We start from the raw sequence: 137,319 nt of genomic DNA, 5'->3' as shown, positions 1-137,319 counted from the left end.
GGCTGAATGGAGAACTCAGCCCCTGACCTCACCCTCCCAGGCGCCTCGGCCCACACAGCCTTATAAGGAAGTGCCCCAAACAAACCGAGGAAGCCACCTCCGGCCCCCCACCCTGCCCCCACCCCGTTCAGAGGCTATATTTACCCAGAGGAGGCCCCAGAATAACCTCCCACTTGTCCTTGTGCTGGGGAGGGTGGGGGGATGGCGGGTGCTGCCTCCTGGTTCTCTCCCCTGGGACTCCACCCTCCGGAGTGCTTCCTGTTGTCTGACCTCATCACAGTCATTCATTCATTCACTTATTTGTTCAGTCTGTGTTTACTGAGCACCCTCGGGCCCCCAGGCACCGTGTCAGACCAAGGCCACACTGTCCCAGGGCTTTCGAGACAAGACGGTCTCCAAGGGACCACAGTCCCCTGGTCCTCCTTCTCAGGCTCCTGCCCAAGTGTCTCCTCCCAGCTGGAGTTCCTGGGGGCTCTGTCCTGGGTGACCTCTAGGCCAGAAGTAAAGTGAAGTGTTACTCAGTCGTGTCCGACTCTTTGTGACCCCAGGGACTGTATAGCCCATCAAGCTCCTCTGTCCATGGAATTCTCCAGGCAAGAATACTGGAGTGGGTTGCCATTTCCTTCCGCAGGGGATCCTCCTGACCCAGGGATCGAACCTGGGTCTCCTGCACTGCAGGCAGATTCTCTACCATCTGAGCCACCACCTTTCTGTCTCCCACAATGGATCACCAAGTCCTGAGACTCTGCTTCCCTTCCGTGCTTTCTCTCCAGCCCCACTGCTGCCCTCATCCCCTGCCTGGACCACGGCAAGACCCTGAAGCCCTTCTACCTACCCCAATCCACTCTCACACAGCAGCCGGAAAGTTCTATTTAACACACAAACCTGGTCGTGTCAGCTCACTACTTCAGAGGAGACTCATTTCCCTTAGGATGAAAGCTGTATTTTCTGGCTGCCTAGGGAGGCCTTAACCCCCTGGCCCCCAACTCCTCTTTAGCCTTATCGTGAACCTTTTTACCCCTCATTCTCCACCTTCTGGTCACATAAGCCTTTTTTCTGTTCCTCAAATGCCCAAACTTCTCTTCCTGCCCCAGGATTTTGTCCACGCTGTTCCCTCTGGCTAGAATACTTTTCCTCCCCCTCCTCTTTTCTCCTCCTCCCTACACTGGCCAGCTCCTGCTCCTCTTTTAGGCTGCTAGAGTAGCCTTCCCTGACCACCTCCTCCCAGCCTCCCCCAGCTCAGATCAGGGCGGGGCGCCTGCTGTATGCTCCCACAGTCTCCTGCCTGTCTCTGTTTTTGAATGATTTCCACTCAGAAGCCCTTATTCAGTTAGAAGGCAGAGCTCTCAGGGTCAGGAACCCTGGACTCCCAACGCTTGCATGGCCCATGGCGCACAGTACATGCCCCCGTAGCAGCTGCCAGTCCCTGTTGCTGTCCAACCCCATTTCTCCTGCTGCACAGACTTCCATTGCCAGAGAGGACACGTCTCCCATGGCATACCTCCTTTAGAAAGGCCTCACTTCTGTCTAACATTCCTCCCCCTGTTAGAGATGGTCAGCAGAAATGGCTATAGTTTGGGTAGTTCTGCAGGAAATCAGGGGCCCTGGTGTGTGTGTGGGGGGTGGGATGGCAGGATGGCCCGGACACAGGGAAGGACTCAGCCTCTGTCCTTGGCCTTTCGCCTAAGTGGGGGTGCCCGAGGGCCTGGGGAGGCAAATACAGGGCTCGTCTGTCCCATCAGAGGAGCAGGGAGGGGGCCTTATTTGCCCGGATGCCAGTGTGCTGGCCCCCAGCCTGGCAGCCTGGTGAGATCAGACATGGCCTTGTTAGCAATGGGTACAGGAGGGAGAGTGGACGCCAGGAGGGCCGCCAGCATCCCGCGACCCCGAGGGCCAGGGTGTGTATGAAATGGAGGCCTGGATAACCAACACAGAGACCCCCAGAAGGCGGAGAAGGTGTGGGGAGAGAAGCAGACAGTGCGGTCCTGTCGGGGGCCTCCTGTCCACCCCCTCGTCGGGAGGATAAGCTGAAGTCAGAGGGGTTGAGAGTTCATCTTCTCGTCTTCCCCTGGCCTCAGCCTGAGGCCCGAGGAGAAAAGAAAGGGCCTGCCTCTGGCCTTGGGATTGTCTCTCCAGGGGGAACATTCATTTGGCAGCTCCTGCCCCACCCCCACCCAGAGTATTTAGAGGTGTCGCCCTGCCCTGCTCTTCTTCCCTCCAGAGCTCAGATGGGGAGTGGCTTCTATTTGGGTATCCTGACTACAAGGCCTTCAAGCCCAGCCTAATCCGGGCATCCCTGGTCCCTCCTAGCCCTATACAGGGACCCAGAAAACTCCTGGGAAGGGGGGTGTTCTTGGAAAGACGCTGTGGCTGGGTGGACCCCCAGTCTAACCCCAGGCATCAGCATACCCCGTCATCGTGCTTTCGTTTCACCCAACAGCTTCAGTTTATCCCCCTCACCTCCCCTTTCTTGTCGTCCCTGTCTCCTGCTTCCACTTGCAAGGAAGTCCTACTGAAGATCTAACCGGTAACCCTCTGGCTTCTCCTCGTCTGCTCACTGCTCTCTCTGCCCTGGGAGGCCCCCGAGTCACCTGGCCCCTGTCTGTCACTGTGTGGCCGGATCTGAGGTTCAGAGAGGTGAAGCACGGACCTGAGGCTACCCAGCCAGACTAAGGCAGAACGACCTCCTTCCCCCTCACCCGGCTCTGACCCAGCCAGCCTGAGCAGACACCAAGGCCAGACAATTGTTTGGGTTTGGGGGCAAGGGGGCTTATTATGCTGGCGGCGCTGAGGGGCCAGCAGGGAGGACATGCGAGGGTGGGGGTGGCCCCAAGCCCTAATCCCTGTAATCAGCGCTGTGGGCAGAGATGATGACAGGCCTGGCATCTGCAGGCGCCAAGGTCACCTGGGTTGGCACCCCCATCCCCTGGTCAAGCAGCACCCCCAGCCTTCCCCGGGCCCCCAGCACTGCTGCCTGCAGCCTTCATCTGCCTGGCTTGTTGCCACCATGAGGCCTTCCAGAATCTTCTCTCCCCAGCAGGCAGCCCCTCCCCAACACCAGCGTCTCCTGCTCCCCCCACCCCGGCTCTTCTGCCTCTGTGTCAACCCTGAGGCCCCCCTGAATTGAGGAAGGGAGAGTCCAGACTTTGTAGGCGGAGGCATTACTTTATTCAGGCAGGGATGAGCCAGATGGGGCCACAACATGGCAGGTCTATGTGGGGATCAGGACACAGGAGCACCCCCTCACCCTCATCAGCCACCGGCCCACCATCTCATGAGGGTGCGGGAGGAAGGGCAGAGCTGGTAAGCCCTGGCACGCGGACCACCCCAGCCCCTCCCTTTGGAGGGGCCACTGGGCCCTGGCCTTCTCCAGGTCCTGGGGTGGGGAGGAAGGAGCTGCAGTGAAAACGGGGGACTGGTCCTACAGGGATTCAGCTGGCTTCAGCCTCACGGGACAGTGCAGGCAGGCTGTCCCCGCGATGCGGAGGCCAAGGGCTGGGAGCTATTCCCGGAGTCTCCACTCTTGGACCGGGTCCCTTTGCCACACCCGTTTCACCTTGGCCAGCCAGGCCTCTGGGACAGAAACCTCAGGTCAGGAGAGCATAGGTGAAGGGTGCTGCCCCGAGAAGGCAGGGGGCCGGGGGACACCCCTCCGCCCAATGCCTCTGTGTAGGAGTGCTTTCTCTAGTCCTCCCCGGAGGACCAGGAGTCTCCATCACCTTCTCTCTGACTGAACTTCAGGAATTGGCCTTGGCCCAGGTGAAGAGGAGCCCCTGCCCAAGGGGCCTTCAGGGAACCCCCCTCCTCCTCCAAGGGGCTCCCTCGGTCCCCCTCAGCCGCCCCCTGGCCTATCCCCTCGGACTGCTCCAGCCCGTTCACCACGCCCCCATTCACGTGCTCCAACTCTTCCTTCAGGCTGGGACCTGGGCCACCGACATCAGGGGTGTCCTCCACCCCACTGAGGGTCCCCAGAGGACCAGGGACTTGGTCCTCCCTCTCCAGGGGGGCAGCATCAGACTCCTCCTCTGAGCCTGAGGCCTCAGTGATGTTCTGGGACTCAGTCTCCGGGGCAGTCATGGGGGCGTCAGGTGCCGTGGGCCTCGGGCCATCGTCCCAGGGGACACTGACATCCCCGGACTCAGACCCCAGGAGGTTCCCTCCCTGAGGGCTGCTCGGGGCGGGGAGGCTGCCCACGGAGGGCACTGGCCCCCCGAGTCCTGCCCCTGGCTCCCTCCCCTCTTCTTCGTCTTCTTCCTCTCCCTCCTCCCCACTCTCTTCCTCATCTGCAAATCCATCAGATTCACCATCACGATCCCAGGCTGCAGGCTCCAGGAGCAGCTGGGGCACTTGGCTCAGAGGTTCTTCCCCCTCCCCGGGGACCCCAGGAAGGAGAGAAGCCTCAGTCCCCAGGTCCTCAAATTCTTCCGACAGCTCAGAGTCATGGCCACGTTCCTCCTCCTCATCTCCCTCCTCTTCTTCCTCCTCTGAGGGGTGGGCCCCAAGGCCCTTGGAGGCTGGGACTTCAGGACCCCAGCCTTCCTTTCCGGGCTCCCCTTGAGGGGAGGGCCTCTGCTCTCCAGGCAGGTCCCACTTGGGGGAAGCGGGGGATCTGAGGTAGAGGCCTAGGGGAGTGGAGTCAGGAAGGGTCTCCCCTAGCTCATCCGCCTCACTCTCTTCTCTGCTCTCCTCCCCTTCCTCCTGGAGGCCCTCTGGGATCCCCCCAGAGCTCAGATCCTCCTGCTCACCGTCCGCCTTTCCCAGGACCTCAGCCCTGCCCTCCAGCCCCCAGCTGGCCTCTTGGTTCCCCTCAGCCAGGGGCTGGGGCCCAGCGGCATCTTCAGGGATTAGGGTGGGCAAGCAGGACTCGGTGGGCCTCAGACTGGGGGGCCCCAGCAGCTGTTTGGCATCCTCCTCTGCTCCCTCTGACCCCAGGGGCCTGGGCTGAGGGGTATCACTTCCCTCGTGGCATAAGGTCTCAGCTGAGACTGTCTCCTCTGTTTTCCCAGGGGCCCCAGATTCTGACTCCTCCCAGTCCCTAGGAGTCTCCAGCGGGTCTCTGCTCTTCCTGGGCAGTGTGGAGACCTCTGGCTCCAGAGTGCCTGCCTCCTCCAGCTTCTTTCTGGGCCCTTCCACGCCCTGTACCTTCTTTGCCTCCACACCTCCCTCCCCCAGGGGTGGCTCCATCACCTCCTCTCTGGCCAGGCCACCTGGGTGCTCCAGCCCTACTACCTCCTGCTCGGGTCCCCGCTCCACTCCCGCAGACCTGCCCATGGCCGTCTCTAACTCCAGGGGGACCTCTGGGGAGGCTCGGCCATCCCCTGGGGCCACATCCTCATCTTCCAACACGGGCTCCATCACCTCTGACATGCCCTGGGCAGCCGGGAGGCCCAGGGCCCCCACCTGCTCTGGCTGCTCCTCAGGGCCCTGGAGGCCCTCAGCGCCTCCTGCCCCACCTGCTCCCTCAGCTGGGAGCCTCTGCTCTTTGGGCTCGGGGCTGCCTGGCTGCCCCTCACCCACGCCCCAGGCCTCACCTGTGGCTGTCAGATGCAGCTCCCCCTGCTCCACCACCTCCCCCTTCGCAGGGAAGCCAGCCTGTTCTTTCAGTTCCAGCTCTGCCCCATCCTCACTGTCCACCCCAGCCCTCCCAGGGGGCCTGTCCTGATCCAGTTCTTGGTCCCCCTGTGTTATATCGTCCCACTTCTGCTGATGTGCAGAGAGCGGCAGCTCCTGTCCCTGCTCCTCCAGGGGCCTCAGTGACGCTTGACTCTCTTCCTTCTCCACGTTCTCTTCCTCTTCCAAGTGCCTTAGACTTCCCTCATCAGCCTCCTCTAGAGATTGCAAATTCTCTACGTTCCACTCTGCCAGAGAGCCCAGTGACTCTTGATTCTCCTTATCTGGGGGTCTCAGTGTCTCGTGGTTCCCTTCCACAGACTCCAGTGGCTCTTGACTTTCCTCTTCTAGAGGTTTCAGTATTTCCAGGTTTTTCTCTTCGGTAGGCTTTAGTGGTTCTGGAGTCTCTGTTTCTAAAGACCTCACTGCCTCTATACTCTCTTCATTTAGGGACCTTAATAACTCTTGATTCTCTTTTTCAAGAGGTATAACTATCTCCTGATCTTTTCCAAGAGACTTTAGTGTCTCTGGTTTCACTTTTTCTAGAGGGCTCAATGTCATCTGGCCTTCTTCATCTAGAGATCTCATTGCCTCCTGGTCTTCTAGAGATCTCAGTAATTCCTGTTTGTCTTCTTCTAGAGGTCTCATTGCCTCCTGTTTTTCTTTTTCTAGAGACCTCAGTGGCTCTTGGTTTTCTTCTTCTAGAGGTCTCATTGCCTCCTGGTCTTCTAGAGACCTCAGTGACTCCTCTTTTTCTTTCTCTAGAGACCTCAGCGGCTCCTGGTTTTCTTCTTCTAGAGGTCTCATTGCCTCCTGGTCTTCTAGAGACCTTAGTGATTCCTGTTTTTCTTTTTCTAGAGGTCTCCCTGTCTCCTGGTCTTCCTCTAGAGCTCTTATTTCCTCCCGGTCTTCTTCTAGAGACCTCAGTGACTCCTGGTTTTCCGTTTCTAGAGACCTCAGCGGCTCCTGGTTTTCTTTTTCTGAAGGTCTCACTGCTTCCTGGTCTTCTTCTAGAGCTCTTATTTCCTCCTGGTCTTCTTCTAGAGACCTCAGTGACTCCTGGTTTTCTGTTTCTAGAGACCTCAGCGGCTCCTGGTTTTCTTTTTCTGAAGGTCTCACTGCCTCCTGGTCTTCTTCTAAAGATCTCAGCGGCTCCTGGTTTTCTTTTTCTAGAGGTCTCAGAGCCTCATGATTCTCATCTTCTGCAGCCCTCAGGGCCTCATGATTCTCTTTTCCTAGAGGTCTTGATGCCTCCTGGTCTTCTAGAGACCTCAATGGCTCTTGACTCTCTTTGGCTAGGAGTCTCAGTGTTTCCTGGTTCTCTACTTCTTGACATCTCAGTGGCTCTTGACTCTCCTTTTCTAGAGTTATCAATGACTCAATGTTCTCCTCTTCTAGAGACCTCACTAACTCTTGATTTTCCTTTCCTGGATATAAAAATGTCTCTACATTAACTTCAAGAGACCTCGTTATTTCTTGATTCTCCTGTTCTAGAGATGGCAATGTCTGTGGATCCTCTTTTCCTATTGGCTTAAGTAATTCTAGAGTCTCTTTTTCTAGAGATCTCACTATCTCCATCTCCTTTCCTTCCAAAGACTTCAATAATTCTTGATTCTCTTTCTCTAGTATTTTTAGTGTTTCTAAGTTCTCTTCTTCCAAAGGCCTCAGCAATTCCAGATTCTCCTTCTCTAGAGATCTTATCATCTCATGGCTCTGCTTTTCCAATGGAATCGATGGCTTTTGAATCTCTTCTTCCAGAGGCTTCAGAGTTTCTTTTTCCAAAGGACCCTGGGAGTCTTGGATTTCTTTCATGTCCAGATCCCCCTCTTCTTGCCATGTTTCCTGCTGCAAGCTGCTCACTGCTTTAACCTCTACCACTGTTTCTTTCTCTGCCAGCCCCCAGAGTTGTCCTTCATCTTCCTCCTGGGGTCTGCTGGACTCTCTAGACCCACTGGGTTCTCCACCTTTGGCCTCTAGACTGGAGTGGTCAGGGCTGAGGGCTGGAGCCAGGGAGGCATGATCTTCAGGGGATTGGCTTGGACTGGGCTCTTGTTGCTGGCCCCCAGGCTCCTCTGGTCCTGGCAGGACGCTGGCAGGGATGGCCACCTTGGCTTCAGCCCACATGACTTCTGGCACCTGTTGCCTCCCAACCCGTGGTTGGGGCAGGGACACAGGGTCATCCTGGGCTCTGATCTCGGCATCTACAGCAGGGCAGGGAGCCTGAGGGGTGGGTGGGATGGGGGTGCTGGCTGAGGTCGGGGTGCGGGCCTGAAGGAATTCCTGGCTCTTCAGAAAGGTTGGCACAGGTGTTTCAAGGGTACCGGGCAAAGGTGAGGAGAGGGGAGTCGGACTCAGGACAGAAAGCAGAGGTCCCGGACGCCGGCCCTCTGGGGTCCCAGGGAAATGTAGCTCCAGCTTAGGGTCTGGAAAGGCAGAGGGGGGAAAATGGTGTCAGGACAGATCAGCTGGGATGGGGAGGGGTACCCTAACCCTGCTCCTGCCTTTTTTTGGGCTGGGCTAAGTGCATGCTCATTGATGTTAGGGGCCTCGGAGTCAAGATATAGGCTTTCCTGCTTCTCATCTCAGAAAATGAATCGCTCTGGGGTATGAAGAGGAAACAGAGGTAAAGTTCTGGGGCAAACTTGGCCCCTCCTCTTACCCAGAAAGCCGAGGGAAGCCTTGGAACCGCCTCCAGGCGTCTGCAGCCGGGAGTTCTCGGCTTCTAGGAGGGTCCTGGGGATGAGGGAAGAAAAGCAGGGTCAGCCCTCTGCCCACAGGCCAGCAGGTCAGCCAGCCAGGGAAACATCACAGCTCCCGCCTGGCAGGCCTCCTCTTCATTTTCACCACTATCACACAAAGCCACAATGGCGTTATACTTGGCTCTGCACATGAAATCACATGGTCACACCCACAGATAGCACACACTTGGTCACACAGAGTCACACACTTATTTGAACACACAGCTGGACTCACAGACACACAGGCGGTTCCCACAGTCGACATAGTGTACACACCCCTCAACACAGCGCTTAGACTAGTCCCCTCCCCATCCCAGGCCTATGACCTCATCCTCCGGTGGGGGGCTGATTCTCATGCAAATGGATGCCTTTGTCCACACCGCCATCTGGAGGGTCTGAGGAGGGGGCTTCCCTGGGGAAGTGGGAATTCTCCGGCCGTTCCCATGGGATAGGCTCCCTCCTCCTCCTCCCCCAGGGCCCCCAGAGCTGGTTACAGACAAAAACAAAACAATTCAGCTCCCTCTCTCCAAATCCTTTTCATGCCTCAAAACCCAGGTTAAGCCTGCCCAGACCTTTCCCCTCAGTGGTTTGATTAGGGGTCAAGGCTCTTATCTGGGGATCTCTAAGTACTCTGGATCCCAAGCCTTTCAGGGCAATGAAGGTCTTTGTGTCCATGCCCCTGCCTTAGTGTCCCATGGGGACTGAGAAGGAGGGGACCGATTGCGGGGAAGGAGGACCAATCAATTCAACAAGTTATGCTGAACATCTGTCTCCTCTGTGCGCTTCATCATCTGAGTCTGGTCAGTGTCTTCTCTGTCTTCCTGCTGCAGCACTGTGCTCTCTGACCTCTGTGGAGGTGGGGGCCCTCCCTTCTCATCCTGAGAGCCTCGCTGACTTTCCTCCTCTGGGCTCTGCCTCCCCTCCCCTTCTGAGCTTTCTCCAGGGCCCCTGCTTTTGTTTGTCTGTGGATTCTGGGGGCACTGTCGTCATAGGCTGTCCAGCCCTGGCGCCATCCTGTGGGCTTGAAGTACGCAACCCTTCACCATGGCAAAGCCCCTTCCTTCCTCAGGCTCCATCAGTGGGGCCTGGGCTAACCAGGTCAGTTTCCCAGGTGAGACTGTGGGTTTGCCCAAGGCCACAGAGCCAGAGAAGCAGCACTTCCTTGATCTCAACCTTTCCTGAGCTAACAGTGTATGCGGTCAGTAGAAGGGCTGGGCAAGTCCAAGGGCACCAAGGCTTGAGAGGAGTCAGGCCCCCGGACATTCAGGATGGAAGGGACTCTGGTTGTTACCTAGCCCATCTCCCACCCTCCAGACCAGGAGACTGGGGCCCAGGTCAGGTGGCAAGTCGGTGCTACCAGCCCACACCTGCAATTCCTCCTTCCTGAGGCTGCTCAAGGACATCACCCTCTTGGTGTGAGTGCACACACACAGGGACTGGGTACCCTTGGGGGTCATGTTCTGGATGCAGATGACCTGTAGGTGTCCAGCCTTCTCCTTCGAGGCTGTCCCCCCACTCAGCTATATCACCACTCCTTGGAGGGTCTCCTGGGCACAGGATACTTCTCCGGTCTTGAACCCACAGGACAGCAAGTGGGCTTAGGTGGAAGGGATCAGCCTAGGGTCACAGGACCGAGTGGTGGCAGAGCCCCCACCCCCCCGTGGCTCTGGGCCCCTTCAGGTGAGGAGTCTGCCCCCACATTTATATGTGCATCTGTGCTCCACATGGGTCAGGGTCAGGGTCTACCTGTATGTGGCCACCTCCAGGCTGAGGGACATCTTGAGGTGTGCCAGCTGCTGCCGACCTTCCAGGACTTGGGCAATTTGGCTCTGGAGGCCTTGTTTCTCCTGCTCCAGGGCCTCCACGGCCAGCTGCAGAGCGAGCCAGAGGTAGTCAGTGAAGGGGAGGGCTCCTTACCCCTTGGCTGCTGCAGCAGCAACTTCGCTTCCTGATTAACTTCTCCGCAGAGCAGATTCCTGCCTCCCCCTACCCCACTCCCTGCCCAGAGAACCCCCTTCTGGAGCCTCTGAGAAGGGCCCCTCTCAATCCTCTCCCACGGCCTGGCTCCTCCTCTGAGGATGCTGATTAAATGGTAGCACATGCGGCTCAGAATTCAACTCCCACAGGAAGGGGGAGGTGAGGGAGGAGAGGAGATGGGTTACAGAGAGAAGGAGAAGGGGGAAAAGTGGAAGCAGAAGGAAAAACGATTAATCAACAGGCCTGGAGCCTGCAGGACTGGAAGCCAAACAGCTCGGGTCCCAGTCACTGTCTCCTGCTCCCCACACTTGGCCCCCGCCCCCTCCACTTCCCACATGTTCTCATGTTCTGGAATCTTTCTCCTCTGAAGGGGGAGTGGGGGATAGTGAGACCTCTGTCTGGGCCAGGCAGGAGGCTGTTTTCTCAGCTGCTGGTCCCATCTGCGCAGTGTGAGGGGGAGCAGCTGTCCCAGGCCTCTGGAATGTACTCAGGAGCCGGACAGCCCTGACAAGGGAGAAGGGGCTGGTGGCCCCTCATCCAGGGCCCCTCACCCTCTCCTGTCAGGGCGAGGAGGGCTGTTGAGAACCTGAAGACTAAGAGGCCAAGTCCTGAGCATCTTATGAGTGACAGCAGAGCCTAGGGAAGGGCCCAGGGGCCATCAGGGTAGGAGGGTAACATCCAGACGGGAGGAGACTGCTGCAACGTCTTGGGCCTGTCGGCCCTTCGAGGTGCGCTTCGAGAGGACTCTGAACCTCCAACCCCGCACTAGACAGAGTTGTGAGAGTCCAGGCTGGTGGTACCAGGCATGGTTTTCTAAGAAGTGGCCCCTAAATGTACAGCCACCCCCACTCCCCTTCCCAGGTCTCTGAGCCCCAAAAGGACTTCTTGAAGCCTTGTCTTGCCCAGTCCCCGCCCCCGACTTCCTCACCTGGAACTGCTCAGCGGTCCGCAGCCGCTCCTGCCAGCGGCCCTCCAGCCTCTGCTCCAGCGCGGCCCTGCGCTCCTGAAGGCCGCTGCGCTCTGCCTGGAGTTGCTGCAGCTCCAGGCGACCCTCGCGGGCGCCCTGCAGCGCGTGGCCCAGCCGCTCGCGGGCCTGGCCCAGCGAGGTCTCCATGTGCGCCACGCGTTCCTGGTAGCCGCGCACTGCCCCCCGCCACGCCTCGCCCAGCCGCTGAGCCAGCTCCTCCACCTCGGGGGCCGGCGCAGGGGGACCCCGGGGCGGAGCGGGGCCGCGGGGGGCGCAGGCAGCCTGCGCGTTCAGGCCGGCGCGCTCCTCCTCGTGCGCCGCGCGCAGAGCCTCCAGCTCGCGCTCCAGCTCCGCAGCCTGGGTGCTCAGCCAGGTCTGGGCGCATTTCTCGGCCTCGACCGCACGCCGGCTGCGGGCCACCTCCTCCGCGGTCCGCTCCCGGGCCAGCCGCAGCTGCTGGCACCGACTCGCCACGCCCTCCACCTCTTCTGCCAGGTTGTCGCGCGCCACCTCGGCCGCGTGCTTCTCCCGCCAGCGCTGGTCGACGAGGGCCCGTAGGGCCGCCAGCTCGTCGTCGGCACGAGCCCTCCAGGAGGCGTCCCCGGCCTGTGCCCGGAGACCCCCGAGCTCCGCGCTGAGCAGCTCATTCTGCTCCTCTAGCGCCTTGACCCGGGCCAGGTAGGCCTCCAGGCGCCGATTGAGCTCCCACATCTGAAAAGATTCTTCCCCCAGGCAGCCCTCCATCCTGCTCGTCTGACCCACCGAAGGTGGAGAGACTCGGAGCACCAGGAGAAGCCAGCAGCTCTCAAAGCTTTGGGGACGGAAGGGAAAAGACGCGGATGGGGACAATGACGGGGCGGGGCGAGGAGCAACCGGAGAGACTGGGAGTCGGGAGTGGGAGCGAGGCTATTCATACTCCCGCCAGCCTGGCGGGAAAAGGGGCGGGACCCAGGCCTTAACCCCTTAGGGTTCAGAGAGAAGGCAGCAGCCTCTGTCCCTGCCACCCCGGGGTACTGCAGATGGAACCAAAGGAAAACCCGTGCCGGGAAAATCAGATCCGATGGCGGTGGCTTTCAGGCGAAGGAGGCCGTGAGGCAAGGTCATCACCCCAGATAAAAGGAGATTATACACAGAACTGAGCCAGGGGGTTCAGGCCTGCGAGGGGATGCGAGTCTGTTACTCAGGGCATCCAAGAAAAGTGTCACTCATTGAATTCTTCTCGGACTCAGTTTCTTGACCCATAAAATGGGAGCGCTGATGGAACTCTCATGGTTCGGCTGAAAGGATAGATGTGGCCATGTTTTCCCTAAATAGCAAAGACTCACCCTCCTGAAATACTGGAAGAAGGCAGCATTGAAGACAGAAGTCAGAAAACACATTGCCTGAAAGATACCAAATATGTGTGGTACTGGGAGACACCGCGGATGCACGCACACCCTATTTCCTCAGTCTCCATCAGGAAACAAAGGGAGCAGGCAAAAGGATGTTCTTTCCATTACTCACCTCAGGCTTTCTACTCCTCTTTCATATAACCTGAAGTTCATATACCCACTTTTTAGGTAATGAAACCCCACCTCTCACTCTCATTTCTGGGGCGGGGCGGGGGAGGAAGGACACTCCAGCCCGTCCTCGGTGGCGGGGATATTTGTGCAGAGGGCGCCCCCTGGTGGCTCTCAGACTGTGCCAAGAAGAGGAAGCAGAAAGAGTCACAAGGCGTCCAAATTTATCCAGCCTTTGGAATGTGCCAAATCATGTTCTAACATTTTATTTACGTTATCTGACTGAATCCTCAAAACATCCCTTTGAGAGCGCCACAGTTCGGGAGACAAAGAGCTCACTGCGGGCGGGAGTAGCTGGGAAGGCCTTCTGGAGGAGGGGAGGCCCTTGAACTGGGTGGTGAAGGAGGCGGGATTTGGGGCTAGTAAAGGGGAAGCAGCCTCAGAGCGGGAGAGGCGAGAATAATGAGATTCCTTGAAGAGGGGGAAGGAATTTCTGCTCATGTGCATCCAATTTAGCTCGAAACCTACTCTGTGTCAGCCGTCTGTCCCACCCCTGGAGGAGTTCATGATTTGGTAACGGGAGGGCAACAATGGTGGTGGGGGTAACCAATAAGGTTATCATAATACTTAGCATCTGAGGAGTCCTCGGAGACCCAGGGGAGCACAGAGAATGGAGGTTTTCTGAAAAGGGAGTACAGCAGGATCAGTGACCTGGAGGCTATGCCACTAGGCCAAGCGGAGTTTGAATTGGTCCACTGGAAGGGAGAGGCCAGTGGGCATGGTGTGGGAGGCTGAGGCATCTCCACCCCCGCATTACCTCACAAATCCTGCGGTTCGGTTTGGGCTGAGGCCTCCCGAGGGTTGTGCCCAGGAATGCTGACTTGGAGTCTCTCCTTCCCTTTTCACTTCCTGGCTATTCAGAGAGAGATGATACTTGAGATCCCTGGGATCCATGAGGGGGTCCCCTGGAGACATGGGAGTGGCAGGGGGTGGAGACTTTCTCTCCTGGGCCCCTCACTGTCACCCAGAGGCGAGACGTTTGGCACTGTGTCTCATGCAGAGAGCCCTGGATCTGACTTTTACACTTTCTAGCTGATTGACCTTAGGCAAATCACATAGGTTTTCCAACTGAGCCTCAATTCGCCTATTTTATAAAGGAGGTTAATACTTATCCATATCCAGGCATTTGTTCTGAGGATCAAACAAGATCAGGTACCGGGAGGTCTTTGTACACAAAGCCTTTTTGAGGACTATCACCATGAAAGCCATCAAGCTAGAGCAAACCTTTTCCATGAGTCTCTCTTGTAAGTTTGGGGAGTCTTGGGAAGCAGAGATGATCTGAAATGCTAGAGATGAGAGGGATGTTGATTTTCCCGAGGCAGGAGAAGGTGGGTCCCACAACCACAACTGGTGGAGCTGATACCAAGACCCAGCCAGTTCTAAACAATAAACTGCTATTTGATGTGATGAGAAGCTGAGGAAAATGAGGCCCTCCTCCATGGGCCAGGAGACACTCAGTGGGTGCAAGGTGGGCCAGGTGTCTTCTCCTTCCCGGGGCAGGGGATGGGGTTGCACTGTTACTGCGATTTTTGTGAGGCCTTTGCCAGCATTTTTTATGTCCCTGGGCCCAGGACACATAGGCTACCTGATTCTACAGTGAGTGGATACAAAGTTCATTAGTCAAACAAATGGGACCTAATTAAACTTAAAAGCTTTTGCGCAGCAAACCATAAACAAGATGAAAAGACAACCCTCAGAATGAGAGAAAATATTTGCAAGTGAAGCAACTGATGAGGGATTAATCTCCAAAATATGCCAACAGCTCATGCAGCTCAATATCAAAAGCTAATGCCCCAATGAAAAAAATGGATGGAAGATGTGAATAGATATTTCTCCAAAGAAGACATCCACATGGCCAAAAAACATGTGACAATATCCTTAACGTCACTAATTATTAGAGAAATGCAAATCAAAACTACCATGAGAATAAAAAAAACTACCATGAGGTGTCACCTCACACCGGTCAGAATGGGCATCATCAAAAAATCTACAAAACAAATAAGTGCTGGAGAGACTATGAAGAAAGGGGAACCCTCTTACTGTTATGCCCAATGTCTGAATCCCCGAGCGGGAAGAGAGACGGCTTCCAAGACAATGCAACTCGCAAAAAGGGAAGTTTATTGCTGACTCGAGTCAGGGCTCCTGCCGCATCCAACACAGTGGTGCGGGTCAGAGAGCCCCGAGCCCAAGCTGTTACACAAATTTATAGGGTGAGCACATGCCCTTGGTAGTTGGTTTAAGCGGATTGGTTACAAGTTTGCAAAGCAATTTCATTGGTCAAAACTTTCGAGCACGGGACTTTCCCGGGGGTTTCCGCCCCGTTCCTAATTTCCTAATTGGCAAACAGCGGTCAGTGTTAAGCGAATGCTGATTGGTTGTATCCAGGTGGCCTGATAATCTTACCACCCAGAAGTAGGAAGGCCTGCTCCTAATCTAAGCTGCCTGCCATGGCGTTACTTCTGCTCGCCTCACACTTACACTGTTGGTGGAAATGTAAATTGGTACCGCCATTATGGAGAACAGTATGGAGGTTCCTCAAAAAACTAAAAACAGAATTCCCACATGAGCCAGTAATCCCACTCCTGGGCCTATACCTGGAGAGAATCATAATTCAAAAAGACACATGTAGGGGACTTCCCTGGTGGTCCAGTGATTAAAAATCCACCTGCCAATGCAGGAGACATGGATTCCATCCCTGGTTGGGGAAGGTTCCACATGCCACAGAGCAAATAAGCCACAAATTCTTAGACCACACTCTAGAGCCCAGATTCCGCAATGAGAAGGCACCACAGTGCACCCCAAGAAAGAGGAGGCCCTGCTCCCTGGAACCAGAGAAAGTCCACACGCAGCAGTGAAGACCCAGCCCACCCAAAAACAAATAAATAAAAATTTAAAAGTATACATGAGCCCCAGTGTTCACTACAGCACTGTTTACAATAGCCAGGGTTTGGAAGCAACAGATGAACGGATAAACAGGAGGTGGTACGTATATACAATGGAATGTTGAGAGCTGCCCTAGTGGCTCAGACGGTAAAGAATCCACCTGCAAGGCAGGAGACCTGGGTGTGTGACACATATACAATGGAATATTACTCAGCCATGAGAAGGAATGAAATTATGCCATTTGCAGAAACATGGAAGGATCTAGAGACTGTCATACTGAGTGAAGGAAGTCAGAAAGAGAAAAACAAATATTGCTTAATATCACTTAATGTGGAATCTAGAGAAATGATACAGATGAACTTATTTGCAAAGCAGAAATAGAGACACAGCTACAGAGAGCAAATTTATGGATACCAAATGGGGAAAAGGAGGGTGGGATGAATTGGGAGATCGGGATTGACGTATATACACTACTATGTACTGTGTCAGAGAAGGCAATGACACCCCACTCCAGTACTCTTGCCTGGGAAATCCCGTGGACGGGGGAGCCTGGTGGGCTACAGTCCATGGGGTTGCGGGGAGTAGGACACGACTTGACTTTCACTTTCACTTTTCACTTTCATGCACTGGAGAGGGAAATGGCAACCCACTCCGGTATTGTTGCCTGGAGAATCCCAGAGCTGGGGGAGCCTGGTGGGCTGCCGTCTATGGGGTTGCACAGAATCGGACAAGACTGATGTGACTTAGCAGCAGCAGCAGCATGTACTATGTAGTCATCAAAACAGATGACTAACGGGAACCTACTATATAGCACAGGGAACTCTATTCAGGGCTCTGTGGTGAACTAAATGAGAAGGAAGTCCCCAAAAGAGGGGGTATATGTATATGTGTATCTGATATATGTATAGCTGGTTCACTTTACTGTACAGCAGAAACTAACACAATATTGCAAAGCAACTACACTCCAATAAAAAGTAATTTAAGGGACTTTTGTGGTAGTTCAGTGGCTAAGACTCCAAAATCCCAAAGCAGGGGTCCCAGGTTCGATCCCTGGTCAGGGAACTAGATCCCATATGCCTCAACTAAGACCTGGCACAGCCAAATAAATAAATAGATATTTAAAAAAAAAATAATTTAAAATAAATAAATTTAAACAAACAAAAAACAAAGTTCAGCGGCCATCCCCGGAGACATCCATGACAAAGCTGAGGGCTCCCTGGGCCCTCAGGGTTCTGTCCTTGGTCCTGAAGATCACAAATTTTTAATAAAGACTTGGATAAAATCACAGAAACTGTACTGGTTAAATCTATGTATTATTCAGGAAATGGTAGTTAAACTTTGATAGAATAGGAGAAAAAAATGAACCAGATGAATTTTAATTAGGATAAATGTAAAATCTGATTTAGATTTCAAAAAAATCAACAGAATAAGAAAATAGTAAAGTCTATCTAGTAAAGAAAAGATTTTAGCAGACCACAAACTCATTATGAACCAAGGATCATGATGAGCCTACCTAAAAAAGTAAAAAGGATACAAGTAATTAATAGATGTAAGGCATCCAGATCGGGAGTGGTGACATTCCTTTTGTCCTCCACATCTGGAATATTGTTCTGGACATAGTATTTTAAGAGGGAACTTGGCAGGTTGGAATTGATCCCAGAGGAAGATGAGCAGATAGTAAGCCAACTTGGAATACTGTTTGATGAAGTTTTTCTCTTTTTTACATTTTTTAATTTGGCTGTGTAACAGCCAAATTAACAACAGGTCTTAATTGTGGCATGCAGGATCTTGTCTTCATAGAAGCATGTAGGATCTTTTACTTTCAGCATGTGGAATCCAGTTCCCTGACCAGGGATTGAACCTGGGCCAGCCTTCATTGGGAGCTCATAGTCTTAGCCATTGGACCACCAGGGAAGTCCCCGATGAAGACTTTCTGAATCTACTCAGTCTCAGGATTAAAACTGCATTCTCAAACTAAAACATTACAGGCTCTGAGCACCATACATATCCTGATGAAAGTTGGCAGACCCACATGGAAGGGCTTACCCCTGTCCCAGCCTCCAGGAGAGAAAGAGACAGCATGCAAAGAGGCTGCATGCAGCAGTACTGGAGTGCAGGGTGGCCAGCCCTGAAGGGCAGGCGTGGGTTCCCCTCTTCTGCTCCGAGGGGAAAGGTGATACCCACGGAGGAAAGTCAGTGAGGCCTTTCAAGGGGATGACTCCTCAGGACTGGGCATCTGGCTGGAGGCACACTGGGGTCCCACTTCTGGGTAGCTGTCTTCTAGGGCAGGGGCCTGGTTCATCTGCTCCCTGGGCCTCACTGAGTGAAGGACACGGACACGGAAGGGAGGTGGCTAGGAATAGAGGGGACCACCAAGAGGGACAGGTGAGGGTCTGTGTGCCAAGAGGACTCTGTAAGGAGCTCTCCAATGGGCAGCAAGCTTTGGGAATCACCACTCCCAAGGGAATCTGAGGGAGTCTGGCTGTAGCACTGGGTACGTGTCAGTCACTCCTGTCTCTTCCTCCCTCCTTCAGCGAAGGAAGTCTCAGAAGGGGGCCTGCCAAAGTGTCCTTAAGGGACAGGAGAGGGAGACACAACAGAATGTCATTTCAGGCAGTGGTCAGAGAGATCCAAAGCTGCTCATTTTGTTACCTCCCCTACCTCCCACTTCTTTGCTTTTTTCTTTTTTTCCACTTCTTTGCTTTTAATGCAGAGGCTAAGGCAGGGGTGGGAAGTCACCCATTTTTTTTTCTTTTTTTTGGCCATGCAGCATGTGGGATTTTAGTTCCCAACCAGAGATGGAACCCGTACCCGCTGCATTGTATGCATGGAATCTCAACCACTGGACTGCCAGAGAAGTCCCAAGAAGTCACTCTTGCTTCACTCCTAACTTGGCTCCTCCTTTTTATTTCTCTATCCCCCTTCTCTCTTCCTCTCCACTTCCAGGACTAGATGGGTCCTGCTGGACATGTGTGGCAGGCGTAACATCAGCAAGGAGTCATAAGTCTTTTGGCAACAAGAGATGGGAAGAAGGAAGTGAGCGGGATGGAGACCAGATGCTAAGAGAGATGACAACTTTGGGAAGCTCTGTACCAAGAGATCTGGAGAACTAGAGAGGGAAAGACAGCTGGTGCTGAGGAAGTGATCAGCAGAGCAGAAAGCTAGCCCAGGGACCCCTCGGGGGAAGTCTGGCTTTGGCCTGAGAGCCTTGGGTACTGGCTGGACACTGCCTTTCCATTCTGCTCTTCCCCATCACATGAGGGAGGCTTACAACTGGAGCTAGAGCTGGGAGACAGAAATGTTCCTTCTCTCTTAATTTTCTCTTTTCCCAGTGGGAAGGGTGATGGGGCTGGCGTGGCTTTGCACCCTTCTCCTTTCTCGAAGTCTCCACAACAGTCCAGATGGCCTCCCCATCCTCCAGGCTGGGGGAGGGACTGAGGGACTGCAAGTGTGATGGGGAAGCATTGCACAAAGGGCCTTGTCTCTCGTATGGTCCTGGCACAAAAATAGAAATACAGATCAGTGGAACATGATGGAAAGCCCGGGGATAAACCCACACACCCATGTTCGCCTAATCTATGACAAGGGTAAGGCAGCACCTCACACCGGATGGAATGGGCATCCGCAAAAAATCTACAGACAATAAATGCTGGAGAGAGTGTGGAGAAAAGGGAGCCCTCTTACACTGTTGGTGGGAATGTAAGTTGACACAGCCACTACAAAGACCATAACCGAGTTTCCTCAAAAAACTAAAACTAGAACTCCCACATGAGCCAGCAATCCCACTCCTGGGCCGACACCTGGAGAAAACCATCATTCAAAAACACATGTAGGGGACTTCCCTTGTGGTCCCGCAGCTAAGACTCCCTGCTCCCAATGCAGGGGGCCTGGGTTTGATTCCTGGTTGGGGAACTAAGATCCCACATGCTATGACCAAGGCCAAATACAGAAATATTTTTCAAAGACAAGTGTACCCCAATGTTTACTGCAGCACTGTTTATAGGAACCAAGACAAGGAAGCAACCTGAATGTCCATGAACAGAGGAATGGATAAAGAAGATGTGGTACATACATACAATGGAATACCACTTAGTCATGAAAAGGAACAAAATAGTGCCATTTGCTGAGACATGGATGGACCTACAGACTGTCATACAGGTGAAGTCGGAAAGAGAAAAGCAAATATCATCTAATAACACGTGTGGAATCTAGAAAAATGGTACAGATGAACTTATTTGAAAAGCAGAAATTAGAGACATGGATGTAGGAACAAACGTGAACATCAAGGCGGGAAGCGAAGCTGGAATGAACTCAGAGGTTGGGATTGACATGGATACACTTTGTTGTTGCTGTTTAGTTGCTAAGTCACGTCTGACTCTTTTGTGACTCCAAGGACTGTAACACGCCAGACTCCTGTCCACGGGGTTTCCCAGGCAAGAATACTAGCATAGGTTGCTATTTCCTTCTCTAGGGGAGATATATAATATACAAAATGGGCTTCCCAGGTGGCACAGTGGTAAAGAATCCACCTGCCAATGCAAGAGACCCGGGTTCAATCCCTGGCTGGGGAAGATCCCCTGGAGGAGGAAATGGCAACCCACTCCAGTATTCTTGCCGGGAAAAATTCCAAAGACAGAGGAGCCTGGCGGGCTGCAGTCCATGGGATGGCAATGAGTCCAGCATGACTGAGCACACATACACACACACACACACACACACACACACACACACGTATAAAATGGATAACTAACGAGAACCTAGTGTATAGCATAGGGAACTCTACTCAGTATTACGTGGTGACCTAAAAGGGAAAGAAATCTAACATGAGAGGATATAGGTATATGTACAACTGATTCACTTTGTTGTGTAGCAGAAACTAATACAACATTGTAAAGCAACCATGCTCCAATAAAACTTTTAAAAATAAAATGGAGCGAAAAAGAAAAAGAGCCTTGTCTCTCTATGCAACCTTGGACTAGTCAGTTCACATCTTTGGGTCTTGGTCTCCATATTAGTTTATTCAAATAATATTTCTAAAACACATATCATGTGCCAGGTGCACCAGAGGCACTAAATAAATATTATGAAGGAATAAAAAAATGACTACGGGGGAGAGCCCCATCCTCAGGGAGCCAATGGGCATGTTGGAAGACAGAGGTGGAAACCGTAGAATGCAATTGATGTAGAGAGACTTGACTGGGAACTGGTTCCAAATCGGGAAAGGAGTACGTCAAGGCTGTATATTGTCACCCTGCTTATTTAACTTATATGCAGAGTACATCAGGAGAAATGCTGGGCTGGATGAAGCACAAGCTGGAATCAAGATTGCCTGGAGAAATATCAATAACCTCAGATATGCAGATGACACCACCCTATGGCAGAAAGCAAAGAACTAAAGAGCCTCTTGATGAAAGTGGAAGATGAGAGTTAAAAAATTGGCTTAAAACACAATATTCAGAAAACTAAGATCATGGCATCTGGTCCCATCACTTCATAGCAAATAGATGGGGAAACAGTGGAAAGTGACAGAGTTTATTTTTGGGGGCTCCAAAATCACTGCAGATGGTGACTGCAGCCATGAAATTAAAAGATGCTTGCTCCTTGGAAGAAAAGCTATGACTAACCTAGAGAGCATATGAAAAAGCAGAGACATAACTTTGCCAACAAAGGTCCATCTAGTCAAAGCTATGGTTTTTCCAGTAGTCATGTATGGATATGAGAGTTGGACTATAAAGAAAGCTGAGTGCCGAAGAATTGATGCTTTTGAACTGTGGTGTTGGAGAAGACTCTTGAGAGTCCCTTGGACTGCAAGGAGATCCAACCAGTCCATCCTAAAGGAAATCAATTCTGAGTGTTCATTGGAAGGAATGATCTTGAGGCTGAAACTCCAATACTTTGGCCACCTCATGCAAAGAGTTGACTCATTTGAAAAGACCCTGATGCTGGGAAAGATTGAAAGCAGGAAGAGAAAGGGATGACAGAGGATGAGGTGGCTGGATGGCATCACTGACTCAAAGGACATGAGTTTGAGTCAACTCCAGGAGTTGGTGATGGACAGGGAGGCCTGGCGTGCTACAGTCCATGGGATTGCAAAGAGCTGGACACAACTGGGCGACTGAACTGACTGACTGACCAACGGGATGAACTGGGGTGAGGGAACAAAGGAAATTGCTGCATGTTTAAGTTTGGGCCTTTGTCCTCCAGGCAGCAAGGAGCCTTGAAAAGGTTTTAAACTTAACCTACGGTAACCGGATCAGCTCTGCATCTTAGAAAGATGGAATTCAGGTGGGGTGGAGAGGAGACAGTCAGTCATGACCTAATGGCCGATGGGGAGGCAATTGCCACCTCAGAGGTGATGAGACTGGAACCTAGGGGTGGAGAGGAGGGAAGAGTATGAGAATACTTAGGGTGTATCCATTCCAGGAAGAGTGAGGTGTGAGAGGAAGGAGGGGCAGGGAAGACTGCCATACACGTGCCTGGCCCTAGGGCAGCGAGGGATGGTGGCCCGGGGATGCTTAATGTGCAGGGCTGGGGATCACATTTAGAAAGAGGATGCCTGAAAGGAGTGGATAAGGGGGACTGTGCGCATGGACTAGGTCATTCAGGGAGAGAAGATAGAGGACAGAATAATGAGCTGTTCCCTTCTGACTCTCTGGGTCTGTGGTTTGATGAGCAACTTGCAAAGAAGCAGTCGCCTGACTCGGGCTCAGCTCAGGTGTCCACCCCCGCAAAATATTAAGCAAAGGGGCTGCAGGGGGCACAGCCACCAGGGGGCGCTATTGCCTCAAGAAAAGCTACATTCCCTGGGGAGATCCTGAGAGCGCGCAAGGTTTCTTTTTAAAATTATAATATCTAGGTAGGGAGGCAGGTAATATTATCATTGTCATTCATGATTTCCTACAAGGGAAACAACCGAGAGAACATAAGTAACCAATCCAAGACCACACAAATAGAAACTGAACTCAGAGATCTGACTCAGCCTGTACCTCCCTATGGGGAAAAAGGTGATGATGCGGGCAGCGGGGTAGGGTGGGGGATGGACCGTGGGGTCAGAAGATGAATCAGAGAGGACCACGTGGGGAAGACTATTTTTTTTTTCACAGACAAGTTTGTGATTCCTTTATTTTTCCTTATGTACATGATAAAATAATTTTGATACAAAACTTCAACCATACTGCTTCCATGGTAAAATCTCATCGGGCTAGAATGCATAATTAGTATTTTTTCAAAATTGTATTGTAGTTGCTTTATTTTTTTATTGTAGTTGGTTTACAACGTTGTGTTCGTTTCTGCCATACAGCAAAGTGAATCAGCTAAACATTTACATGCTTCCCCTCTTTTTTGCATTTCCTTCCCTTTAATTATAGGGCACCGCTGAGCACTGTTCCCTGAGCTATACAGGAGGTTCTCCTTGAAAGAAAGTGTTAGTCACTCAGTCATGCCTGACTCTTGATCCTATGGACCCACCAGGCTCCTCTGTCCATGGAATTTTCTAGGCAAGAATACTAGAGTGGGTAGCCATCCCGTCCTCCAGGGGATCTTCCCAACTCAGGGATTGAACCTGGGTCTTCTGCATTGCAGGCAGATTCTTTACCATCTGAACCACCGGGGAAGCCCCCAGGTTCCCATTAGTTATCTATTTTACACATAGTGTCAACAGTGTTGTCAACTTTTAAAAAATGCACTACAGGAGAGTTGCGAGTTAAGTTTTATTTGGGGTAAAATGAGGGCTGCAGCCCGGGAAACAGCACCTCAGATTAGCTCTGAAAAACTGCTCCGATGAGGCAGAGAGGAAAATGTCAGTATATATGTGATTTTGGTGAAGAAGGAATACATGCCACCAAGCACGTATTTTTCCAGAAGGTTTCTGCTAGTCTTGTGAAGCTTTGCTAGTCACGAGGAATAGTCATCAACATGAAGGACTTTAGTGCTTTTCTAGAGATGGGGAGATACAAGAACTGGGCTCATAAAATGCCTCCTGAAAATATCTAACTGAAGACCTGTCGTGCCAATTTCCGCCCTCGAGTGCTCTATACCCTGAGTTCGTTTCAGGGGTGTTGAAGGTGAAGGTCAGCAGCTTCAGTAGCGCGTGATTTAATCCTTGTCGAGGTATATGGCAAGTGCCAGTTTGTAGTTGACAGGGTATATATGTCAACCCCAGTCTCCCAATTCATCCTATCTCCCCTCCCCCTTGACATCCATTTGTTTGTTCTCTATGTCTGTGTCTCTATTTCTGCTTTGTAAATAAGATCGTCTATACCAACTTACTTTCATATTCCACATATATGCATTAACATATGGTACTTGCTTTTCTCTTTTTTAAAAATTGTTTATCTATTGGTTGCATTGGGTCTTCATTGCTGCCCGAGGGCTTTGTCTAGTTGCGGCAGTCCAGAGCTACTCTTGGCTGCGGTGCACAGGCTCTTCCCTCTGGTGGCTTCTCCTTGTCCGGGGGAGGCCACAGGTTCTGGGCACATGGGCTCAGTAGCTGCGGCACACGGGCTTGGTTGCTCCGGCAAGGCATGTGGACTCTTTTCAGACCAGAGATGGAGCCTGTGTCCCCTGCATTGGCAGATGGATTCTTTTTTTTTTTTTTTTGAAAAGTTAAAAATTCCTTAATTTTTTATTCCTGGTACCACTACCACAATTTACAGGGCAATATACCTGATGTAATGAAAAGAAAAAGACAAAGCTACAACAGATAAAAGACCTCAGGAATGTACATCTAATTGACACTACATTGCATTAATCAATAGCTGCACTTTTTGCAAACTGTGGCTATGACAGTCCTGAACAAGAAGGGTTTCCTGTTTAAGCTGCAGTAACTTTTCTGACTCTGGATCATCGTTCCTTCTGTGGCAGATTTTTACAGTTCCTCTAACGCATTTGGGACGACTGTCTCAAAGTAACCTGCAGCTTTCCTGACAACTCCTCTCTCTCCTGCTAAGAACTGTAGGGCAGATGGATTCTTATCCACGGTACCACCAGGGAAGCCCTGTTTTCCTCTTTCTGACTTACTTCACTCTGTGTGACAGTCTCTACAAATGACAAGATTTCGTCTTCTTTATCCTTTCCTCTGTTGATGGACACTTAGGTGGCTTCCATGTCCTGGCTATGTATTAAATGGAAGTTTTTCATCTCTACCGTCCCTCATGCTTCTTCTGGCATCTCACTCAGAGCCACCTTGGGCCACATGGAGCTGGAAGATGACTAACTTTAGACTCAAACCTCTCTCCCCTGGTGAAAATCATCCAATCTTCACCCTACCACAACCCCCCCCCCCACCCGGTTTGAGAAGTGGACAGAGAAAGCCATCGGGGGCTGTACTGGAGCTGGAACTGGGGGGCCAGGGTTGGGACTGCGCTGGAGTCCCAGAATAGACACTGCAGGTGTCATCTGTGTTTGGCGCTTCCCCGACGCCCTGCCTGCACTGAGGTCCCCTCTGGTGTTTGCTGACTGATTGTCTAAACCCACGTTGGTCTGGCCACACTCCATAGCTGAGTTTGGCTCTGGGCGCCCCTCTGAAGGGGGGCACAGACACTCCATAATGTACCCATTGGGTGGCAAGACGGCTAACAGCACAGGCTCTGTGGACTTCCCTGGTGCTTCAGTGGTTACGACTCCGCCTTGCAGGGGACGCCGGTGGGATCCCTGGTCAGGGAACTAAGATCCCACATGTCCCCGAGCAACTAAACCCGCTTTCGTTTAGTTTACACTCTCAGAAGTAGAGAGTGTGTGGGCTTCAGTAAACACAGCACAAGGGTTAGGGTAAAGGCTAGGGTTAGGGTTAGGCACCACCACGAGAGAATCCATGCACTGTAATGGAAGGTTCCATGTTCTGTAACTAAGACTCAATGCAGACAAATTAATTAGCTGATTGTAAAAAAGAGTGCAGGCTCTGGTGGCAGACTTGAGTCCCGGAGAGACCCTTAACCTCTGGTTCTCACCTTCGTCATCTATAAAATGGGGGTGATAATAACCCCCCACCCGAGCAGAGAAGTCACCTCTCAGTCTGCCCCAGCGCCTGCCCTCCCACGTGTTCAGGGTGTGTCTGTGAAATGAATAAATGAATAAATGAGTGGGTTGTTACCCCCCCCACACACACACACACGCTGCTGCAAACGTTCTTTGCTGGGTCTCCTAGTGCGCTAGTGCGTCCTGCTCTCTTGGGAGCCGACTGGAAGGAGATCGCTGCTGGGAGGGAAGGCACGTCTTCACCTCCGCTGCACACTGTCACATCAGTGGATTTCCATTTTGTTTTGTTTTTGGTAGTGAGGCTTGTCTGATCCCGACTAAGCATGGAGTGTTAACCCCAGACCACCAGGGAATTCCCGCCACCTCATTTCTTACAGTGGGCATACTAGCTTACTCTCCACCAACAGTGTACAGAATTCCCATTGCTCCACATTGTCTTGGTATGATCAGGTTTTTAAATTTTTCACAGTTGTGAGGTGTGTTCATTCAATGCAACTGTGGAAAGGCATAAACGTGGATGAACCTCACAAACATCTTGTTAAGAGAAAAAAGCAAGCTGCAGTAAAACCTGCCCAGTAAACACTGTGTTATTTAGAGTTATGTACATATGTAGTAAAAATATTTTTGAAAGGCAAAATAATGGTTTAAATAAAAAAGGAGAGGATAGTAGTTCCCTCTGGGGCGGAGGGAGGAGATGTAAGGGGAATGCAGAGGTACACCTCTGTGCATAAGGTAATTCTTTATTGATGGAGTACGTGAGGGGCTGATGGGCTCTTGGGTGAAAGGGACCAGACTTTTCTTAGGGGGTCCAGAAATGAGAACCAGACCTGATGGGTAGAAGCTATGGGCCCAGATGCCAGCCCAGACAAAGGAGGTGACCACAGGACTTGTTTCTGTCCTGGAGGAGGTTGCCACCAGAGGGAGTGTGAGCCCCGTTACTGGGGGACAGGACACTCTAGGGTGATCCATTCTGGGCTCTGTCCTAGAGGACCTTGGTGGCTTCTTCAACACCGGGGATTCCAACACTTCAAGAAGGAAAAACAATCTGTCTTGAACCCAGGGCCCCTCCCATGTCCTCTCTGGAAAGCTGCACTTCCAGCCAGGAACAATTGTCGGTGGGTTTTTGTGGTTTTTTTTTTTCTTTTTTTTTCTGGATGTGCTGAGCAGCTTGTGAGATTTCAGTTCCCCAACCAGGGATTGAACTAGGGTCGCGGCAGTGAGGGTGCTGAGTCCTAACCACTGGCCACCAGGGAACTCCCTGCCAGAGTTCGGTGCTTTGAGCCAAAGCAAGAGGCCTGGAAGTTAATTCCAGGAAGAACTTTTCTGCCTTGTGGGATCAAGCAGAAATGAAGTGGGATAAGGGAGAGGAAGAAGCAGTGGGCTCTTGGCCACCGGGCCCTCCCCTGGCCAAGTAGAAGAGGGGTCCCAGGGCTGAGGCTGGGGCCAAGGAGCGACTCCTGGCCAGAGCCTCCTTCCCAGGGCTTTCTGAGTCCTGCTGCAGCCTCCTGAGGGCACTCTGGGTGTGATGTCTCAAGAAGGCACCAGGTGGAGCCAGGACACCAGGGCACCTCCCACCTCATCTACGCGGTTTGGGGGTCAAGTTATCTTCCTGCTGGGAGTCTAGGCTGGGGAGACCCACTAAGAGGGACTGTCAGGGGAAGGCATTTATCAAGTCTGAGGAGACTGGATAAATGGTGGGAGAAGGAGGGAATCTGGAGGAGATGGTCTGTCTCGGGCAGCTGGGGGGAGGGGAGGTATATTTATCTTCCGAGAGGGCATTAAAAATAACCAGGGCCCCTGAGTAATCCAAGCTCTCCAGGCTTCTATGGCAGAGTAGAGGCCCACCAGTGGGGACTACAAGGGCAGAGCGACGAGGAAGCAGAGGATGGAACCAGAAGGGTCTCCTCCCACCCCCAGCCTCTAGCCTGGGACTACTGGGGGCAGGGCCTGGGCAGGCTGGTGCCCCTTGGGCTGGCTGGAGGGGGCAGGGAGGGAAGGAGGAGGGGAGCGGGGAGCCAGGCAGGAACAATGCTGGCACCCAGCCAGGAGCTGGAGTCGGGGGGCTGAGGAGAGAGGAGGGAAGGGGAGAGGATGCAGGGTGGAGAAGAGAGAAGAAAAGAGGGCTGAGAGAGGTGGAGAAAGTGTCCCCACGGGGGAGTGCCCACACTGCTCCCCTATCAGTCTCTGAGCCCACTTGAGGAAAGGAGCCTGTCCTCTGGGTTCCAGCTCGCAGCGAGGAGTTGGAGCTACAGCAGGAGGCACTTCAGTTAGCCTCTGGGAAGGACTTCCCTGGAGGAATGGGGGCAAGAGACGGAGTGAGCCAAGGAGGATTGTGGGAGGGGGGGACTCCCTCCTGTTCTGTTAAGTCCTGGGACTCAGCTGGGTTGTGATCCATGTTCTTGCCTCGACACAGGTTACTGGAAGGATGACCTCACCTTTCTGCCTCTGTTTCCTCGTCTGATTCCTGAGTCAGGGCTGTGATGACAGAAGGACAATTGCAGGAAAGTTTTACTGAAAGATTTAGCTTCTAGACACACCTGTGAGGAAAGGGGCTGGCGCTGAGACGCGGGCAGCCTGAGGATGGCAGAGGCTGGCTACGGGAAGAGAGGGCCCTCCCTTGTGGGGGTTCCATCCTGGCTGCAGAGCTGAGGACAAGGAGCCAGAATGATGTGCTCGGCACCTCCGAGGAGGTCAGAGAATATTTCCTCAGTGGATGAGAGGATGGTTGAAAATTCAGGACTACACTGACCCTGCTCAGCACAGGGTCTGGCACATAGCTGATGTTTCGTAAATGTTTATCAAGGAAATAAACGCCGCCCATCTTCCCAAGGCCAGGCCCGGGCCCTGCCTTTGTCAGCATCTGCGGAAATAGTGATGACACCTGTGCCATAGTTGACCCAGCAGGAGGACCGTCTGGCCCATGGGTCCCCTTACACTTTGGTCCAACCCCCTGGGTGGCATGAGATGTATTGGAGCTGGATGATCAGACCTCTGAGGACGCTCCAGTGCCCCGTTCCAGAGCCCGGCCAAGGGAAGGTGACTGTCCCTCCCCGGGCAGCTCTAAGCTGAGCCCAGGAAGATCCCCTCCCCTTAGGCTCCTGCTGAAACTTTAGCCCGTAATCCCCTACCTGAGGCTGATGGCCTGCCACACCTGTCCTGGCCTCGTAATCTTCAGCCCAGAAGGAGAGGAGAGGCCCAGCAAGGGGCAGACGCTTGTCCCCCGCATGGGTGAAAGATGGAGGAGAGCCAAAGGGGAAGCCTAACACCTCTCCACCCTGGAGCATGCACGTCCCCAGCTGTGGAGAAAGAGGGTGTGGAGGGGTCGAGCTGACATCCGTGGAGATCAGGCATCCCCCTGTTACCGGGACCAAACAACTCCCCTGCTGCCTGAGTGACCCCCCAAGTGGGCCACACCACTTTCTGGTCCTCAGTTTCTTTTTGAACAAAGGAGAGGCATGATCCCCGAAGGCCCTTCCTTCTGGGACTCTGTTCTGTGGTTCTTGAGTTCCCAGCTTCTAAGATTCCACCTCGGGGCGACCGGAAGGGAGGGCTCACCGCCAAGGACCATGCAGCTGTCGGGCCCGCTCCAGCTTGAGTCACCAGCCTGAATCCCAGCCTGACCTGACACACACCTGCTCACCTCCAGGAGTGGGGGTGGGAGCAGAGCCCTGAGTCCAGTCTCCTCCAGACGTCCCCAGATCCCCCGGTGGCTGCCAGTACTGCCTTCTCTCCTTTTTGATCTTCCACTCCCCTGCAAGTGGCTGGATCCCCTGGGGAAGCTGGGAGAGTCTGGCCAACTCTGTGGAGGGCTGGGACACAAGGAATAGGGTTTCTAGAGTGCTGGGTAGGGGCAGAGGTCAGGCAGATGTTTGATGAGGAGGCAGAAGAATGGAAGAGATGACCTTTTAAAGTCCCTTCCAGTTGGAGGAGCGGGGACATGAGGCTCCAAGGGATGAGAAAAGGACGAGAATGTCACGGGACATGAATGATGGCTCAGGAGACCAGGGGCTGGGGTTAAGTGGGGTCAACCCTATCTCACCCGACCTCTCGGTGCCAGTGACTGGGCAAGGGGCTGACCCTGCTGTCAGGGAACAATTGTCACAGTCCAGTGGGGAGCGGGTGGAGCGTGGAGGAAGACGGGGGTAGAGACAAACCCCACCGACCCGAATGGAACGGGGAGTGTGGATGGGAGGAGGGGAACCCGAGGGCTCCTGGGAGACCCAAGGAAGAAGGCAAAGGAGGGACCCTGCCCCCTACAAGCTCCCACTCTGAGAATTTTTTTGAGTGGGTATGGGGCTGGGAAGGAAGGTGGGGCTGGACTGTGGGAAGGATGGTGAGGAAAGGCCAGGCCGACCTCAGGTGGGCCTGGGGTGGGGAGCTCTTAACAGCCCAGGCTAGGAGTGGGGGTGCTGTCAGCCGGCCAGGTTTCTGCCTCTGCCTGGGAAGAGCCCAGCCCAGAGATCTTTATCCAGGGCAGGAACAGAACTGGTTTCTCGACTGGCAGCGCCAAGGGGTACAAGGACAGGAAGAAGCCAAGAGGTCAGGAGGGCAGCGGCAGGTCTGAAGGAGAGGTGGGAAGACCTGGCCCGGGGACCCTTGAGCTTCCCTACCCCAGCCGTCTTACCCTCCTGACACCTTCTGGCGCCTCCGTAGGCATCGCTTTTGCATCTTATTCGCACATGATGGATTCACTTTCTGGGCTTCTCTGGTGGCTCAGATGGTAAAGAATCTACCTGCAGTGCAGGAGACCCAGGTTCCATACCTGGGTCAGGGAGATTCTAGATGGGCCGAAGGACTTTCCCAGGTCCCCTGGCTGTCCGGCTACCCTGTCCCTCATCTTTTTCAGGTATGGCTGGCCCAGCCAAGAGAAATACCTGGTTGGACTCCTCTTTTCCCCCCCTCCCCCCCCACCTTGCCACTCCAGTCTCTCCCTTTCCGCTGACACTTGAAGAGCCCTGAGTCTCTCCCTTTCCGCTGACCCTTGAAGGGTCCTGAGGTCACTGTGGAGAGGGGTAGGGGAGCCCACAAGAGGTGGGGGACTCTGGAGGACTCTGCTCAGAGCCTGCTCCCTTTAATCCTCCGCCACAAAGGGCCTGGAGGCTACAGTCCCATCCATCTTGTGCCTGTGGTGGTCCTCATGCAGACCTTTGTTGGGACCTGGGGTCAGAGGCCCTGACCAGCATGCTTCCTCTCCTCTGACCCCCTAGCCCTGGGGCCCTTTCTTCCCGGCCTCTTCCCCTCCGCCTGAGCATCTCAGCGTCTCCAGCCTAGCTCTCCTCCTATCCCTGCCCGCTGCCTTCTTCCGTCTTCCCCTCCCCTGGTCTCCTCCCTTCCCTCCCTCTCTCTCCCTCTCCCCTCCTCCCTGCTCCTCTCTCGGGGCTTCCTGTCTGTGGCCCCACTTCTGCCAGACCCTCCCATGTGGGTTCAAGTAACTGGGCTCCTCCTGGCACACCTGGGCACAGAGCTGCCCTTAGGTTCTGGGGGCCTCGGTGGTACCCCGGGCCCTGGCTTCCTCCAAGCTTTCTCCTCTCTGGTCTCAGCTGTGCCCTGACTGTCTTGGTTTTGAGGCTTTTCTAGGCCTTCTTCTCAGCTCCACGCTCCTGTTTCTTGGTGTATGCGTGTGTGTCTGTGTGTGCGTGTACCTCACTTTCCCTGAGATGTTGGTGTAGACTGCCTCAGTGCCTATCAGCGCCCCTGGTGCGTTGAGCGCAGCCCCGACCCCAGGAGAGAATCACACGTGTCTTTGCCTTCCTTTCCTCTTGCGCCCTGCTTGTCCTGACCCTTGCGGGGGCTCGGTGACCCAGGCAGGCCCCTCTGTTGCTGCCTCAGAGGTTTCACCCTCTCCTTCCCCTCTGAGAAGCTTGGGCTCTCGAGAAGACTCTGCCCACAGAGATTGCACAGAGTTTTAAGGATACAGGCAGGAGGTGGGGGCTCCTATGCCTTTTCCCTCAGATGCACCACTAATACGGGCAGGTAACGGAAGAGGAGCCCAAGAGGCCCTTGGTGTGGGAGGGGAAGCTAGAGGAACTTTCTCACAGGTTGGGCTGGGCCAGATGGGTGAGGTGGCCACTCCCTGATCCAATCTCCTGTGTCCAGGGCTAAAACTTCCTTGTCATCTCAGGCTGGCAGGCAGGGAAGTGCTGGAGAAGCAGAGCCAGGAGGAAGGGCCCGCCCAAAGTGGGGCCCCCGTCTCAGGGTAGACAAATAGCTACTGTTTTCAGAGAACCCCCATTCTGAGGGGAGAGACCCAGCCCCTGCCCTCCGAGATCTTCTGGGAAAAAGAAATGTGTCTTCTCACTGCCATTTTCAACAGCTGTATTCAGAGACAAACCAGGCAGAGAAACAAGAGCAGATGCCCCGAACAGACAGACGGAGCGCCAGCCACAAGGGCCTGGGAAAGGTGCAGGAAAGGCCTGAAGAAAGGTCTCTCCAGGGTGGGAATGAGCAGTCAGGTTGAGGGTGGATGGGTAGGCTGGGGAGCCAGCAACTGGATGCAGGTCAGACAGAGCCGGAGTCAAGGATGGGGTGGGAGGGGAGGAGGTGATGCGGAAAGAAGATAAAGGAAGGGCTCAGGCTGATGAGTTAGGGCTCTTCTGGATGAAACCAAGCACAAAACTAGTATCCAGAAGGCCCAGCCTGATTCAGTTTCCATTTTTTCTTCTTTTTTTTATTTTAATTTTTGGCTGCTCTGGGGCTTTGTTGCTTTGCGTGGGCTTTCTCTAGTTGTGGTGAGTGGGGCCTACTCTTCATTTCGGTGTGCGGGCTTCTCACTGCAGTGGCCTCTCTTGTGGCACACAGGCCGAGCAGCTGCAGCTCTCAGGCCCGAGCGCACACGGACTTCAGTATTTGTGACTCACAGGCTTAGTTGCTCTGTGGCATGTGGAATCTTCCCATACCAGGGATCGAACCCATGCCCCCTGCATTGACAGGCAGATTCTTATCCACTCTACTACTAGAGAAGTCCCTCATTTTTCCATTTCTGAAACCAGCACAAGCAGCAACCAAAGCCAGACAGCCATTCTTTTTTTGTTTGTTTGTTTGTTTTTAGCAGTATCTTAAAAAAAGACGTTATTTATTTGGCTGTGTACCGGGTTTTAGTTTCAGCATGGGAACTCTTAGTTGCAGCAAGTGGGGTCTAGTTCCTTGACCAGGGACTGAACCCTTGCCTTGGGAGTGCAGAGTCTTAGCCACTGGACCACCAGGGAAGTCCCCAGACAGCCATTCTTGACACCTTCCTTTTTCTTCCCCCTTTCTAATGCGCCACAATCTGCGCCCTCCACCGAATTTCTCTCCACCTTCTGCCTGAGCATCTCATCTGTCTCCTGATGGCTTTCCTTCACTCCCCTGTTTCTCTGATCTATCTACCTGGCTGCTAGAAGAAGCTCCTTAAAACACAAATGGAATGCCATTCCCTTTAAAAAGTCCTTCAGTGACTTCTCATGGCTCTTAAAATAAGAAATACTGGGAATTCCCTGGCTGTCCAGTGGTTAGGACTCCAAGTTCTCACTGCTGAGGTCTGCCGTTCAATCCCTGGTCAGGAGCTAAGATCCCACAAGCTGCAAGTCTCAGCCAAAAAAAAGAAACAGAAATACTTACTGTGGCCCTCATGTCCTTCAGGTTCTCCATAATCGTGTCACCGATGGCCCCCTGCTGCCCTGCACTTCAATTATAGGACCTTGAACTGCCCAAACTGTCCTTAGGGCCTTTACCCTGTGATTCTTTCTGCCTAAAGCACCTTCTCCTCTTCTCTACCCCACTGAGTCCTCCAGGGCATCCCTAAGTGCTTTGTCCTCCAAAACACCTGCTCTTCTGACACTCTACCCACTCCCATTCTAAGTGAGGTCTTCTCTATGGCACTCTCTTTCTCCTCTCCCCTTCTCCTTCATAGCACTTACCACAACAGGTGATTGCATATTTATTGGTGCATTTATATATATTTATCGGTGCATTTATTTTGAATCATCTTTTCCTACTTGAGATCTACTCCCCCTACCCCCCACATGCCCCATAAGGGCAGAAATCTTGCCCATTTTATTCATTTCTGTGTTCTCAGCATCTAGGTGAGTGCCCAGCTCCCAGGAGACTCTCAGGAAACAATAGTTGGATGAATAAATGAACGGGCCCCTCCCCTCCCCCACCCCACACTTGGAGAGGGGACTCACTGGCCCAGGGACTCTGCACACTGTTTCCCTGCTCCCTGGCTCTGATCCTCTGCCCTCAGCTGCTGCCTGTGGCCTCTAACGGGGCTGTAGCAGGAGGCCCTGGCCCCAGGGCACCCTGCTCTTGTAGACAGAGGAGGCTCCCCAGCCAACACAGAGTCTCTGAAGCGTGGCCGCTGAGTGTCAGCACTGATGGGAGAGGCTGCTTCAGGCTATGTGAGGTGCTGAGCTTTGAAGAAGCATCTGGGTGCCGACGGCTGGTTGAGAGGGTGGCATACATATCCAGGCGAGGTGGGAGCAGAGGCCTGCCCTGAAGAGCACACGCAGGAAAAAGCAGAGGTCATGTCTCAAAAGGCTTCTAATACCTGTTCGGACTTTATTTTGGACAAAATGAAGGGCGGCAGCTAAGGGGATTTTGTACCTTGTTTTATTGTTTTTTTAAACAGGTCGTGCGCTCTGAGTCACTTCACTCGTGTCCTATCTTTGCGACTCTATGGACTGTAGCCCACCAGGCTTCTCTGTCTATGGGATTCTGCAGACAAGAATACTGGAGTGGGTTACCATGCCCTCCTCCAGGGGATCTTTCCCATCCAGGGATCGAACCCGTGTCTCTCACGTCTCCTGCGTTGGAAGGCGGGTTCTTTACCACAGGTGCCACCTGGGAAGCCCTTTTAACAGGAAGCTGACAGAAAACATATTGGGTTGGCCAAAAAGTTTGTTCAATGTTAGAGGAAACTCAAATGAACTTTTTAGCCATCTCAATTTTTTTTGGGGGGTGTGGGGTTTTTAAAGTTTATGTATGTACGGTTGCGTTGAGTCCTCATTGCTATGCACAAGCTTTCTCTGGTTGTGGAGAGCAGAGGCTACTCTCCAGTTGCGATGTGCTCGCTTCTCTTTTTCCTGTAGCTCCCTTGTTGCAGAGCACAGGCGCGCGAGTGCAAGTTCAGTAGTGCACAGGCTTTGTTGCCCCACTGCAACTGTCCTACTTTCCTGGGCCAGGGATTGAACCCATGTCCCCTGCGCTGGCGGGTGGATTCTTAACCACTAGACCACCAGGGAAGTGCCCTGGTTTTGAAGGATCCCCTGGCAGCATTGTGAAGGTTACATCAGAGACACCAAGAGTTTATTATTGCTAAGTGCTATATACTTAATGAGATTTATTTTATTTAGCTATTACAACATCCTTGTGAGGTCGATGTTATACATAATTGCTGTTTTCTAGATTAGAAGCCTCAGACTCATAGCAGCCCTCTTCACTGGATAAGTGCTCCTTCCCATCCCATGGGATCCTGATGGGATGGTTAATCACCTTGCCAAACCAGTTCCTTGGACATGGGTGTGGTGTGAGGTCCAGGCCTGGCCAATCAGTGGGCCCCTTGCCCTGACAACAGCAGCTAGTCCAAGGGGCCAAGGGATGGTCATGTGACATAAGCAGAAGCAAACTGAATCCTGGGATGTTCAAGATAAAGACTCTGGGAGAGAGTCCCACTTCTTTTTGGATCTCAAGCTGTAACCATGTAAGCTGGAGGCGTATGAAACCCATTTCCTATGACTTAGAGGCCATTTCTATGTGACAGGATCGAAGGTGACCAATGCACCAAGAAACAGATGTGCAGGATGTGGATGCAAAGGGAGAGGCGGATGTAGGTGTTTGAGTCCCTGGATTTAGCCACACCTGAAGTTAGACCCACCTGAAGTTTCCCAGTCCCGGTACATAAGCCTTTCAATTACATTGTTTTGTGTTTTTAAAAAGCCAAATAACTGATTCCACAACCCCACAACCCCATACATCTGGAAAAGATGAGAACTCTAGTTTGAAAATATACACATTTCAAAAATATACATGTACCCCCCTACCATGTTCAGAGCAGCACTATTCACAATAGCCAAGACATGGAAAAAACCCAAGAACCCATTAACATACAACTGGCCTAAGAAGATGGTATATATATATACTGGACTATTACTCAGCCACAAAAAAGAATGAAGTATTATTATTTGCAGCAACATGGATGGATACAGAGATTATCATTCTAAGTGAAGTAAGTCAGACAAAGAAAAATATTATATATCACTTATATGTGGAGTCTAAACAGTAATATAGGAAATTTCCTGGTGGTCCAGTGGTTAGGACTCGGCACTTCTACTGCAGGGGCCAGAGTTAGATCCCTGGTTGGTCTGGAAACTAAGATCCATAAGCCACAAGTGTGGCAGAAAACAAACAAAAACAAATGAACTTGTTTACAAAACAGAAATAGACTCACAGACGTAGGAAGCAAATTTATGGTCACCAAAGGGGAAAGGGGTGGGAGAGGGATAAATGACGAGTATGATATTAATGTGCGTTAGGCGCTCAGTCGTGTCCGACTCTTTGTGACCCCATGGGTTGTAGCCCACCAGGCTCTTCTGTGCATGGGATTCTCCAGGCAAGAATACTGGAGTGGGTTGCCATTTCCTTCTCCAATGATGTTAATAGATACACAATAACATATATAACATAAACAAGGATTTACTGTATATTCACTATCTTGTAGTAGCATGTAATGGAAAAGAATTGAAAAAAAATCACTTTGCTATATACCTGAAACTAACACAATATTGTAAATCAACTACGTGTGTGTGCACAGCTGTGTCCAACTCTTTGCGACCCCATGAACTGTAGCCCACCAGGCTCCTCTGTCCACAGAAGTTTCCAGGCAAGAAATACTGGAGAGGGTTGTCATTTCCTACTTCAGGGGATCTTCCCTAGCGCAGTGGTAAAGAATCTGCCTGCCAGTGCCAAAATCAGCTATACTTCAATTAAAAACAATGACCCAGATAACTGAGGCTCAGGGAAACTAGGTAACTTTTCTGAAGTCACAACTAGCAAGTGGCAGAACCAGGATCTGAACCTTTCTTATCACTTGTGCTCACTTGGCCCCAATCACATCATGATAACGTGAATTGCAAACAGGCAAACCAGTTAGGAGCTGCTGCTGAATAAACCAGGTGAGCAATGAGAAAGCAGGGTCTAGTGCAGTGGTGTGTGAAAGAGATTGTGATGGAATTTGGGAAGACAGAGAACTGAGTGTGCAGGCTTAGGGAGGTGCGTGGGAGGAGGACCTAAGGAGCCTGGAAGATCCAAGAGCCGGGGCAGACGGGGCAGAGAGATCTCGAGGCAGAGATAGGCTTGTCTCAGACACGGAGACATGGGCAAGAGCAAGGCCATCCTGTGGGCGGCGATGAGTCATCGGGAGCCACGGGGGAGGCCAAGGCCAGGCCTGGGGTCGCCCACAGATTGGCGCTGGAGGAGAGAGAAGGAACAGTCGGAGGAGGAGGAGGGAGCTATGTCACCATCACAGGAGAAGGTGGGAGTCGGCTGCTCAGCACCTGCTGAGAGTCAGAGGATGAGGCCTTAGAAACTTTGGAAGCCAGAGCTGGGGACGAAGGAGGCTGGGGGAGGGGGAGTGAAGGTGATGGTCATGGATTCGGTAGCAAAGGAAGGGGAGGTGAGGAGGAGGGGGAAGGTCAGGTGGTTCCCTCCCCCTCGTGAACCCTGCACCAGTGCTGCTGAAACATCGGACTGTCTCACACTGCCTCTCAAAGGCCAAGCTGGACTCAGGTGACTTACCCAGCCCCTTCCCAATGAGCCAGAGACAGGTTTTATTTCCTAAAACATTTTAATAAAATTAACCAATAAATATTCTACACTGTATGGGCTACAGGGACAAAGAATGGAAGACAGAGGGCCGGTCTCTCCTACTTAGGCCCTCGGGTCCCCTTGCAGAAAAGGAGCGAGATGGTGCTATGGGCTGGTTCGGGGCTAGGACTGGGGCGGGGGGCAGGGGAGTGATCCTGGAATCGGTGATCTGGGCTCCATCCATTGTGTTGATATATGGGAGGAGAGGAGGGGTCAATAAAAGGAGAGCCCCTGCAGAAGGCAACCCAGATCCCCCAGAAGTGACTGGGGTGCGGGGAGAGCTAGCCTAGAGGAAGGGGTGGGGGAGGGGCAGGAGGCAGGGAGCAAGGTGGTGGTTCTCGGGCCACAGCCGCTTACTCCCGGACATAGACCCTGGTGCACACGATGTCATCCGCCGTCATGGTCTGAAAGGAGAGGAGTCACTGTTAGCCTGGGAGGCCCCTGGTTCCTGTGCTTGGGAGCAGGAGGGCTGCGTGGAAGTACTCTGCTTGGCCGCCAGGTCCAAACCTACTTCTTGGCTCAGGATGGTTCACAAAATGCCTGGGCATCATGTGATGGAGGACAATAGAGGCCCAGGGTCCATTCTACGTCTCCCTCCCCAAGCCAGGAAGATCCCCCCAGAGAACTGCTGGGGCCTTTCAGAGCAAGTCCTTTGCTCCACACGGAAGGGACACCCTTTTGCATTTGTACGAGGGTACTGCATGGGACAGAGACAGCCTAGTTCTGCCCCAGCAGCTCCATCAGGAGACAGAGAGACCAGCCACCGTTGTTCTTAAATTTCCTGTACTGTGGAATGACCTGGAAAATCTCTGAAGGTAGCACTGGGCTTGCTCTGTCTGAGCTAGGAGAAAAGCAGGAAAAAGCCTCACCAGGATCAGCTCTCCATCGTTGGTCAGTTCTCTGGTCCAGGAGGTCTTGGGACCCTCTCCCTTCAACAGCCTCTGCTCGCAGACCATTTTGTTCTCACTCTCCCATTTCACCAGGCTCTGCACGAGAGGGTGGCCAGGTGAGCTGGGCCCACAGCTGGGACAAGGCCGTGAGAGGGACAAAGGAAGCGCCACCTTTCTACCCACCAACACTACCTAGGGGCTCTCCCCACCGGAACTGGAGGAAAGACTCGAGGAAAAGATTGGAAAATGTCATGGTGAGACACCAGGCGATGGATCCCATGACCCTGAGGGACCCCACCCCTGCACGCACCTTACAGGGTCTCCCATCCACAGTCTGCTCTTCAAACTCCTCTCCGATCTTGAAGTTGATCTCCGTGGTACGCACGGTGGTGGAGGTCTTGATGTAGAAAGTGTCCCCCTCCTGTTTGATCTCCACTGCTGGCTTGGACGCTGCAGCCACTGCGATCTTCCTCAGCATCACATTCACCCCTGTAGGGAGGGGAGAGGATGGACGCTCCAGGCACCTGCCTCATACCCTCCCCAGGGGACAGCAGGAGCAGGCTGAACTGTGAGTCGAATGGGACGAGAGGGAGGCTTCCTGGGTGTCCAAAAAGCGTCTTGAATGCAGCGTTGGTGGTATAGTGGTGAGCATAGCTGCCTTCCAAAAAGCGTCTTGAAAGGAGGGCAGGTGGTGCAGCCCTGATGGCCTGAGGGGTCAGGGAGGGGGGGCAGAGAGGCAGCGCCCTCCCCTGGGAGTTCTGCTTCTAGCCTGGATGAGTCAGCAGCCCTGGATTGGGATCCCCAAGTCTCAGCTTTGCACTCAGTTCTCTCCGGTCCCTTCATCCTGCTACAGCTCCCCTTGGCTCCATTCACATCACTTTTGGTCCTCTGTCCACCTTGCTTGAGACCATCTGCTGGGGTGGGCTCATCAGAGTCACTGTGTCTGCACCCCCACCCATGTGCAGGGCAGACCCTCCTCAGCCAGCCCTCACTACTCATGTCCTGAAGTAGGGGCCACTTCACTCTTTGCCTATTCACCTCCCCTGTCTGGTGGCCTTGATTTGCTGAGTCTCTGTCCCTCCCAGGATGAGAAGGAACAGGGATTCTCAACAGGGGAAGGGGTGTGGCAGCTGTGTCTCCCTACAGAATGGTCTGTAGCCTGGGGAAGCCACAGGCTGTGAAATAAGATCCATTAGGCCATGATTTCCACCTGGCTCACCCTCCCTTTCAGGCTGGGTGACCCTGGGCTAATGGCTTAACCTCTCTGAGCCTTAGATTTCTCAATTGTAAAATGGAGACAATAGTTTCTTCAAGAGCCTATCAAATGCGACGATGTGTGTTTAGGCCGGAGCACACACAGTACCAGGCACATCTTTAAGTTTTCAAACAGTAGCTACTCTTATTGTTGTTTTTTTTACTGATTAAAGGAAGGCAAATAAAAAGCCAGAGTTGGGGCTCAAAGTTCCATGCATCAGACTGCTGTTCGCCTGCCCTCCTGGGAGACATCTACGTCCCTCTCCTCTCAAGGGACAGAGAGGGACACTCGCCTCCCCTCCCGTGATGTGCCCCGACTCCAGGATCACCCACCCTACCTCAGGGCCCAGCTCTTCTCATTCAGCTTCTGTGGGTTCAGAGTCCCTGTGCCTGTCCCCCTGTCCTTTCCCAGACTGGACCCCTTCTCTCCGCTCCCTAGCTATTTAAAAGGAATGGGGTAGCCAGAGAGAGCAGCCCTCTGCCTGGAAGTCAAGCAGGCCGGGAGGCACCTCTAGTCGGGGCCCAGGTCCAAGCCCTGCACCACTTCACCTGGCCTGGCCTCCGGCCCTGAACTGGAGCAGAACCATTCCGGGAAACAGTGGGTGAGGATGAGGGGCCAAACTGGGCTGGGCCAGGTGAGTGGCCTGGGATTCCCCTGATGCGGGCCAGACCCCCGGCTCTCCTCTAGACTTGGATCCCTAGAGAAACACATTCCCTTTCCCCTTGGCACCAGCACAGACCCACTCTACTGCAGGCAGAAGGGAATAAGAGGAAGGCCTGTCCCTCAGGAGCCCAGGGACCCACTTCCTGGTTGCTGATCTCTTGGGACTGGGGAGCAATGACTGAGGTTCCTAAGACAAACTGACCTGGTAAAAGAGACACATCCTGCTCCAACTCCTTGAACAAACAGACTGCTTCACTCTCTGGTGCTACCTGGAAGTCCATCCTGCTATCTAACAATTATCTTTCCCGTTACAGAAACAGGAGCTGCTCGCTATGTGCTGTTCATGTGTGCTAAGTTGCATCCAACTCTTTGTGACCCTATGGATCATCACCCGCAGGCTCCTCTGTCCACAAGATTCTCTAGGTAAGAACACTGGAGTGGGTTGCCATGCCCTCCTCCAGGGGATCCTCCCAACCCAGGGATCGAACCTGCATCTCTTACACCTCTTGCATTGACAGTCGGGTTCTTTACTGCTAGCGCCACCTGGGAAGCTACGTGCCATGACCATCATATTGGATGGGACAAAGAAGTGAAGTGAGTTAGACGTGAAAGTCGTCTCAGACTCTTTGTGACCCCATGGACTCTACAGTCCATGGAATTTTCCAGGCCAGAATACTGGAGTGGGTAGCCTTTCCCTTCTTCAGGGGATCTTCCCAACCCAGGGATCGAACCCAGGTCTCCTGCATTGCAGGAGGATTCTTTACCAGCTGAGCCACAAGGGAAGCCCAAGAACACCGGAGTGGGCAGCCTATCCCTTCTCCAGAGGATCTTCCTGACCCAGGAATTAAACCGGGGTCTCCTGCATTGCAGGCAGATTCTTTACCAGCTGAGCCATAAGGGAAGGGACGGGTATACTCCAAATACCTGAGCATCCCTCCCCAGGAGAGAGACCCCTGAATAGGACAAAGAGGAGTAGGAAGGGACTGAGGCTCCTGTGGAAGCAAGGCTCGGTTCAGAGGAGACACCCCTCCTGTCGCCTCTGGTGCCTGTGGCGCTGGGGCCAGGCTCAGCTGACCTTGGCTGACTCAGGACTGTGTTTGTCTAACGGGTCTGTTTTCGATCTGTCCCCTCAGCAAGCCCTGAGGAGGGCACGTGGCTCTGAGAGACCCCACAGGGAGCACAAACAGACTGAAGACAGACAGACAACAGGGTTGGGCTTAGGATCTAATCCTCCAGCGGGGACCTGGGGGTGTGCCAGGTCACTGCCTTGTTCACTAGGGAGAGGGGCCAGCATCCAGAGATGATGGGGGAGGGAATGGCATCCAGGCTTTCCGAAGGGAAAACTTTTCTCCTTTCCTTTCAACAAGGGTAGAGCAAGAAAGGCTGACAGAACTGAGAAATACTGTGGTCAGATTGCAAGAAAAACTAACAGTAAGGTAGGGTGTGGAAATCCTTGCTTTCCTCACAGCATTCCAGACCTTTCCTCATTCCTAACTTATTTCTTCAGTTCCCTGCCCCACGCAGGGTGCCCTCTGCCCAGTCCAGCCAGAGTCTCTCTGTTCAGGCCGAAATGGAGGGCTCCAGGGTTTCCAGGTGGCTTCTGAGTGGCTGAATTCTTGACTAATCTCCATCTCTCTGCAAAACCCTCTCCCCAGCCGGTCCAGGTTTTCTCTGACCCACCCCACCCCCCAACTCCCCAGACACCGAACGGCACCCAGGAGTTGGGACAGGCGGTCTGAGTAGGTTCAACTTCTTCCACCTTCAACCGGCTGGGCTGCAGCCCGGCTCTCCAGGGAGGGAGGGAGAGGAGAACTCGGATTTTCCGAAAAGGAGGGGGTGGCTGGGGTTTCACACGAAGCCATTTGTTGAAATCTAAGAAAGTGATAATTATCCAGAGCGATTTTAGGACTCTAGTTGCTCGCTGTAGGAAAGTATTTGTCTCACAGATGGAGGGTGGGGGGAGCACAGTGGAAAAGTTCTGAAAGGCTAAGAAAAGGGAATCTAGGGGCCCTGCTGTGACGGATCACCTAGTGGGCGGAACCCGCGGCAAAGAGGTAAGGAATCTGCCCCCGGAGATTGGGTTACCTGCAGGGGGCAAAGGGGAAGGAGGCAGGAATGCCTCTGGGGGGTTCGGTTGGGTAGAGACCCAGGCTCTCAGGCTGGACGCAGTGTGTGCAGCTTCTGAACAGCGGAGAACCCCCTTGCCTCACCCCAAGAGATACCGACCTCGTGCTTCTGGTTTCTACTTGATTCAGAGGCTGAGTCACTGCAGCAGCTGGCACTGGTGGGCGCCCCGCCGGAGAAAGAAGGATTTAGGTATTCGGGCCCAGCGCCCCAGGACCCAGGCGTCTGGCCCCTATTCTTGGGAATGTAGGCGCTCAGCTTCCCACGCCCTGGTTCCAGCTTCCCTTTCTTTCTCATACCCACCTCCGATGCCTCGGCACGCCCTCTCCCCTCCCCGGCGATCAAAAATCTCCTTACCCAGAACTTTGAGCAAATCCTCGAAGTTCTCCGATCGGATGATCTTCCAGTTACCAGAGAAGTTGGGCATGGTGGCGGCACTAGTGGCGGGCCCCTTAGATCTTTCCACTGGAGCACTGGACGCTGAGTCTTTTAGTCAAAAGAAATGTCTCCGCCGCCTTGCGGGACTCAGGAAACGGGGAACGTCCGAGGACAACCCTAAAGCCGGCCTGGGCTCCCGCGCGGACAGCTTTTATACCCTTCGCGGACCCGCCCTTGCCCAAGAACGAGGTGGCCCCGCCTCCCGTCCCGCCCCCCTCCCCACCTGTGGGGGCCTTGAGCCCCGTCCCTTCGTTACCGTCCCACCCCCACCCCCGCTACGGCCTCTGGATCTAGACCCGTGCGCGGGTCCAAAATTCGCCGAGGGGGGCCGAGATTGCTGGCTCCCGCGCCCGTGGGTGGATGAGGAGGCGGACGGAGGGCGAGCCCTAGGACTGGGCTCTCAATCGAGAAGAGAGGGCGCCGGGTCCCGGGCACAGAGGCTGGGGTCTCACGTCTGCAGTTCGAGGGGCAGGGTCGCATCTCGCCTGTTCCCCATCCCTCCCCAACCTTGCACTGTTCACTCTGCTCCTTGGCGCCGGACACCGGCGACACCACCAGCTGGCGAACCACTCCTCGCGAGGCGGAGCTGGGGCGGCCGAGCTCCGCTCCGCTGAAGCTGGAGCTGGATCCAGGGTGACCGCTCCGAACTCGAGAGAGGCTGGGGAGTCCTGGGGTGCAGGGACCAGGCACCTAAGTGAGGCAACGGCGCCCCCTGCTGGAACAACTCGAAGGCGCTGGGAGGGGGTTCACCCCCGCCCCCCGCCCGAGACTCCCCACCCGGGTTTCGGGCTCCAGTGATGCCCGGTGGGCTGAAAGTTGGCGCAGGGAGACTCAGTCCTCTTAAAGAATTGGGCCGGCGTCGAAGGGTTAAACAGGAGCCTCGAGCGCGAGGCTGGGGAGGGCAGAGGTCACAGCCAGTCACTTGACACGAGCTCTTTATTAAGGCGCTGTCTCTGTCGCTCCGCTCCCCAGACCCCCGAGGGGATCGCAGTACGCGGCAGGGAGGGGAGGCGGGGACTGAGGCTCTGAGCCCCCGGCGCGCCGAGCTGCCACCTCCGGGGGGGGGGGGGGGGGGGGCGGGGGCTGGGTGCCCGGGGAAGGGGAGGAGCAGGGTCTCAGGTGTCACCATCCTGAGCCGTAAAACGGCGGAAGGAGCGGCCGCCCCTCGGCGAGCGGCTTTGAAGTGGGAGATCAAAGGAGGGGGGCAGGGCACGGCTGCACGCGGAGACACAAGTGGGAGTGGGCGAGACCCTGAGGGAGGGGGCCAGGAGACAAACAAAAATGAAGTCAGGCAGGAGCTTCCGAGACAGGCCAGGAGGCCGCAGACCGCCGACCGCAGAGGAGCGGGGTCGGGCGTGGGGAATACGGCTCTCCTGAGCGAGCTGAGCCCGGGGGCGGTTCCGCGTGGAGGGACGCTGCGGCCCCGCTGCCCCCGGCGGACCGGTGCACGTGGTCCCGATGCCCTTAACGCACCCCCAGCCCCGCCACCCTCCCGGAGCTGTCCTTCCAGCTTCTTCCGAGGCGGGGAGAAAAATCCCCACATCTGGTCCCAGCCCTGGGTTCCTGCCCTGGCCCCACCCTGCCAGCGTGGCCAAGGGTGGAGCGGAGGACCAGCTCTGCGAGATTCTGGGCCCTTTCCTTTAGAGCCCTGGAACAGTCTAGGAGGTTAGGGGCCTTAGTTGGGGAGGACCCCGGAGGAGGAGAGCCAGCAGAAAGGGGCTGGAGGATTTACCAAAGGCTGGAGAACACACTGGAGGTCCAGCCTCTGTGCTGTAAAGAGGGAAACCTCTGAATAATGGGTGTGTAGGGAAAATAATGCAACTAGGGTGACTCTGGCACCGGAAGGATGGAGATTAGACTGTAGAAAGGGCTTTTTGACGCCCGCCCCCGCCCCCCCAATAACCAATAAAATGTCAATTCTGAAAAAGGAGCTGGAGGTTTCAGCCTGGTTTTAGGGTTCCAGGTTTTGTGTAGGAGAGTTTAATTGCAGGGAGCGGGGTGGGGGTTGGCCTGGTCTTCTGCAAGTGAGGGGGCAGCGGGTGGAAGGGCTCTGGGAAGATGGAGAGACAAAAGCAGAGATGGAGGGAAGGGGTGGTCCCTGCGGGGTGCTTAGGACCTGGGGTTGAGGCACCGCTCCTCCCCCATCAACCGGCTGCAGCTTCGCTGTAGGTAAAGGGAGGGGGATTAGGCTTTGACAGTGAAATCAGGCTCCCAGCCAAAGGGATGAGGAGAGGCTGGGGGAGGGAACAGGGCAGACACCAGACTCCTGCTGCCTCTCCTTCCCTCTCACTGCCCCCTGCCTCTTCCATCCAGGCCGCCTGTCTGTCTCCGCTCCAACCTTCTTGAGCCCCTAGCCAGTCTCCTCCTCAGTAGGCATCTCTCCTACAGCAAAAAAAGAAGGGCCAGGGCTGACCCTCTCCTCCTCAAGCTTGTGACTAAGGATGTAGAAACCTCACCCAAAAGATGGTCACCAGGATGAGTGGGGCCTGGAGCTGCAGGAGCACAGAGGAGGGATGTGGTCTGGCTGAGGGAAATAGAGGGGCTGGAGGTGGGGGCTCCCTGGGGTGGAGGCAGGCCAGCCTGGGCCCACTCCCTTCCCTTCACTTCCTCACTCCCCCCACCCCCACCCCCATCCCCGCCACTGGCCAGGCAGCCAGAATTACCAAAGAGACAGAAGTAAGACAAAGGGAAGTTGGGCTGGGAGGAGAATTTTTTCCAGATGTGAGTGTTTGTGGTTTGGCAGCTCTTGGCCTGAGCTCCAGCCCCTGCACCCCAACCCTGGCTGAGAGAGTTTGGGCAGAGGGTCCAGAGCATGGTGCTGAGCAGTCAGGCTAGAGGTTTCAGTCTCCAGCAGCCCTATTACCGTAGGAGCATGGAGGCACATGTGTAAGGGGTACTCAGGAAAAAATGCAGGGGAAGGGGGTTGGGGGGCATGAGGTTGGGGAGCAGTGGGATGAGAGGGCTGGGGGACTGGGAAAGGGGGCTAACAGAGGAAGCTGGGGGAACCTAGGGGCAAGGGGTAGTGGCTAGAGCCCTGGAACCAGGTGATGGGGAGGAGCTTAGCCAGCATCAGTCACTCAGTCACAAACAACTGGCTTTAATTTCCCGCCGGGATCCATAAGTAGAAGGAATTTCCTAGTGTCGCTGGCCTTTTAATTATGACCAAATCTGCTGCAGATCTGCCTGGGGCAATGTGTTCCCCTTTCTAAGAGCCTGGGTCATGCCTCTCTTGGGGCTCCCCCAGGAATTTGGAGACTCAAGTCGGGGGGGGGGTGCCAGATTGGTGAGACAAGGTGGGGGAGCAGAGGCAGGATAGGGGTGAGGAAGAAACAGACAAGCTAGAGTTAGGAAAGACACATTCTGGAGCTTTGTTCTCATTGCAGTGTGGCTATGTGGAAAGTGGCTAGTTTTGCAGAAGGAATGCAGATGGGCAGGCTCCTGAATGGTTGCAAGAGTGTGGGTGTGAGTGGATGTAGATGGGTGCACAATTGAAGGGTCTGGGGGCTTGGGAAGAGGAAGCTGCCCCACCTCTCTCCATCATCCCTTGAGGCTGAGTGGGGGAGAGTGATGGAAAGAGTTGGAGTGTTGTGAACCCCTCACCCTCACCCCCAACGGGGATGGGGAGATTCTCCAGCCAAATGCAGCACTTGTAGAAGGGCCTCACCCTGCGCAGTGTTATTGCATCTGCTGGATCAGAGAGTTTGTTGGCAGAGAGTCATGTAGAAATTAAACCCAGGTGGGGCTGGACACCTGGGTCTCTGCCATTCAGGGTAGGGGCCGCAAAGGAAGCAGGAATTCTATAGAGGGTGGGAAGGGGGAGAGTAGAAGAGAGGAGCTGGGTGTTCCTCTGGGCAGGACCACTGTATCTCCTGGCCTCCCTGAGCCCTCAGGATTCCATGCAGCACCGAGCGTAGACTTAAGCATCCTGCCTCCAAGTCTGCTCTAATCCTTGATATTGAAGGAAATGTTCTGTTCGTGTGTCTCCCTGGGCTTAAGGATCCAGCCTTTTTCAAATCTGCTAAAACCCGGCTCTGGTCCTTCCCAAATGAAACTGCCATTGCAACAGGATAGATGCAAGACCAAAAAAAGAGCTCCAGCAAGCTAAAGTGCAAGCTGGGAGTCAGAGAGTAGAAAGGAGGCAACTCATTCCCAGGAACATCTGGGCACAGGAGAGAAATCTTGGGAACTAGGGAAGGTGTGGTCAGAGAATCTGAATGATGGGGGAAGGGGCAGCCAGACTCAAAGGAAGGGTATGACAGCGGCCTCCGGAGCCAGCCCTGGGGCCCTGGCAAAGGGGGAGGCGGGTAGGGTCAGAAGCACAGCATGGGAGGAGGGGCTGCCTGTGACAGGAGGGATCACAGTGAGGCCAGGGGAATCTGCAGGCACCCGGGCAGCCAGGCGGCTCCTCTGTTGTTTTTGGCTCTGCTACCTGGTTCCCAGCTCCAGCTGCCAACGCTCTCCTCAGGGCTGGGCTGGGTGCATGAGCCGGGCAGGCTGAGCAATGGAGGGGGGAAGGAGGAGGTGGGGATGCACTGGCAGAAGACGTGTCGGGAGATCGAATCTCTGTCCCCTGAGAGGGGCCCCTGGCTCTGTTCTCCTCTTCAGGGGCAGGCGCAGAGGTGTGGGCAGTCACCGAAGAGCCTGGAAACGAGGCCTGGGCTCTTTGTTCGTCTGTTCCTCTGCCCTGCCTCCACCGCCCAGACTGCGCTTCTTGCCAGTCCACCCTGGTAGCTCAGTCCCTTCCCCCATGTAGGCCCCTGCTCCATTTTTTAATTTTTTCTTTTATTTATATTTATATATTTTTATTTTTTATTTATTTATTTTTTTTCCCTCTCCATTTTCTCTCCTACTACAATGAAAACCACCACATTTGATTCCCCTTCCCCTAGAGCCTCCTTGCTTCTCAGAGAACCTCCAGGCTGAGGTGGGGATTCAGTGTGGCCGGGATTGTTGGTGGCAGCTGCCAACATCTGAAGCCACGTGGCCCTGGCCCTGACTCTGGCCAACCGTGGCCCCTTCCCCCGCTCCGGATGGAATCCCCCCCAGGGCAGCACTGCTGGATGAAGAAGACAGTCAGCCCTATGACCTGCTGTTAAACTCTTCTTGGCTTTTATGATGCAGTGACTAGGGCCAGACCCCTCTGCCATTTCCACTCTCGCACTGGCCCCTTAACCCCTGGCAACCCAAGGCAGGAGGGAGAAGGCTGTAGCTATCACAAGCTTGGCAGAGTGGACCTTGGGTTTGCATGGCACCTGGGGACAGTGGCTAACCCTGGAAAAGATGAACAGCCTGCGGTCCAGCCCAAGACTTTTTCTGGGGATCTCAAGCCCCCTCCCAGATATCTGCTCTCCCACTCTCTGGGGATGAGAAATGGAAGAGCCAGGGCTCCACAGAAACCCTCTATCCATTGAGGCAATCTGGAGTTTCTGGGGGAAGAAAGAAGTCGTCAGGGCTGCAGGCTGAGTCAGGGCTACATTCCTCCTCTGGCCCGAACTGCCGAAGGTGGGCACTGGGCCAGATAATCAGAACCTGAGATTGAAGAGGAAAGAAGTGGGGTGGGGGTAGGGGGAGAAGGGTGAGATCCCAGAGAAGAGACTGAGGGGGCCCTAGGTCTAGGCTTTGAGGTTCTGTATGGAGATAGAAAGAGGATATTGGACCCACTGTCCCTGGGGTGCAGGGTAAGGGGGGCTGATGGATCAGATTCAGGAATGTCAGCCAGCTTGGGGGGAGCACCTCTTCAAAGCTCCTTAGCGTGCCCATTTCCCTCCTTCTCTAGCCCCCCAGATGCCGCTACTGTCTCCAGATAAGACCTGGTAATTTGGCCCCCAGCAGGGCTCCTATGGAAGCTGGCTGTGCTAATGGCTCCAGGGAGGAGGCTGGAACCCCAGGACCTGGGTAATAAGGACCAGCTTCCCCAACCCCAGGGCCCTTCTTGCTGCAGACAAAGCCCAGGAGAGTGGGCCAGACTCCCCAGAGGTAGAATCAGAGCTGCAGGGGGATTTGTGCAGAATAAGGGTGGGCCCCAGGAGCCCAGATTCCTGTTCCCTGCCCCCATCCTCTCATCTTGAGCAGGCAGGGAATTAAGAAGGGATACAAGAGTTCAGAGTCTGGCCCCTTCACCAGGCTAGGGCCTTGTCCTTCCAGTGACCCCACCAACCAACCCCTCCTTATGGTAGCGCTGGAGACATGGGCGGGTAGGGGAGGCCCCAGACTGACCTAGCCCTAATGGCTTTCCCTGGGCAGCATGAACAAAATGGGAAAAAGATGTGTGAGGTGGGAAGCTCTGATTTCCTTTCCCCTGCGGGCGCCAGCTCTGGAAAATGTTAGCTGTCAAAGAGAGACTGTATAGTCCCCCTGCCTCCCTCAACCCAGTACCCCTTCATCCCTCCCCATCCACCAGCACCCGCCTCCCACTGCCTGCCCAGATTCCCAGGGGGCACCGGGCTGGCTCGTGCCTGTGAACTTCAGTTCACTAGGCTGAGGACGCACACTGTCTGGATGAAGCCCCCATCTCTCCCTGCCTGCATCTTCTCCACCAACCTGGGAAAGACATCCAGACAGGAGCTTTGGCACTTGGGGATCCTCAGGGACATGTCCCTGGGGGGTCAAAAGAGCCAGCAGATCCTGGATTTCACAATTGCCAACCTCCTCACCACGGTCTCACGCCTCTTGAATTCCAGCGCTCTGGGACTGTTGGCTACACATTTCCAGGTTTCCAGATGATCTGGATTTCTTGTTAGCCTTCCAGCTGAGCTTGCAGTAACTGGCATAGAGAGGGTGCCATCCTGAGTCGAGGACACACAGGGTGTGCCTTTCTCCCTGACTGGGGGCAGTGTGGTCTCCGTGGGCCAAGTCTCCTCTGATGAGCTCCCGGACCCCCGGGTACTAGGTTCCTAGGAGTCCCAGGGAATTGACTCCAAAGCTGGGAGGAGGCAGTTCCTGCCTTGGAGTGGAGAGTGGGCATGGGGGTGGCTTCTAACCTAGCAGGAAGGCAACAGAACACTCTACCCTTGCTCTACCCCAGGCTTCTTTGATCAGACCCCAGATCCACCCTCCCAGCCTTCAGGAAAACTTCCCAGACCTACCCACTCTGCCAGCCCAGCCCAGCATCCCAGCCCCAGCCTGAGGCCTCCAGCTGCCAGGTTGGATTATCTGCCTCTGACTTCCCGTTGGTCCTGGGCGTGGGCTCCATCTCCTCCTCAGCTCTGAGGGCAGAGGCAGTCTGCCTTCTCCCTCCTTTGGTTATGGTTTGGATCCATCTCATGGAGTCTTTCCAAAGAAGGGACTGAGTAGGATTCCACAAGATAGAAGGGAGTGAAGGACCTGAACTTTAGGTGAAACTGCCTCTGGTCTGGGGATGCCAGACAGTTTAGGTTCCTGGTGTTGCATTGGGACAGGAGGGTCAGGGTCACGGGCAAGGGCCCAATCCTCAGTGCCCAGGTCTGGGAGAAGAGTGGCTCTGAGCCCACCACTGTGCAAGAACTTTCTCTGCGCTGCCTTGGGTCTGATTCCAAAGCTTGCTCTTAAACACTTCAGAATGGAATCTGGTTAAGCCTGGGAGAGGATTAAGATGTGCTTGTCTTTCCATGCCAAATTCTTAAAAATATCTTCTTTCTCTGCCTCTCCCTCCACCCCCACATCTCTCCAAATCCTATGCATTATATACACTCTTTCAAAGAAAGCACGGAGTTGATGGTATCCCTAAATAAGGCTAGGAGCCTCACATATTAAAGAAAGAAACAAAAGCAGCAAAGTCAGCACAGTGAAGCGGTAGGAGGGTAGAGAGCAGAGCGGACAAAAACCTGCGCAGCAATTCCCAGATACCAGGGGCTGCGGGGGGCCAGGGCTCACCAGGACCCCTGCCTGAGCTCAGCAGTGCCACCAGATGTCACTCACCCATTTAGTCACTGCCTGGAGGAGATGGTACAACCTGACTGTCCACCCAGAAACGGTGGCAAACCTCCACCCCTGACCACACTTGGGTCCCCTACTGGTGAGGGTGCGTGCACTTCCTGAGCTATCTGGTGGGCTAGTATGTACAGGAGCTTGGGTGAGAGTTGAAAGGCCAAAGATGCCAGTCTTGGCTTAAACATCCATTCAGCATCAACCTTGCACAAGAGATCGTCTATGTGTGCAAAGTTAAGCAGTTTCAGATAAGGCTACTTACCACCTCATTGGCCTCAACTCCCGTCATCTCTTGCCTAGATTACAGCAAGAACCTCCGCTTTGGTTTTCTGTTCCCACTCTCTTCCAGTCACCGCAGCCAGGGAGAGTCCTTTAAATCCTGAGTCAGTTCACACTATTGTTCAAAACCCTGCAATGGGGCCCATTTCATGCAGATATTAAGTCCCAGTCCTTACAATGGCCTACAGGGGTCTGTATTATGGGCCTATATCTCCCCCTGCTCACTGACCCCCCAGCCCCTACCCCCTTCCCCTTGGCTTCCCCTGTTCCAGCCTTGCTGCTCCCTAAATATATCAAGCATTACTCCGCCTTTGCACTGATCTCTTTCTCTGGAATATTCTTCCCCCAGATATTTACTTGACTTGCTCCTTCACTTCTTTCAGGTCTTCTCAAATGTCACTTCCTCAAAGATGCCTTCTCTAAACAAACCATCTAAAATTTTATGTACACATATCTGCCTTATCCCCTTACTTTTCTTCGTATTACTCATCACCCCCACTACAAAGGAGGTCCGTGCAGAATTCACTGGCCTACAACAGCACCTGGTTTGTGCTCAGTAAATATTTCTTGAACAAATGGATGAAAAATGAATGACTTCAGCCAAAAGCAATGACTACTGAAAAAAATATCTCTTTCATTAGTACACTTGTTCTTGATTTAATCATTTATTTGACTGTCCTTGAAGATTGAAGGCAGGAGGAGAAGGGGACGACAGAGGATGAGATGGTTGGATGGCATCACCTACTCAATGGACATGAGTTTGGGTAAACTGGGGAAGTTGGTGATGGACAGGGAGGCCTGGCTTGCTGCGGTCCATGGAGTTACAAAGAGTCGGGCATGACTGACCGACTGAACTGAACTCATAGGTGCATGAAAGAGGTACTCTGATAAAAATCAGGTATGAAAATGTGAGGGATACAGCCGTTCGGGAGCCCACGCCCACTGGCTTGGAGAGTTCAGAACTCTTCATGCTTCTCCATGATGCCTCAGCTGTCCTCTTAGAAATCCTGACCCAGCTCATTAAATCACACGACCCAGCTCACCGTGTGTTTATTACATCTTCAACTCCTTGTTTGCAGCATCTGTCCGCCTCAGGTCCCTGACGATCTAGCTCAAGCTCCCCATCCTCCTGTTTCTAGTCCTGAGGCTGGGGAGTTCCCTGGTGGTCCAGTGGTTAAGACTCCGGGCTTCCACTGCAGGGCACATGGGTTCCATCCCTAATCGGGGAACTAAGATCCCCACACGCTGCGTGGCACACCCCCCCAACCTCTCCCCCCACTATATATATATATATATATATATATATATATATATATATATATATGAAATCCTGTGGGCCCCTGGGGGCTTCCAGCACTTACTCAATGGGTCAGCATCTCAGGTCCTTGACTCCACAGACTCCATCAACCTCATCTCCATCTCGGTTCAGGCACTCGCCTCGGGGACCACACGCTGTCAGCTGTGAGCATTTAAACCCTTCACTTCTCTGTTTGGGTTGCTGAATGATGCTAGGAGAAAAATGTGACAAGCAGTCTGCAGGGGCCCTGCAAACTCCGTCTCTGACCTCCGTCAGGAATGCTGCCGTGGCTCAGAGGTCCTTCCTTGTATTCTGTCAGCTCACTCTCCTGTCTCCTTAGTGGCTGCTCCACACTATCTTTATTCTAAGTTTCTGTCCCTTGGATTCCCCCTCATACTCAGCCGACTACTCTGCCTCCAATTTTATGAGCAAGCAAGGTCACCAGATCCTAATCACTTTATTCCACCATCATCCCAAGCCAGCTCTAAGAATTACCTTGCAGTCAAGTGGTTAGGACTCTGCGCTCTTAACACCAAGGGCCTGGGTTCAATCCCTGGTCAAGGAACTAGGACTGCACAAGCTGCCATGTGGCCAAAAAGCACCCAACAAAACAAAACAAAAAACCAACCATCTCCATCTGCCATCTGCCTTACCCTTTCCTCTTTCCTTTCTGACCCAGCAGACAATGAATCCTGATTGCTGGCCAAGGCTAAGCTTGGCATCCCTCCCCTCTACTCTTCCAGGATCCACCACAGCTTAATTCACCTGCCCTTTCGCAGCCAAGTTACACTCTGCTGGCTTTATCTGTTGGCACCTTCAGACTTCACGCTCCTACAGCAACCCTCATCTGCTTCTCTTCAGAGCCAAGAAAGAACAGCCCACAGTCACTCCTCTCCTTCCTCGCCTCCAGTTTATTCTCCAGCCCACCTCAGCTGAGCTTCTGCTGCCCTCTTCAGACATTGCTCAGATGAAGGGCACCAGATTGCTACAAAATAGACCCTCTTGATTGCTCTCAGCGGACTGGCTGTCCATGCTGTTAATGCTACCTCCTCCCTCCTGGGGAGAGTCTCCTTAGCTGTCCTCTTACCTGATAGTCGTCTCTCAGACCTCTCTTCCTCCAGCAGCTTATGAGGATGGGTACTTCCTGAGACTCTGATTTTGACCTGCTCTTTATATACCTTTATATATAAAGGCTTCAATCCAATCCAAGGCTTCTGTCTCACTGTTATACTCTTGTCTCTTACATTTTAGTTTCCAGCCCCAGATCTCATTTACTCTGCTAAACTCCAGTCTGGTACATCCAACTGCTGGCTGGACATCTACACCTGGGTATCTTCAAGAAGCTCACAGTCAACCCAATCAATACCCAAGTCATCTTCCTCAAAAACCTGCTCTCCTGCCCACCATATACTCTGTCTTGGTTAGACACCAAATAGACACCACTGCTGTCTATTTACTGTAGTTCAGAAATATCAAGGCAACCTTTAATCCCCTTGCTCTGATCTCTAAGTTTTATCGATTCTACCTCCTCAGTGATGCTCATATGCAGCTTCCCACTTCATTAATTCAGGACTACATCATTGCTTATCAGATTACTCAAACAGAAGAACTCATGTTCTGGCCCTACTCCAATCCTGCTTCCATTTGGCTGCCAGCATCGTTGTCCTAAAACTGAAATCTGATCACATCACTCCCCTATTTTAAATTCTTCAGTGACTCTAGACAGTACTTGCCACAGGGCACTGATATTAGTTTACTGGTCTCTCTTCTTCAGATCACTGTAAGCAACTGGGGGCACATGCCATTTCTCTGTGCCTAGCACAATGCCTGGCACATAGCAAGTGTTTAATAATAAACATTTGAGTGGCAGGATTCCAGCCTCATCAGATGCTGCCTGGCTGTGTTACCAAGTCGGAGAGTGCTTAAGAGCTGAGGCTCCAGACAGACAGACAGACCTGGCAGGTCTGAGTGCCATCACTGCCAACTTCCAGCTATTTAGCCTAGGGAAGGTTTCTTACTTTTTGTCAGCCTCAGTTTCCTCAACTGTTCAATTGGAATACTACCGTCTCCCTTACAGAGAATAGGACCATGCTCCTAAAGGACTCAGCACAGTACCTGACACAGAGAAGCACTCAGTGGTTGCCATTATTATTATGAATGACAGCAACCATCAGCTAGACTTCAAAGTTAGAAAAGAATCCCAGGATTTATTTTTTATTTTTATTTATTTTTCTAGTTGTCAAGGAAATGACAATTTATTTTTTATTTACTTATTTTTTTTCATTTATTTTTATTAGTTGGAGAAAAGAATCCCAGGATTTAAACGCTAGAACCACTGAGGCTCCCAAGAAGCAAACTGATTTACCAGCACAAATGGAGTAAGTGGCAAAATCAAAATTGATGCCTACTATCTACACAGCAATAAAATGCTCTTCTGCTATCAACTGTTTGGTGGACTTGCCCTATGTTACGGAGTAAACCAAAGTGCACTGTGAACAATACACAGACTGTAATGCAGGATATTCATAAATGCACTTGGCATAGCGCACTTGCACACATGGGAATTTGTGTCTCTAAACTTGGACTGGAGCTAATGTGCCTTGGGGCAAGTTCATAATTATAGTACTGTTCATCTTTCCTACTGTCAGCTGTAATCATCTGTTAAACTAGGAATCAAATGATTCCTTGTTAGAGTCTTGATTCAATCAGTTTTTTTTTTTTTTTCTGTACCACATGGCTTGTGGGATCTTAGTTCCCTGACCCGGGATTGAACCTGGGCCCTCTACAGTGAGACTATGGAGTCCTAACCACTGGATTCCCAAGGAATTCCCTCAATCAGTGGCTTTTAAGGGTAGAGAGAATGGCAGCACTATGACCTGAAATTTCAAAATACACTTCCCCTTCCAAGAATCACTTTACTATATGAAATTTTAAAAGATCAGTATGTTTGGCAGGATATACTTCTCACACTCTTTTGCCCTTTATCATTCTCACCTGCAGAAGGGGGTTCAGCATTAGAAAATACCAAGACATGGAAACAGATTATCACAAGAACATTTGTTTTATTGTGCACATGCTCCACTCTAAAGGGCCTCAAACCTAAGGCAAACCAGGACTTGCTGATTGGTATTTAGGTAGCAATCTGCAATGGGGCTTATCTGTCATCAACTGGATGAAGCCTGTGAACAAAGGGGCAGAGAAAGAAGGGGATTCAAGTACAAGGATCCCCAGGCACCCTGCAGGGTGAGTTGGGCTCTGACCAGGAAGTATGATATGAGAAAAGAGTAAGAAAATGGTTGCAAGGTCCTCTGGGCTCCAGGTTCCTTTTGGTGAGCAAAAGTGAGACTTAGCCGTTCCCAATGCTGGACTGAGGGTGCCTGAGTGGGGGGAGGGGGGGTGAAGTAGAGCATAAAAGCCAACTGCAACTAGAGATTATCATACTAGGTGAAGTAAGTCAATAAGAAAAAGACAAATACCATATGATATCACTTATATGTGGAATCTAAAATATGACACAAATGAACTTATCTGTGAAACAGAAACAGACTCACAGAGAACAGATATGTGGTTGCCAAGAAGGGAGGTGGGGAGGGATGGATTGGGAGTGTGGGGTTAGCAGATGCAAACTATTCTATATAGAATGAACAAACAAGGTCCTACTATATAGCACAGGGAGCTATATTTAACATATGATAAATCACAATGGAAAACAACATGAAAAAGACTATATGATTGTTATATATAACTGAGTCACTTTGTTGTACATCAGAAACAATATTGTAAATCAACAGTATACTTCATAAAATAAATTACAAAGCCAGGTACCCTAAAACCTGAACTCAAAGAACTTTCCACTTAGTTTCCAGTTTCCCGATTGCAATGTAATTAAGACTCACCTTCATTTCAATTAAGACTTGTAACCCCAGTTTTTGGTGTGGCCTTCCTACATTATTCCCACTTACAGGTGTGTGAGAACGCCTAGCGCCTCTTTGTGAAGTGTCATGGACATTGCTTATGTTGGGTTCAACAGGAACCAACTTGCTCAGAGCTGAACAGCTGCCCGTTCAAGCAGATGCCGCAGTGCAGGACACAGCAGCAAGACCACGTCCGCGGTCTCATCTGGCTGCAGCAAATCCCCTTCTCGAGGCAGCCACACTGTGACTCTGGCCTCTGGAGCCAAAATAGCCACTCAAGAGGGCACGAGTCTCGGTGTATACACGGAGTCTGCATTCTCTCAGGACAAGAGCGCAGACAGTGATCCCAGCCACAAGGTCAGACCTGTGACTCACTTTCCCAACATCAGGGTGTGTACCACCAAGGAAGAGCTGGCAGGAGCAACCAGGCTGGCGTCACCGAGCACCCTTCCTCCCCCGCTGCATCCCTCCCACATGCCCACTCTGAGTCACCCTCCTGGTCACATACCCTGTGTGAGGGTGTTTGCGCGGCTTGAAGTGTCATTTTAGGTGTGCTTGTTGATTAGCGGTAGGGACGAGAAGGCAGCAGAGCACATGGGTTACATACAAAGGCTTGGTCAGCGCTTCTTGATGACTTCCAGCAAACCAGGGTCCATTCAGTGTCATCCACAGAGACCCTAACCCCCCTAGCAGAATTACAGCTCTAAGGAGTCTGTGACACAGCTATTTAATGTGAAGTTATAAAGAAAACACCACACAACTGTTTTTCCTTTATAAAAAAATTTATCAAGGGAATAATTTGTGTTTTCAGAGGCTTGGTTTAGCAAAGTAGAAGACTAAAACTCATTGAAACACTTTATAATTCTTCTTTAACCTAGCAAGCGGGGTTTAAATTAAATAAATTTCTCTATCACTTTAGGAGACTGCTTTCCTAAATCAGAAAAACTGATTTCCAAGTCTTCTCTTACCTCTACTGCCCATAACCCTAAGGAGAACTAAACCTCACCAGGAATGGCTCCTCTGGAATTCAAGGTGGAAAGAACAGGTGGATATATCCCAACACAAACCAGATGCAGACTCTGAGCAGAAAGCAGAGTCTGAGAAATGCATTGTGATCACACAAATTATCATCCAACAGGATACTTCTGAGAGTGAAAGAGGGTGCTGTTAATTGCTTGAAAGGAAAGGCATAAAATGAGACACATGACCACCCGAGTGATAAGGCAGTTTGGGAAAAGACATTTCCCGGTTTGCCGTGCCCTTTGAAAGTCAAAAGACTTTCCCAGAAGCAAAGCACCTTGGAACACATGGTTAGCACCATTTAAGAGGTAAACGGCCTAGGGCCGGGTTCTGACATGGAGGCGTCCTCCTTCCATGGAATGGTTAACCAGACACACAACAGAACACCTGAAGTGAAATTTCAATGGATGTTAAGCCTGGGGTGTAGCCTCCCTCTCCCCAGAAACCCTAGCTTCCAAAGGTGTGGGGCTGGTGGAGCTGTCCATTGGCCCGCTGCCCTGCTCTCCTGGGCGTGATGCTGTTTCTGCCTGCCCGCATCACCAGTGTCCCCACTGGTACTAGTCTTTAGGGGGATTCTGGGCCAGGTGCTGTTCCCATTCAACTTCAACCAACTTGTACAGCTCCATGGTGGCCTGAGCATCTTCCACTGAGGAATGTCCGCTTTTCCCAGCCTGAACAAGGGAGGAAGAAAAGAGCATGAGGCTACAAGAGACCGTTTCCTCCCTTCCCAACTGGTTCTCTCCAACCTCAATGATGCTGCTGCTTCTGCAGTTAGCAGGCGACAAAGGCAGACCTCTGGTGGGGCCCCACTCATCATCTAATTTCAGGGGTCCAACTCATACTACTGTCTGCCTCAGCCCTTTCTGTGCCCACAAGTACACACCATGTTGTTCTGCACTCTTCTGGAGAAGCAGAACAGACCAGATCATAGACAGACCTTCTGAGTCTTCCATTTTCCCTAGTTCCTTAAGTAATCTATGAATGACATGTGTCTATACCCTCATGCCAGGCAGACCACCCCCTCTTTGACTGTCAAACATATGAAACACGTAAGAGGCCCTTGAAGCCACTATCTGGTAATTTAGGCCACCACAACTACCTGCTTCCCACTTTTCTTACTTAGGGTTTTAGCCCCACTTTCAGGCTTTTTTCCTTTTCCAAGTACCCTGTGGAACACTCTGGGAGGTAGGAAACAAGAACTATTATCCCTAAGTAGAGATAGACCTCTTTGCCCAAAGCTCTTCCCATCAGAGCATCTCCCCTTGGATCGCTCTACAATCAGAGGAATCTGAGTGTCAGAGCATGGAGACAGGCAGCAGGTGGGCCTTTCCTGTCCAAGCCAGGGGTCTGGCAGCATTTGGGGAGACGCTACCTGGATGTCCCGGTTCAACAGCTTCTTGGTGAGACTCTTCAGAGACATGGTGGCATTCTCTGGGCAGTCAGCCTTACGGTTGAGGAGGGGGATATGAGAGGTGTCTCGGGTGAGGGACTTGGGATGAATGTACTGAAGGGCTTTGAAGTCATTGTGGATGGCATGCCCCACCACTATCTTTCCTGTAAGAATCTTCAAGATCTGAAACAGACATGGAAGAGGAGGTGGTGAGGAGCACGATTCACAGATGCAGTCTCTGCATTTTAAAAGCCCAACATAGCTATAAGTCCTTCTAGGCTCTTTTCACCACTTGCTCACCTGCCTCATCCTCGAAATGCCTTCTCCCACAAGTTTTCTTTCACCTGAAATCCATCTCCTCTCCCCGAGGTAAAAGTAAGTATTTTTTATGGTGTAACCCTGTTTGGATGTACCTAGCCAGTGGTTCCTTATCGTTGCATTAATTTCTACCTCAATGTGATGTTCATGTAATTACCTAGTTCAGTCCTGGCTTGATACCTGAAGTTCTTTAACCATGATAATTGTTACGTTGGCCTTAGATACAGGCTGGGACAAATACTGTAAAGATGGGCTCCAGGGAGGTAATGGAAGCCCCAAATTATATGCAAATTGATATGCATATGTTTCTGTGTTTGTTTTTTGGGAGGCAATCGATGGCTTTCATCAGACTCTCAAAGGGCCTACAAGCTATAAAAAATTAAAAATTGGGAATTAAGAATCGGCAGTCAAGGTGGGGAGGGCGGAAAAAAAAAAAAAGAATCAGCAGTCCAGTGGTTAGGACTCAGCACTCTCCCTGCCAGGGGGACCAGGTTTGATCCCTGGTTCCAGAACAAAGATCTCACAAGCCTCGAGGTATGTCCCACCCCCTAAAAAAGAAAAAGACACACTTCCAATGAGGACAACTAAAGAATATGCCATGAACTCTGAGGGCCATTACCAAAATGGGGTTCCAAACAGATTGTGAAAGAGTTAACAGGCCTGGAATCAATGCCTGGCCTCCCAATGGGACCCCTTGGAAGGGTACAGACTCATCTGAATGTACCTTAGTCTCACACCCCAGTTTGGGCAGTGATTTTTATGATGAAAACCAGATATAGTCTAATCAATTTGGTATTTAGTTGCCCCTACAGTTTACTGACCACTAACACCTTTACTTCGCATTAATTTCAACACACAGCCTTCATTAAAGCTAAGTGGATGTGCTGTTTCAGACCCACCCGATCTCCTGACTCTCCTGAGCCTTTGCTCAGCTATGCCCCTGAGGGTGCACAGGATGTTCTTCAACTCTTCATGTTCCTTCTAAAATCCAGCTGTTCTACCTCTGATGAAATTCCTCCAACTGACTGCTCTGGCATATGAGAAATTACTGGAACAGTGTGTCTAGACAAGACAAAGAACGTGGAGCTGAAATTACAAAGTGAACCAAGGGTGCCCTCTGGAGGCCTTCCAAGACCAGCAGGCTCCTTTCCCCTTCCCCTCTATTAGCTCATCCTCCTTTCCTGTTCATTCAGCGTGCCTCCAGTTTTCAGCATAGAGCTTACAGTGGCTAGGATTGCTCAGTGAATGAGATGAGAACCCCAACATATCAGCCCTGTGTCTTTTACCCCCTTCATTGCAGGCTGCCTGTTCCAGTTATCCACCAACTTTCCACACTGCCACGGGCCACATCTTGCTCGGGAAGCGCTCTCCACCTCTGTTCTCAACCCTAGCCCCACCTCTACAAGGTATTCTCAGATTGAGCCCTTTCCCCCTGGCACTCATGCCTGCTACTCTGTCCATCACAGGTTGCTCTTTTTCTAGCAGAGTCCCAATTATTCACATGAGGATTCCACTTGGGATCTAAAACAGATCTAATACAGTTTATTACACCAGCTACTTGTAATTACGTTTCCAGGTTCTTACCACTCTTCATCCCAAAAGAAAAGCTTTCTTTATCTGCTACTCCATACACTCCAACCCTCCCTCCACAATCCTTTGGGGCCTTCCCAGAGTGATATCCTGTGCTGAAAAATGATTTGGACTTCGCCCCGTCTGCTTCGCTGCTACCACCATCCCTCATGCCTCTTACCTGGTTCCGAGCAATCTTGAAGGGTGTCGCATTTACCATGTGCTGCTTCCGGATACCACTCCATCTGGTCCGGTAGTCCACAATGTGGCAGGGGGGGAGGATATACTCATCATAAAGCACATCTCCGTCGTAGTTGACAATGCTACATCGAGCCAAGGAACTGACATGCCCCTTGGGTCCAGTACCCACCATCTCACAGTCAATTGCCACCATCTTCCCTGGTATCTTCTGGGATGCCCCAGAGTATTTACTCTCTGAATGTGTTTGGGTGGAGTTCTGTGGGCCATTCTTGGGTGGAGGATTCTTCTGGGAGCCCTTCTTCTGTGGGTGAGTTGGGTGGCTCTTAATCTTTGGTAGGGCGCTCTGGAACTCCCCTAGCAAATCTACTTTAGCCACAACAGAACCAGCCTTCTGTGAAGGGGCAGGGGTCAGCCAAGGCACTGCAGTTTTCTTGTCCAGGGACTGCTCTGACCCACTGCTGGAGGCAGCTGTTTTCTTCTTTGGAAGGGGAGCGGCCTTCCAAGTGCCATCTACCCTGGGAGTTTCCCCTTTCTTTGAAGGTTCTGAGTGCAACTTAGGCACCTTGCTAGGGGGCTGCTTCTTCTTATTGAGGAAGCCTTTCCGTTCCAAGAGTCGCCGCTTCTTGACAAATTTTCGGTGCTTGGCATTTCCCTCTAATGCCTTTTTGGGGGGAGGCTCGCCAAAATCCAGATTGAGGAGTAAGGTAGACATGATGACACTGGATGTTGAGAGAACAGTTGGGAAGAACAGCTTACAGATGAGAGAAGGATAGAAGACTCATCTGCTGAATCCCACAGACCAGCATCTGGAGGTTTGCAGCATACCCTAGGGAAGAAAGTGATCCTGATAACAGAGCCCATAGACTTGGGAATCAATAAGATCCATCTTTGCAGGACTTAAGAGAGAGGAAAGACATCAGAGTAACCTCTCAAATGTGAAATGACGGAAGGAGAACTTCATTCTGAACCAGGAAGCCTGGATTCTAGAAAGCTCCACAATTCACCAGCTGTATGGTATTAGGAAGGCCATGTCTCCTCTCCAGATCTCAGTCTCATTTGTAAACTTAGGGGGTCGCAGGGCCAACTAGCTGTAACTGCGATCTACAATGCCAGAATAGGTGAACTCCACCCTCTGCCTAGGGAGGGAACGTCTGACTATGCTCAAAGGCAGTGACAGGTTTGGCAAAGTTGACCTCTGGATTACCCTAGCATCCCCACGCGGATCCCACGAGTAAACATACAAATTCAGGCACTCATCTCCCTCGTTTCCAGGTGGGGGAAATCTCCACATGCATCTCACTCAAATCTTTGTCTCACGAAAGGACTTTTGATAACACACACTGGGAGGGGAAGGAACCGAGTCTAAGGGACTGCATACTTCTGCCATCCACGCCGCGGAGCCAGCCTCGCACGCTCACTCACCTACCTCCTAGATGGGCCCGCTAAGACCGGAAGCGCCAGGAGCCGGATGCGGAAATTGGCGCGCGTCGGCGATGCCCGGGCCGGCAGGCCCGCGGGTTGGAACGCGCCGGAGGCCGGCGCCCGCGTACCCGCACGGTCCCTGCCTCCGGGAGCGAGGCCAGGGATTCTGAGTGTGTGGGCAGCGGCAGCGGCGGCGGAGGAGGGGGCGGTGTGGGTGGGGGCGGGGGCGGGATGCGCTCCCCGGCCCCTCTAGCCCCGTGGAGGTACAACTCGAAGGTGTGGGGAAGCCGCGACAAACGAGAACTGCAACGCGCCTGACCCTCCCCCCCACCCCCACCCCGGCCTCACTTCCGGAGAGGAGAGAAGTGCACGGGAAGGGGCGGGATCTGGAGGGGGGACCTGGGACATGGCCCGCCCCTATTCGTGAGCTGGGCACTGCGCCACGCCTCTATGGCGTCACTGCGCTGGCATCCCCGCCCCGCTAGTCTCAGACGTAGACACCTTGGCGCAGTGGGAACGCCGCGACCTGTGACGTCAGGAGCGCGCCTGAAGTCTTCAACCCCAGCTTGGAATCCCGGAAAGGCAGCATCGGGGACCAGATTCCCAACACTTTTTCTTCTGAGACCACCCGAAGTGCTGAACCCGACCGGGATCCCGGACCCGCGTGGTCCTAACCCTGGTTCTCTCCTCATTGCTTTCTCGCTCCCCGCGCCACCGTCTGGGCCCCGGAATGCCCGGGGTCTCCGCCCGGCGCCTCTCTCACGAAGAGAGGAGACAGCTAGCGGTGAACCTCACCCGGGTCGTGACGCTCTACCGTTCCATCCTGGACGCCTACATCATCGTGAGGCCACAGGGATGTGGGTGGGGTGCTCCTGGTTGTGTGATTGGCTACCTAGCCACGACTAGGGGAGAATCTGGAGAGTTAGCGTCTGATCTTTTTTTCTAATAGGTTTTTCCAGTCTTTTGTCTGTACAAGAAAGGGTTAAAGCTGGGCAAAACCCCCGATTCTTTTTTTTCCCTGATGACCTAAATATTAATATTTCTAGCATCTAGGGTGTTTTTCTAACTTTCTGGTGTCCGGAGTAATAAAGCGCATGGACATTTGAGCCATGCTTCTGCGGCAGTGTTGAACTATCCCAGGAACATGTGAGGTGTTTTCAAGAACACACATGTTCGTTCATTCAGGTTTTGAATAAATTCCTGGTTTTTCCGTGTAATGGACAATTCCAACTTGGAAGTTGACAGAGTCCGACTAGAATCCCGCCTTCCCTATCGTGTTAACATTAGGCATTTAAAAAAAAAAAAATTCCTCCTAGCCCCAGGTCCTCAGCTGCAAAATGGATCCCGTTTTGAAAGATCATTGTGAAGAATAAATGAGATGATGTATAAATGCCACCAGCATCCACTGAATTATTCACTTCCCAAACCCAGAAGCCATCCTTGATTCAGCTTTTTCTGATTCAGCTCTTTCAACAAGTCTGTTGATTCAACTTCCAGAATAGATACCAAATTCACCCATGTGTCTCCATTGACACTGCTACCACCCTAGGCCAAGCCAACATCATCTCTCTTCTGGTCTACTTCCTAACTGATTTCTGTATTTGCTTCCTCCCTTCCATACCCAGTTCTTCACAAAACAGGCAGACTGTTTGTTCTAAAAATGTAAATCTGATCATGACATTTCTTGCTTCCTAGGTACTCTGGGATTTTCCAGGTGGCGCTAGTGGTAAAGAATTTGCCTGCCAATGCAGGAGGCCCAAGAGACATGGGTTCAATTCCTGGGTTGACAAGATCCCCTGGAGTAGGAAATGGCAACCCATTCCAGTATTCTTGCCTGGATCCTAAGTATAGGTAGTGGTAACTACCATTACCTACAAGCTCCCTTTTAAACTGGATCACATTTCATTCTCTCCCACATTCACTATACTACATCTACACTGGCCTGATCAGGGCCTTTGCACTTACTGATCTGCCTGGAATGTTTTTCTCAATAGAAAGGCAATTGAGTAGGGTGGTTAAGAGCAAAACTCTAGGGTTGAATTGGTTTCAGATTCCAGCTGTACTACTTACTAGCTTCTTGACTTGGACAGATTAATGAAATGCATTAACATATATAAAATGTTTCAGACAGTATCTGGCATATTAAAATATTCTGTGTTTGCTACTACCTGAATTTTTAAAAAGTTGAGATAGAATTGACATGTAACATTTTAGTTTTAGGTGTGTAACGTAATGATTCCTATTTGTTTTTATTATGAAATAATTGTTGTTCAGTGGCTAAGTTGTGTCTGATTCTTTGTGACCCCATGGACTGCAGCACACCAGGCTTCCCTGTCCACCACTGTCTCCCAGAGTTTGTTCAAATTCATGTCTGTTGACTCAGTGATGCTATCTAACCATCTCTTGCATCAGTTAATATCCATCACTGTACATAGTTAATTTTTTTCTTATGATGAGAACTTTTAAGATCTACTCTCAGCAACTTTCAGACATACAATAGAGTATTATTTACAACAGTCACCATACTATACATCTCCATGACGTTTACATTGTAACTGGAGGTTTGTACTTTTTGACCCTCCTCACCTATTTTACTTACCCCCACCCCTGCCTCTGGGCAGCCAATGCATGCAGTGTTTCACATGTGCTGTATTACTCTATCTAAGAGTACACTCTCAAACTTTCCATTATGTTACTGTCTCATTAGTGTTTTCTTGTCTGTGTGGCCCTTGATGTTACTTGAAATAATTTCTTTCAATGTAAACTCTGCAAGATCAGGGATCTTGTCTGTCTGTTTCATTGTTTGTATCCCCTGAGCTTAGGACAGAACTTGATGCCTAAGCAAAGCTCCAGAATTTGTGTTGAACAAATAAATGAATAAAAATACATTCTGCCAGGGAACCCCTGGTGGTCCAGTGGTTAGTGGCGTTTTCACTGCAGAGAGCCCAGGTTCGGCCCCTGGTCAGGGAACTAGGATCCCACATGTCACATGTGGTGACCAAAAATAAAAGCAAAAACAAACATTTTGGCATATATAATGTCTGGCATCTATGGTGTCTGGCGCATGTAACAGTAGGTTACTAGATGGTAACATACTAATAGCGTGTGTTAGTCACTGCTGTGTTAAGGAGGCAGGTGCAAAGCTACCATACACGCCCCTAAGTTCAGTTGAGTGGAGGACACACATATAAATAAGGGGGACATTTCTAAAAGAAGTGTGTCCAGAATGCAATTTGGGCTCAGGAAGGAGGGGAAGGTTAGAGCAGACTTCAGAGAAGTAACTCCGATGAGGAGAGGTTCCTGCTAGTTGTAGCTGGTGGCCATGTGTTGTATACGTAGGGAAGAATGGGAGGGGAAGTAGCCTGTTGATTGCTTCTCCCTTTCCCCTACAGGAATTTTTCACAGACAACCTGTGGGGCACACTCCCTTGCTCGTGGCAGGAAGCACTGGATGGACTGAACCCGCCACAGCTGGCCACGCTGCTGCTGGGGATGCCCAGAGAAGGGGAAGTGGCCAGGTATGGGCAAGAGGGACCCCGCGCCGGGGGACTCGGAGCTGAGCCCCGCAGGGAGCCATTGCTCAGTCTCACAAGGGCTTCCTGGGTTGTAAGCTGGCACACTCAGGATGCAATGGGACTATTCACAGGGGGCCTGGGCGGGCTATCTCAGGTACAGGTCGGTGTGGCCACTCACCCTGCTGGCCCTGAAGTCCACAGCCTATGCCCTGGCCTTTACCCGGACGCCTGGGTTTCAGACCCCCTCAGAGTTCCTGGAGAATCCCAGCCAGAGTTCCCGGCTGACAGCTCCATTCCGGAAACATGTCAGGCCCAAGAAGCAGCATGAGATTCGGAGGCTGGGAGAGGTGAGGAGATGGCTGGGGTACAGGTGGTATCTGGGGGCCTTGGGGACTCCTTAAGCCTAGGGGTTACTAAGGTTTGGGCACCTTTTATCACCTATAGGACAAGAGGCCCTATACGGTCCCTTCCTTGGCAAGTATACTATAATCCTATCTTCATCCTTTTGCTGGGTTGGTTGGTGGCTATAGTTGAATCACTGTCTTATTCTTGTTCTGATAATCTTCACAATCTGCTCATGGCGTCACAGCAGGGCTCTTGTTCTGTGGGGACTGAATCACTGTCCTGAGAGGAGCAAAGACCTTAGCCTGAGCCAGGGGGTCAGCACACCCTATTTAGGTCTCCATGTCTCTTGTCTCCTCCATGGCACCCCCTACCCATCTTCCTCTGCCATCCTCAGCTCCTCTCTGCTCTCATTATGAGTGTTTGTCCTGGGAGCCAACACCCAATGGCCAGGGGACCTTTGTTCCCTCTCCTTTCAGTTGGTGAAGAAGCTGAGTGACCTCACAGGCTGCACCCAGGTTGTGGATGTAGGCTCAGGCCAGGTGAGCCAGACCCATAATAATCTGCTTTTGTTTTTTGTGGGTTTTTTTGTCATGGGGATAGAACAACTAGAAGGCGGGTTATCAGGCCACATGCCCAGAGGGGCAGATAATAAGGAGCGCAGGAAGTAAGCGGCACAGAATTTAAGCCTCTGGGGGCCTGGTACCCAAGTGTCCAAACCATAGGTAGGGATGGGGACTGGGTAGGGGACCCTGAACAGGGCTCTTTACCCGTCTTCTCTTGACTCCAGGGCCATCTCTCCCGCTTCATGTCCCTGGGGCTGGGGCTGACGGTAAAGAGCATTGAAGGGGACCAGAGACTGGTGGAGAGAGCCCAGCGCCTAGACCAGGAGCTCCTACAGACTCTGGAGAAAGAGGAGAAGAGGAACCCAAAGGTAGACCAGCCCTTCCTGCAGCCAGGACCATGAGAGCAGGATCAACTTGGCTGAAACTAGGCACCAAGGCTGAATTCTCTCTTTTAAGTGTCTCAGCTTGAGATGGTGTCTGTTTCTGCTACCTCTTTCCCAAGATCCCTCCTTCACCAAAGCCTCATCTTAAAGGCACTTTGTAGTTAAAAACTGCTTTCTACACTGCTTTCTTCCTTCTCACAGCCACCTGTACAAAGTGGCCAATCAGGTATCAGCCTCATTACAAATGAGGAAGCGGGGACTCAGAGATGAAAAGATTTGCAGTTAGTAATGACAAATGCAGAATCTATCCCATTTCCTCTGCCCCAGTTGCTCTCCCACCTTCCTCCTTGGGAAGGAACTCAGGACAGATCCCTTCCTGTGGCCTGAGGTGGCGCGAGGACAGGAAACAGGCCTCCCATCTGCCTCTGTTCTGTCCTACCTCCACAGGTGGTCCACACTGGCCCCCGTCACCCCCCACACCACGTGGTTAGGTGGGTAGACCCCACGGCCCTGTGTGAGGAGCTCCTGCTTCCACTGGAGACCTCGCCTCAGAGCGGGGCCCGCCTGCTGCTGACGGGCCTCCACGCCTGCGGGGACCTGAGTGTCGCCTTGCTGAGGCACTTCTCCTGCTGCCCTGAGGTGGTGGCCCTGGCCTCAGTGGGCTGCTGCTACATGAAGCTGAGTGACCCTGGCGGCTACCCACTCAGTCAGTGGGTGGCTGGGCTGCCCGGCTGTGAACTGCCCTACAGGCTTCGGGAGGGGGCCTGCCACGCCCTGGAGGAATATGCTGAGCGGCTACAGAAAGCAGGCCCCAGCCTCCGAACCCACTGCTACCGCGCAGCACTGGAGACCGTCATCCGGTGTGCCCAGCCTAAGCTCCGGCGGCCAGGCGTGCAAGGGATTCCCAGGGTCCACGAGCTCAAGATTGAAGAGTGAGGCTGGGGGCCTGGGGGGGTGAGATGGGGGGCATCACCTACTGGGGGTATGATTCCCTCCCACCCTCACTTGTTAGCGTGTCCTAAAGAAAATCTAGATGTGCTGGTTTGGGGGAGGGGGTAGTGACTGAGTTCTGAGACAGCTTCACATTTTCTTTAAAAGGTAGTTGTCATTCTTTTATCAAATTTTTGAAATGATAAAAATATGGCTAAATAATTGGACATGTGTGCGTGCTAAGTCGCCTCATGTCTGACTTTTTGCAACGCTATGGACTGTAGCCCACCAGGCTCCTGTCCATGGGATTCTCGAGGCAAGAATACTGGAGTGGGTTGCCATGCCATCCTCCAGGGGATCTTCTTGACTCAGGGATCGAATCCCACGTCTCTTAGTCTCCTGCACTGGCAGGCAGGTTCTTTACCACTAGCGCCACCTGGGAAGCCCAAATAATTGGACAGGTTTGTCTAAAAATAAATTTTTGGATTGATTTGCTATTGAACGGACAGTTCACAGTCAGAAAACTCTGTAAATAAAAATGCATCCTAAGGGACTTCTTTGGTGTTCCAGTGGCTTCAATGTAGGGGCCCCGGGTTCGATCCCTGGTCAGGAAACTAGATCCCACATGCCACAACCAAGACCCAGCACAGCCAAATAAATATATACTTTTAAATGCCCTTAAGGTAGAAAAGCAGAGCTGGAATTGAATTAGAAACAGACAGTTTGAATGGAGGAGTGGCTTTCTAAGCTGACTGCTGTCTGTGACTGACCCCACAGATATGTGCAGCGGGGGCTACAGCGGGTGGGGCTGGACCCCCACCTGCCACTGAATGTGGCTGTCCTTCGAGCTCACCAGGCCCAGGAGAACCGTGTGGTGGCCTTCTTCAGCCTAGCCCTGCTGCTGGCCCCACTGGTGGAGACTCTGATTCTACTGGACCGGCTGCTCTACCTTCAGGAGCAGGGTGAGGGGGGCCACACCAGGGACCCAGGGCTAGAGGGGCTAGAGCTCTAGGGGTCTCCTTCAGGTCCCCACCCCTACACCTGCTGGGACTTGGCCCATCACCATGGTGATTCTAGGGCCAACAGCTGTTTCAGCATCAGACAGGGGGAGGGAGGGCCTGTTAATGCAAATTCCTGCTGAATCTGGATGCCTATCACCATAGGATAGGTGATACATCCCTGAGGTGCATCTTAAGCCAGCATCCCTACAATGTGCTGAGGCTTGCCTCCTCCCAAGTCAGCATCTCGGGCACTCATGTTCCTGGTAGAAAGCGGGGTTTCCTTAGATCCTCCTGGGCCTCTCCTATGTGGAGAGCTATGTGTACAGGTTAGGCAGGAAGTGGCTACGAGTTTGTTTCATTTCTCTCCTGAGTAGCCCTGCCTTTCTCACAGGCTTCCACGCTGAGCTCCTGCCCATCTTCAGTCCCGAACTCTCGCCAAGAAACCTGGTTCTGGTGGCCACCAAAGGGCCTCTAGGTGAGGCCTTCTCTCTTCTGGAGACTGAAGACAGCTGACGCAGCCAGAGGAAGGGTGCATCTCAGACCCCATCTGAAACTGCCAGGCACCACGCTGGGAGTCAGTCTTCGCCTCCTCAGCCAGAGAACCAGCATCCTGCATCCTCCCTGGCATCTGGGTTCCCTACAAACCAGCATCATACCCTTTCTCTCCCTGTGTATGTTATATAATATTATGCAGAAGTTTATTTTCAACTTATTAAAAAATTGAAGTCTGTACTTGTCTACCATTTTATTAGGTATACACGACAGACCAGCACCCTCCCTACTGAATCCTGCTGAGGTTCTAATTTGGGTCTCATGCTCCCAGTCCCTGCGGTCTTCCTAATAGGCAGTGCCCTGTTATTCAGAGGTCTCTGTGAGGGGAAGCTCTCGCCCTTAGATTTCCATCCGAGAAATCTGCAGGCCCTGCACTGTGGGAGGACCCCCTTAAGATTGTTAACTTCCATCCAGGTTTTGTCATGACATCAGGACAGACGCTCCCTCCCTCAGCCCCTGAAACAGGGGTCAGGGTGCAAGTCTTACCAGAAGACAGAGGACCCAAGGCTCTTTATTAGCGTCTGAAGAAGAAGTGGTCACAACGTTCAAGGCTAAGACAAGGAGGAGAGAAGTGGCTCCCCCAGACTCAATACCAATAGACTTTCTTGTGTCTCCGAGTCTCCTGGATCCCCATCGCCTCCATCACCTCCTCCTCCAATGTCTTTAGACGAGGCACATAGGTTTTTTCTAGAGCATCTTCTACTGATGTGTCTTTGGGGCCATCTGTTGAACCGGAGGAAGGAAGATGGGTGGGCTTCTTAACATCTCTTACTCCCACTCCCACTTTTTCCTGCCCCTCACCCAGCCTCACCAATCCACGTTTCAGGGACGATGCCATCAGCTCTGGGAACATCAGGTTTCGGGATGATCCTTCCTGATCTTGTGGACACTCGTACTCGCTCTCCTGCCTCAGTGAATCTCCACTCCACTTCAGTGGGTTTCCTAGTAGATAGAAGAAGTGAGACCTCCAGGGAGCAGGTCGCCCTGCTATCTTCCAGCCCCAAAGTCACCATCTTATTTCTCTGCTACCCCTGGATTGGGGCTTCCTACAAGGGGTCATGTCCATGAGATGGCCCCTCTCAATTTCCAGCACATCCAACCCACCATTCCCTTTGGATAAATATGGTCAACAACTTGCCAAAAGAAGGCAGGAAACCCTCTGACCAGAGCCCCTTATGCTTGCCTGTCCATAGGATCCACAAGTTTGACTTGGTTATGGAGCAAGGGTGCTTCGCTGGGGACCATGGTTCCCCGGAAATCCACAGTCTTGCCAACATAGCGGTAATGCTGTCCAAAAGAGCGGGGGAGGGTGGCTATCAGAAACCAAGGGATGTGAAGGCGGTTTGTCTACCACAACTCAGAGCATTCAGTCCAAGGTGAAAAAAAGGTTCAGAGGCTCGGTTGTCGCACCATCCCCTCAGCCAGTCTCCGTCCTCCCCGTGCCGCTTTTAATAGATGGACGGATGGCACAGGCTTCCTGAGCATCACCACCCTCACTCTTTACTTACTGTATTCAGTCCCTCAACAACCACCCAGTTTCGCTGCCGGATAACTTGAACCACTTTGCCTTGCTTCCCAGCGTCCTTGCCTTCTAGGATCTCTACCTGTGGGAAGATAACGAGGGTAGGGAGGGAGATCCTTGCCCGGGAGCACTCCACCACCCAACCCTGTCTGAGACTCTCACCCTGTCTCCACAGAACAGATGCCAGTCTTCCTCAGGGATGGGTTCCACAGCCACCCGGCGCCGCCTTGTCCCTGGAGGGTTCTTTCTTTTATCTGCCAAGGAGCCTGGGCGGCTCATCCCATAGCGGTAGTTGGGAGGCAGGGTGACCTTAGATGCCAAGGCCAGCAGAGCAGAGAGCCGCATGACTGGAGGCTGTGAGAAGTCCCCTGGCCAGCGAAAGACCCAGAAATCTTCCTAGTCAGCTCTGAGGTAGACAGAAACAAGAGAGCAAAGGAAAAAAAAAAAAAAAGAGGGCAAAGAAACATCTTTTTAAGCACCTATTCCATGGCTCAATGGACTTCATCCTACTGAATCCTCATAAGATACTATCTTCACTATTACAGATGATGATATAGACTCAGATAATTTAAGTGACTTGTCAATGGTCATAAAGTTACAATGTGGGAGAATCGGCATTCAAACCCACAGATACCTGACTTCAAAGTCCAAAAAAGTTCACTGAGGCCAGGACCATGTTATCTAGATCGCCCTTGAATCTAGAAGATCCTAGTAGGGTCTGGCACCTACTGTTTAGTTGCTCAGTTGTGTCTGACTCTTTTGTGACCCCATGGATTGTAGCTGGCCAAGATCCTCTGTCCATGGGATTTCCCAGGTAAGAATACTGGAGTGGGTTGCCATTTCCTTCTCCAGGGGAATCTTTCTGACCCAGGGATTGAACCCGAGTCTCCTGCATTGGCAGGTGGATTCTTTACCACTGAACCACCTGGGAAACCCTTGGCAAGTATTAGGTACTCAATAAAAAGTCTTTCAATAAATACACCAACAGCAAGATGTAAAGAAAACACTGGCATAAGTCCAAAAACCAGGCAATTATAGGGTAAGACAAACAGGTAGCAGAGATAAAAATTGGGATTAAGATGTCCCTATGTGCATGCACAGTTGCTCAGTCATGTCCAAACTCTTTGCAACCCCATAGACTGTAAGCTGCCGGGCTCCCCTGGCCCTATAAGACTTCCAGTTCCTAATCTCAATCAGGAAACAATCACTTCCCCCTGAGATAGTTTCTTTTCTAAAGGAAAAAGATCCAGAGCAAGACTGTCGGAGACCTACAATTTCAAACTAAGTATGAACTCTAAGCTTCCCAGTTCTTGAAGGAAAATGGACTAACCCAATGGGCACCTGCTACCTTCCAGTGGCCATGCTAAGTGCGTCCATGTGTCATCTCATTTAACCCCAAGGACAACTGACAAAGGAGGCACCATTAACCTTGCTCCATCCTAATTCAAAGAACCATTAGAGTTCACTACGACGACATTAAAAGCTCTGGACTGGGTAGTCAGAGGACCTGAGATCTAGTCTCTGCTCCACCATCAACTCATTCTGGGACCCTTGTCTTCTGAGCTTCAGTTCCATTATCCATAAAATTTTACAGAGCTGTTTCTGTCATTCAAGTTACTTCTAATATTTTAAGAAAGCAAGACAGAATTATGTGGATAGTATTATCCTTTCTGGGTAAATTTAAAAATACATATTCTGACATAGGCATAAATATTTACCAGAAGGAAACAGGGAAGAGGCAGTTTGGGAGGGCTGTTCCTTTCCAAAACATTTGCATTTTCTAACTACATACATTTAAAAATATATATCAACTGGTTTATCTGAATACTGAGATATTGGGTCATTTTTCTTCTCTATACTTCTCAATATGGTAAACAAAAGACCTAATACTATTTTTAATTAATGCTGGATAAAGCAGAGGCCACAGGACTGGAAAAGGTCAGTTTTCATTCCCAATTCCAAAGAAAGGCAATGCCAAAGAATGCTCAAACTACCACACAATTGCACTCATCTCACACGCTAGTAAAGTAAAGCTCAAAATTCTCCAAGCCAGGCTTCAGCAATACGTGAAACGCGAACTTCCAGATGTTCAAACTGGTTTTAGAAAAGGCAGAGGAACCAGAGACCAAATTGCCAACATTTGCTGGATCTTCGAGAGAGCAAGAGAGTTCCAGAAAAACATCTATTTCTGCTTTATTGACTATGCCAAAGCCTTTGACTGTGTGGATCACAATAAACTGTGGAAAATTCTGAAAGAGATGGGAATACCAGACCACCTGACCTGCCTCTTGAGAAACCTGTATGCAGGTCAGGAAGCAACAGTTAGAACTGGACATGGAAGAACAGACTGGTTCCAAATAGGAAAAGGAGTACGTCAAGGCTGTATATTGTCACCCTGCTTATTTAACTTATATGCAGAGTACATCATGAGAAACACTGGGCAGGATGAAGCACAAGCTGGAATCAAGATTGCCAGGAGAAATACCAATAACCTCAGATATGCAGATGACACTACCCTTATGGCAGAAATTGAAGAAGAACTAAAGGGCCTCTTGATGAAAGTGAAAGAGAAGAGTGAAAAAGTTGGCTTAAAGCTTAACATTCAGAAAACTAAGATCATGGCATCTGGACCCATCACTTCATGGCAATTAGATGGGGAAACAGTGGAAACAGTGAGAGACTTAATTTTCTTGGGTTCCAAAATCCCTGCAGATGGTGACTGCAGCCATGAAACTAAAAGACATTTACTCCCTGGAAGGAAAGTTATGACCAACCTAGACAGCATATTAAAAAGCAGAGACATTGCTTTGTCGACAAAGGTTCGTCTAGTCAAGGCTATGGTTTTTCTAGTTGTCAGGTATGGATGTGAGAGTTGGACTATAAAGTAAGATGAGCTCAGAAGAATTGATGCTTTTGAACTGTGGTGTTGGAGAAGACTCCGGCAAGTCCCTTGGGCTGCAAGGAGATCCAACCATGCCAACCTAAAGGAAATCAGTCCTGGGTGTTCATCAGAAGGACTGATGTAGAAGCTGAAACTCCAATATTTTGGCCACTTGATGCGAAGAGCTGACTCATTTGAAAAGACCCTGATATTGGGAAAAATTGAAGGCAGGAGGAGAAGGGGACGACAGAGGATGAGATGGTTAGATGGCATCACTGACTCAATGGACATGAGTTTGGGTAAACTCCGGGAGTTGGTGATGGACAGGGAGGCCTAACGTGCTACCTCATGGGGTTGCAAACAGTCGGACACGACTGAGCGACTGAACTGAACTGAAGTTAAGGGCCGTAGGGTTCGTTCATTCAAAATAAAAAAATGCTTAGGGAGCACCACTACGTGACAGATCTAAGGTTAGGAACCTTACTATTCCTGGCATTTGATTCACACTGCTGTTTGGGGGAGGTTGACAAGAGACGAGGAAACCAAGGCCCTGAGAGCTGGTGACTTGACCTAGTTCACACAGCTTGATAGTAGCAGCGCGAATCTCAAGACCTGACGTCTCCACTAGATGTCCCTTAGTCTCAGCCGTTCTCGATCTGAAGCTCAGAGAGGCGATCCCAGAAGCCAGCCCCCTTAGGTCTTTTCCTTCTTTCTCTCCAAGCCCTGGAGAGGCTGGTGACCTTCCGCAGTGGGGATTCCACTGCACGCTCTAGGGGAACTGTAGTGTAGGTAGTGATCCCTCAGGCCCCAGCTCCAAAGACTGCTTCCACCGCCAATCCCATCCTAGGTGAGGGTAATGATCAGCCCCCAGAGGTCTTCAGCACCCAGCCGCTCCGAGCTTCCGATGCTTGGAGACCCCAGACGAAGCAATTGAGCCATGCCGGGGCAAAGGACCATCCCGTTCCCACCTCCCCGAACAGCCCAGAGATGTCGAAAACTCTGGTTCACGAAATCCTCACCTCCGCTTCCCGCTGATCCGCGGGCCTCCGCGGGTCCCGTAGGCACGTGGGACCTACGCCCCCGCCCAACTCCAGCCCTCAGATTTCTGGGAACCGTAGTCTAATTGTACAATGGACGCTCAACAACCAATCTAGCCTCTCTGCATGCTGGGAGTTGTAGTCCACCGCTACGAAGCAAGCGGGAAGCAGGAAATTTGACCGGGTCTGAAATCGAGGAAGCCTAAGAGCACCGTGAAGCACGTCGGGAGTTGAAGGCAAAGTCGGATAGGCTGCGGCGCCAGGCACATTCCTGCACAGCGTGCTCTACGTGGAGGCCGCTGGGAATTGTAGTCACCAGGGACCGTGGCTCCATTTTCTAGGTGATTGCGGCTTCTTCAAAGCAGAGGGCCTCCCCTTCTAGTGAGACCACAGTCAGTACTCTCCCCGCCCGCCCTTCTCTGCTGCAGGGGGCCAAGGCAGATGCCCAAAGTGTCATAGGCTTTCTAAAGGGATGAAACCTGGGCCTTTCGGTGCCAGTGGATGAACTAGTCACAAAATGTCAGACTGGAAGAAACAGAGAGGATGAAATCCAGCCATTCCACTTAATTCAGGAGTATTGGGAGGATTCCATGCTGTGGACCTCCTCATCCTTCAACAGTTATCGGTAGCAGGCATCCCTAGCTTTGCCCTTGAGCGTCCAAGTTGTTTCTACAACCAGACTCAACCCTCCCTTTCCTGGCCATTGTGAACCTACTTCTTGTGCAAACTTAAAAAAAACTTTCCCAGGTGCTTAGGGGGAAACTATGTTAAACTGGCTGGGCAGAACCAGAGTACTGGGCGCAGTATTCTGTGACTTTGCCCTCATGTGGAAATTTCGCTGTTGTTCAGTCTCAAGTCATGTCTGACTCTGCGACCCCACGGACTATAGCATGCCAGGATCCTCTGTCCTCCACTGTCTCCCAGAGTTTGCTCAAATACATGTTCACTGAGTCAGTGATGCTACCTAACCATCTCATACTCATGCCCTTCTCCTTTTGCCTTCAATCTTTCCCAGCATCAGCGTCTTTTCCAATGAATATTCAGGGTTGATTTCCTTTAGGATTGACTGGTTTGATCTCCAGACTCTCAAGAGTTAAATTCTATGTGAATTTTAGGTATTTCTAACAGACTGAGGATGGAGGAAGCTGGCACCCCTTACCTCAATCTGAGAAGTGAATTTGGAAACCATTTGTAGTCTCTTTCCCCCACTCCCCTGCACCATCAGTTAACCCACACACCTCCAAAGAACCAGTCAAAATCCAATGTAGTAATCAATGGGTTTTATTTTCCTAGAACTGAAATCATCTACGGTTTTCAGAGCTAAACTTCCAAAGCTACAGTCAGCAATTTTTCATCAGAGCCCAAGGGAGAGGGGCAAGGGTGAAAGAGACAAGAAACCAAAGAGGCAAAGAAACCACTACAAAGAGGTTGGGAGAGGGCGATTATTTCCCTCTGGCCTCTCAGTGGGTTACAAGTCGGATCTGGTGACAACACTGAGTGGACCAGGTCGGGGGTGTGTGGATGGGAAATGACATCAGCAGGAACACCAAAGCTCCAACTACAACAAGAAAAGTCATCAAGCCCCAAACAGAAGGGGAGCCTCCCAGTGCACCTCAGAAATGGGGGCAAGATTGGGGGGCACACAAAGGGATGGGGGGGGTCTTTAAAATTTTTTTTTGTAATTTTCTTTTATTAAAAACATTTCCTAAAAAATGTGTCTTTTCCTTTATGTCTGGGTGACGTGTGTGACTGTAGGCTGGCCTTGAGCACTGTGAGAAGAGGGAAAAGGGTAGCTAAGGGTCTCCACAGGGCATCCCATCTCTGGCCTGAGATCTAAAGGGGGATGGATATTCCTCAACACTCCCACCCAAGCTGGGTGAAGTCAGTCCTTCAGATCTCAGGTCCTTGACCCAAAGAACTTGGAAGACCCCAAATCTTTTGATGATAAACTGTAACTCCCATAACACCTGGGGTCTGCATAAGTGAGACAATTGGGCACTGTCAATCAAAGATTTATGGAAGGGAGCGCCTCTCCCACTCCCCACACCCGCCAACCCCCACCCCAGCTGTCCCACTTTCCCTGAATCCAGGCAGCTGGGATAATAGGTGTGGGAGGAAGGGACAGGAGCTCAGGGAGATGTCATCCTCTTACCCAACCCCCCACCCCAATTTGAAGATTGCCCCTCCCAGACCCCAGAAGTCCACCCTGCTATTTATTCTCCATCCCTTCCATTCATAGCCCTGATCCCAGCCAACCTAGACATCTAGAATGCCCGGGGAAGGGGGCGAGGGGTGTCAGGAGATGGAAATAGCCGGTCCAGGACCTAACAAGTACACTGGTAAACAACTCCAGGCAGGGAGGGACACAATGGCCTCATCTCATCCCACAGAGCAGAAGACATGGACCTGACTCAGGTCACAGGTGTGTGGGGACACTGAGGTGAGGGCCATGTGGCCTGTCCCATTGGGGTCAATCTCCAGGGTCTGAGCTCAGAAGGGGAGAGTGAGTGGGAAAAGGAGAGTGGATTGGGGTGGGGAAGGGGTTCCCAGTTTGGAGGCCATGGCCAGTTTCCCCAGTAGCACCCAGACAGCAGCAGGAACGGGGCGGGGGCTCCTCTTGAAACATTGGTGGCTACAGGCTGCGGGGGAGGGTTGGAGGGGAGAAGGGTTAATGATGTGGCCTTGGCCTGGCCAGGCCCCAGCCAGCGCCGTTCTCCTGGGAGAGCCCCGCCCTGCCTCCCGAGAGGCTGACTGCTGCAAGCCCTCCTCCTCCTCCTCTCAGCAGAGGGCTGGGCCCTCCCAGCCCAGCTGCCAAGGGGCAGGGGGCTCACTCACCTCTCGTGATCTCTCATGCCCGGGGCCTCCGAGTCTTCCTTGGCAGCCTCTTCCTCTTCTTCCTCCTCTTCTTCCTCCGGAGGAGGCCCCCGGCCAGAGCCGGGCTCAGACGGGGTACTGTTCTTCTCTGCCTCCACTGGGAGGGGCCTCTCACCCTCCAAGGCGGCCCCCTCCTTCTCCTCGCCTTCAGGGTCTTCTGCTTCCTTAGGACGTTTGGGGGAGTCCTGCGCCGGATAGGCAGAGATGAGGGACGGCTGAGGCAAGGCGGGGAGAATGCCAGCCTCCCCCCCTTTCCCCAGAGGCTCCTTCCCGGGCAGCCCAGCACTCTGCCAGCTCTACTGTCTCCTGCAGCCCATCTTCTCAGGAGGGACTCCCCTCCCAGGACTAGGGGCTGAGTCTCTCAGACTGGACACTCCCTGAGAAAGCAGTAACTTCTCTCCTCAAGACTAGGAGCCTTGCTTCTGGGAGCCCAGGTAGGGGGCAGTTACCTCCAGCAGGTCCCCCGCTCTCCTCTTCAGCGCTCCCTTCTCGTTCTTCTCCTTGGTTGGCTCGTCAATGACTAGCTTCCCTTCCTCATCGCTGCTTCCCTCGGCGTTCCCCTTCTTGTCGCCGTCACCCTCAGTGGCTTCGGGCTCGGCTTCGGGCTCTTCCACACAGCTCTTTTTCTGGGAGGACTGCGGTGGAGACGGCGCAGGCTGAGTGGCACCAGCGGCTGCCGCGCAGGGCCCCCTCCCCAGACCCCTCCCTCGGCCACTCACTCCTTCCTTCGCCCGCCTCTCCCCCGCCCCCACCCAGGTGCCCAGTCTCACAAGTGATTTGAGACCCACCTCTGTCGGATTAGCCCCGGGGTAAACCCACTGGCCGGGCAGGCAGGGCTCTGTGCAGGAGGGGGGAGGGCTGGAGCAGGAGGCAAAACCTCGGGTCAACTTCTCCCAAAGGGAGCTGGGACCCTTTCCCCGCCAACCCCCGCCCCCCACCCTCCCGCCTCATCCTGCCCGGCTCACGAGCACCTCCTCCTGGAAGCCTTTGTGGAAAGAGTTAAGGCCACGTCTTTTACTGACTCTGGGCCCGCCGAAGGCCTGCCCCCACTTACCGCCTCGGTCCTGTTCTTGCCCCTCCCAGGCGCTGTCTAACAAGTGGCCCCTCACCACAGCTACATCGCACACCCATAGCCCCATGCCCTCTTGCAGGAAGCCCCCCACCCCTCACCCCATGAGCGCCTACTCTGAAAGCCCTGGTGTTGGTTTCTGAGTCCCCCTGTTCATGAAGACTAAGCATCACACGTGGGTCCTGTGCGATCACACCTATGGCCACACCTGCTTTCCAAAGAGCGGGGGGGTCTCTGGGGGCGGCCGGCAGCTCACCTGGTAGCCAGAAGCCTTGACGGTGGGGTTGTTCTCGATCTCCCACAGCCCTTCGCTGAACCCTTTCCTCTTGTTGGGCTTGCCAAACTTCTCCTTGGACTCCTCGTAAGGGAAGAGGTCTTTGGGGCCCAGGAATGCCCTGGTGAGAGATGGGAGACTGTGCTCTCGAGCCCCTCACTGCATCTGAGCTGTGCAGCCCCACAGGCAAGGGGTGGTGTCACCACCGCTCTTCCCCCCAGCCGGCCCTCCCTACCACTTCTGCCCCCTCACTCACGTCTCGTGGGTCCCGAAAAAAAAGACTTGGTATTTGTTGGCTGTTGATTTCACGGCAGCCTCCGGCATCTCGTCAATCTGAGAGCAAAATGAGGAAAGGGAGCATGAGCTGGAGTCCTACGGTCAAGAACTGGGGGCCAGAGGATAGGCTGCGGGGGCTGACCTCTAAGGCACATATGTGAAAAATCAGACTGAGAGGGACCCAGGAGTTCACCAAGGGGGTTTCTAAACCATTTTTAGCAGTGGGACTTTGTTCAAAGGAAGTCAGACACAAAAGGCCAGCAAAAATCCTCCCTCTCCTTCACAAACCAAACAGCATTCCTCAACAGATCCCGTCCAGAAGGCTCCATGTCTCTGCCATCACCCTGGCCGGTCCACCCACTGTCACGCCTCTGGCCTGGACGGAAACCACAGCCTCCATTCTTGGCTCACTACAACCCATTCTCCATGCTGCCACCAGGGGGAGCCTTTCCAAGTGCGGGTCTGAGCAGTCTCTCTCCCTGCTAGTGGCTTTTCAGGATTCTAGGGACCACCCGTTCACCATTATCCATAATGTCAAGGTCTGAATTCCAGTGCTGCCACTAGTATTTGTATGACCTTGGGTAACTTACAGAACCTCAGCTTTCTCATCTGTAAAATGGAGAGTGTCACAGTCCAAGGGCTGTAAGGCTTAAATGACCATAAAGTGGTCTGTCCCACGTATATGTTTGCTATCATCATCTTCTCCCAGAACACTGTTGTCCTGCTCTCTGCTCCAGCCACACTGATCTCAGTCGTCTATACTCACTAACTCCTGATCAGCCTTCCGACCTCAGGCCCATCATCACTTCCTCCAGAAAGCTTCCCCATCTCTCCCAATCTGTTCGGTTTCCCAGATAAAACTCTCAGCACGTCTCCTTCACAGTGCTTTTCACAATTCCAATATTAATGTCTATGTGGACTATACCTTCTCCAAGATCAGAGAAGTCTGTTCACGTGTCCAGCACAGCGCCTAGCACACAGTGGGTACACAATAAAGAGTCACTGGATGACTATGAAACAAACAAAAAACAGACTGCTCTGACTGAAAGTGAAGCGGTGAGGCCAAGAGGCTGCCTACTTAGTATTACCCAGCAGTAACAGCTCCCCCAAAGAATGCTGGGCAACTCTTTTTGAAAGTCGCGTGATACAGACTCTCATTTTACAGACAAGGAAACTGAAGCTCAGAAAAGTGATTTACCCAAAATGACAGGACAAGTTAGGGAGGGCCAGATTTCAGAAACAGAGCTCCTGACTTGATTGATCCTCTGCCTCAAATGTCCCTAGGGGGTGAGGGATGCTGTGATGGAGAAGGTGCAGAATGACGGAGAAGGCCAGGGAAATAGTGAGATGTGGTGGCCTACACAGCTTCTCCCCGATCAGGCCCTAGAAGCCCAGGCCAAGCTGAGTTGGGAGAGGAGAACTACAACTCCCAGCAACACTTGCAGCGGCCCCAGCGGCCTGGCTTCCCGCCGGACAGAGGCCAGGTGGCCATGTTGACTGGGGCCCCAGGCGCAGATAGGAAAGAGAGAAAGGCCAAGGCAGTGATTAAACACTCAGAGTAAAACAGTGTGTCTGACTAGGGGCTTGGGGAGACAGGGAGGCTGGGGGGATGGAAATAAGCTGACACACACCCAGGAGAGGGGGTGGAAGCTGGGCAAGAGTCTGAGGGGCATCTTGCTCCAGACAGGAGTCTTCAGGCTCCTGAGCACCTCCCCCCTTGCCCTGTGGCCTCTGGGGACAGAGGTCCAGCCCCTCCCCCCCCAGGAAGGCCCAGCACAAGCTGCGCCCTCGCCACCCAGACACACAGGGGTGGGAGAGCAGGGGGTGGAAAGGCATGCTGTCCCCCCACCCCAGCTCAATCTCCATCGCCATGACAACCCAACCCCGCCCCCGGGGCCACTCAGCAACCAGGAATGTGACTGCTCCTCCCCCCCCAGGCCCTCTCTCCAGATTGGGCAGAAGGGGACACTAACTCACACCCCACCCCCAAGCCTGGAGTCTGGCACCTGGGTCCCTGTCTGTGCCTGAAACCCCAGTCAGGGCTGAGGGCCGGGGCCCTGCTCAGGAAGCCAGAGCTGGGGTGTGGGCGGAGGAGGAGCCGCCTCCACCAGGACACCTGGGTCCTGTTGCCAGCTAGTTCCCCACCCTCCTCTCAGAGGGGGGAACAAAAAATAAAATGAGAGGCTCCAGGGCTCAGAAATCCCAGGAGACAGGCATAAGACAATAATAGCAGAAGCCCTTTACTAGGCCTCTTCTCCGTGGATCTTTGTGCATCAGGAAAGAGAACTTGGGGTGGGGGATGGGGGATATCTAAGGGTCCCAGTTAGGAACTCATCTGGGCTCCATGTTTTCAGCACCACACTTGAGCTAGGCAGTAACAGGCTCATAGGAAACATGTGATGAAAGGGGAGAAACTGAGGCCCAGGAAAGGGGGTCGGGTGAGCAAAGGGGTCAGAAACAGGAGACACCCACGAGGTTCTCTCAAGGAGCTGAGACCAGGCAAAGCGGCGCTCCGACCTTCAGTCTCTTTCCCGTGGGAAACAAACTCAAAGAGAGAGGTAGCCGAACACTGTGATGGGATCCAGGAGGCCACCAGCTGCCCAGCCTCAGGGGCGGGGGAGAAACAAAAGAATGGATGGGAATTAAAAATAGAATGAGACACACCACATATACCCACCCTGCTGACTTCTAGCAAAATAAAAGGTGGGTTGAGAGGAAAGAGGGAGGCCAAGGACCTGGGCAGATGGGCATCTACCCCCAAAAGGGTAATGCCACCCCCACCCCATCTGACCTTGAGAGTAGGCACCTGTGGGGAAGGGCCAGGAGAGCAGTGCTCTTTTCACTTAATGGAATTCCCAACCCCTCACCACAAAAAGGGGAGACATTCCTTCTCCAGTGGACCCTTCATCCTTCAAGCCACAAAGGAAATGTCTTATCTTGCATTTGGAAGTGAAAGGCAGTTCTTCATCCACAACATAGAGGATATGAGGTCTCAGGGGAGGCCTGTACCCCCAGTATAGACATGTGTCTCCCAGGCGGTGCCTTTATATCCAGACTGTGACTCAGAACAAGTGAGTCAAGGCTAAGTGGGTCAGGGTGGGGCCAGAGAAGTGCTGGAGACCCCACTGCACCTCCTCCCCTGGCCAACAGGGGAGGGGGCTCTGCTCCTTCCCAGCCATTCTAGGAATCCTGGCAAGTTACTTCCCCCTGCCTGGGGCTCTTCCACTCCCACGCCTGCCTACTGCCTCTGCCTGGCTCCTACAGATGGGCCTGCACACAGAAGTCCCATCCTGCCAGAGCCCATGGACACCTTCTAAGGTCTTAAGTTCCCAGGTGAGGAGTGGTGAGAAAAGATTAAACACTTTTTCTCCCCCAGCCTCATACACAATCCAGGCCCAGGGCCGCCCGGCTCAGCACACAGGAAGGCAGCAGAGAAGGCTAAGCCCACACTGACTGCCACCCAGGGTTCTGACCACCACACCCAGGGCCCAGGCCTGACCTGACCCAGGAACCGGAAAATCTGGGGCAGGAGACAGTTGGGGCCAGGAAAGTGTGGCAAGCTGGAGAGGCAGAAAAGAAGGTGGTGCCTGGACGTGGGGGAGGGGCAGAGGGAGGAAAGATGGGTGAGGCCCTCTGGCTGCGCAGGTTTTCCGGGACTGTGAAACAGGAAGTGGAGAAAGGAGGAAGGAACCTAAGGGGAAAAATCCCTGAGTCTTGGAGGTTAATTGTTAAGTGCTTGGAGATCCCCTGGGGAAGTTAGGCAGAAGGAAGAGGAAAGGAGAAGGTTAAGATGGAGTCACACCATCCTTCCAGGCAGGTCTTGCCTACCACGTGGTCCCTCTGGCTGGACTCTGCAAGCACTGGGCTGTTCCAGTCTCACCCAGAGTCAGTCACCCTCCCCAGAAGCAGGGCCTAAGGAAGAAAAGTCCACACAGTTGCCTTCACTATGGCTGAGGGCTCTGGTTGCCTATTATATGGAACGGTTAGCAAGGCTCCTCTATTCCTCCACCATCTCAGGAAGAGCCAGACCCCCTTCAGGCTCTGCCACTCTATAGACTAAGACAGCATCCAAGGATGGTAAGGAGACCCCAATTTGTCTGCTCTTTTGGCATTCAAGGACAATATATTTGGAACATAACAACCTTGGATGTACCACTCCCTCTAATTTTCATAATCAAGACCCAGCGCACAGGCAAAGGGTGGGGTCCTATCTCTTTAGGATCCAGTCTGGTCTCCCTCCAACTCTAACTTTATCTAAAGGGTCCAGCCCTCAACAGAGCAACAGGCTGCCCCCCTGTCCTAGAGGCCCGGGATGAAGAAGAAACAGCATTCCCAGCCCCAGGTGCTGCCCTTACTCCAAAGCCACCAGAAACCCGAAGGTCTTCTTCATATGGGCCAGTACGTGTCCATATGGGGCCCTCCCCTCTTTGCAGCAAGGGGTCCTCTGCAACCCACATTCCAGCTGAGCCCCCTCCCCAGTCTCTGGGCTCTACCCCAGGAGGTAGGAGCAGTAGAGACCTGGGCTCAGTTCTTGCCCTGCTCATCAGGACCCTGGCATCTGAACCAAGAAGCCAGATGGATCAAAGGTGCAGGGTAAAGTACATGAGTGTTCACACACCACACACAGACATGCACACACAGCTGGCCGTGGCTACTTGCTCACACTAACCCCCGCCGCCGCCACCACCCAAGTCCCCTAGGAGGCCTTGGAAGTTGGGAGAGCCCTGCTTCACTGTGGACTTCACTCCCACTCCAGAGGCCAGACATCCAGAAGTTTCCAGGAACAAGGAGCTCAAGGCATATGGGATTAGGCACATTCCTGAGGAGAGGGTACAGAGTGAGGGTCTCCTGGATTTTCTCAGACTGGCCCCAAAGCTTGTCTGCACACTCTGAACAGGACCCAGGGGGGCCTGGACCAACTTTCCTCAGCAGGGTCTGGCCCAAATGAAGACAGACTCACACAGAAAAGAGCAACCCACAGCCAGTAACACAGCTCTGCACTTGGCCCCTCGCCCCGAAGACTCCTTCCCTCTACTTCTCTCTACCCTTGGATTTCACTCTTCAGGAGTCCTATACTCTAGGACCAAACCCAAAGGCCCTACACCAACTTTGAAATAAGTTTCCGGAGGCACTGTCCCTTGTGACACCCCCAACCTCCTTCAACAACCTCTGGCAACCTCCCATACTGTTACTCCACCTGTCTCAGTTCTTAGGGGAAACATGATGAATGCACCAGGCTGGGCTTTTGGGCCCCACCCTCCCACCTGGCCAGGTGCTGGGCGGAGGTGGTGGGGCGCCTCATATTGGCGGGCTGAATCAACCACATGGCAGACTGGACCGTTCTGGCGGGAGAGGCTTAAGAAATGGGGAGGAGAAGCAACTCGGGTTCCCTCCACCTCCACTCACAGGGAGGGCAGCCCGGGCTGGACTTCTCAATCCCACAAGGGCCCTGCCACCCTCAACACCAAGTCTGAGTTGGCAGCACAAGAAGGAGTATTTTCGTGGGGTGAGGAGTGAAGGGTACTAGCGGGTGATTTCCAAACCAGACAGATTCCCTCTTCTTCCGCGCCCCCCCCCCCCCCCACAACGATTCCTCGACCCTCTCAGCTTCAGATCTCTTACGGATGCCCCAAACCAAAGTTTTGTAGAAGCGAACTCCGCCTCCGTTTATCCCTTTCTGGGCTGAGATCCTGCTTAACCATCTAATCTAGGAAGAGGAGAGTTTGAACCAGGGGTAACAATCAGTGAAGAAACTGGGGGTCTCTAAGGGGGTCCCTGAGGGGGGTAGCGGTGGCGCTTGGGGGGGTGGGAGGAGTTACACGACTGGCCCGTGCAGCGCGCCCGAAACCGCTGGGAGTATGGGGGCTGGGGGCGGAACTGAGCACGCGGAGCCGGGGGCCGGAAAGTGACCGGCGCTCTCGGTTCCCCACGCCGCGCACACGCCACTACGCGCGGACGCCGTGTGGCCAGGTGTTCGCCGCCGCCGCCGCCGCCCCCCCACCCCGCCTCCACCATTATATAACCGGCGGGTGGGTTTGGAGTCGCTTGGCTAAGACTCCGGGACTCAGAAGCCCCCTGCCCCCACTCCCAACCCCTCCGCGCGGAGCGCTCGTGCCCTCCCGGGTGTTATGCAACCCAAGCCTGGAGGTGGATAGGAGGCGGCGGGCCGCGCTGCTCACCCGGGCCGGCCAGTGTGGGTAGCCCTTCATCTTGGCGAACACCAGGTCCCCGCATTTGTACTCCTTCTGCCGGTTGGATCGCGACATGGCGGGGCTCCGGGCGCCCCGGGCTCCGCGCCGGGCCGGAAAGCGCGAGCCCAAGTTTGCGCGTGCGGCGGTAGCGGCGCCGCTCCGCTCCGGCCCTCGCGCGGCCCCCGCCTCGATGGTGGCCCCCGGCCCGGGCTCCGGCGCGGCCACGGCGACTCCGCCCGCGCGCCGCACGGACGGGGCGGGCGCGGATCTGGGGCAACGCTCCGGTACGATGGGTGCGCGCTTGTGCAGTTGTTTGTGTTTGAAATTCAATTGCTCCCTCCGCTGCGCGAGGCCTCTTCCTCCACCCCCCGCCCGGTCCCCACTCCTCCTCCCTCCTCCTTTTCCCACTCCTCCTCCTCCCCCCTCCGCGCTCCCTCCCGCGGTGGTTTGATGCGTGCAGCTTCTTGACGCCTTGTGCCTGCCACTGCCCGCCGCCCAACCTGGAGCCGCCTGGCGGCGCGCGGCGGCACAGGCGTGAGGAGCCGATCGCCGAGCGAGCCGAGTAGGCTTTGTGTGCCCGCTGTCGGTGGGTGCCGGCCCGCCCGCGCGCCCGGGAGGAGCTGGCGCCCGGCTGGACGGAGCGGCCTGGCGCCCCTCCCCCGGGCCCACGGGGCGCTCCCAACCGCGGCTTCTGCGCAGCCAAGTGTCGAAGTTTAGGCGTCGAGCCTCTTTGCCCTCGGCTCCATCCCTATCGGTGACTGTTAGCTCCGTACCCGCTGCGTGGCTGCGTGCTGGGCGCTGGGGCGAGGGCTAGGTACGGCGCCACTGAGCTCAGAGAAGTTCGGCCTGGGCCTCGACGGGCTTACAGTCAGCGGGGTGTCCCCTGAAATGTCGGGCATTGCGCCCTACCACGGCCTTTGTGGAATTTGTTAGCAAGGAGATTTCGGAGCGCTTGTGGCGCAAAGTGGCCACGTTCCGTGTGCGTTAGATAGAACTCTGTTCTTTATGTACTTTCTGGCAAAAGAGATCTGGGCTTCACCACCAGCTGAACCTGCAAAGATGAGCTCCGTTCTAGTGGGAATAGACAGTAGAATGCCAATAAATCCCAATCCCACTTCGATGAAGCGTGAGGTCACTACCTCTCTTGGGGAGGCGCAGGTGGAGGTGAGAGTCTGGGAGAATCTGCGAAGGTTTTACAAAGGTGTTGACTTTGAGTTGGGCCTTAACGGACAAGAGTGATTTTGCTGGATTCCAGAGACTACATTTCAGCTTAAGTTATATATTAAGGAAATGACAGAGCCAAAACTTGGATTCGGGTTTTATCATTAAACCAAACAAAATTTTGCCATAATTACATCTTTATTTTGCTGTCACTGTATTGATCTTGGATTTGCCGAAATCCCAGACACCTGTGGTAACTTAGAAATAAGATATTTGGATCTTATAGTATTGTCTAGATTCTTAAAATTTTGCAACAAAATATTATAGGTTTGAAGAGAAAAAATATGTGAGTTTTTCTTCCCACAATTTCCTGATCCTACTTCAAAGCATATGCAGAATCTCCCTGATAAAGAACTGCAAGATGAAGCCAAAAGGCCCAGGTCCAGGGCCACATCCTATCATGCTGCTCACTAGCAGTGAGAATTGTGCTACCCTCTGAACATCTCCCTGAGCCTCAGTTTCCTCAGCTTGAGATGGGATCACATTACTTTCCTGCCAACTCACTGACATGGGATGGCTGCTTATCGTTAGCCAAGGCCTGACCTTGTTCCCTGTGGTCCTTCATATCAGTTGGTTGTCCTTATACAGTGCATTTCACAAGTTTTGCCTTTATGAAGTATGGCCTCTCAGCATAATCCACCCTTATGATAGGAGTCCCCCCGGCCCTGTCCACAGGCATTCCAGGGCTCGAGCTGCTGGCGCAGCAGGACACTCTGTAAGGTCCTCATGCATGCCCTCAGCCACAGACTTGTCGATTTGTTTCAATAGCAAATCCAAACTTGTTGCAACAGAGCCGCTAGGTCCCAGTTAGTGTTTACTCTACCATGCATTCCAGTTTGAAATGCAGTCAGTGTGATAGGCCAGATTCTGTCAGTCTAATACCTTTCTTTGTTGTTCTTATTGTTATTAGAAGAGAATCTTGTCACAAGTTCTTAGAGATATTTCAGTAAATCCAGCGTCACAGTTGGTTTCCTTTTAGTGTCCAGGCCAGTATTATAAATATGCTGTTTCAGTGCAACCAATGCGTTTTTAAACTATTTTCCAATTTAGCTCACCCCAGTTTAGTTCAAGCCAGACTCCTATCCATTTCTCCACTTTATTGTGTGGAGATAGCAATAAGGCTTCTTAAATTCTTATTTTGCAGCAAATCTCTTGGGCCTGTTATTCAGCCCACCATGCAGATGCTGGTTGAAATAAAACAACCAGAGTTCCCTTTGTTGCAATAATCTCCCAGGCCTTGGTTGCAATTTAATATCCAAGTTCTCCTTACAATAACATCATCAACCAATTCACAGCTGCCTCTAACAACCAAGCCAAGAGCTGAAGAGGGTCAGTTACAGGGGCGGGTGTAAGCCTGCATCCCCTGGGATTCAGGTCTAACTTAGTGCTTTGCAGAATTCAACGTGCAAATGAATCACCTGGGGAGCCTCTTAAAAAGCAGATTCTAACTCAGTAGGTTTGGGGTTGCCTGCATTTCTGTTTCATCACCCCAGGTGCTGCTGCTGGTTTAAACCTCAGTTTGATTAGTAAGGTCCAAAACACAGGGTCACGGCCCCCAGATGGCTAGCTCAGTTTGGAGCCAGTTCATAGATGTCTCCGTGAAATGGTTCTTTTGACGCTGGTGCTTGGTTCTACATTTGTGTGGGAGGAAGGTCAAGAAAGAAGTCAGTGGACTTGGGGCCCTAGGGCAGAGAAGACTTGTGGGTGCTGATCTGGCTCTAGAGTTCTGAAATGAATCTGGAGGAGCAAAGTCAGGGAGATGGTGGGGGACTTATTTTTGACCATGTCAGACAGAAGGAGGAACTGTACAACAGTAGGGTTGTGAAGCTTAGAATACTAGAGGAAGGTAATGTGGTCTAGGGGAAATTGTTTTTGCATGTGAAGGGACCTGGGTTTGATACTTGCTTTTAACAAATGACTTAACTAGAATTTCTAAACAAAATGTTCTTCTACTGCAAAAATACTAATACAAATAGCTACCCTTATGGGGTGGTTGTGAAAAGAAACGGAGATCATCTGAGTGAAAACCTTACCTGCTCATTAGGTTCAAAGGAAATGTCAGTTTCCTTCCCTTTAACTCCTGAAAGAGAGTCGAGGGGTTTGGCTTCTGTCCCAGCCCTCAACACTGTGTGACCTGCTCCCATTACCTCTGCTTGGCCCTGGTTACCCCTTCTGGAAAATGGAGGAGAGGAGGATGAATAGTTCAGCCCAGTGGTTTTCAAAACTGCCTCCGTTGCCCCTTCTCACTGGTGCCACCCAAAGTAAAAAAAAAAACAACCCATGCTTTTATGCATTTTACAATGAGTCAGAGTGGTTAAGAGTCTTGAGATTTAAAAAAAAAAAAAAAAGCCTGAGATAACAAAGTCTAAGTACCTGTTTCGCCATTGTGACATACGATGTCTTAGGAAAACTACTTAACTGCCCCCAGTCTCAGTTTGCATCTCTGTAAAATGGTCTGTAAAAAGGAGTTGTGGTGAAGAGTGAATGAATTTAATGTATTTTTAAGTGCTTTGAATAGAGCCCAGGAACATGGTAAGTGCTTGATAAAATCACCTGCCACTGTATTTCTATGAGATTTTGAATAATATTTAGTTCAAGAAAATGGGTTCCTTTGTAGTGAGCTTCTAGATACCAGCCTTATGCACTGGTAAAACTGGCACTGCTCCAATAGGTGTGGGTGTTCACATGGGCCTGGAAACCCGTTTACCTGGATTTGAGTCCCACTCCACCATTCACTTACCGCGTGACCCGCCACAAGTGACTCAGCCCTTCTGGCCTCAGTTTTCACATCTGTAAAGGGGGATGTTGATAAATCAATTAATACGTTGATATTCGTAAATGCTTAGGACAGGCTTGTGGGATCTTAGTTCCCCGGCCAGGGACTGAAGCCCTGACCTCAACCGTGGCCGTGCAGAGCCCAAACCACCAGGGAACTCCCAGGTATTCAGTTCAGTCAGTTCAGTCACTCAGTCCTGCCCAGCTCTTTGCAACCCCATGGACTGCAGCACGCCAGGCCTCCCTGTCCATCACCAAATCCCAGAGTTTACTCAAACTCATGTCCACTGAGTCAGTGATGCCATCCAACCATCTCATCCTCTGTCGTCCCCTTCTCCTCCCGCCTTTAATCTTTCCCAGCATCAAGGTCTTTTCCAGTGAGTCAGTTCTTCCCATCAGGTGGCCAAAGTATTGGAGTTTCAACTTCAGCATCAGTCTTTCCAATGAATATTCAGGTATCCCAGATATTAGCTGTTAATATATTTGTATTATTATTAATTACATTAATTATTTTCTTTAAAATGCTTATGTTGTATAACTCTTCTGTACATTTAATATCTCGAATAATAAAAATATTTTTAAAAAAGGATTCTTTTTTAAAAATATTTTTATTATTCGAGATATTAAATGAACCAGTCCTAATGAGATGGATGAAGCTGGAGCCCCTTATACAGAGTGAAGTAAGCCAGAAAGATAAAGAACATTACAGCATACTAACACATATATATGGAATTTAGAAAGATGGTAATGATAACCCTATACGCAAAACAGAAAAAGAGACACAGAAATACAGAACAGACTTTTGAACTCTGTGGGAGAATGTGAGGGTGGGATGTTTCAAAAGAACAGCATGTATACTATCTAAGGTGAAACAGATCACCAGCCCAGGTGGGATGCATGAGACAAGTGCTCCAGCCTGGTGCACTGGGAGGACCCGGGGGAATCGGGTGGAGAGGGAGGTGGGAGCGGGGATCGGGATGGGGAATATGTGTAAATCCATGGCTGATTCATATCAATGTATGACAAGAAAAAAGGAAAAAAAAAAAAGGATTCTGTTTTTTGTTGTTTATTTTTTTTAATTTTTTTGTGGCCATGATGCAGTTTGCAGGATCTCAGTGCCCCAACCAGGGACTGAATCTGGGCCATGGCAGTGAAAGCCCAGATCCTAACCACTAGACTACCAGGGAACACCTAGATTCTGTTTTTTAAAAGTGAAAATCATTGGAATTCATTCTCTAAAGCTATTCTTTTCACATATCTATTTAAACTTTGATTGATTAAAATTAAATGTTCCCTTCCTCAGTCATATGAGGCACTCTTTAAGTGTTCAGTGGCCTCATATGGCTATTGCCGGCTGTACTGGACAACACAAATATAGAACATTTTCATTATCACAGCAGTCCAAGGACAGCACTGTTCCGAGGCCATGGCTTCCCACTTGAGCTGTACATTAGCGTCACTTGAAGAATTAAAAAATACTAATCCCTGGGCCCAACTCCTCAGAGTGTAATTGGTTGACAGTGGGAGCTATTAAAGGGTTTAGGTAAGAGAGATGCATGAGCAGAGGTGAAATTCCAGAAGCTTCATCTGAAGGCAGCATGGATGTGGAGGGGCTTATACTTGCCAGGTCCCAGGAAGGTACTGCAGTGGTCTCTGCTGAGAGACATATGACCCCACATGTGGAAGGGGCTCGGGAGCTGCATTCCTGGGTTCTTTTCTCTGCTCTTCCGAAAATTATGGTGGCAATAGCTCCTTAGCCCTCAGGGGAGATAACTTCAGCCTTCATAGAACAGGAAGGAGGGACTTTATGACAATCCACTGGTTAAAACTCCACGCTTCCACCGCAGGGAAGCAATCCCTGGTTGGGGAACTAAGATTCTGCATTCCAAGAGGCATGGGTCAAACAAACAAATAACCCAGGAGGGAGTTGGAACACCTCAAGATCCATGAGTTGTAGATGCCATTTAAAAAATTCAGCTTAATTTAAAAAAAAAAGGTGGATGAAGCCAAAAAGTAAGATAAAAAATTAAAATTCAGCTTATTTTTGTATATGGAATTAATATGTGCATATGATACAAAATTTAGAAAGTCAAGATAATTTAGTGAAAAGTCATCTCACGCTACCCCTCCCCATCCCTTGCCACCCCAGTTTTCTTCTTAGAGGCAAAAAATTACCAATTTCGTACGTCTTCTTCTAGTAATATTCTCTATATAATTTTCAAGCAAGTATAGAGCTGTTTCCCTTAATCAAATTGTAGCATCCCATATATACTGTTCCACACTTTACTACCTTTTACTTAACATATATCTTAACTCCTTCCATTTCAGTTCACAAAGATTTGCCAATCCACATTCATTTTTATGACTGCATAATAGCTCATGACATTTCTGTGTCAGAAATGAAGTATTTAGCCCCTGTTGATGGGCGCTTAGGTTTTTTCCTTTCTTTTGATAATACCAACAGTACTGTAGTGAATAATACTGTACCATTTCATCTCTTTCAGCGGTGAGGATCATCACCATTTCCCTCTCCAATTTGCAAGATGAAAAAGGTCATTTGGTGGTCGTGCTAGTGGTAAAGAACCCACCTACCAATGCAGAAGATCTGAGAGAAACCAGTTTGATCCCTGGGTCGGGAAGATCCCCTAAAGAAGGGCATGGCAACCCACTCCAGTATTCTTGGCTGGAGAATCCCATGGACAAAGGAGCCTGGTGGGTTACAGTCCGTAGGGTCTCATGGAGTCAGACATGACTGAAGCGACAGCACACACACACAAAGGTCATTCAGTGACATTATTTGCAGGAGTTTGGGGACAAATAGTGCTGGAAGTAACCTTGCTACTTCCAGAGGCATCTAAGGTTGAATGAAGAGCCCCCACTGTGTATTGCCACAGCCCCCAGGTCTGTCTGCTTTTCCCTTGGTCCCTGAGACTTACAGGGAACCAGAGTCAGGCTGACAGAATAACTGGCTCTAATCACATCTGACTGCTTTCTTCAGCCCCTTCCCATCAAGGGCATTGCGCTGAGACAGTAGGGAGGCCTGGGGAGGAGAAGAGCCTGGGAAGTGCATGGGTGAGGGAGGGCCAAGGGCCCTTTTCTGGAATGATAAGGCTGAGCCCCAGTGGGTTCTCTGCCCCGCCCCCTTGGGGGAGAGAGAGGAGCAGTTTTGGCCCTGCTGGAGGAGGCTGATTATGGCTTCTGTGGGCACAGATGGCAATGGAGGTAGTGAAAGGCCTTTTCTGCCAGCACATTGCCATGGGCCTGAAGCCTCTTTCATTCATTCCCACATATACCCCTAGGGCATTGGCAGGTGCCGCTCTGGGCCCTGGGGAAGTGCTGGGGGAAAGGGGTACGTCTGAAGATGAACAGGTGGCTGGGAGTCAGCAGTCTGGTCTCCACTTTCCTCCTGGAATCTCCCTTTTCGAGCATCCTGGGGAGTCTCTTTGCCCCTCTCCTATATTTTCTAAACCCTAGGTTTAGAAAACCCTTTCATGGTTAAACCACCACCACCACCACCACCACCCGCCCCCCACCCTCGCTTTTTTTTTTTTTTTTTTGATGGAGCACATCCTCTGGTAGCTTACTGAATAAAGATACTTAGAATGGAAAATTTGGAGAACTTACATGTCTGAATATGTCTTTATTCTACCCTCCCACTTGACTGGTAGTTTGGCTTGGTGTTGAATTCTAGATTGGAATCTTTCCTTCAGATTTTTTTTTTTTTACCTTTTTTTCTTAAAAAAATTTTTTTTTTGGCTGTGCTGGATCTTTGGTGCAAAGTGTGGGCTTTCTCTAGTTGCAGTCAAGCGGCGTGTGGGATCTTAGTTCCCCAACCAGGGCTCAAACCCTCATCCCCTGAATTGGAAGATGGATTCTTACCCACTGGACCACCAAAGAAGTCCCTCTTTGGGATTTCTGAGGCACTTGTTCCATTTTCATCTATATTACATTCTGTCCTGATCCATTTTAAGAGATCTGTTTCTTTTCTTTGGGAACTTTCAAGATCATCTTTTTGTCTTCAGTGTCCTGAAATTTCATTCTGGTGTGGATTCATTTTTAACCACTATGCTGAGCAGTGGGTGGGCCCCTCCAATCAGAAAAAAAAAAAAAAAAAGCTTGTCCCTCAGTTCTGGGAGGTTTTTTGTAATTATTTGATATTTCCTTCCCTCTTTTTTTTGAGGTGGGGGAACTCTTATTGTTCAGATATTACACCTTCTGGGTGGTTCTCTGGTTTTCCGAACTTTTCCAACTCTTCTAGTGAGAATTTTATCTGTGCTCTTTTATTTTTATTTCTCAAGAGTTCTATTGTATTTTCTGCTTGTCACTTTTTAATGGCATCCTGTTCTTGTTTCATGTATACAATATTTTATCTGAGAAAGAGGATAGATTTTGGAAGTTTTCTTCTCCCTGCAGTTTCTCTATTTTTACTTGTTTGTTTTGTCTCTATCATTCATGTTAGAGTGCCTGCTCATGTTTAAGAGTGAGGGACTTAAAAAATAGTGAGAGACTAAAAAGGCATCTTGGATCTATGGGCATGTGGTTGGAGCTTCTCATTTGAGAACTTGGTGTGGGGGTTTTCTGGATGGGAAATTTGTAGGGGGAATCTCTGATATGGGATTCCATAGATCTTTCCTCTTGGGCTGAACACATTTCCAGTGGAGATTTTCCCCAGTATCTAGCCTTTAAGGTAAAGGCTGCTGGCCAACCTTCTGGGAAAAACAGATCTGGGGTCTCAGTATTCTATGTGCAAGTTGCTTTAATTCCTTTGATGTCTATAAAATACCCATGCCCTTGACTGTGCCTGGTTTTCTTCATAGCAGAAACCCTCTCTGTTTTATTCCTCTGGGAAACAAACAAAACCAAACCCCCAAACCTTCCTTTATTTTGTCTGGGTTTGGGGAGAGGCCGTCTTCCATGAGTGTGAAGCGGGGGAGGGGACTCAGGGATCTAATATTGCTAACCAGCTCTTACTTTTCCCCTTCCCTTCTGGGGGTACTTGATGCCATACTCCTGAACCTTCTGAGGTTTCCATAAATAGTTCAGACTGAGTCTCACCATTCCCCACAGCCAGCTTGCTTCCCAGCTCTCTTGAATGTGTCAAATCAGTACCACTGATGCTTTCCACCTTCCAAAATGTCATTGTGCTCTCCTTTTCTCACATGCCCATCTTTGTGGGTTCAAATCTTTTCAAAATGATCTTTCAGTTCAGGTCAGTTCAGTTGCTCAGTCGTGTCCCACTCTTTGCGACCCCATGGACTGCAGCATGCCAGGCTTCCCTGTCCATCACCAACTCCCAGAGGTTGCTCAAACTCATGCCCATTGAGTGGATGATGCCTTAGAAAAATTCCTTTAATTGAAGTTTTAGTAGAATTTCAGGAGGGAACCAAATTAGGTATGTCTATTCAATTTACTATCTTTAATGGAAGACTTTATTAATGTTATTACTACTTTTGAATAGGTAATACATGCACAAGTTACAAATTTCAAAAGGTATAAAGGAGTAAGCAGTGAGAAATAAATCTCCTTCCCATCCTCATCCTCAAATTTCTTTAATCAATTTCTTGCGTGAAAACAACCTTTTGAGGGCAGGGTATCTACCTATTAAGGGAAATCATTAATGTTTACAGTAAGAGGACCCTGCTTAGAAAATATTTGTTAAAAAAAAAAAGATCTCTGCCCTTTTGGGGTGTCTCTTCACTGCAGGGCAGCAAGATGTGTTGGCCAGGAAAAAGGATAATCATTTCCCTTTGAAAGTTTCCCATTCTCTTTCCTGTCATACAAAGGAGGAAAAGGAAACTCAGAGAAGAGAAGTGACTGTCCAAATTTACCAGAAAGTAGGTTGGGGAGCCTAGATTGGAAAAGCTGGTATTAGAAGGCAGCAATGTGCAAAGCATGCCAGGTGCAAGATAACACTGGGGAGTCTAGTTTCTCAGTTGTGATCCTTAGTGCACCTGCTTTGCAATCAACAGAGGAGTTGCTTAAAAATCCAGACTTCTGGGTCCCACCTCTGGGCCCCACCCACTTAAGAAGAATCTCTTAGGCTGGAATTCAGAAGTTTGCGTTTTAAAAAAGTTTTTCAGTGATCTTAGGCACATTAAAGTTTAAGAATTGGTGGGCAGAAAAATGCTCTGGGCATCCAGAGCAGGGAGCAGACGGATTTAAGCAGACAGATGGAGAAAGCAGCATACGAGTTTGTTGGTGAAGGCAGAGAGATTTAGACAAATGGAGAAGGTGGGGAGGAGGGGACCACAGCAGTCTTGTCTAATGCAGAAGTCATGCTTAGGCTTTCACTGTCCCTCTTTGTTGTTGCTATCATCATCACCCACCTTGGTCATCCTTTCCATCTTCCTCTTTAGCCTCCTCCCTAAATCTCAGCAGTCTCTCAGGGCTGAGCTCAGTAGAGCCTTCCGCTCTGGGAATAGGGAGATGGAGCCCACACAGAGGTGGTTTAGAATATAAAGGACACACACACACTTGACAAATAGAGGGCACCCAGTCACAGTCAGCAGGAAGGAGCAAAGACGACTATATAAGAAAAAGACACGAAATTACAGTGGACAGAGGACAGCTGCAGAATCAGGAGCAGACACATGTAAGGTGGAAAAGGATAAACATGGGTGGATATAAAAGGCACTCACAGAGACCAATGAACAAGTCACACATAAAGGCAGAAGGAACACCAAGCACAGAGACAGATACAAAGGACATATGCAGATAGACAGCTGAGGGGACAGGCAGATAGGGATGAACTTGAGGGATGCCTCAAATCCGTGAAGGGGACTGAGATGTAGCTGGCTCCCACCCCCACTAGGCTGAGTTGAACGGATTAACCTGAAGTACCAGGCTCTGCCTTCCAGGGCCCTTGCCCATCCTTCTGTCTCACTGTCGAGTGAGGTCAGGACCCCGGCTGGAAGGGCAAGGTGTGCTCCTGGATGTGTACCTTGGTCAAGGCGAGATCACTTACACCCTCTTATGTTACATTTATTTCAGCTCTCAGATGTTTTTAATTAGGCCTTTAGTCTTGAATCTTTCTGGCTCGCAGCCCAATTTCGTACCGGTCTCTCGAGCCCTGTTTGTTCTTGGGGTGTTTTATTCTAACTTGGGGTTTCAGTGGACTCGGAGGCTTCATCAGCCTCACTTACAGATTACTTTCTCTTTAAGCTACCCACCCCCGCCCGCCACCAACCCGCCACATTCCCAGACGCCCTTTCATTCCCGACATTACTTGCAGTTTCTAGGAGCACTACGTTTCCCATAAATCTTAGCGCCCAAGCAGCCGCCCTAGAGAACTTCAAGTACCGAAATGCTCTCCTATCCGTCTCCGTGACCACCGCGGTGACCGATGGGGCTTGTAGTTATCTAGGAATTGTCAGGGGACGAAAAAAAAAAAAAACCCCAAAACCCCCAAAACTACTCATCCCAGGAGTCCTAGTATCAGAGGCGGATTTAGCGCTTGTCTTTCTGCGGACACCTCAATCCTTCCTCTGAACCTCTCAATCCTCCCTCTGACTCCAACTCCCGCCGTGCCTTGCGCCGCTCTCCCTGCGGCGGAGAATGGTGCCGTGTCCAAAGTGTTCTCTGGGAGTTGTAGTTCTTATATTGGTGCGGCGAGGAGGAGGCGGAGTGACTCGGCGGCCATTAGCTGTGTGTAGTTGCCCGGGACTAGGAGCTTAAGTGAAGAGGGAAGCCTTATTCGGTGGAAATCAACTATGGGCATGGGCTTCTGCCGGGGCTAGCCCTAGAGTACGGAGAAGGCGGCCTTTTTGGTTCCCCTCCCCGCCGAGTCGGGGGGGGCACACTAGGCCTCCGGACATCCCCGGTCTCAAGTAGGCCTCGTCTGCCGGCAAGGGCGCCCCAAAGGCGGGCGGCGCCATGTCGCTGGTTGCTTACGCCAGCAGCGAAGAAAGTGAGCCGGATGAGGCTGAGCCGGAGCCGGAGGAGGAGGAGGCGGCGGCGGCCCCTACACCTGGGCCCACTTTAGGGGGCTTGTTCGCTTCTCTTCCCGCACCCAAGGGTCCGGCCTTGCTGCCTCCGCCCCCCCAGATGCTGGCCCCAGCCTTTCCCCCGCCGCTGTTGCTGCCCCCACCCACCGGCGACCCCCGGCTCCAGCCTCCTCCCCCCTTGCCCTTCGGCCTGGGAGGCTTCCCCCCACCTCCAGGCGTGAGCCCGGCTGAAGCGGCGGGAGTTGGGGAGGGGCTCGGATTGGGGCTGCCCTCGCCCCGAGGCCCTGGCCTCAGTCTGCCCCCCCCTATCGGCGGTGCCGGGCCCCCCCTGGGGCTTCCGAAGCCAAAGAAGAGGACAGAGCCGGTGAAGATTGCGGCGCCAGAGTTGCATAAAGGGGATGTGAGTATGCGGGGAGGGCACCCCCACTGTCCATTGGGTTTGGGCATGGGCTCAGCTGTGGGAGGGACTTGTGGAGGCTCGGAGACTCTCTCCTGTAAATGCATCCGTTGATTCCGGACCACTGGATTCCTGGTATTGTGCGATTAGTCGAGCTGAAGTTTGTCGGCTTTGGGGAGTTAAGAGTATTTGTCCTTGCGTGTTTCTCCAAACTGTACCCGCCCGCGGAAAGGCCTTATACCATCACCTGACACTGACAGGCCCAGGCCTAGGGACACTTGATTGCATTCCCTCTGTGGCATCTTCACCGCAGGTTCCTACCGCCCCCCCCCCCCCCCCCCCCCGTCCCAAACCCCCCAAGTATTCAGAACAGCAAAAAATGTGGCACTTGAGGTAACATGAGACAATTCCTGAGCCCTTGGCCAACATTCAGAACTAACCTTTTGCTTTGCCTCTGAACTTAAAAGCATCAGGGTCTGAGCGGGAAGGATAGGAATCCTGGATTCTATTTATGAGACAAGTTAGGGAAGAAATTCAGTATTTGTTGAGTACAGATCATTTGCCAGGCATTGACACTTTCCTTGAATTACCGCAGAACTGTGAGAGATAACATTCTAATTTTTACAGATGAGAAACAGGTGTCCAGCGTGTAAGATCTTACCTGGTGAAGGACAGAGTGAAGATTCAGAATTTAGCTGAACTTCAGGCCTATGCTTCAGTTTCACCATTTACATACAGAAGAGGCAACCAAGCTTGTGTCGTTTTCTGAATGTTGGATCAGTAAAATTGAAGGCCTTTTTTGGAGTGAGCACTTGGGAGATAGAAGAGACAGCCTAGGGGCAGGTAATACTTTAGAGTTACCTGGAGTTCTTCCCATTCTTTCTCTTCTAAAAGTTCAATTGGTCCATGCCTCGCTCACCTCTGGTAACCTTCAGAGGGAAGCCAATTTTCGCCCTTGCTTTTCTTCAGACTTCTAACTCGGCCTGGAGGCTATTTCTGTTCTCTTCCCCCCAGATGTCTGAATGTTCTCTCCCTCACCTCTTTCAAATCTGGGTTTAAAAGACGAGTTCCCATTGAGGGCTTGCTAGCCGACCTATTTCAGTTTTAACTTCCTGTCACCCACTCCGCCCCACCCCACTTTTATTTTTCTCCATAGCACCACCATCTAAGATACTTTATCACCGTCTAGTTCAGTTCAATTGCTCAGTCATGTCCAACGCTTTGCAACCCTGTGGTCTGCAGCACGCCGGGCTTCCCTGTCCATCACCAACTCCCAGAGCTTACTCAAACTCATGTCCATAGAGTTGGTGATGCCATCCAACCATCTCATCTTCTGTCATCCCCTTCTCCCACCTGCGATCTTTCCCAGCATCAGAGTCTTTTCAGATGAGTCAGTTCTTCGCATCGGGTGGCCAAAGTATTGGAGTTTCAGCTTCTGCATCAGTCCTTCCAATCAATATTCGGGACTGCTCTTCTTTGGGATTGACTGGTTGGATCCTCCTTGCAGTTCCACGGGACTGTCAAGAGTCTTCTTCAATGCCACAGTTCAAAAGCATCAATTCTTCGGCACTCAGCTTTCTTTATAGTCCAACTCTTACATCCATACATGAGTACTGGAAAAACCATAGCTTTGACTAAACAAACCTTTGTTGGCAAAGTAATGCCTCTGCTTTTTAATTTTTTTTGCCTCTGTTTTTTAATATGCTGTCTAGGTTGGTCACAACTTTTCTTCCAAGGAGCAAGCGTCTTTTAATTTCATGGCTGCAGTTACCATCTGCAGGGATTTTGGAGCCCAAGAAATACTGTTTTCATTGTTTCCCCATCTGTTTGCCAGGAAGTGATGGGCCTGGATGCCATGATCTTAGTTTTCTGAATGTTGAGTTTTAAGCCAACTTTTTCACTCTTCTCTTTCACTTTCATCAAGAGGCTCTCTAGTTCTTCGCTTTCTGCCTTGAGGATGGTGTCATCTGTGTATCTAAGGTTATTGATATTTCTCCTGGCAATCTTGATTCCAGCTTGTGCTTCATCCAGCCCAGTGTTTCTCATGATGTACTCTGCATATAAGTTAAGTGAGCAGGGCGACAGTATACAGCCTTGATGTACTCCTTTCCTGGTTTGGAACCAGTCTGTTGTTCTATGTCCAGTTCTAACTGTTGCTTCCTGACCTGCATACAGATTTCTCAAGAGGCAGGTCAGATGGTCTGGTATTCCCATCTCTTGAAGAAGTTTCCACAGTTTGTTGTGATCCACACGGTCAGAGGCTTTGGCGTAGTCCATAAAGCAGAAGTAGGTGTTCTTCTGGAACTCTCTTGCTTTTTCGATGATCCAGGGGATGTTGTAATTTGATCTCTAGTTCCTCTGCCTTTTATAAATCCAGCTTGAATGTCTGGAAGTTCATGGTTCACATACTGTTGAAGCCTGGCTTGGAGAATTTTGAGCATTACTTTGCTAGTGTATGAGATGACATACTAACCATCTCACATACTGTTTATTTTATTTGCCTCTCTTCTTTTGCTAGTGTACAAGCTCCATGAAGACAGGGCTTATTGTTTATTTTTTTCACTGCTGAATTCATAGTGGTTAAAGCAATGCCTGGCACATAGTGAGTACTGTCTAAATATTTTGAGTGAATGAATTCAAATGAATATGGATTCTTTATGGAAGGTATTTCCAGAATCTCCCTTACTACCTTGTTCCAAACTTTTTCCAAATCATTTCCCCCTTCTTTTTTCCCCAAGTCTGTTATTTCTAAGTCTAGGGTCCCAAAAAGCCCTTTGTTGCTCCAGTGGAACTTAAGTTTGCTTTTAATTTAACCTGGAACAAAGGAAAGTTCCTAAGACAGAGGAAAATAGGTTCATTTTGGGGGGCATTCTGTTTTCACAGTTTTCTTCCCAAATTTCCTTTCAGCCTAATTGCGATATATGGGGGAAGATGGCACTTTGAGCCAGCTTGCTTCCCTCCACAGTGACAGTGGAAAGACTCATTTTTAGGTCCTCAGAGGTGTAGCATCAGGAAAAGTTGCTGGTAGAGGCTGTAGAATCTTCCATTTAGGCCGGCCGAAGTGGCAGAAAATTCTGAGGACTTTTAACCCTCTCTCCTTTGTAAGTATAATCTGGTAAATTCCTGAGATAAATTGTGAGGTGGATAATTAGAATAAAACCAAATCCTAGTCCTTAGCTGGTTCAGTTTCCCATTTTTGTTCTGTGCAGGTTAGTGTTTTGTTTCCTGAACATGTGATTCCTGGGAAAGGTAGCCTAAGAGAGTTCTAAGGTGACTAGGTAAGGGTGACCTTCACCTTTGAAACATTTGTGGGTCCTAAGCTCTGTGTCTTGTGCTTATTGGGCTTTCAGTAAACATCTGAGTGAATGAATTAGGTTTCCTTAAATAATTTTCCTTTAGAATTTGGTGCTGAAGTAGGATTAATTAACTCAACTCTCGTTCATTCCTTCATTCACTATTGAGCTGATTCTCTGTGCCAGGAGCTGAGTACAGTAGTGAACATGATAGACCCTATTATAAAAGGAGCTGATGGTCTATGTAGGGGTGGACAGGCAAGGTCAAGTCAGGAGGACCATGTTGCCATGGGCGCTCTCCTTTGGGCACTAATCAACTTTAGAAGTTGGGGAGGCTTTCAGGAGGAGATGATGTCTACATTTTGGAGATAAGACAAGTGAGCAGAAGGTAGCCAGAGAAAGGGGCGATGAAGAGGAGGAGATCAGGCAGAAGGAACGGAATGTACAAAAGCCCGGAGGTGAGAGAATGCAAACGCTTTGTGGGAAGCTTTAGTAAGGCACCATGGCTGCAGCGCATGGTGGGCAGGGGCAGTGATGAGAGATGAGGCTAGAGAGAAAGAGATTGAGGCCAGATGATAATGGGCCTTGGATATGATGCCAGCGCCTTTGTACGTAATTCTAGGGTAATGAAAAGCCCTTAAGTCTGAGCAAGAATCCTCTGATCACAGGGTGCCAAAAGATCTGGAGGGAGCAAGACTGGTAGATACAGTGTGAGAGATGATGGTGCCTGGACAAGGGAGTGGTGGGGATGGAGAGAATTGGAGGTTCCAGGTCTTTTTTGGAGGGAGAAGTGGTAAGACCAGGGAATTGATTAGATGTCATGGGTGAAGGAGAGGGGTCAAGGCTGACCTTTTGGCTCAGACACCTGGGAGGGTAATGGTGCTGTTTATTTGGGGAATACAAAGGCAGAGCAGGTTGGGGATTAGTTAGATTTAATTGGTTACAAGTATCAGAAACTGCTCCAAGCTAGCATAAGTGGAAATCGCATCGTAAATATACTGAGGTGCCCTGGAAAGGGCCTGGAATCAGGAGCTGGAGATCTGTCAAGGATCCACACAGCTTCTCTTTGCACCTTTAAATCATTCTTTGTCTGCAGACCAGTTTCCTCCACTTCTTACCTTTTATTGCAGAGAAAGATGGCCACCTACACCTCCTTGGTTTTTCATTCCTTCCTTTTAGTGATTGGCCCAGATTGAACTGTAGTTTTAGTCCTGGTCTGGTTTTCTGGGAGAGAGACTGTGATTGCTTTGATTTGAGTCAGCTTATTGATCAGCCACAGTCAGGGAACAGGGGAAATTCTCTCTCCAGGTATGTTTCAATATCAAATTCTGTCAGCTTTTGACTTATGTGAGTCAAAAATTAGGAATGATCCATAAAATGGGGAATCATCATTCCTTTTCCCTTCTTTACTGTTCTCTTTCGGAACAGTGGTTAATTGCTGATTTTGCGGGCTTAGGAGATGCAGACTTCTTAGGATACTGAAAAAGCAAAATTAGAGGAATAAGTTTGCTCTAAGGGTTTTTTGTCATGTAATGTGCGTTCGAACACAAATAGAAATTTCAGAATTACTTGGATTAGTGTTACACGTCCTTTCAAATTGCTTACCCAGGTAGTGAAAGATTTGAAGCTGTGAAATTGAAATTTCACCAATTTTGGTCACTTCTGTTAAGCAAGTAGTTAAGAGTTGATTGCAGTGAATTTAGCTAGGATTTAGCCCTAGATAGAAAGGGAAGGAAAAATGCTCCAACATTTGTGGGTCCCCTGTGGAGTGTCTGACACTGCTGGGCACATCGGCGACTCTGTAAGTTAAGCCTTACCCCTCGCTTACAGGTGAGGACACAGGAATTGAGAGAACAGAGCTAAAGTCACATAGTTCGAGAGCGGCAGGAATCATGTTTGCCCCCAGGTGTTGTGTTCTATCATCCTGCTGCTAAGTCGCTTCAGTCGTGTCCGACTCTGTGCGACCCCATAGACGGCAGCCCACCAGGCTCCCCGTCCCTGGGATCCTCCAGGCAAGAACACTGGAGTGGGTTTCCTTTCTATCGTAGTTCCTACCAAAAAGATAGTAGAGTCTTGAGCAACCAGAACTAGGAAAGTGATACTATGAGGAGTGCAAAAGTGGGAGAGAAAATGATGTCTTAACTGAACGGGCAGATGTAAGAACATATTTGAGACCAAAGGGGAAAACAGTTGATGAATCTAGCTAATTGGGATAATAGCAGAGAGGAGTGTGTAAGTGATTCGAATTTGGAGCCTGGGGGTTGGGGGGGTGGGTGGTCTGTGCTTGGGCTCTGATTTCCTTCTTGGCTTCTGGCCCTGGCAACTAGTGATTGCTTTCTGGAAAGGGAGTCTGTCAGAACCAGAGCCTGGGAAGATAAGAGGGAGGCTGCCATGGGGAATGAGGCTCTCATAGATTAGCAGATCCCACTGGGCCTGGCTTAATGGAAAATGTCTGTTTCCGTTCTTGCTCAGCAGTCTCGGGGTGTGTGTGTCTTGTCACTCTTGGCAGCTGGAACAGAGAGGACAGTGGTGGCCACTGAGGCGCAGGCTCTTAGGAGGCCAAAAACAAATACAGCACTTCCTTCTTAAGAGACACAGTCAGTTTGTGTCTCGAAAATCTGGGAATGCCTCTTCTGGCCCAGCCTTCTTCCAGCCCTGGGTGCTCCTGTATCTCTAGCATCATCATTTGCTCTGGGTCAGATGACACAGACCCACTTAGACCGCCTTTCGCTGGTCTTTAGCACTCTAGGAGTGGACTCAACAGCCTCCTTTTAATATGCTCCTGTGGAGGACAGTTTGGCGAGTTCTCAAGAAGTTAATTAGAATGATACAGCAGTTTCAGTCCTAGGTAAAAATATTTGAAAACAGGGACTCAGACAGATACTTGTATGCTAGTGTTCATAGCAGCACTGTTCACAGTAGCCAAAAGGCAATAACCCACATTTTCAGCAACAGGTGAGTGGATACACAAAGAGTGGTATATACATACAGTGGAATATTACTCAACCTTAAAAAGGAATGCAGTTCTGATACATGTTACAATATGGATGGACTTTGCAGACAGACATGCTCAGTAAAATAAGCTGGACACAAAAGGACACATATTATATGATTCTGTTTGTATGAGGTACCTAGGGTAGGCAAATGAAGAGATTGAAAGTAGTATAGAGGTTACTGGGGAATGGGAATTATTATTAATAGGTATAGAGTCACTGTTTCGGATGATGAGAAGTTCTGGAGATAGATAGTGGTGATGGTTATACAATATTATGAATGTATTTAATGCTACTGTATGTACTTGTATGCTTATAAATGGTTAAAATGATACATTTTATGTTATATATACTTTACCATGATAAAGGGGAAAAAAACCCCAGTATGCTCATGTACTTTTCACCATCAAGGAAGTTCTCGTTGTGTCTAAATTAAATACTGTGCTTAGGCTGATTCTGTTGCCTCTATTTGGTTCCTGATAGAAGCTGAATTAATTTTCCTTTTAAATGCTTTAAGACAGCCCCTGACCCCATGACTGGTGGATAAATGGCACATCTTTTAGATTTTGGATTACTCATCTCCTCCTTTTTGGTACTCTGAACTGAAATTTATTTTTTGTGTGAGGTATTTGGATAATTCCTTGCTGAGCTTTCTTTGTTTTCCTGTTTTCATCCAAGCCCACACATGCCTGTAAATCCTTTGAGTGGCCTCTCAACCTCTTTTTCATAGTGAACCAGTGAGTTCCATGTTTCCAACCTCTTTAGTTGGCTAAAGTTAACTCAGGGGGCAAGAAGTGGTTCTCATTCTGTTTCCCTGCTCTCCTAAGGGCCCTGGACTTCCTCTGTGGCCTAGGTAGGTTACTGAATGTCTCAGAGCCCTGTTTGTCAGCTTCAAGAGGTAAAGATTTATTTCTGCCCCCTCTCAAAGATGAATAGTCTTAAGAAGGGCTTAGGGGTTCAGCACGTTTTTTGAGGGTCTTAGTGTTCTGTTTTAGGGAGTCATATTTGTGCCCTTCATGAGATGATTGATAGTGGGGCTCAGTAGATTAGTACAAGACGTTCAGAGAGAGAAGGGTGATTGTGAGTAGCTGTAGCAGCCCTCTAAATCCAGAATTAATAAGGTGTTCCTAAAATCTTTGTACAGTTTTTTGTGTGTGTGCTTTTAAGCTTTAAACTCAGGTTGACAGTATAATGGAAACCGTCTGTGACATTTAAGGAAAAATTGAATTTTCTTCCCCCAGCTGATCTGGCCTTCAATTCTATTAGCCATAGGACAGTTTGCCTACAATTTCAGAGTAGCCACTCTTTGTTTGTCACAGATCTGAAAAATAAAAATATGCTTGTACAGTTTTATGAATGTAATCGTCTTAAACTTGATAACATTTTCTTTTCAGATTGTTTCCATTGGACATATTACCTAAGATGTTAAAGTTTAAACATGCCTGGGGACTTCATGACAACCTTGTGTACCCCATGGTGAGGTGGTTCTGTGTGGTCTGCTGGAAAGGAGAAAGTCTTCATAGTCAAGAAACAAGGGAGGAGGAGTGAGGGGGGAGAAAAAGGGAACAGTGAATCCTGAGGCAGTGGAGTTTGGAACAGAGAGAACAGGTAAAAAATGCTTGGGTGTTTGGGGCTTAAAGCTTTTCTTCCATGTGTTTGACCTCTTGGCAGACCAGAGGGAATAATAATTCTTGAATTCTGTTAAAAATTTTAGTTAGTATACATTTTTTTGCATTTTCACGGATCAGTTCAGTTCAGTCACTTAGTCGTGTCCGACTCTTTGCAACTCCATGGACTGCAGCATGCCAGGTTTCCCTGTCCATCACCAACTCCTGGAGCTTGCTCAAACTCATGTCCATCGAGTCAGTGATGCCATCCAACAGTCTCATCCTCTGTCGTCCCCTTTGCCTGCCTTCATTCTTTCCCAGCATTAGGGTCTTTTCTAAGGAGTCATTTCTTTGCATCAGGTGGCCAAAGTATTAGAGCTTCATCTTCAGCATCAGTTCTTCCAGTGAATATTCTGGACTGATTTCCTTTAGGATGAACTGGTTGGATCTCCTTGCAGTCTAAGGAACTCTGTCAAGAATCTTCTCCAACACCACAGTTCAAAAGTATCAGTTCTTTGGCGCTCAGCTTTCTTTATGGTCCAGCTCTCACATCCATACATGACTACTGGAAAAACCATAGCTTTGACTAGGTGGACCTTTGTCGGCAAAGTAATGTCTCTGCTTTCTAAAATGCTGTCTAGGTTGGTCATAGCTTTTCTTCCAAGGAGCAAGCGTTTTTTAAATTTCATGGTTGCAGTCACCATCTGCAGGGATTTTGGAGCCCAAGAAAATAAAGTCTCTCACTGTTTCCATTGTTTCCCCATCTATTTGCCATGAAGTGATGGCACTGGATGTCACGATCTTATTAGGTTTTTGAATGTTGAGTTTTAAGCCAACTTTTTCACTCTCCTCTTTAGTTCCTCTTCACTTTCTGCCGTAAGGGTGGTGTCATCTGCATATCTGAAGTTATTGGTATTTCTTCCTGCAGTCTTGATTCTAGCTTGTGCTTCATCCAGCCCAGCATTTTGCATGATGTACTCTGCATATAAGTTAAACAAGCAGGGTGACAATATACAGCCTTGTTGTACTCCTTTTCCAACCTGTCCGTTGTTGCATGTCCGGTTCTAACTTGCTTCTTGACCTGCATACAGATTTCTCAGAAGGCAGGTAAGGTGGTCTGGTATTCCCATCTCTTTCAGAAGTTTCCACAGTTCATTGTGATCCACACAGTCAAAGGCTTTGGCGTAGTCAGTAAAGCAGAAGTAGTTGTTTTTCTGGAACTCTCTTGCTTTTTTGATGATCCAGCGGATGTTGGCAGCATGATCTCTGGTTCCTCTGCCTTTTCTAAATCCAGCTTGAACATCTGGACGTTCTCGATTCACGTACTGTTGAAGCCTCACTTGGTTTGAGTGTTACTTTGCTAGTGTATGAGATGAGTGCAATTGTGCAATAGTTTGAACATTCTTTGGCATTGTCTCTCTTTGAGGTTGGAATGAAAACTGACCTTTTCCAGTCCTGTGGCCACTGCTGAGTTATTCAAATTTGCTGGCATATTGAGTGCAACACTTAAACAGCATCATCTTTTAGGATTTGAAATAGTTCAACTGGAATTCCATCACCTCCACTAGCTTTGTTCATAGTGATCCTTCCTAAGGCTCACTTGACTTCGCATTCCAGGATGTCTGGCTCTAGGTGAGTGATCATACCATCATAGTTATCTGAGTCATGAAGGTCTTTTTTGTACAGTTCTTCTGTGTTTTCTTGCCACCTCTTCTTAATATCTTCTGCTTCTGTTAGGTCCATACCATTTCTGTCCTTTATTATGCCCATCTTTCCATGAAATCTTCCCTTGGTATCTCTAATTTTCTTGAAGAGATCTCTAGTCATTCCTATTCTATTGCTTTCCTCTATTTCTTTGCATTGATCACCGAGAAGGCTTTCTTCTCTCTCCTTGCTATTCTTTGGAACTCTTCATTCAAATGGGTATATCTTTCCTTTTCTCCTTTGCCTTTCGCTTCTCTTCTTTTCTCAGCTATTTCTAAAGCCTCCTCAGACAACCATTTTGCCTTTCTTTTTCTTGGGAATGGTCTTGATCACTGCCTCTTGTACAATGTCACGAACCTCCATCCATAGTTCTTCCGGCACTCTATTAGATTTAATAACTTGAGTCTATTTGTCACTTCCTCTGTATAATCATAAGGGATTTGATTTAGGTCATACTTGAATGGTCCAGTGGTTTTCCTTACGTTCTTTAATTTAAGTCTGAATTTTGCATTAAGGAAGGAGTTCATGATCTGAGCCACAGTCAGCTCCCAGTCTTGTTTTTGCTGTCTGTATAGAGCTTCTCCATCTTTGTCTGCAAAGAATATAATCAATCTGATTTCAGTATTGACCATCTGGTGACGTCCCTGTGTAGAGTCTTCTCTTGTGTTGTTGAAAGAGGGTGTTTGCTATGATCAATGCGTTCTCTTGGCAAAACTTTGTTAGCCTTTGGCCTGCTATTGTACTCCAAAGTCAAATTTGCCTGTTACTCCAGGTATCTGTTGACTTACTACTTTTGCATTCCAGTCCCCTATAATGAAAAGGACTTCTTTTTTGGGTGTTAATTCTAGTAAGGCAAGTATATGCACACGAAAAATGCAACATTTACAAAGCAAGCACAAATGAATCATTGTTAGCCTGATGCCACCCCAGACAAATAAATAACATAGGGGCACAGTGAAAAAGAGCGAGGTGAGCTTCTTTAGGAAGACTTCAGAGTTTCAGGTCAGGAGGTACAGAGTGCAGACTGACAGGAGAGTGAGAGGTGAGTCGTCCAGGAACCTGAAGGAGGAGCGATAAGGTGGGGAGCTTCCGTGAAAGAGGTACAGATGGAGGCTCGGCCAGTTCTCTGAGGAGATTTTGGAGTCACAGTTGATGCCCTTGTTCTTAACTGCTTTTATTACAGTTATTTGGGTACTTGTCTTTCCTCTTACTGGACTCAAGTTTCTTGAGGGCTGGGATTTTTTCCATGTCTTGGCATACAAGAAAATCTTTGAAGCACAGTGGAGGAAGTAGTCTAGGTTGTGCCTCTGGAAATCAGTGGGCCAGGACTCTGCCTGCTCCGAGTCCTGTCCTGTTGCCCGAGTGGATGAATGTCATCGCAGTACCTGTAGCCCAGCCGTAGGGCACCAGTTGGAGCTGTGTCGATAGCGCCTGGCACCGTGTCTTGCATACAGTAGGTTCTGAGTAATGATGATCAAGAGGTCCTTGTAACAGATGAATCCAGTGGGGAACCTGTGACGTATGAGGTTCAGTTGAGAAAAACAGGCAGAGAATTTGAGTTGTTTAAAATCTTGGGGATGGAAAAAATCTTAGATTCCTGCCTAATCACCTTTATTTACAGGTGCCCCAGACCAGGGTCTTAACAACAAATGGAAAACTTTTAAGGTTCTCAGGTTGGATATTTTTTAAAATAAAATGTTAAAGCGTACTTTTCATATGCCTTGCATCTTTCTGATAGTTGAAGATGGCTGAGGAGCTGATGTTCAACTAAAAGTTGGGCCATTTTTCAGTGTGAGAGCTTGTTTTAGAAACAATCCTGAAGAATCAGAGGGATAACACAGAGGACCTCCCTTCTTGCCCCAAATTCTCACAGTCATCATTTGCTTGCCTTCTTCCTGGACGTGAACGACTCTGTCTGGCATACTTATACAATAGATCATACTTGGAGAGGAATGGATTTCTCCAATGGCTTTGACCTTTAATGTCTCAGAGAAGAGTAGTTAACACACCACTTAATCCCATAGGAGTTCCCCGGCCCTGTGGTTATGTAGTCTGTGTAAGTGGTTTTAGAAGTGAAGCTGAGATTGGGTGAGATTGTGGGCCAAATCCCATTCATCTTCTAGTGGACAGATTTATAGGAAGAAGAATGGGTATAGTTTTTTCTTTCCACCAAGGACTGAATGAGAGGAAGTAGTCTTAATTTAAAGGACAAAATTGATGCAAAAGGCTCTGGAACAGGTCTGGGGGTTTGAGAATGAGTGACCAGGGGAGGTTAATGCCTACCTCATTCTCTGAAGCTGTTCGGCTGGTCCTGGGAGACACATACCTCATACAGGGGGAGGGCCCAGACAAGATGATAGCCACTGTTGTCCAGGCCTTTATTTCGGCTTCATTTAAGGTGAGTGCTTTCCCTATTGTCCTTAAACAGCGAGGCCTTATTTTATTTCTTTTTCTCTTAGTCAGATTCTGAGGAAGATGAACCCACAAAGAAGAAAACTGTCCTTCAGGTAAGCTTTGTGACAGAAGCCATTTCTTCCCTATATTGCTTCCTGGGAGATAGGAAATTTCCAAATCAAGCTTAAGCAAATGCAAATATTGATATTGAGGACTGCCTCTTTGAGTGTAGTTTTGTTTTCCAGGTAACGTCAGATCTTGTGCTTTTCTACCCTGCCCTCACTGCTCACTGACTTTAGTGTGCGGGCGTTGCCTCTCCTAGAGGATAGGCATGGTAGGGAGATGAACTGGAACTCAATTTGATTTATTACATTTCAGGTAAAAGGATTATTTAGGAACAGTAGAATAAATGGATTGGTCAAAATGATGTTATGGGACATCTGAACTTTAAAATTATCCATCTTCCTCCAGTCTCATTTTTAACCTGGAAAAGAAACTTAAATAGTACTAAGTGCTATACCAGTGTTTAACTGATTTTATCTTCTTAACAGTACCTAAATCAGAGTGCTACTATCATTCCTGTATTGTATATGAGGAGAATGAGACCTTAAGGAACTTGCCCAGGGTCAGACAACTAGTGGGGACAGAGCTGAGATTGGACTGAGGCAGTCTGACTAGAGTCCATGCTCTTAGCTGCAGCGTTTGGCCACTGCTTTGTCATAAAGACCAGAAGTCCTTAACCAGACAGTGCTGGGAGATGCTCTCGCTGCTGTTTCCTGATTCCCCTTGTCCCAGTGCCTTTATTCTGGCTCCCAGGAGTTTCTTCCTGTTGAGCGCCACACTCAGTGAGTCCTCTGACCTCATGTTAATTATAAGTCTCAGGAAGAGCAAAAGTGGTTCTTCCTTTATAAGGTTGTTGTCTCCTGATCCAGGTATATGATCCTGAGGTTGCCCCTTCCCTGAGTCTGTTAAGGTGTCACATCCCGTATTGGGAGGTCTTAGAAGGACACAATCACATGGAAGTTAGATAACTGATGAGAGTGATGCTGTGTCCATGTCTGTAGTGGTTTATGGAGGAAGAATCGTGAAAGATACGCACTTGCTGAGACTGAATGAAGCCAGGTGTTGCCTGTTGTCAGAATGGCTTCCTGGAGGAAGTGAACTGGCAACTAAAGAGATGGGAAGACACTGGCTCAGAACGCACTCCAGGAGCAAAGAGCAGTCTTGCAGGTGGTAGGAAGAGATGAGTGCATGGAGAACCTCTGAGCTGATAAGGCAACGTGGACCAAGCCCTGCAGAGGGATGTAGCCATGATCCCAGATGTAGCTGAGAAGTCAGATGCTTCTAAGGTAGCCTGAAGGATGTATGTTCTCCATCTTCCATCTCGGTCTGGTTTTTATGAGCCTGAGCCTTTGGCATCTGCCAGGATGTAATGACCCAAGTCTGTGAACACAGACAGCAGGGAGAAGAGCCCATTTTCTGGGTGAACAGTTCTGCCTGGATTGCTTGATTCAGAAGCCTTAGTTTACTCATTCTGGGCATTTCTTGACCGAGAGTGCTGAAGTACATGGTTACTCTAGGACAGTGACACAGTGTCCAGTAAGTGTCACTAACTCCGTTCTCCTTTTTCAAACCAATACCTCCCTCAGCCCTACAATTAGGCCAGCTGGCCTTGTTATACAGAAAGCAGAATCCAAAAGATTTTTATGAGTAACAAGAACTCTGGATGGACTGAGCCAGTTAGCTTACAAGTTGATAAGTTAAATGCTTGACTCTGGCATAAACAAGCTGGATATACCACATCTCTAGGGCTTTCCTTGGGCGGGGAGGGAAATTTGGGCAGGATGTATGAATGTCTTTTTAGGACAGAGCCTTGCTATTGACTTTTGAGTGCCAATCCAAAGGAAACAGGGAGTTGCTATGCTTAAGAGGAACCTTCAAGATACTGAGAGATTGATCATCTGGAGAGAGCCCTGGGCTTTTTGAGAAGAAAGATGATGTATTTACTAAGTGTATCATATTAGCAAAAAAAAAAATCAGGAAAGGTTTTGTGGTAGAGGAGCTGGGAGAAATGGACAGCAGAAGGGCCTGAGGTAGGAGCAGTCAAGTCCAGTGTGGATGACCTTAGTGGGCAAAGGTCAGACAGAAACAGGGCTGGTAAGATTTTAGGCTGGAGGACGTAATTGTAATGCTTGTTCTTAATGTCAGTAGTATGTATCATAACATCTCGCTTGTCACCTTTCTTCCCTCCTTACCCAAACTTGGGCTCACCAGGGATCCAGTGAGGGGACTGGTTTGTCCGCCTTGCTTCCCCAACCTAAAAATCTGACTGTGAAAGAGACTAACAGGTTGCTCCTGCCCCATGCCTTCTCCCGGAAACCCTCGGATGGCTCCTCTGACACTAAGCCCTCCAGGCAAGCTTCTAAGACCAAGTCCTCTTCTCTTGCCCCTGTTGTGGGCACCACAACCACCACTCCGTCGCCCTCAGCTATCAAGGCTGCCGCCAAGAGTGCTGCCCTGCAGGTGACGAAGCAGATCACGCAGGAAGAGGACGACAGTGATGAGGAAGTAGCCCCTGAGAACTTTTTCTCCCTCCCTGAGAAGGCCGAGCCGCCTGGAGTTGAGCCATACCCTTACCCCGTCCCCACTGTCCCAGAAGAGCTGCCTCCAGGCACAGAACCAGAGCCGGCCTTCCAGGACGATGCAGCCAATGCCCCCTTGGAATTCAAGATGGCAGCAGGCTCAAGTGGGGCCCCTTGGATGCCTAAGCCTGGGGAGGACTACGGCTACAATCAGTTTTCCACATATGGCGATGCGAATGCCGCTGGTGCTTACTATCAGGTGCGTGGGCAGCATGGAGGGCAGGCTGGGAGTCTGACAGTCAGGGAGAGCTCTGAGCCTGTGATACGGCCTCTCTGGCATCACTTTGGCTGAATTAATGAGTCTTCTGGTGTCTTGGTTTTCCTTACCTATCGGGTCTCAAAACATTATGGCTTTTTGCTGAACCATATTGATCTAAAATTGCCTAAGTCTATTCTGAACACAAAAGGTCATTGTAGGAGCTGATGAGAGGGATAGGGAGAAAGTGGAAGAAGAGCAGTCTCTAATCTTAGAGATCCCAGGTAGCTTCTGCACGTGTGGGTGAGGAGGATGCAAGAGCTTTGGCACAGATGGCTAGATAGCAGTGAGTCCAAGGAGAGTTCTGGAGGTGGGGAGGGAGAGGAGGGAGTCTGGAGAGTTGAATGCAAAGGGAATAGGAGAATGGCAAGAGGCCTTGACTGAGACATGCGGAGTCAAAGGCCTAAAGTAAGTCTCTACAGAGAAGACACTGGGGGACCATAGTTTGGGCAGAGACAGGAAGTGGGGTTTAGATTTCGAATCTCAAACTATGTGAGTCGGGGCAAATTACTTATCTGCCCCTCTGAATCTCAGATTTCTCAACTCTAAGATGGGAAGAATGATAGAACTTCAGGGTTGCTACAAGAGTTATATTGGTAACATAGCAAATGCTCAGTAAATGGTTATGAGAATTTTTATTCAAATATTATGTGGAAGAGCTGTTTAAATTGTTCTCCAGGGCTTCAGAGGGTGAGAATATATGAGGCCAGGTTGTGAATAGTTTAAGACAGACTTCAGAACTTTGTTAGATGGAGAGGGCTCGCAGGAGTCCGGGGACTCACAGCCGCGGTGGTGGTTGATCAGAGGCAGCTGGCTCGTGCTGTGGCCGGGCAGCTGTAGGAAGTTTTCCTGCCAGCGTGTGATGGTTGCAAGACTTAAGTCTCCTTCAGCCACTGTGATTCTCTGAGTGGTCGGTGTGACTCTTCCCTGCAATCTAGGCCTGCGTAGGGACCCATGGTAGGTGGACTTTGAGGGCACTCTCTTCTGATCAAAGACTTTGAAACCTGTCTGCCATTAAGCCTTGCTGTGTCCTGTAGACTGACCAGGGACAGTGTATCTCCCCTCAGTGTTGTTGGAAGGAGGAAGATGAGTGTTTTGACCTCTTTAGCAAAGAAAGAGAAAAATGTAACAAACCACTAGTTTATATCCAGCCAGTGAATAACAGTTGGAATTTTGTATGCAGTTACAGATACCATGAAGGCAGTCAGTGCAAATTAAAGCACTGTAATTACTCTAGGGGGCCCTTCAATTTAAATGTATGTTTTTTATTAATACTTTTAATGAAAATTAATGCTTTAATTACTCTGGTTTTTTATGTATTGTTTTTATTTAATATTAAACCTTATTTTTCATATATAAAATGAATGTTCTTGGAGGAGCATTTCTTGGAGTTTTGGGCAAAGGTGGAAGAATTAGGAAAAAGTGTAGGCAGAGAGGAAATAATTTCTCAGCCCTGCAGCTGCCTGAGTTGGCCACAGTAGGGGCCTTGCCCTTGCCTTCACCCCTCTTCCTCTAGGGTCCACAGCAACATCTGGCCAGCTTACCTCTAAAGGGGCATCATCAATTCCTGAGCTGAAAATCTGGTAATGCAAACCTGGTTTGTTCCCGGCTTTGTAAATTCCATACCACCCTTATGGTGGTTTATTTTTATCAGAAATCTGCAATCTTCCTGCCTGCTGAGGGAGGGAATCCCCTGTGCTCAGGGCTGCTAGATTGGATGAGGAGCAGGAGTAGCACGCCTCACACCTCCTCATCTCTGCTCACACTGGAGCGTACACTGGGGTCTTCTGAGCAGGAGGAGCCCGGCTGAGGCACGGTAGAGGTCAGCAGTAGGAGTCATGCTGGGGTAGCAGCCAAGGGAGCAGGCTGTGAATTGAAGCAGGAGAGAATGTCTTTATTTCTTGTATGTCTTCCCTAAAAAAAAAATCTATCTGTCTGGATGGTGTAGATTAGAAAACACTCTGGTTCTTGAGTTGTAGGGTAGGTCCTTAGGATCTGTGCTTTTGCTGGCCCACTTGAGGGGTCTGTAGTGTGGGTGTCACCACTGCCTCTTGGATGAGGGTTTTCTCTTTTCTCTCCACTCTGCCCTCAGCTGGTATGTTTTCTCCCCTCCTTGACTACAGGATTATTACAGTGGTGGCTACTATCCCGCACAGGATCCGGCTCTGGTCCCCCCCCAGGAAATTGCCCCAGATGCGTCCTTCATCGATGACGAAGCAGTAAGTTCATAAAGCCCAAGTGACCATCTTTGACCTCTAGACACCAAGTTTCAAGTCTGAAGCTAAAGGAAATTCTTCTTTTAAAAAAAGCAAAAAGCTATATTCATTTGGGATTCGGTTTGACAACATATAATTGAGAAACTTCAAGTAATAATGGCATATGTGAGGGAAGTTAACTTTTTTCTTTATAAAAGAAGGCTAGAGGTAGGCAGGCCAAGGCTGGTATGGCAGCTTCATAAAGTTGTCGCGATCCAGCCCCCTTCGATGAGAATGAGAATGTAGCTAAGGCCACTGTTCTCATTATTGCACACCAGGCAGCAGACTAGAAAAAGAAAGTCACCTCCCCCTTCAGGAGACTTCCTGAAAGTTCCTAAGAATACTTTTCCTTCTATCTTACTGACTAGAACCTGTCATATGGCTGTATTTAGTTGCAAGGGAACATAGTAGTCTTTTCATTGGGTGGTACTATGCCTAGCCAAAATGTTGGGTTCATTCATGCTAACAGAGAGGGGGAGGGAACAGCAGCCACAGTAAATAACCTTGTGTTTCACATCGCTGTGTTATTCTCTGCTGCTGAGCCTCTCCCCACCTCGGCGCAAGGGAAGATGAAAACCTCATGTTTTGCGACCGTCCAGTCATGTTCAGGAGATAAAGAATTCGATCTATAGGGAGGCCACAGCCTACCAGGAGTGGGTTGGAGAAATAGGGGATGCAAGTTCTTAGAAAAATAACTTTCTCTTCACCTTTTCACAGAAAGGTGTCTATTCCTTTGCAAACTTCTGCCTGTGGTTAATCCTGTGTTCGTCCACTTTCCTGTGTCTCCTCCTTGACAAGTTCAGTAGTTAGGCCCTTTTTGTTCTAAGCCTCGGAGGCAGCAGGGAGCTTATCCAGTGGCAAAAGTCAACTCCTTATGGGTAGAGAGAGGCCTTGCTGATGCTCAGACCACAACCTGGGTTTCACTGCAGATTTCCAAGTGTTCTTGAATTTAATTCCTCTTCACCTATACTCCTCGGCACATCTTCTGATGACTTAACAGTATGATAATTTTTCTTTCTTTCTTTCGGAGGAAGAGGAAAGAGTAGCAGTCTCCTGGAAATTTTGCCAGGCTCTTTTTTGAGGCTTCCTCTCTCTCCATCTCGAATTATATTCTCCTCTGATGTCTAATCTGGTGTGTGGTCTGCTGATTTGGTGATACTGAACCAATGAGAAAAAACAGACATGTTAAAAGAACTAATTTTTAGAAGAAATCCTAGAATTGTTTTTGAAAAAAAAAAAAAAAAAATAGAATTGTTTTTGTACCTTTAATTCTTAATTTGAAAATAGTGTGCAGTTCTTTTAGGCATATACAATTTATACATAATTTGAGTAAAATTCATACCAGTGAATCTCTGCACTCATGTTTTGGAAATACATTTTGGCCTTCTTTTCCCTGAGGCCAGGAGAACTTCTGAGAAGTAGCCTTTCACCTGGCATCAATGCAACTTGGTAGGTGGCATGGTGAAAGGATGTACTGCACAGAGAGAATTAAGGGTGCAGTGGAATTGGGGAGCCCTAAAATCATTCCATAAACTCTGGATCCTTGGTGACATCTCCTGATCCCCTACCCAGACCCCCGACTCCTGAATTTTTTCCCCCTTTTCCAGTTTAAGCGGCTGCAGGGCAAAAGGAACCGAGGGAGGGAGGAGATCAACTTTGTGGAGATCAAAGGTGACGACCAGCTCAGCGGGGCCCAGCAGTGGATGACCAAGTCACTGACAGAAGAGAAAACCGTGAAGTCATTCAGCAAAGTAAGTGGGAAAGGAAGGTCTGCTGGGCGGCCACCTTGGGAGTCCCCAGAGCAAAATCTGACCCCTCACCTCATTGTTACTATCCATACACCTTTAGCAAACACGTTCCCCTTGGTACTGGCGTGTATGCCAAGCCTCCCAGGTACAGCTCCTACTTTCCAGAATTTTGCAGCACTTAGCTCTCTACCTAGATGGTAGTCTGGTTACTGAGATTGGATGGCTGAAACAGTTTCCTATCCTGCAGTTGAGAAGATCTCAACATGTGTGGCTTCTTCCTGGCTGGACAGAATCCGTAGCTGCTCTCAACCCTTTTCCTACTGTCCTACCCCTCTCTCCATCCCGTTAAGTTGGGACCTGGTGCAGCACATCGTTGAGGTGCGGGCCCAGCAGAGCCTCCGAGGTCCTGGGGTCCTCGGTTCTGAGTGTGCATCCCCTCCCCCCACACCTCTCTCTCCATCATTTGTTGTGCCCAGCTGTGGCCTTTTCAGACGCTTTATCCCTCACCTTTCCCACACACCACACTCCTGCCTTCCCTGTGCTAGTTTTCTTCCGTCAGTATGATGAACATCTCTTCACGTAGTAGCTGAGTACGGCAAATGTGGACATTTATGAGCCTGCCACAGGGGGGAAGATGTGGGGAAGCCTGGATTCTAGCCCAGCACCAGTACGGCCAAGGTCGGGCATTTTATTCCCTTCTTCTCCCCCTGTTTGCTTTGCTTTGTTCTGTGGCCACAGATGGCCATCTGAGCCCCAGTCGTTTGTTTTAACTGAGCGCTGGCGGTTGTACGGGACAGAGCAAAGGATTGTGGTTAGATCAGCGTAGATCCATCACTGTTTACTGGAAAAGCCACGTAGGAGAGCATGCTCTACTAACTGGGTGGAGAGGCGTCATCACGTAGTAATAGCTGCTGCTGTTAGTGCTCACGTAGACAGGAATGGAGCTGGGTGTTTTATGTTTGTCATCTTCAGCTGTCATATTAGATGACATTAAATAGCATCAAGGAATTAGAGTGTGCTGTTTTCCCAGGTTTAAGTTTTTTATTTTATTCCCCACCATCTCATTGTATTGAGCTAGATTTTTAAAAAAAGAAGAAAAGGATACAGTTCCTGTCCTTGACAGGTTTGGAGTGTAGTTGAGAAAAAGAGTTTTAAGGACACTTGAGTATAAATGATTATGGTGCAAATTGATTACATAAGTGCTGAGGAGACTCCAGAGAGGAGTTTTGGGAGTTGGGTGGGGGTGATTAGGAAGCTTCTAGTCTGAGACTCAAACACTGGCAGAGGACAGGAAAACCGCAGAATGAAAGCCCGACCAATATAGACTTTGACAGTAAATCATTTGCATCAAAGTTTGGGTAGGGATTCAGTGCAGTTACGGGTGAAGGCTGGAAAATTGGAGAGAGGCGTGGTGATTGTGAAAATCTAATTCCAGGGAAGCTGCTTGTTGGTACTTACTAGAATGAGGGAGTAGGGTTTCAGCCAAAGGTGATTGATGGGAGAGAGCTTGGTAAGCAGTAGGCAGGAGATAGGCTAGACATCTGGCCTGACTGGGGAGAAGTGGACAGAGATGAAGAGGTCCTTAAGGGCAGAGGAGGTGGCGGGAGGTAAGAAGGGAGGGAGGTCTCCTGGAGCCTGGCCTTTAAACTGTTTTAGACTGACTGCAAGCAGTAAAGCTGGTGCCAGGTGTCCACCGTAGGCAGAGCCCCAGGCTTGGTGCTGAGGTGGTGGGTTACCAAAGATACAGAAGACAGCCCTGACCTCAAAGTATTTCCAGTCTAATGAGGATATTGGCTGACTCTTTTAGGCAAGTATTCTGAGCTTGAGATTTTTGCATAATAACTTTAATAAAAATAACTATCTTGTAAGTAAATAGACTTAAGAACTGCTCCAAGCTGACTTCTTCCCCCTAGGATTTGGGCTGTGTAACTTCTTCCCCCTAGGATTTGGGCTGTGTAGTTGTTTTCTTAATACCCATCCTGTCCCATTGGGGCATGTGAGAAGCTTCCACTTTTCTTTCAATGTGTTAATGGTGGTTTTCTTCCCTTACAGAAGAAAGGTGAGCAGCCAACAGGCCAGCAGCGGCGGAAACACCAGATTACGTACCTGATTCATCAGGTGAGAGGCCTGAGGGCCCTGGCCTGCTAGGCAGGATCCCTTTAAACCTGGGGATTTGAAGGCTGAGATCTTGGCTAGAAGCCTCTGTCAGACCCCTGCTTCTGGCAGGCACCCTCCCCAGTTCTCCATATGGCCACTAGGTGGGGATGTGTCCTTCAGAATTATCCTACTGTGCCTCAGGCTCACTTCATGTAAGACTCCAGTACGGGTGCTTGGAATAAACTGTAAATGAAGATTCAGATATTTAAAACATAGAGGTAAGAGTGGGGTGAAATGGTTTCTCATAAGGTTCTTTTAAATATCAAGTTCATCTGATAATTTAAAAAACTAAAGAAAAATTGGTTCAGCAACTTTTAGCAAAACATATACCTCATGAGGAGGTGAGGTTGGTTTTGTGTTCTTCATTTCTGTGGCAGGAAACATCAATGCAAGTAATTCAGATTTACAGATAATCTAAAAATATCTTTTGTAATTGGAATATTTCTTGGTATTTATTTGATAGGACCTGACAGCTTTCAAATATTTATTGTGTCATTAAATATCTTTTTGAGATCTAGTGTGCTAAATGCTGTCAAGAGTACAGAAGGAATAAGACTCTTTCCTGGCCATTTCCGGAGAGTATATATATATGCTGGTTGGTGATTTCAGTGCCAAAACTTGCATTCATTGTTCTTACCATATTTTCATCTTCTTTTTCATGGACTCCTTTGTACCCTTACCCTATCTTGTTATTTGTAGGGAAAGAATTTAAGGGTAGTGTCTTTAAAATTTTTTTGTTTTTATTTTTAAATTATTTTTTACTTGCTGTTCCCCTGTAGGGTCTTTTTTTAAATCCAAACTCCTAGCACCCTTCTCCACCCCAGGGGAAATGAGCAGGTGGAGGTGGGGTTGAGGAGCCCCTTTTCTAGGGTGGCATTTGTACATTCCCAGAATGCTGTCTAGAGCTAGGAGTTGTCACAGTCAGGAGGGGAAGCATTAATTCTTGTACTTTCCAGTCAGTTTTTCACAGCTTCAATTTGTGCTCTAAAGTGGTGTGAATTTCTAGGGTACCATATATACTACATTCAACACAACAGCGAAACAGTGGCTCCAGGCTAAATTATTGTTGGTAGGTGTCCTATTTTGACCTGTCCAGGTCTTCAATGCTGTCTTCTCTCACATGGCTCGTTAGGTATCCAAGGCAGCTGATTGTCTTCCTTTCAGATGCCAAATTCAAGTTTTCATTTGTCCATTTCCCATTTGAGCATTTCAGTTTTAAATCTAGCTGATGAAGAACCAGCATTCTTTTTTTTTTTTTTTCTTTAATTAATTCTTTATTTATTTGACTACAACAGGTCTTGATTGTGCATGCAGGTTTTTTAGTTGTAGCATGTGATATCTAGTTCCCTGACCAGGGATCGAACTCTGGCCTCCTGCATTGAGAACATGGAGTCTTAGCCACTGGACCACCAGAGAAGTCCCAGGACCAGCATTCTTGAAATTCTGCTTGAACCCTATTAACTCCCCAAAGAGATGGTTTCCTTTGCTTTCTGAGGGTCCTCCCCTTCTGCTTTAATAAGAAAATTAAATCCTTCAAGGGGTTTACTTTTTCCTCATAATTGTTTTGATGGCAGAAAGACTTTAAAGTGGGAAGCATACAGAGGCAAGAGAAGCTTGTTTCTTAGAGCCTTGGTGTGACTCTCCCCTGCCCCCTCTTCCTTGCACAGGCTAAGGAGCGGGAGCTGGAACTGAAGAACACCTGGTCGGAGAACAAGCTCAGCCGCCGGCAGACCCAAGCCAAATATGGATTCTAGGGCTCTGGACCTGACTGCCTCTGGATCTCCTGCAGCCCAGCTGGCTCGGCCCCCAGCTTCATCTCTGGGACCCCAGCTGATCCAAGCCCAGGATCTCTTTCCCTGAGGACCCAGCCCTCGCCTCTGCGAGAATGAACATATTTGATAGATTTTTCTTAACAAAAGTTAGAAAATTCAGCTCCCTTCTGTCTTGGAGCTAGCAAAGACTCAAGTGATGCCTCAGAAGGGGCTCTGAGTTCTTGGATGGGAGTTTGGCTCCCTGTTGGGTGTGATGATATGTTGAACCCCTCCCTCCATCTTTTTTTTTTTTTAAAACCAGGGATGTCTGTTGAAATAAAATATTCAGTCCAACAGACATTGCGTGCCCTGAACCTTTTCCTACTTTTAAGTGAGGTCTCTCTCTCTCTCTCTCTCTTTTTTTTTTGTTTTTGTTTGGACGCTTCTCTTTTGTTCTGTCCTTAGATCTTAGTTTTTACCTGGGGTAAAGCAGCCTCCAAACTGTTGTGAGCTATCTCTTGATTACTTTGTAGTTTTTCTGGGTGCTGACCATCTTAAATGGGGTCATGGCCACTGAAGACTCTAGGAAGTGTATGTACAGTTTTGTTTGGGACAGGGGCCTGTGACTCCAAATGTGGGAAGTATTGCTGATCTCAGGTATCTTGAAGTCAAGGAGATTGTTTCTGGGATGTGAAAGAGTTGTTGGACATGAAAAAGTAGTGAAATGCCTGTCCCCAAAGATGACTAAAATTTTTACTGGTTGTCATTGGCCTGGACTGGTTTGGAAGCTTTGCATGGAGATTGGGGGCTAGACAGATATCCTTGGAGCCTCCATCTAACTCCGAGCTTTTTGCTTGAGAGGATGGGGTAGGTTGGGGGAGGGTGGTGGATGAGGAGGGAGGTGGCAGGGTCTGTGGACTTGAGTTGGCTGTAGGGCACCAAGGTGCCCAGGAGCCACAGGATAGTGGCATGATTCCTCCTCCTCAGACACGGTTCAGATAGAGATGGAAGATACTGAATATTGGTCACAAAGCAGCAAGCACTTCCTGCTGTAGACACTGAGGGAACTTGGAACTCCAGTAGGGCTTAATCGCAGTGACTTCATGCAGGAAGGGAGTGTTAAACTCCTGTGAAAAGAAAGGCCTTGGATGCCAGGCAAGGGAATGCTGACTGAACGAAGATGCAGGTTCTGAATAGGAAAAACACTGGGAGGAATTAGTGTTTGACAGTCCTGGTGACAGAGAGGAAGGCTGAGACCCGAGGGGCAGTTTTGAAGAAGTGTGTGGTGGAGACTTGGGGATGAGAAGGAAGTGAGGAATCTCACCATGCTTCTGGTCTTGTGAGCTGGGGTAAGTTGAGGAGTCTGTTTCTCATTAAGTACAGAGGAGGGTTTCATTGCTTACAGGAAAACCACCCGCTTATCTGAAATCTGACCTACTTCGGGTTGGAGCCAGACAGGGCTCCTGCATCCCACAGGGACACGCGGGCTGTAGTTGTCCAAGTCAATGCATCCAGCCAGCCTTCAGCAAGGAGCCTTCAGCCTGTACCACCGCTCCCACCATCCACAGAGGCACTGAGGACTAAGGTCGCCCCTCGGGAGTCACAGTGAAGTGAGGTGGTGAGGTAGGCTCAGTAGGGCCCCAAAGTCTGAGGTCCCAAGGAGTCAGCTGCTCTTTCTGTATCCAGGGCTCTGTAGATGGGGTTGCCACACTCCTTCCTGAGTTGCCGTACTCCTGGGATTCAGCTGTTCAACTTTGTCATTTTAGGGGCTGCGTCATGACGACCTGGTGGTGCTCTGAGTTGGGAGGCGAGGCATATGGGTAGGGAGAGTCCTGGTGTCTTCTGTGAATGGACAGATTTAAGCCAGACATCTTTCAGTGTCTTCTTGTGTCCCATCTCCTTTGGTTCTCCGCAAGTAGTAAACTTTTTTTTTTAAACTGCAGAGCAGCATGGGGGATCCTAGTTCCCTGACCAGGGATCGAACCCATGCCCCCTGCAGTGGAAGCACAGAATACCTACCACTGTACCACCAGGGAAGTTCCAAGCCACTTTTTATTCCTACCATAAGATGACATTTTACTTGGTTGGAATTTCCTGGTCACCAAGAGAAATAAAAGTTAGAAAATGAACAGACTCTATTTGGGAGGGCTTTCTGAGGTAGTAACCTCAAGTTACCATAAACAGGAAAGAGAAGACAGGGGTGAGGGAGACGAAAGGAGGAAAGAGGGATAGCTTGGCTAAAACTGGCATGGCAGCAACAGCCAAGGGACTGGGGCGGGGGGAGGGTGGTGGAGGTGTTGGTCAGAAATGGATTCAAATGGCCCTGTAAGATATTGGAAGGGCCTGGGGCAAAGCCCACGTTGACCAGGACAACGGAGCTGAGGAAGGTGGGATCCGCAAGGAGCAGACTTAGGAACTACACGGAGACGGCACAGCTGTCAAAGAAGAGGGCGTTTCGGCTCCTACCCCAAAGCTCTGACGCCTGGGCAGGAACCCAGCCACGTCTTTGTTCCAGCTGGGTGCTGAGCTTACTGACCAGGAAGCCGCAGTCATTTGAAGGGCTGGCTGAAGTTCTGAGGGGTGGCAGGGTGGCGGAACGCTCTGCTGCCTGCTCCCAACCTTTTTTGTACCCCCTCTCCCTCTGCTCAGCTTCATTTCCGGTGGGGACAGATGTTCTGAGGCCAGTAAGGGTAGCTGAGGGTACAGCCTAAGTGGTGACTGCCCCCAGCCCTCCTCCAGTGGGTTCATGCCGTGGAATTAGGATAGCTAAGGTTGGGGGTTAACATCTCTCAGCCCCCTGCCCCTGCCCTGGTCCCCTGAGCCAGAGTTACAGGGCACCATACTGAGGCTGGACTGCATTAGCTGAGGGAGCTGACCTGATAAAGGGGACAGCTTAAGGGAGACAGGGGCAGGGAAAAAAAGGCATCCATCCGCACAGGCCATGGTGCTCAAGGGACGAACCAGAGGACAGAGCTGGAAACTCGCGGCAGGGCCTTCTGCGGGCTCTGGAGGGGATCTGGGACTTAGGGTAGGTAGGAGACTCCTCTCTGATAGAAGAGGGTTTTGAGCCTGAGAGCCCTGCCTAGAGGAGGCTGGCAGGATGGAATAACCATGGGGAGACTGAGTCAGCTGGGAAATGCCCTTCCCCTCCTGGCCCGAGTGGTCCCTACTGGGGCAGGGTAACCTGCCCAGCACAGTCGCGAGGCTTCCTTTCCTATATGTTACTCACTCGGCTTCTCCAGCTGAGGTCTCACTGTAGCCCTGGGCCTCCGAGGGGGTGAAATCAGCAGGATGGTGTGGGGGTGCCCATGGCTGTGGCAAGGGGGGAGAAGGATGCTCCACTGCCTGGGTCATCAGGGCTGGGCCTGCAGCTGGAGCCTGGGGGAGGACCCGGGCCTTATCCTAGGGCCTGGGAGGGGCCCTACCGTGTAAGGGGAAGCAAGTGCTTGGGATGACAAGATCCGCCCTGACTACCTCCAGTTCCCTGTCATTTCCCCTCTCTAGAACTCATTTTCTGATTTGGTTGAACCAACAAGTCCGTTACAAAGGGTTCGAAGTCCCTTCTAGCCCCACAGTCCTGCTCTGCGAAGCCCCTTGCTTGCCTGGCCTCATCTGATCAGTACAGTAGCCCCACAGGCAAATAAGGCACTCCCTCCATTTCAAAGGAATGTAGGGAACGGCACAGAAAAAAGCTTCCCTGTTAAAGGTTGGGCAGTGTGTTAGCAACGAAGCGCAGCAGAAAGCTGACAATGCTGGTTGTCAGGATCTTCCCACCCACTCTGCTGAGCCTACCCCTAGCAGTGAGGAGCACTCACCCCTCTCTAGCAGGCTTTGCTCCTTCAGAGACACCGAGTGGGTCACTAGGCATTCCTGGCCCCTCCCCAAACCTGCCCACCCTGTTCTGTCCTGAAGTCCAAGGAAAGCTCATCTGCTGACTTTGATTTCCAGCTCCTGCTATACAGCCAGCCTCTCCTTTTTCTACCTCCTCCGCTGCCACAGGAATCAGCCACCAGGTGACTCCCTGAGTCTAATCTCAGACCTTTCTTGCACTTTCAGCCTCTCCTTCCCAAAGCCATCTGCTCCCCTCCCCTCCCCTCCACACCCCCCACCCGCCCCCCTTTGCCCTCCCACCTCTTCTCTTGCTTAGGAGGGAGTTTAGACCTATAGACAGAAGGAAGTGGAACCCCACTCTGTTGACTCAGCAACTGTATTTCTCCTGGAGCTGATTAGCACTGAGTGGAAAGGAGGGGAATTGACTAGTCACTGGGGCTGGCCCGGTGGTGGCAGCACCTAGACCCAGGGACTGTGTCTTCAGGGAGGGGTCTGGGGGACTTCTGTGATTCCGGCAAGTACACAGGGGCCCTGGGGAGGGGGAGAGACCCTGATGGACACTGACTGTCTTGACTGAACTCTCCTAGAAATCAGAGTAAGAACAGGCTGGGACCACAGGAGTACCAGAAGCCTTGTGAGTGGTTCCCAGGGTGGGGGTGGGGAGCAGTCTCTGCTCTGAGCCCTCAGGGTGATCCAGGGGCAGACACAGCCCTGCCTCAGAGAGACCCCATCTGAGACAAAAACACAACCCGAGGCTGATTCTTCTAGGTGGTTGAAGCTTAGAGTATGGAGCTTGGCCACAGGGGCAAGAGGCCCTGAAGTGGGTCTGGGAGAGAAGAGGAAATATCCTAAGAGGAACAGGGGAGGCTTAAGCCCAAGACGGGGGAGCCGCTGCAAGGGGGTCCCCTATCCTAAGGGGCTCACACACAAAGGTTAAGAATGCTCCCTCTCCCTTCCAGTCCTGTGCTTGGCAGGGGGGTTGAGGAAGGAGGTGCTGGGGCTACCTTTCAACCACTCCCCTCCCTGCCCCTCTTTCTTCCCTGGCAGCCCCCAAGCGATGTAGTCACCCCTCTGCCCCCAGCTAGCTGCCGAGCCCACCCCAGTTAGGGAAGGAATAGTTTTCAGAGAGCGGTCTGTGTCCCTCACCTTGGTGTCTCCCCACCCCCAGCCCATAGATCTGTGGCCCTTGCCCAGGTATCTTTCGACCATCGACCACTCTCCCCGATTGCAATGGTCGTTTGACAACTTGCCTTCTGCAATATAAGAGTCAGAGACAGAAGGAGCCTGGAGTACTTGAATCCCTGTTGGGGGAGGTGGTTGATAATGATTTATTAGCCAGACAAGAATCAACAAACAAGTTCTAACATCTGTTCTCGCCAAACCATTCCTCAGACAACAGCAGCATTGGACCAGGGCCCAGACTCCAAGGCTCGAGGGCCAAGGAAATCAGACTCCAGGAGGGGAAACCAGGGCAGTAGTGGGATGCAGCAGGGCTCTCCTAGCCCTCTTCCTTAGAGGCAAGCTCTGAGCCACTGAATTCTTGGAGATTCTTGGGAGGGAACCAGAGGGTGTGTCCCTAAAAGGAAGCAGACCCCACATTTGCTCCTCTGGCCTCCGGGTTTCTTTGTGTGGGCCCAGACCAGTTAGGGGAACAGGGCTAAGCTGGGATCTGGAGGAAGGGAACCAGCACCCAGGCCCCCATGCAGTAGAACTCTGGAGAGCAGCCAGATTTCTTATCTGAGGAAATCTCAAACATTTCCCATGGAGAAGAGTTAGTAGAGTAGGGTACAGAACAGAGCACTAAACAGAAGAATCAGGAAGCCTGGGTTCTAGTCCTTGACCTTGACTAAGCCACCATCCCTCTCTGGTTTTGTTTCCAAAAACAAAGCTGGAGTTGGACTTGATCAGTAAGGGCAAAGGAGATGCTGCTCCTCTTCTCTCACCCATGGCAGACATCACTAATCAATCATGGTGTTCTTTTCTGCTGAGTTCAGATATGACCTTAACATCCTTTCCAAAGCAGTGCTCCAGGCAGCCACACTCAATGGATTGGAGTTGGCATCCAAGGTGACACGTTTTTGCCGTCTTTGCAATAGATGATGGCTGAGGTCCTTTCCAGCGTTGATCACCTACAGTTTGTTCCATCCACATTTCCTGAGAAGGATGGCTGGGTGTGTGTGAAGGTCTCGACCCGCTGTTCCAAGTTATCCTTCCCCAGCTCAGACTCACCAGCTACTGAGGAGGCCCCAGGGGGAGCCACGCCTGTCCTCTGTCCTGAAGCACTTGTCTAGAAAGGTTGTGGGGGAGAGTGTGCCCCCAGCGGGGTAGGGGCTGGTGTGGCACAGTAGGGCCTTGTTCAGCCAAGGAGTTCTCAGAATGCAGTTGTTGGCCACCTGGATTCTGTAGAGAGAAGGATGGTCCCAGGTCATACCCTCTACCTTCTGCCTCCTAGACTTACCTGCAGCCTCTGATCTTAACAGAAATTGACCTGCAAAGAGGAGATCTAAACCTCTCTCATTCATTCAACAAACATTTCCTGAAAAAACTGCTCTTTGCTAGGCACTGTGCCCGGTGCTCTGGAAACAGGAGATGAACAAGTCCCATCCCTGCCCTCAGGGAGCTAATACTCTGCTGGGGGAGGGGGGTATCGGTATCAACGATCAGTGACATGACAGGTGTGTAGAAAGCTTCTGTGGTGAGGTCAGGGAAGTCTTTGCAGAAGCGGAGAAGGGTGGGCAAGCTGGAGGATGATTAGAAGGTTGCTGGGCAGTAGGAAGGTACGTTTGTAGGAAGTAGCTACAGGCAGAGGGAATGGCGTATGTAAAACGTTGGAGGGTTTGAAACCACTTGGTGTATTTGGAGAAATGTGACCAGTTCAGGGTGGATGGGTGCAGCTGGTGATAAGACTGAGGGGGTGGCTCCCCACCCCACCTGATTATAGAGAGCTTCATGGGCCTGGTAGCTGTTTTAGAAAGACCATTCTGACTTTCCTGGGGCAGTGGATCAGAAGTGGCAAGACTGTTGGCCAGGAGATCACTTAAGAAGCTCTTGGAAAGTCCTGATGAGAGAGGATGGGAGCTAAAACTGACGAAAGGAAAAATATATTTAGGAAAAGACCCAGCAGGAATCAGTACTTATAGGGGAGTGAGGGTGAAGAGTGGGGAGATGTCAAAGAAGCCCTGCAAACCTGGCTTGAATAGTTGGATGAGATACCAAATGGGAGAGGGAACACAGGAGGGAACAATCAGGGGAGTAGGGTGAGGACACTTGGCTGTGCTGAGTCCAGAAGGCTGTGGGATGTTGGGGAGCTGAGCAGAAGCCTGGAGAGAAATTCACATAGAGACGTGGACTGCTGACATCAGCTCTAGGACGGCAGTCAGGGGTGTGTATAAAGCGTGATCAGGCACAAGGGCTGAGGGGGAGCCTGAGATGCCAGTGTTGGAGCGGGGAATGGAAGAGGGGGGCAGAGGACTTGACCTGATCAGTGAGAAGTCTGGGCAGGTGTGAGGATTGCAGGAGAGGGGGCATGTGCAGAAGGAGGGGACAGGCAGGCACCCCCTCCCCTGAGCTCATCTGAGGTGCCATGAAGGACTCCAGATGCTCTTCTTCAGGAAGGCAGGGCCCTGAAGGCTGAGGGGAGGACCAGCTGAGCCAGCATGAGAGAGGCCCAAGTTCAGACTGGGGAGGAGAGATGAAGTGAAGGCCAAGACTCCTGCCATAGGGTGGGGTCGATCTCAGGGGGTTCTGAAGAGGGCCAGCCAGGTGGGAGGGACACAGGTGCCAGTGGGCGAAGGCTGAGGGGACCTGCAGGGCCCTCTGCTTTCTCTGAGAAGTGGAGAGGGCGAGGACTTGACAAAGGGGAGGCAGGTCCCAGTAACTCCAAACAGAGGGGCCTGGAAGAGGGTTGTTGGCAGTCTCAACCCTCTGTTCTTCCCATCTCTGACCTTCATTCACCCTGACCCCGACATTCAGTCTGAACACCTTCTCCACCCTTTCAATCTAGCTTTCAGGAAGTCTTCCTTAGGGGCCTCACTTTTCCCTGCACCCCCATTTACCTGGCTGCCTAGGACAGGCCTGGACTGGCATTTCCGTAGGACTTCGTGCCTGAGGATGCAGCGCGGGTCCTGACTCCTTGAATCAGGCTCCCTTACCTCCACCTCGGCATAAATGTTGCTAGGGGCTTCCCCAGGGCTGCCCCGGCCCATGGCGTAGAAGTCGATGGGTTCATCAGGTTCGTTGTAGATGGGGTTGGAGGGCTTGGGGGGCAGGGTTGGGCGGGGTCTCGGAGCAGAGCTCGTGTAGACTTCCGGCTGCAGCTGAGGTTTGGCGGGGATGGGCGGCTTGGGCCTGGGCGGCTGGGAGGGCTAGGACAGAAGGCGAGCAGGGAGGAGAATTGTCGTTGTTGTTCAGTCGCTCAGTGGCGACCGACTCTTTGCAACCCGCAGCACGCCAGGCTTCTCTGTCCTTCACTATCTCCCAGAGTTTGGTCAAACTCATGTCCAATGAGTCAGTGATGCCAAGGCGGAGAGTGGGTCACCCTAACCCAGGCAGGGCCAGAGCTGGAACCCAGTCTGAGCCTCCGCCCCCTGCAGGCCTTCTTCCAACCCACTGGCCCCGCCCCCTCACACAGGCCGCGCCCTCCTTTTCGCCCCCAGGCTCCGCCCCTCTCTCAGGCCCCGCCTTCTCTCCCAGCGCTTCGGGTCACACACCTGCTTTGGCTCCCCAGCTCCATCTTTCTGCGTCGGGGCTGTACTTCGCTCGTTTTTGAGAATCGGGCTATACTGAAACTGTGAGTCCTGGCTTTTGCTTCCAAAGTCTGATTCTTCAGTCCTTAGGGACAGCCCCGCGGGCTCAGGAGTCTGCGGGGGTCGGGGCGGGGTGGGGGGGCGGGGGGGCCGGGGGTGTGGCGGAAGGAGGGGGAGAACAGGGTGGGGGCGGGTAAAGAGAAGAAAGAGACCGTGGGGATGTGATGCCGGAGGGATGGCTGGTGGGAGTGGGCAGGTGATGCACGGAGGGCAAAATAATCTGGTCCATATGGAGAATGTCGGGGTGGGGGTGCAGCACGGAAATTTGGGTGGCGCTGGATTTCTGGGTGAGGCAGAGGGCATGGAGATGGCAAGGAGACTGGGAAGTGGGACAATTGCTCTGGTCACAGGCGATATTTAGCATTTAAGTTAACTTCATCTGGAACATAGGCCCAGACCAGTCACCGTTTGTGCCTGTGGTTGTAAAACTGCAACCAGGCCTCACAAGTCTTTAGCCTAAAATTTTTCAGCTTGGGGATAGATCTCCAAGACTTCTGTGCCCATGTTTACTTCTGCAGCTGCAAGAGGAGTACATTATACAGCTAACAGCTAGATATTTTAGGGACAGAGACACTGCCTCAGGGGAGATGAGCCTTATAGGATTCCTTCCCATGTTAGGTGTGCTTTTAGCTCAGCATTTATCACTGGGTTCACGAATGTTCTCCACATGCATGATAATTTTTGGAGGCTCAGCCCATAGGGCTTTTCTCATTTTTCTGCAATCTGCCAAGTCCCTGTCTCCATCTGACAGTGTTTGGGCACTTACTGCATGGATTCAAATCAGAATTTTTTTTCCCTGCCCTAACCTCCTAAGAGGTCTTAGCATTCCCTTTATGAATATAAAGTAGCACCTCTGGGACTTCCGTGGTGGTCCGGAGGCTAAGACTCTGCGCTCCCAATGCAGGGGACCTGGGTTTAATTCCTGGGTCGGGGAACTAGATCTGACATGTTGCAACTAAGACCTGGCACAGCCAAAAAAAAAAAAGCCCCTCTACCCTGTTGCTGAAACAGCAGCACCTTAGGAGTCAACCCGGACACCTCCCTCCCTTCCTCCCCAAGTCTTATGGAGCACAAGCCATGCTCCTTCCACTGCCTAAATATCTTCACACCTGCCCACATTCTCCCTGCCCACAGCTGCTGATCCTGTTCAGGCCTCCTAAATCCATCACCTCCTCCTGCATCATCTTGCCCTGCCAACCCATTCTCCACTCTGTGAGCAGAATGAACCTGCAGAAGTTCCTCTAGCAATCCTTCCATGGCTGCCTGTTGCTCCAGGATAAAGCCCAAACTCCAGAGAATGTGAGTGACAAGACCCTCTGAGGGCTGGTCATAGAGCTTGGTCTCTGACAGCTGTGCCCTCGGCTCTCACAACTCCAGCTGGCTCCCCTGTCCACCAGACTTCCCTACATCCTATTCTCACTGTTTAGGAATCTTCAGGTCTCTGCTTATTCCTCATGAAATTCCACACAATAGTCACCCCTAGGCACAGTCCCTTACCAACTTCTTTGTACAGACTCCAATCAAGCTCCAAGCGGCTATTCTTGCCCAGGTCATCAATGACCTTCTGTTGGCCAAATCCAATGGTTAATTCTAGACCCTCTGGCATCTGCTCTTCCCTGATGGATTTTCTTTGCTTGGTGTCTAGAGCATCACACTCCTGGTTCTTCGCCTCCTCTCTCTCTGGCTGCTCCTTCTCAATTTTCTTTGTAGATTGCCCCTCATTTCTGCAAACTCTCAATGCTGGAGACTTGGTATTCTTTTCTTTTCCATCTATGCTCATTCCTGAGATTTCATCCCTCCTGAGGGCTTTCGAATTAATCCGTTTACATACTGATGGCTCCCAAATGTTGATCTACAAACTAGACTTCCGTCCTCAAATCCCAGTCCATATATTGCAACTGCCTAACTGGCATCTCCATTTGGATACTGAATGGATGTCTCCAACCATGAATGTCAAAACTGAACTAACTCGATCTCCCCTCTCTCCCAGACTTGGTCTTCTCATAGCCTTCCTCATCTCAATCAATACAACCCCATCTTTTTTTTTTTTTTTTTTTTTTACAACTCCATCTTTTAACGTTCCTCACTCAAGCCTGCAAAAACCCTCTTAGCTCCACCTTCCAAACTGACCCAGTGTTCCACCTCCCCGCCCCTTCACCTCGACCAACACGGTCCACGCTGCCGTCTTCTCTCCTGGAGTATTGTAGTGGCCTCCATCTGATCACCTATGTCCCTCCCAAACTTTCCAGATCATGTCACTCTTTAACTGCCCAGTGCATCTCATGTAGAATAAAATCCCAAATCATACAAGAGTCCACCGGGCAGTCCTTCACCCCTGTGATTTCATTTTTTTACCTCTCTTCTCATGCTAGCTTCCTCAGTGCTCTTACTCTTATTCACACACATCAAGGATCCTTCTACCTTAGGGCCTTTGCACCTGCTGTGCCATCTACCTAGAATGTTTTTCCTCTAGTTATCTGCATGACTTTCCTCCTTCCTTTATTCAGACCTCTGTTCAAATATCCCTTTACCAGAGTAGCCTTCGCTAAGGTCCCTGTGTAAATAACCCCAACTCCGTCACTCCTTGTTTCTGTATTCTGTTTATCTGTATTACGCATTCACTGTCTGTCTCCTGTCACTAGAATGAAAGCTCCATGAAGGTAGGGACATTTGGGTCAATTTTGTTTGGTGCTATTTCTTACTGTCCAGACCAATGCCTGGCACAGAGTGGTCCCTCCGAACCGCCTGAATGATCTGGGGGAGGCCCTCTCTGACATGGCTCCCCACCATGTGAGCTAAATGGCACCCCACTCTGCATTTCCTCTCTCACTACACTCTCACACTTGATTCCTATTATTTGTCTTTGCCGCTGGTAAGTGAGCTTTGTGGGTTTGACACCCATCTGTCTTGTCTCGGTAAATATCTCTTAATTTAAAAAACAAATGGCCCCGGGAATTCCCTGGTGGTGCAGTGGTTAGGACTTGGCGCTTTCACTGCAGACTTCAATCCCCGGTCTGGGAACCGAGATCCCTCAAGCCCAGCAGCAAGGCCAAAATAAAGCCACAAAAACAAATGACTTCTGGGCCTAGCTGACCACTCCCAGCCCCTCCGGTTTTTGTGTGACCGAGCTGGTTTCTCGAGGACCCCTCCACCAGCACGCATCTTTCTGGAAGGGCAGCCAGCGGAGATGTGTGGGAAAAGGATGTCTGCGTCCTCCGTGGGAGTGGGAAAGTGCCTGGCGAGGTCCTGCGGCCTGAGTTCTGCGAGCGGTGGGGGTGGGGGCGCCCTGGCCTGGGTCCCCGGGGTCAGGGTCAGTGTCAGGGCCGGGGTGGGGATGGGTACCTGGCGGGCGAGGGGTTCCGTGAGCGTCTCCCCGTACGGGCTGAGCGGGCAGGCCGTGTAGTGCAGCAGTAGGTCCTGCAGCCGCGCGTGGGCGCTGTCCTCGCCCAGCACCACGTGGCGCCCGTCCCCCAGCTGGGCCAGCAGGAAGTGGCGGCAGCAAGTCCGGCTCCTGGAGGCACCAATCAGGATCAGATCTGCTCCTTCTTTCTTGGCCAGGACACCAGCACCAGGCGCGATCTCTATCCGCCCCAGCGCCCGGGTCTCCCATCCTTAGTAGCCTGGGGGCTGGGCTTAGACCCCTCCGCCCCTGCTGGGCGTCATCATGAAGTGCTGCCCCTCACACGTTCTTCAGCACCAAGTCCCGCCCCCTGACTAGCCCAAAGTCCCGCCCCCTTGTTGCCCACTCCCCCCCGCCCCCCCACGCGCAGTGCTGGCCCCTCACCTGTAAGTCAGCACAAAGGTCACGGCGCTCTCGCTGAAACGCACCAGGTAGCATCCCTGAGGCTTAGTCTCCAGCAGCCTCTCGGCCTCTCTGAGGATGGTGGAGAAGACACGAAGGGCTGCTCAGACTTTTCTAGCCTCACCTCCTGTCTCCCCTGCTCTCATAGGGGACCCCTACGTCCACCCAAGCCTGCTTAAGTGGACAGAGAAGGGCGGAGGTGGGGGAGAGAGAGGATGTGGTCACCGTACTCCCGCTGCAGGGACTGGGCGTGGACGCGGACCAGGGGTTCCACTCAGGAGACCTCCCGGCCCTGCATCCTCCTCTTGGCCCCATCCTGGAAGGGCAGCCTGGAGTAGGGGGTTCCGGGGGTCAGCGCTGTGGCGGCAGCAACGGGGATGGCATTAGACTTCTAGACTTCAGAAGTTACACGGAGGGGGTAAGCATAGAGATAGATACAGGAGAAGTGAAGCGGAGAAGTGGAGGAGAAGGGAGGAACTGCAAGGGAGGGAAGACAGAGGGGAGGGCTGGAGAAAGCCCGAGGTAAAGATGGAGGGAGATATGGAGGGAGAGAGATGGAGGCTGAGGTGGAGAATGAGCACTCAAAGCCTTAGAGACAGGAGGAAAGTGGAGGCACGGGGTAGGGGGTTTGGGCTTGTGCCTCTTCGGTGATCTCCCCCAGGAGAGCTGCCTTAACGAGTAACCTCAAAACCTGCAGGAGTCATAGCCTGGCTTGTAGCCTCAATCTACTGATTGATGCCAGGACCCAGGACTGGCCCCTGCCCTGCTCTGAGCCTGTTTCTTCCTCTGTGACTCACCTCCGGGTGATGAAACCGTGGAACCAGATGGGGGCCGCCCCGTGCTGTAGGAGCTCATGGGCCTGGGTCTTCTGGAACCAAGCCCGAGTCTCGGCCTGTAGGATCAGAGCTTCTTCCCTTGGCACCTCCTCCTTCCCAACATCCTTTGGATTGCAGGCAGCTCCTGGGGCCTGGAGAGGTGCCTATATAAGAGAAGAATTCAAGGAGGGGAGAGGTAGCCATGATTCTAAGTCAGCGGCCGCCTCCTTATCCTTACACCTACTCGCTCTTTGACTTGTGGAGAAAGCTCCCTGTCCCTGTTCCAGTTGCCTATTTTAGGGTATCGTTTCCCAGAAAGTCCTTCCCAAAGTCTGACTTGTTTAGCTCAAGCTGTTTTTGTTTCCAGGGGAATTTCCTTCCACTTCCCTCTGGGTCCTGTGGGCCTTTATTCCAGTAGCAGTGAGCTGTTAAACTGTACTTAAATGGGAGTGAGGCCTTCCAGATGGACAGCAAAGCTTTCCCTGGCCTGAGGGATGAAGGGAACTCTAGAGGCCAGAACGAGGGAGGGCTCACCCTACCGTAGGGAGGGACCGAGCTAGTTCGTAGGGAGGGTTTCCTACTGACCAGATGGGTGAGGAGGACTGAGATGAGGGTGGTCAAATGAAGGCCATGGACAGAGATGTAGATGCCTCCTTCTGGAACTTCAATCACTGTACCCATCACTTGTGGACTCGCCCTGAGCTTCCCAGGGACAGAGGAGTAGCGAGTGGGCCATTCAGCCACTGAAGGAGGTGCTTCTCATCTCCTTTCCCTTCCTCTGGGCCCCCAGCCATGTCAGCAGCCCCTGCTCATTCCTGCTTTGGCCTTTGTCCACCTGCAGGCCCCCCCGCCGTGGGAGGTGGGAGTAGAGGAGGGAGCACCCCCCAGGTTTCCACTCACCACAGCCTGGACAGCTGGGCCCCTGGGGCTGGGCCAGGCTCCCTCGGGGGCCTGGAGTCGAGGTCCCAGAAGCAGGCCTGGGCCCTGGCAGCTCCTGCGGTTCAAGTCCAGGGGCTGGAAGGTGCTGAAGGTTATGGCAGGGGCTTCCCGACTCCCTGTTAGCACAGAGAGGTTTCTCAGTCAGGGCCTGCGTCTCTCTCTGCCACCCACCATTCCCCGAGGCTCAGGCTCAGGCCCTCCACTTCCCCCGCTGCCCCGGCAGTCCACTCATCGGGGACCTGAAGGACAGGCACAGTCATGACAACAGGAGAAATGCAGGAGGGATGCAGAGATTATTTCTCAGGGAGGAGGCGTAAGGAGCCCAGGAGGCGTAGAGGGCTGAGGGGACAGAGGGGCTTGTCAGGGAAATTGGGCCCAGGGAGGAGTGCAGGGAAGCCAGCTGGCCCAGAAGTTCCGGAATCCGGGAATGGAGGCAGATCTTCTCAGTGCAGGTCCCGCTTCTGGCCCAGGCTCCTCTGCTTCCCACCCCACTTCATTCTCCTGCTTCCTCCTCTCTCCTGTCGAAGAAGCTCTCTGCAGACCCTGTCCCCTTTATCCTCAGGGCTGCATGGAAGTGGAGCCACCCGAGGAGGAGGACCAGGGGCTGTGGGTCTCCTGCCAGTCAGCCTTGCTGGAGCACAGCAAGGCGTGTGGCCAGGGTGTGGCCCCTCACCCTCAAAGTGGGAGCTGAGGCCCAGAGAGGAGGAGGGCAGGGGTCGTGGGGGTCTTGAGTTTCCCTCCCACCCACATTCTCCAACTTCACACTTACCTTGGGGGCATATCTGGGCCAGGGGGAACTCCATGGGGGCAGCCTGAGAAAGGAGCCCCTGGCGCAGGGTGTGTGTGTATGGGCTCTCAAAAGGTGTGCATACTCAGCAACTCATCTCTCCTCTCACCCCAGCCCCCTGGGGCAGGAAATGTCGCCTCACCCACAGCCCTAGCCTTCGCGGAGGACTCACGTCATGGAAAGCCGTAAGACAATAGCCCCTCCCCCGGAAGCCAGGCGCTGGAGGTGGTGGTGGTGTGGTATTTGTGTCATTGTGTGTCTGGGGGTGCTGCTGTCTTATCTCCATCCCTCCTGATTCTTTCTACACGCCCTCGCTCCAGACTGGGGCTTCCCTTCCTCACCCTCTCTCTGGTCTCTCTCTCTATTAGCAGTGGCAGCGGGAACATCAGCTTCAGAAGAATAAGCCTTATATTGTGAAGGGGTTTCAGGTTTGTCGAAGATTCATACGCAGGACTTTGCTCTTAGGACACACGAGGAGGGGAGGGGGCAGAGCTGCAACAGGAAGAATGTGGGTCAGACTTTTGAAGGACCTTCTGAGGTCTTATGAAACCTGTGAGACAAGGGGGTATGGAGGAGGAAGCCTGGCTTCATCTTCAAGCAGGTAATGGAACTGGGTTAGGACAAAACCAGCCATCCTGGAGAAAGGGAGAGGGGATTTCCTTCAATTAAGCAGGTCATTATTAGCAGCAAAACTATCAGCAGTTGTTATTAATGACTTCCAGGCTGATGTCTTAAATCTGCAGTGGGCTTGCATCTCCTGCCACCCTAGAGGACCAATCCCATTTCTGTCTTGTGATCCTCACTAATGAAGAGGAGATGGAGGAACATTATCCCCATTTTCCAGATGGGTAAACTGAAGCTCAGAGAAGTTAAGTGCCTTGGCTTGGGTCTTTCAGTGTCTCAGGTGTTCATGGCAGAACTGAGACTAAAAACTAGATCTTTGACTAACTTCACTGTGATTTGGGCCAACAGTCCGTGACTATGTGCCAGGCACTGTTCTTGGTGCTAAGAGTCCAGAGAGAAAAAGGATGGATCAAGGCTAAGGCAACAGGTTTTTTTGTTTTGTTCTAATATTTATTTATGTGGCTGTACCAGCTCTCAGCTGTAGCATGTGGGATCGTCTATCTTTGTTGCGGCATGTGGATCTTTAGTTGGGGCATGCAAACTCTTGGTAGCGGCATGTGGGATCTGGTTCACTGACCAGGATGGAACCAGGGCTTCCGGCATTGGAAGCCCAGAGTCTCAGCCACGGGACCACCAGGAAATTCCCTAAGGCAACAGTTTTAGAGGAAGGGAGGAGGGATCAGGCAGCTCAGGAGGAGGCGAGGCCTTGGAGTGTGGGTGTGACTGGGCCAGCAGTGATGCTGGGGGTCATGTTTACTTCTCAGAAGTGTTAGGGAAGTAGCTCTGCAGGCTAAATCAAGACTCCAGAGTCCTTCTCCGGTGCAAGGCAGCACGCACTCTGGCTCTGGCACCCTCCAACTAGGTAAACCACTGCTGGCAGCCCCTGAGCCAGCTTCCACTCCAACCGTACAGCCCCTGCTCCACCCCATTTCCTTC

At 51.0% G+C, this 137,319-nt stretch overlaps 8 protein-coding genes across 13 annotated transcripts; 2 read left to right on the top strand and 6 right to left on the bottom strand.

Annotated features, from left to right (window-relative positions):
• Positions 1-3,145: 3,145 nt before the first annotated feature.
• Positions 3,146-12,159, bottom strand: NES (nestin). The gene is made up of 4 exons (XM_061120533.1): positions 11,254-12,159; positions 10,095-10,219; positions 8,270-8,343; positions 3,146-8,033 (listed from the first exon to the last, which is right to left on the bottom strand). The coding sequence occupies exons 1-4, from the start codon at positions 12,034-12,036 to the stop codon at positions 3,685-3,687; spliced, it is 5,331 nt and encodes a 1,776-aa protein (XP_060976516.1). The 5' UTR covers positions 12,037-12,159; the 3' UTR covers positions 3,146-3,684.
• Positions 12,160-37,508: 25,349 nt separating this feature from the next.
• On the bottom strand, positions 37,509-43,040 carry CRABP2 (cellular retinoic acid binding protein 2). Its single transcript, XM_061119847.1, has 4 exons — positions 42,837-43,040; positions 38,748-38,926; positions 38,417-38,533; positions 37,509-37,951 (listed from the first exon to the last, which is right to left on the bottom strand). The coding sequence occupies exons 1-4, from the start codon at positions 42,904-42,906 to the stop codon at positions 37,901-37,903; spliced, it is 417 nt and encodes a 138-aa protein (XP_060975830.1). The 5' UTR covers positions 42,907-43,040; the 3' UTR covers positions 37,509-37,900.
• Positions 43,041-57,071: 14,031 nt separating this feature from the next.
• ISG20L2 (interferon stimulated exonuclease gene 20 like 2) lies at positions 57,072-62,427 on the bottom strand. Of its 3 annotated transcripts, none has more exons than XM_061120531.1 (4): positions 62,233-62,427; positions 60,791-61,636; positions 58,705-58,905; positions 57,072-58,003 (listed from the first exon to the last, which is right to left on the bottom strand). In XM_061120531.1, exons 2-4 carry the CDS (start codon positions 61,520-61,522, stop codon positions 57,890-57,892), a joined length of 1,047 nt encoding a protein of 348 aa, XP_060976514.1. In that variant the 5' UTR covers positions 61,523-61,636; positions 62,233-62,427; the 3' UTR covers positions 57,072-57,889. The 3 variants fall into 3 exon arrangements, with proteins under 3 accessions (XP_060976514.1, XP_060976512.1, XP_060976513.1); XM_061120529.1 differs by having other exon boundaries at positions 62,237-62,427; XM_061120530.1 differs by having other exon boundaries at positions 62,189-62,252.
• Positions 62,428-62,819: 392 nt separating this feature from the next.
• On the top strand, positions 62,820-69,700 carry METTL25B (methyltransferase like 25B). Of its 2 annotated transcripts, XM_061120527.1 has the most exons (9): positions 62,820-63,073; positions 65,625-65,749; positions 65,901-66,093; positions 66,191-66,220; positions 66,568-66,630; positions 66,879-67,022; positions 67,485-67,969; positions 68,745-68,929; positions 69,360-69,700. In XM_061120527.1, exons 1-9 carry the CDS (start codon positions 62,963-62,965, stop codon positions 69,479-69,481), a joined length of 1,458 nt encoding a protein of 485 aa, XP_060976510.1. In that variant the 5' UTR covers positions 62,820-62,962; the 3' UTR covers positions 69,482-69,700. The 2 variants fall into 2 exon arrangements, with proteins under 2 accessions (XP_060976510.1, XP_060976511.1); XM_061120528.1 differs by lacking the exon at positions 66,191-66,220.
• Positions 69,701-70,002: 302 nt separating this feature from the next.
• On the bottom strand, positions 70,003-75,088 carry MRPL24 (mitochondrial ribosomal protein L24). The gene is made up of 6 exons (XM_061120532.1): positions 74,943-75,088; positions 71,205-71,448; positions 71,029-71,124; positions 70,704-70,807; positions 70,332-70,462; positions 70,003-70,243 (listed from the first exon to the last, which is right to left on the bottom strand). The coding sequence occupies exons 2-6, from the start codon at positions 71,385-71,387 to the stop codon at positions 70,107-70,109; spliced, it is 651 nt and encodes a 216-aa protein (XP_060976515.1). The 5' UTR covers positions 71,388-71,448; positions 74,943-75,088; the 3' UTR covers positions 70,003-70,106.
• A 1,137-nt stretch (positions 75,089-76,225) lies between these two features.
• On the bottom strand, positions 76,226-85,826 carry HDGF (heparin binding growth factor). 2 transcript variants are annotated; one of them, XM_061120525.1, is made up of 6 exons: positions 85,633-85,826; positions 79,434-79,510; positions 79,160-79,298; positions 78,284-78,469; positions 77,796-78,019; positions 76,226-77,599 (listed from the first exon to the last, which is right to left on the bottom strand). In XM_061120525.1, the coding sequence occupies exons 1-6, from the start codon at positions 85,717-85,719 to the stop codon at positions 77,593-77,595; spliced, it is 720 nt and encodes a 239-aa protein (XP_060976508.1). In that variant the 5' UTR covers positions 85,720-85,826; the 3' UTR covers positions 76,226-77,592. The 2 variants fall into 2 exon arrangements, with proteins under 2 accessions (XP_060976508.1, XP_060976509.1); XM_061120526.1 differs by lacking the exon at positions 85,633-85,826 and adding an exon at positions 82,953-82,973.
• An 11,417-nt stretch (positions 85,827-97,243) lies between these two features.
• PRCC (proline rich mitotic checkpoint control factor) lies at positions 97,244-121,138 on the top strand. The gene is made up of 7 exons (XM_061120524.1): positions 97,244-97,983; positions 110,037-110,084; positions 112,246-112,812; positions 114,993-115,088; positions 116,732-116,875; positions 118,925-118,990; positions 120,697-121,138. Exons 1-7 carry the CDS (start codon positions 97,513-97,515, stop codon positions 120,781-120,783), a joined length of 1,479 nt encoding a protein of 492 aa, XP_060976507.1. The 5' UTR covers positions 97,244-97,512; the 3' UTR covers positions 120,784-121,138.
• A 4,763-nt stretch (positions 121,139-125,901) lies between these two features.
• Positions 125,902-135,895, bottom strand: SH2D2A (SH2 domain containing 2A). Of its 2 annotated transcripts, none has more exons than XM_061120522.1 (8): positions 135,742-135,895; positions 134,934-135,088; positions 134,016-134,197; positions 133,201-133,290; positions 132,759-132,927; positions 129,321-129,470; positions 128,667-128,975; positions 125,902-127,011 (listed from the first exon to the last, which is right to left on the bottom strand). In XM_061120522.1, exons 1-8 carry the CDS (start codon positions 135,773-135,775, stop codon positions 126,844-126,846), a joined length of 1,257 nt encoding a protein of 418 aa, XP_060976505.1. In that variant the 5' UTR covers positions 135,776-135,895; the 3' UTR covers positions 125,902-126,843. The 2 variants fall into 2 exon arrangements, with proteins under 2 accessions (XP_060976505.1, XP_060976506.1); XM_061120523.1 differs by having other exon boundaries at positions 134,016-134,185.
• Between the last annotated feature and the right edge of the window lie 1,424 nt (positions 135,896-137,319).

This window comes from Dama dama, chromosome 20 (genome assembly GCF_033118175.1).
Source record: "Dama dama isolate Ldn47 chromosome 20, ASM3311817v1, whole genome shotgun sequence".
Classification (NCBI taxonomy): Eukaryota; Metazoa; Chordata; class Mammalia; order Artiodactyla; family Cervidae; genus Dama; species Dama dama.
Note: the sequence above shows the minus strand (reverse complement) of the source record. Positions and strands in the feature narration are given on the sequence as shown.

Coding starts and splice junctions, on each gene's coding strand:
- NES (XM_061120533.1), bottom strand. CDS start 12,036: ATGGAGGGCTGCCTGGGGGAAGAATCTTTTCAGATGTGGGAGCTCAAT. Junction 10,220..11,253: donor GGACCGCTGAGCAGTTCCAG/GTGAGGAAGTCG, acceptor CTCGCTCTGCAG/CTGGCCGTGGAGGCCCTGGA. Junction 8,034..8,269: donor GGCTTCCCTCGGCTTTCTGG/GTAAGAGGAGGG, acceptor CTGCCTTTCCAG/ACCCTAAGCTGGAGCTACAT.
- CRABP2 (XM_061119847.1), bottom strand. CDS start 42,906: ATGCCCAACTTCTCTGGTAACTGGAAGATCATCCGATCGGAGAACTTC. Junction 38,927..42,836: donor GGATTTGCTCAAAGTTCTGG/GTAAGGAGATTT, acceptor CCCTCCCTACAG/GGGTGAATGTGATGCTGAGG. Junction 37,952..38,416: donor ACGATGGAGAGCTGATCCTG/GTGAGGCTTTTT, acceptor CTCTCCTTTCAG/ACCATGACGGCGGATGACAT.
- ISG20L2 (XM_061120531.1), bottom strand. CDS start 61,522: ATGTCTACCTTACTCCTCAATCTGGATTTTGGCGAGCCTCCCCCCAAA. Junction 58,906..60,790: donor TCAAGATTGCTCGGAACCAG/GTAAGAGGCATG, acceptor TGTCTGTTTCAG/ATCTTGAAGATTCTTACAGG. Junction 58,004..58,704: donor TGTTGAACCGGGACATCCAG/GTAGCGTCTCCC, acceptor TCCCTTGTTCAG/GCTGGGAAAAGCGGACATTC.
- METTL25B (XM_061120527.1), top strand. CDS start 62,963: ATGCCCGGGGTCTCCGCCCGGCGCCTCTCTCACGAAGAGAGGAGACAG. Junction 66,094..66,190: donor AGATTCGGAGGCTGGGAGAG/GTGAGGAGATGG, acceptor TATCACCTATAG/GACAAGAGGCCCTATACGGT. Junction 66,221..66,567: donor CCTATACGGTCCCTTCCTTG/GCAAGTATACTA, acceptor CTCTCCTTTCAG/TTGGTGAAGAAGCTGAGTGA.
- MRPL24 (XM_061120532.1), bottom strand. CDS start 71,387: ATGCGGCTCTCTGCTCTGCTGGCCTTGGCATCTAAGGTCACCCTGCCT. Junction 71,125..71,204: donor ATCTGTTCTGTGGAGACAGG/GTGAGAGTCTCA, acceptor ATCTTCCCACAG/GTAGAGATCCTAGAAGGCAA. Junction 70,244..70,331: donor CGTCCCTGAAACGTGGATTG/GTGAGGCTGGGT, acceptor CCGGTTCAACAG/ATGGCCCCAAAGACACATCA.
- HDGF (XM_061120525.1), bottom strand. CDS start 85,719: ATGTCGCGATCCAACCGGCAGAAGGAGTACAAATGCGGGGACCTGGTG. Junction 79,511..85,632: donor ACCCACACTGGCCGGCCCGG/GTGAGCAGCGCG, acceptor TTTTGCTCTCAG/ATTGACGAGATGCCGGAGGC. Junction 78,470..79,159: donor TCAAGGCTTCTGGCTACCAG/GTGAGCTGCCGG, acceptor TCTCCACCGCAG/TCCTCCCAGAAAAAGAGCTG.
- PRCC (XM_061120524.1), top strand. CDS start 97,513: ATGTCGCTGGTTGCTTACGCCAGCAGCGAAGAAAGTGAGCCGGATGAG. Junction 97,984..110,036: donor CAGAGTTGCATAAAGGGGAT/GTGAGTATGCGG, acceptor TTTTTCTCTTAG/TCAGATTCTGAGGAAGATGA. Junction 110,085..112,245: donor AGAAGAAAACTGTCCTTCAG/GTAAGCTTTGTG, acceptor TGGGCTCACCAG/GGATCCAGTGAGGGGACTGG.
- SH2D2A (XM_061120522.1), bottom strand. CDS start 135,775: ATGGAGTTCCCCCTGGCCCAGATATGCCCCCAAG. Junction 133,291..134,015: donor CACGGTTTCATCACCCGGAG/GTGAGTCACAGA, acceptor CACCATCCTCAG/AGAGGCCGAGAGGCTGCTGG. Junction 132,928..133,200: donor ACCTTTGTGCTGACTTACAG/GTGAGGGGCCAG, acceptor TGGTGCCTCCAG/GAGCCGGACTTGCTGCCGCC.